Source organism: Sparus aurata, chromosome 8 (genome assembly GCF_900880675.1).
Source record: "Sparus aurata chromosome 8, fSpaAur1.1, whole genome shotgun sequence".
Classification (NCBI taxonomy): Eukaryota; Metazoa; Chordata; class Actinopteri; order Spariformes; family Sparidae; genus Sparus; species Sparus aurata.
In genome coordinates, this window is record NC_044194.1 from 3,340,148 (window position 1) to 3,484,326 (window position 144,179).

At 42.4% G+C, this 144,179-nt stretch overlaps 4 protein-coding genes across 5 annotated transcripts; all 4 read right to left on the reverse strand.

The window, feature by feature from the left end:
* Positions 1–1,121: 1,121 nt before the first annotated feature.
* grm8b (glutamate receptor, metabotropic 8b) lies at positions 1,122–103,582 on the reverse strand. Its single transcript, XM_030427089.1, has 11 exons — positions 102,875–103,582; positions 99,875–100,698; positions 66,484–66,700; positions 43,318–43,453; positions 41,691–41,845; positions 41,464–41,601; positions 28,340–28,540; positions 18,384–18,523; positions 16,379–17,314; positions 5,074–5,320; positions 1,122–1,745 (listed from the first exon to the last, which is right to left on the reverse strand). Exons 2-11 carry the CDS (start codon positions 100,415–100,417, stop codon positions 1,696–1,698), a joined length of 2,763 nt encoding a protein of 920 aa, XP_030282949.1. The 5' UTR covers positions 100,418–100,698; positions 102,875–103,582; the 3' UTR covers positions 1,122–1,695.
* Positions 103,583–104,420: 838 nt separating this feature from the next.
* LOC115586074 (zinc finger protein RFP-like) lies at positions 104,421–107,373 on the reverse strand. The gene is made up of 2 exons (XM_030424836.1): positions 106,113–107,373; positions 104,421–105,600 (listed from the first exon to the last, which is right to left on the reverse strand). Exon 1 carries the CDS (start codon positions 107,319–107,321, stop codon positions 106,137–106,139), a length of 1,185 nt encoding a protein of 394 aa, XP_030280696.1. The 5' UTR covers positions 107,322–107,373; the 3' UTR covers positions 104,421–105,600; positions 106,113–106,136.
* An 8,372-nt stretch (positions 107,374–115,745) lies between these two features.
* On the reverse strand, positions 115,746–120,688 carry LOC115586194 (E3 ubiquitin-protein ligase TRIM21-like). The gene is made up of 2 exons (XM_030425014.1): positions 120,603–120,688; positions 115,746–117,412 (listed from the first exon to the last, which is right to left on the reverse strand). The coding sequence occupies exon 2, from the start codon at positions 117,401–117,403 to the stop codon at positions 115,757–115,759; it is 1,647 nt and encodes a 548-aa protein (XP_030280874.1). The 5' UTR covers positions 117,404–117,412; positions 120,603–120,688; the 3' UTR covers positions 115,746–115,756.
* Positions 120,689–131,629: 10,941 nt separating this feature from the next.
* Positions 131,630–133,330, reverse strand: LOC115586195 (E3 ubiquitin-protein ligase TRIM39-like). 2 transcript variants are annotated; one of them, XM_030425015.1, is made up of 2 exons: positions 133,095–133,321; positions 131,630–133,058 (listed from the first exon to the last, which is right to left on the reverse strand). In XM_030425015.1, exons 1-2 carry the CDS (start codon positions 133,319–133,321, stop codon positions 131,687–131,689), a joined length of 1,599 nt encoding a protein of 532 aa, XP_030280875.1. In that variant the 3' UTR covers positions 131,630–131,686. The 2 variants fall into 2 exon arrangements, with proteins under 2 accessions (XP_030280875.1, XP_030280876.1); XM_030425016.1 differs by having other exon boundaries at positions 131,630–133,330.
* Between the last annotated feature and the right edge of the window lie 10,849 nt (positions 133,331–144,179).

Below are 144,179 nucleotides of genomic sequence, written 5' to 3' on the forward strand. Positions count from 1 at the left end.
GAATATGATGCAGCCCAACATTAAAACAATTCATGGTAACAGTCCCTAAGAACCGTAGACACAGTTTGAGTGTAATGACCACAGACATCGTGAAGACAGAAATATAAAACCTCAGAAGCTGTGGAGGACTCCAGACGAGCCGTTTCATCCTCAGCCTTCATTTCAGCGCTGAAGATGGAGGTTCTTTTCTTTCAGCTGGCTGCGAGAGCGAGAAACGGGAGCCGCGTCGAGGGAAATAAAAGCAGGACGCCCCAAGGCTTCATCACTCAGGCTGTACCTGTCCTCCTCTTCTCTGCCAGGAGATGCAGAAATATTCATTACATGCATGAGGAGTTCTCTCTGGCAGCTCGTATTGATCCGGCCTCTCCTGTTCTACAGCACGTATCGATCACATCGACTGCCTTTTTTTTTCAAAAAGTCTGTAATGAGGCGCACACTGTGCTGAGTTTCCTGCCACACTCTCAGGTTTGTATGTTAAAGGTCGAGTCCAGGAGTTCCTGTTCATTTCCTGCTTGGCAGCTTTGTCCTGCGGGGAGGCGAAGCATTTGTTACTGTATCTTCTGAATAAACATGTCAGAGTCTCTCTGGTCACATCCCACTGAACATCCTCAATGAAAAATATTCTTTCTCGTTAAAACAGAACTCACGTTCATACACGTCGTCTTCACGAGGACCACTGGACGAATGCCGATGTGCAGCCGCTCCAGTGGAGTTTCAGCACGACGATCTGCACTGGTTACATGCTTCATTTGGCTTCATCTCTCCAGAATGATTTGGTTTAACTACTTTTTAATTGTGAGATTTAGTAGCTGTCATGTGCACCAACAAACATCTGTGTTGTGTTTCTGCAGCAACACGACTGCGAGTGCTGATCGTGGCCGTGGTAGACAATGCTCTGAGTCCACGCTGCGTTTCAGCAGCACCCCAGAAACATCTTTTCCCTGAGAAGTTTATTTTTGACGGAAGCAGACGACAGCCGCATCATCCTGCACAGGGTGGAGCAAGTCAAACAGTAAGTCAGACAGTGGAAAGACATCAGTTTTCAAAATAAAACACCCTGTGCAGACTCTGAACCACCCACATTCGAAGATCATTTAAACAGATTGAGCCACGACACCGACTTGTGAAACATTCCTTTATTATAAATAGATCATTTGTATAAAAAACTGCATGCTTCAATTCAACCATGGCATTTAGACATTTCACAACCAAAAGCTACTTGTTCAATTAGCCGAAAAAAACAGCGACGGACTCATCTCATAATGCAGGTCGACGGACGGACGACATGAGACAAGAACCAGAAATTTTCACAACCACAACTTTTTTTTTTTTCTTAAACGTACAATTAGAATAACAACAAATATGGTTGGTCCCCACAATTTATTTTTTGTATTTCTTTTTGAAGACTTGTTTTATTTATTTATTTATTTTTTCCCAGGTTACCATCCTGTTGCGTCTTCGCGGTTTGTCGGATGGTTTTGACTTGTGATCCGTTCAGGTTTTCGGCGCCGGTCGAGCCGGTTCGCTGCTGTCTGTAAACATAAAAACACCACACGTGTTGCTTCAGTTCGTCAGTCGTTCAGATTGTTCAGAGCGCCTCCTTTCCTGTCTCGAGCTCTGACGACGTCTCCTCCGAGTCTGACAGAGCTCCAGTTAAATGTCCCGTGACGTCTTCGTGTTGAAGGCGATGTTTTTTCACATGGCGTGGTTGGTGTAGCTGACGTAGGTGTTTTTTGTTGGCGGCACTGAGGAAAGAAAAACAAACGGCAGTTCGTTAAATTGGCAACTTCACTTAAATTTAAAGTTTAGTTCAGAGGTCAGAGGCTGATTTCTGATCAGTGGATGTCACAAGTCAACAGACAACGATGCAGTCAGAAGAAACCTGATGAATTACATAAAGCAGATCGACTCAGTAGCAAAACAAACATTTGATTCTTAACATTCTTGACATTTCTAGCGGCACGTTCAGGACATTTTCGCTACTTAACATTTCTAATCAAACTGTGAGGGAGCTGGATTTCGCAAGATGATCTTGTGATCATGGCAATCCATCTTGCCACACTTCAAGCTATCTGCTTGAGTCCAAATTGAAGTTCTTCAGAACCGTCAACATCCTTCGAGGAACCACTGACAGCTGCTGGCCTGGTTGAGGTATGATGGCCAGTAAGAGAAGCAAATGTTGGTTTGAGAGGTTAGAATAGCTGCTATAGCATCAATTACATCAGAACTGGAGAGTTCATTCCCTTGAAAAAAGAGCAAAGAACGGAAATGAAGGTGATAGTGCTCTCCTACTGCTGATCTTGTATATGTAGATCTGTGATAGACAGATGGTTCATCCAATCGCTGGTAAGTATTCTCTTGAACACTTTCCTCAGATGACTTGGCAGACCATCTGGTGCGTCAGGTTAAGAACGAGTGTAGTTTAATTACCTTGTTTGTTTTTGAGAGATCAACTCTGCTAACGTCTTGTGTTCCACCAACTGAGCCACCACTTTTTTGTGCTTTCTGGTTGGGCGCCTTTCAAATCACGATGTTAACGATGGTCACAGCAAAGTAGTCGATATCTGTCGGCCATCAGAGTCTTTATCCGCTGAACCCAAGCCTGAGAGTTTATCAAAATAGGATTACCCCTCTGAACAGTGTTGACTTGGATTTTTTGTAGCATTTGGACCAAACCAAGTGTTTTAATCCCATTCAGTTAATCTGTAACTGTATCTTCCTCTCTGACTGAACACTGCAGGGTTGAATAGGAAGTTCAGCTCTGTGTGAGGTCTGTAAGTAAAAACTGATGTGAGCTGCAGCTTGTTAGATTATAAGCAGATCAGTTCAGTCAGCACGTCTCTGATGAGTAAACAATCCGACGTCTCCCACTTTTTCTGCTGACGGACCGAGAAGCTGCTTTGAAGTGAAACTCCGAGCTGTAAACAGTTTGCCTTCATCAGATCTGGTCCCAGGTGACGTCTAAACAAAGTCAAGTCAACTTCCTGTTACATCCTCATTACTGCAGAGAGGCTCCACTCTCACTCCGACCGGTCTTCTTACAGTATATCTTTGTTTTGTTCAGAGAGTGATTAAAGGTGTTTGTGGTTCTTCATCACCTGCTGCCGGCTGGTAAATCCGATAAGAAGATTTATGTGGATCCACTACAGCCTGACACAGCATAGCCAAAGGTATGTGGACACGTATTCTCATCTCATTGCTGCATCAAATCAACTATAAAGCCACGTAAGCGCCGCTGATAAACATCTGACGTAGAGCGGATCAAAGAATCTGTGATTGGACGCCATCTTTCCAAAATCAGAGTCTCTAAAAGTTTGACAATTGAGGACTGAACAGGAAAACCCCTGAAGTAGTCGTGTGATTGGTCTCATGTAAACCCAAGTGCTGGTTCGAAGTAGGTTCAACCTTTAAAGGGATATTCCGGTGTAAGTTTAATCCATGGTCTAACACAACGTGAAACTGTGTTAGACTCCCTCTCGAGAGATCAAGTTAGCAGACCGCTAATTTACGGAGTTTTATCAACCTCAGAAACGACCGCACGACAACAATACACTGCAGTAAATGGATCCAAATATAAACCGCCTACCAAAAAGCCACAAATAATGCTCAGAACAGCACCAAACTTCAGCAACAGTACAAATAGGGTCTCAGCACATAGTCCGGGGCATCTAACCTCCGCTAGCTTAGCTGGATTTCTATTGGGAAGCTAAAAACAGATTTCAACTCTCCTCCATCAGCTTCCGAGTGCGGTTAGAAATGCTCAATTCCGTTCTTTTCCCTGTCCGCTCTCGATAATAACTGTTATAAACTGGCAGGTAAGACACATATGAACTTTGATTGCTTTTCCATGGAGTCATAATCATACATTTTCATCCATGAGCCGCGGAACTCTACTGCACTCGGTAATCGACTCGTCGGGACTTCCCGTCAACAGGAAGCTGCTGCAGAAGAGTGGTAAATTTAGTCAGCTTTTCAGTAGAAATCCAGCTAAGCTAGCGGAGGTTAGATGCCCCGGACTATGTGCTGAGACCCTATTTGTACTGTTGCTGAAGTTTGGTGCTGTTCTGAGCATTATTTGTGGCTTTTTGGTGGCGGTTTATATTTGGATCCATTTACTGCAGTGTATTGTTGTCGTGCGGTCGTTTCTGAGGTTGATAAAACTCCGTAAATTAGCGGTCTGCTAACTTGATCTCTCGAGAGGGAGTCTAACACAGTTTCATGGTGTGTTAGACCATGGATTAAATTTACACCGGAATATCCCTTTGAGGAACCGGTTTGCTTTTCCACAGGGCCACCGTAGAGTCCCAGCATCGCTAGGAACATCTACAGCAAACTACATCATCTCTTCATGAGTGTTTCTCCTGGCTGCATGACTGGACCTCTGACCACTGTTGCTTTTATTCTCCTGCTAATAAGTCAGAACATGCGACAATAGCTAGTTTTAGCTGGTCGTTGGATGAAATAACTCCCCAAGCCACTGACGTAAAGGATTCTTCTCCAAGAAAGTGTTTCCTGGACGAGAGCCAGTTCTTTGACTGTCGTATTGCAAAGAACTGGTTCCAGATCTGAACCAGCACCTGAACCGCCTTTGGGTAATAATGTAATTTGCACATAAAAAGAAGAAGTTTTTATTCTAGTTGCATCTCCGTCAATCTTTCTCACCTGACACAGATCCAGTTCTGTTTCATCATGTTGAGTCGTGCTTCTGAAAAACATCTCCTGATTTTGCTGCTTCATAATAAAAAGCTTTTATTGTTTATCACTGAATTTGCAGAGCTTTGCTTTGGAGAGGAAGAGCTTCTACACCTGCTCCTCTGACCAGGACGAGTGCGTCTGTAGTTACAGACCCACCATCGACCAGGTAGCTCTGTTGTCATGGTGATGCAAATCCCTGCCGCGCCGGGCTGACGTGCCGAGTGCAGCCGAGCCCGACGTGTACGGAAAAGCTCCATTAACCTGACAGAAGGTGTGATGCAGAAGAAGTCATGCCGTGTATAATATGTAGGCTATATAATATATAATATAATGTGCTCTGATTTCAGACCTATTAAAAGGTGGTGGGTAAGAACTCACCGCTGGCCTCCACGCCCTCGCACAGCTCCGTCTTCACCTCGCCGTTGGGCCGCTCGGCCGCCAGCTGCGACAGCTTGCTGGTCATGGTGGCGGCGGTGACAATGGCCTTGAAGCTGCGTTTGCGTTTGGGGACGTTCTGCTCGGGGTGGAAGATGATGATGTAGACCTTCGGCATGTAGAGCATGCCCAGAGAGACGGAGGCGCTGAGGCTGAGGGAGACGGTCAGCGTGGCTGTCTGGATGTACATCTGAGGAGGAAACCAGAGGAGGGAAGGAGTTACAGGGCGGCCAGTGAGATTCAGGAAGACATCATCTTTAACAAACATCACCATAACTGGGAGAAACTTTTACTGTGAAGTGAAGATCTAAGATTGTGTTGTCATGACTCAAGTATCCGTCATCGAATTGGAATTTTGACAGTTTTGACTGCGTGCAGATAAAACCGGAAAGATGTACTTAAATGTTAATCTGAAGGTTTGAACTCAGCAGTAATAATTCCATCAGCCTTCATTAAAGCAACAGATGGTCGACTCCGCTCGCTTCATTTGCTGGAATCAGTCTAGTGGCTCGTGTTAGCGGCTGCTCAGGCTGATACTCTGGCTCCAGACCAGCCGTCACTTAAGAGTTTTTTTTAGACTCTCCAGCTGACTGGTGGAAAAGTCAAAGTGGTGAATAATATCCTTGTTGACGTGTTTCGATCATTTTATTTAGCTTTTTATTAATTATTATTAGTATTACTGCTATTGCTAATAAAACTCAACACGGATTGTCACAGTAAAGCTGATCAGGACGGAGGGTGATCACTGTTTTGAGCTCCTGGAAGATTTTTACTGTGAAACATCTGCAGGAAGTTATACGTTTCAATGTCAGTGGCTCAAACATAATCACAAAGACGACAAAGTGGAAGCAACTGCAAGTAATACATGAATAATTGATTTCTGCTTTAAGTGGCGAGCTATCCATCCGTTAGCTCTACACGTCGCAGGGAGAATCAGCAGAGGATGAAGTAAAAAGAAGCCGCCTGCATCGTCTCATATGCAGCAGTACTCCTGATGTGTAAAATTGTTGGAGTTGCCCTTTACATCCCAGCTGAACGAGTGTTTAACTGTCGGCGCTCCATCACGCGATCAGCTGGACGATCATTAACTCATAATCTCGGTCTCTTTAAACAGGATCAACAACAGAGCGGAGCAGCACCGCGGCTCCCTCGCTCTCCTCATCTCAGCTTGACAGATGACCCTGAACGCATCATTAGGCTCCGTGCTGCGTTTATGAGCCAGTACGAGACTATTGATTCTCTGTGTTGTTATCTCTGTCTGCGGTGTGCTGTGAAGGCCTCTCGAGTGTAACTGCGGGTCTTTACTGACAGAAGGAGGCATTTAGAAAGCTGATCCACAGTCAGGCACACTGTGAACCTGAAACAGAGCAGACGAAGCAGCGGTCTCCCTCACTTCATGCTCCAGAGCTTTCAAAACTAAGCTCCCAATTCAAGTAATGAATTAGTCTAACTATTCATTCATCTATTTCTTTCTAGAGCAACTTCAGCAGAGTGTAACCCTTCAGTCACAACACCAGGAACGGATTCATGTCCAATGGAGACGGATTTACGCTGAAGACGTCTGCTGCTCGTGTCTGATGGATGTGATTTATTTGAATATTGAAACCGTGACGCTCATTCTGCAACAGTGAACATTATATCCACGTCAGTTATCAATCAATACATATAAAAGCCGGAGGCACGGAGCCTGAATGAGACATCAGTGTGGACGCTGAAGGTAAAAAGGTCGAGTGCTTTCAGTCGTGACAGGAAACATTAAAGTCGTTCGTGTTCTCCCTCGTCGCCGCCGTTGATCCTGATAAAAACTCGTTTTGGGGGGGTGAAAACCAACCGCCTGCTGCTGCAATAAGAAACTGAGTTATTCAAGCTTGCTCCATCACACACACACACACACACACACACACACACACACACACACACACACAGCATGCAGAGCTCAGCCGGGCAGCACAAACCTGTTTCCTCTTCCCACCCTCCAGCATCTGTCACAACACACCTGTGCACACGCTCCCACACAAACGCCGCCCAGCCGCCACCGCTGCCCAGAGACCACCCACGTCGCCATGGCAACCACCCCCCACGTTAAGTCGATGCCCGGGTTAATGGTCACTCTGACTGAGTGTCGAACTGACGGGAAGCCGCTCAGCCACCAGGACGGGGAAAAAAGGAAGGAAAGGAACAGGAGGCGACAGATGGCGAGTTTTCCCCCACGAGAGAGCCCCCAAAAAAAACAACAGCGACGGTGATTCCAGCAACACATCAAGGAATCATTATGAAAATGTATGACAGACAGCGAAGCATAAACTCATTTGTGGGCCTGCGAGGAAAGAACAAGCTCTGAAGTGATTTATGCGGTCGCTCCGACTCAAGCTGTTACTGCACAAAAGCCATCGCCACGAACGGTGTGAAGGTCAGACGAGTGTGAAGACGTGTCGGAGGAGCAGCACTCTGTGGTGCATTAAGGGAGGTCCGTCCACTCTGAGCCCCGTCCGAGTGTCTTCCTCGGCCTGCTGATACAGCTGAGCGGAGAACGAGCTGAGAATGTGTCGCGCCAGTTTTTGTCAGCATCGTCAAATCAGCGGTTCATCAGCTGTACGACACCGAGCCAGCTTTGTCTCCTCCTCCAGACGGACCTTTTCTAAACCAGACCAGGAACATACTTCAACAGTATGTGTGGAGAAATGTGTCTGAAATGAAACTATTTCCATTTTAAGAAACGGTGCAGCCTTTAAAAAAAGTTTCACTCAACGTGAGCAACTTTAAATCCTCTGAAAGGAGAAGTTTGTGAAGGTGTGCGGAGGTTAATGGAGAGCTGAGTCCTGCGACTGGACAGCTCTCTGTCTCTGTGACCTGGACGCCACCTTCCCCGCCCGATCAAAGCGGCTGGTTTAGAGCTCAGGACTGTGGGAGGCTGAGCCGAGAGCAGCTGAGGCCCCGAGTGGAACTGGAGCGGCTATAATCTGAACGTCAGAAGAGACCAGGTGGAGGAACCAGACCGGCTCATACAACACCAGAATATGCAGGACAGTTTTTCATCTTTTTGGGAGATTGCGATTTCCCCGAGAGCTCAGAAACCTGTCGTAGGAAGCTGTCTGATACATTCAGACGGACCAGAAGTTTCAGTTTTTGTTGATAATTTGATTCTGTGCCTCTGCTGCACACTGATACTCCGTCCTCTTCATCCGGCCTGGAGCGAACTTTCCCTCCTCACTCGAGTAAAGAAAAAGAAAAAACGCTGCTTAAATGGCGGCTATGGATGGCGAGCAATAACACCGTGGCTGTTATTGACTTTCTCTCCACAAGTCTGAGGCTCATAACGAAGATAAGCAGCGGAGCAAAGCTAATCGCTGCTCACACAGTTCTTATAAAGAGAAGCAGAATAAATCAGTCGCAGTCAGACGGCATCGACTGCAGGTTTTAATGTTGTTCATCACAACAACACAACAACATCTCAGCGAGGGAACACTGTACTGTAAAGAACAGGCAATTAAAAAGATTGGGACTTTGATAAAATAATCTCATTTATACTTAGTTGTATCTCTGCCAGAGGTGGCAAAAGTCCACAGATCGTTTCCTCCAGCTGAGGGTAAAATAAAACAGACTCTGGTAAAAGTAGAAGTGCTGATTCAACGTCTTTACTAAAGTAAAAGTAATAAAATACAAACTCTGAAAAGTAAAAAGTCTCCCTACTAAGGACATTTCTAAAACTTCATCTATTAAAGTTAAAGGTAGAATCAGTGGGATTTGTCCCAGCTGTTCCTGAACGCACCACAAAGACAGTTGATTGTTGAGTCTCATTCCCAGGACGTCAAATAGACACATGTTGGGTTGGTAAAGCGTCCCGAGCAGCAACAAAGAGAGAAAATCAGAAACTCTCTGCAGATACGAGACACTAACATGCCTTTTCTCCACATTCCAGTCTCCCTCTCTGTCTGTTTACTGCTTCTTATGTCTTTTGTTTCGTCACGTACGACAAAGAAATGTAGTTTCAAAGCTGCGGACGGTCCAACAGTGTCAGACATCTTCAGAAACTTTACGTTTGGATGACTCACAATGATCCATTTTTCTTAATTTGGCGTTCAAAGACAGTCGTTTAGTTTGCAGATGAGGTTTTGAATCAGCACTCGCCACAGTACTCTGATTACCGTGACTCCGATTACTGTGACTCTGATTACTGTGACTCTGATTACTGTCACCCCGATTACCGTGACTCCGATTACCGTGACTCCGATTACCGTGACTCCGATTACCGTGACTCCGATTACTGTGACTCTGATTACTGTGACTCCGATTATTGTGACTCTGATTATTGTGACTCTGATTACTGTGACTCTGATTACCGTGACTTCGATTACTGTGACTCCGATTACCGTGACTCTGATTACTGTGACTCAGATTACTGTGACTCTGATTACTGTGACTCTTCACCTTGGTGAACAGTCCACAGCTGTTTCATTTTACATGTGTTGGTTTGTTACATCTGGAGAGACGTGTGTGAGGACTGATGCTTATTCCTGTTTAATTTCAGTCCTCCCAGATAAATCCTGGCAGTGTGTTGGTTGTCGGCGCTGATAATAACACTAATAATAGCGGCGTTAGCATATTAATATGATAAAGTAGCTCATCAGTGGAGGTCAGGAGAGTTAGATTCCCTGGAGGAGCAGCTGTGGGCGGAAGCTGCATGTTAATCTTCTCTTGGATCCTCTGGCTGGATATCAAAGCCTGGTTCATTACGTATGGAGGCAGCGCCGCTCTCTCCCAGCGGCCCTGACTCCTCTCCCTCTACCTGTGAACGGGAACGCCTCCTCGGGCGGCCGGTGGTGTGTTCAGGGCCCAGCACTTCTGATGTGCTTATTAGTCATTCTTTGGCTTCTCTGTGTCTCTGTTGGCCTCAGCTGGAGCTGGCACACAGTCGACTGCTGCGTCTGCTGTAAATGTCAGCGAGCGAGTGAGCGAACGGCTCCAGATTCACAACTGAACCTGAAAGATCAGCTGATTAGTTCAGGTTCAACACATTAAAGATGGGGTCTAATTAGTCTGTTTTTAGACTGGTTAAAACTTAATTCATGCACGTCAATGTCGGGTTAGTTTCAACAGGTCAGCTGTGGTTTGGGTCACAATTATGTAGACCTTTATTTTAAGGTCAGAACAGTTCTTTTTCTTCTTCTTTTTCTTTCTTTTTTAGTATAAGAGTTATCAGATCTCAAATGCGTCCTGAGTGCCTTCACACCTGTGTTCACAGCTGTCCTCTTGGGTTCAGATCACACAGGGCGGGTTTTGGTAATAGCAGGTCTGAAGCGGGTCGGATTGATGAACTGTGATAATCAGAAAAGCGCTCTGTGCGTTGGTGACGTTTGTAGGTTTAAATCCGTCCAAGATGAATTTGACTGTGAAGCGTTTCAAACCCCGACGCTGAATGTTTCACAGAGCTGCGGGTGCTCACACGCTGAATATCTCAGCCCACAAATAGACATTCAGCTTCTAAAATAACACGGCGAGAGGCTGAGAGAGTGACGACGGGCGTACGACGGGTTAATATCACCAAACGTGGCGACAGAAACGCTCTGCTGTCATCTTCATCGACTGGATGTTCAACCTTAAAGTAGAAAATGAAGATCTGCAGCGCGGACGGGGATCAATAAGCGCTCTGTTTCACAGCTGTGTTTTAATAAGCCACTTTAATGAAGAGCTTTATCTTTATTAAGTTACTCTACACTCCCACAGAGCGACAGAGGAGGAGGAGGAGGAGGTTTACAGCACGATCGTTTCGGGCTGCTGAGAGGATGAAACGAATACGATGACACAGACGCTCCTTCCTGATCGGTGTGTCATTCCCTCCGTCCTCGTGCCTCCAACACCTTGCCATCAATGTGCCATCAGTGAATGATCTCTTATTTAGTGCCATCAACCTTACATGAAGCGAAAGCCAAAACTGGTACCTGGTGGGATAATCCTATCAAAGAGGAATGAGGAGAACATTTTCCAGAAATTCCAAATCCGTCCTGATCAACTTCAGCGAACAAAACTGCGTCTGCATGTGGAAGCAGGACGATGTGGCACGTTTTGTACGAATGTAAATACGGGAGGACTTCCGGTGGCGCTGCAACAAAATGGATGTGCAGTGGTGACCCTCCGATCAATATTACAAAGCATCAAAACCAGTTCAACTCAAATGTGAAAGAAGGAAGACTGCAAAGGAGTCACAGGCCGAACATGACAGTGAACAAAAACAGGATGACGATGTTGAAGAAACAACAGCGTGAGAAGCTAACCAGAGTCTGACTCCTCTCTCCAACGAGCTGAGAGACACTTAACAAGATGGGAATTTAAAAACTATGAAAGAAGACGTTACTGAATTAAAGGGATATTCCGGTGTAAATTTAACCCATGGTCTAAATCACCGTGAAACTGTGTTAGACTCCCTTTCGAGAGATCAAGTTAGCAGACCGCTAATTTACGGAGTTTTATCAACCTCAGAAACGACCGCACGACAACAATACACTGCAGTAAATGGATCCAAATATAAACCGCCACCAAAAAGCCACAAATAATGCTCAGAACAGCACCAAACTTCAGCAACAATACAAATAGGGTCTCAGCACATAGTCCGGGGCATCTAACCTCCGCTAGCTTAGCTGGATTTCTATTGTGAAGCTAAAAACAGAGTTCAACTCTCCTCCATCAGCTTCCGGGTCGGGGAAGTCCCGACGCGACGATTACCGAGTGCGGTTAGAAATGCTCAATTCCGTTCTTTTCCCTGTCCGCTCTCGATAATAACTGTTATAAACTGGCAGGTAAGACACATATGAACTTTGATTGCTTTTCCATGGAGTCATAATCATACATTTTCATCCATGAGCCGCGGAACTCTACTGCACTCGGTAATCGACTCGTCGGGACTTCCTGTCAACAGGAAGCTGCTGCAGAAGAGTGGTAAATTTAGTCAGCTTTTCAGTAGAAATCCAGCTAAGCTAGCGGAGGTTAGATGCCCCGGACTATGTGCTGAGACCCTATTTGTACTGTTGCTGAAGTTTGGTGCTGTTCTGAGCATTATTTGTGGCTTTTTGGTGGCGGTTTATATTTGGATCCATTTACTGCAGTGTATTGTTGTCGTGTGGTCGTTTCTGAGGTTGATAAAATTCCGTAAATTAGCGGTCTGCTAACTTGATCTCTAGAGAGGGAGTCTAACACAGTTTCATGGTGTGTTAGACCATGGATTAAATTTACACCGGAATATCCCTTTAAGAGACGCAGTTCTGCTCGAGCTGCAGAGTCAAAACACAATCATGACAGAGGCACGAAACCCGGACAGCAGACCTGGAATCAGCCTGCCTCCAAAAGAACGTCACGCTGCTGCAGTAACAGAAGATAATGAGGAGATCAATCAGTGAATTTGTGACTGATCCATTTAAAAACAACAGCTTACATTACCTGCTGATGTGGCACCACACGACCTCGACTCAGGGATCAATAATAGTTAATTTCCTACAGTTTCATGTTAAAGAACTCGTCCTGAAGAAACTCGAATAGCTGCAAATACACAGCAATGTTAAAATGATATTGCGCTATAACTTTTATATCTACAGACTCTGCATTAACTCGCGAAATTCCCTCAAAGTGCCTCTTTCATCACAGTCGCTGCGCCCCGCATGCAGGCGCGACGCTCACATAAACATATTCATCGCTAAAAGACGCTGAATCTGTGATGTCTGAGCCTGCAGGTGACGCTTCCTTCAACACCACATCAAACACACAGAGTTACCTCAGCGGGCTGCTTCCAGACGGAGAGAAGAAGAAAGTGAAACATTCATTAAAGAAAAAAAAACCCCATAAAGGTGACTTCTTAGTTTATTCCCCCTCCTACAAGCCTTCCTGAAGGAGCTGCGTCTGACAGTTATCGCCACTTTCTGGCAGACAAACAACAATCAGCCGCTCTGCACGCTGTCATTAGGCCGGTCTGAATGAAGGGAGGGTTTGAATGTCTCTCAATCATTTTGTTTTTTCCAGTTTTGGCACAATTATCTCGATCGATGGGCGGATACTGGCTCAGAAGTCCCCCTGTTCACTTGACATATGGACAAATAACAATGTTGTCTGGAGTCTGAAACAAAACCCGGTTTTTATGCAGACGAGAAATTAAGTTTTCAAAGGGATGACCCACAGACCTCCTGCATGACACCAGCTCCTGCTGCGTTAACTCACAACCCTGTGATTTAGAAAAAAAGTAAAGCAGACATTTGTCTTTGAATTGTCCACAAAGCTGGAGAGCCCCCGCTGACAGAAATACCATTTTTCACTTTCAGCCTTAAAGTCGCTGTATGTCAGAGAAATGATGATGATGAAACTCCAGGAAATGATTTTTTCTCTCCACAGAAGATATAAAGCATCGAGGAGAGAAAGAGTTGACGGATGAATAAATGTGGAGGAGCCCGACAGAGAGACGAAGAGCTCAGGATGCCAAAAGGAAAAAAAAGTTTTTCTGAAAAATTCACCACAGAGTCACAAAAAGTGTGGAGCGACCGGGAGTGTCTGAGAAAAGTTCAGCTCCTGGACGTAAAGAACTAAGAAGCCCGAATCCAAAGTGCACTTCATGTTTCGGATCGTGCTTCTTCTCACGCTCGCTGTTCCGAGTGCGGCAGCTGCAGATTTTATTTGAAGATAAACTGAACCTGGCTACGATTCTGCGAGCGGTTGAGTGGGAGTTACAGCTGCTGAAAAGGCCAAACCGACAGTCGATCAACAGCGCTGATCCCTCGCTAAATGAACAGGCCGACCTCTGACCTCCTGCAGTCTACTTCCTGACGGCTGACATTTAGCTTTAAGAGAAACTCCGACATTACTTCAATCTTTCTCTACCTTTGAATTCTGCTAGTGTGTAAACTGAACTAAAAGTCTCCGGCAAAGAAAAAACACACTTGCATCAGATCATCCTGTATCGAGGCAACAGAACAGTTTGAGGTCGAACGGTTTCGCCGCATGAATCGACTCAAACTGGACTTGGATTTAAATTTTAAATGTAAACTCTGACGTGCAGCGGTTGTATCGATACACCTGGTCTGATTATGTGAAACCTGTCACATTATTCACGTGTTCACAGCAGAAAACTCTGGTCAGATTTAGCTGCAGCAGCAGCAGCAGAGTTGATTTACAACAGCATTCTGTGAATAATGGATGAAGACGGCCTCAGGCGGTTGTTGTGTGTCTCTCTCCACAATTAACTGTGTGGATGCTGCGAGGTCTTAAATCAAACAGTGCATCTAGAAAAATATTAAATACAGTTCATTTTTGTATTAAGTTATCCTGGAAGTCTTATTCTTCTTATTCCATATCTGCCGGTTGCAGTTTTTCAGAGCTTTGTTGCAGAAGAATTGTCTTCTGCCTGCAGACTTTTGTTCTCTGAAGCCTCCGGGAGGGAAAAGCCGCCGGCTGCTTGACGTGACGCCTCGGTCTGTTTGGCCGACGGTGATGTAATCTTCACCTGAGCATGTCTGAGTGTTCGGTCTGAAATCTGCTGCATCGGTCTTTTTCTCTGGGTATAAATAACACGCGGTAAAAACTGAGATTTCTAGTCCCTGTCAGATCAGAGTGAACCTGAACATGTCAGATACTCTCGGCTTCTTCAGATGGCACCTGTTAGCTTTTTTAGGGGGTCATCGTACATGATATTCTCAATCCATATTATTTGAGTGATTTGAAAAAAAAAAACTGCTTCAAGCGTTTGTGCTGCCGTTTTCTAATTTCCCTCACACAGTCTTGAACGTTTGATTTCACGTCCGAAATGTCGCTGTCAGCCGTGCAGTGTTCCCTGTTCATATCCTAAACAACCCTTCAGATCCTTAGTAACCGAACAGTAGCAACAGAAAAAGACTGATAAACTATATTTAGAGGAGATCTCAGCGAATCGCTCCACCTGTCCTCTAGATCTCCCCACAGACACGATAATGAGCAAAATCCTCCATCTGGCAGCTCCCTTACTGCAAACTCAACCCAAAAACTGTTGTCTGAATGTGCTAAATTTAATTCTGCTCTAATTAGTTTTGTGTTCGAGAGGCTGCAGAGCAGACCGGGCTGCGCCTGTGGTGATCAGAAACTAATCAATCATCAATCAGTCAGTCAGAACAGAGAGTGGCCTACAGTAAGGCCCAATCCCATTTACAAGATTTACCCCCGACCCCCCTGAGAACAGCGTTACAGCGAGCGGTGGTTATGAAATGTGACAAACCCCTCAAGACCCTCATACGTCATCATCAGCATCCACGGTGTTGACGTTTTGACTGGACATTTTCAACATGGCGTCTTCATCTGCGGTGAAGTCCACGAATAAAAGTGCTCTGCTACAAGACGCTAACATTAGCAACCAATGCTCCAACCATACACTGATATTACAGGAGCGGTGCCACGTGTAGCAACTTCATTAATGTGCCAAAGTTATATTTCAGGCCTCATATACCATCGAACAAATCAGCAATAACAGTGCAACGTTAGCAAGTTAGCTCGTTAGGGGGTCATTCCTATGTTCCCCGGGTCCTATGTTCCCCGCTTTGTATGGAACCGGGGAACATAGGTCCATTTTTTAGAAAAAGGGTCCTATGTTCCCCGCTGTTCACCCAAAGGGTCCTTAGGGTTAGGTTTGGGGTTAGGGTTGAACAAACTGGGGAACATAGGACCTGGGGAACATAGGTACGCTCCCCTAGTTAGCTCCTGAGACATCAACAACAACAACAGGGTCTTCCCTCTTATTTCTCATAGCTTCATGTCTGTTATTCCAGCAGTGACGTGCCAGCAAAGAAATGGCGTCTAAGCTGAAAATGTTCCCAAAAAACCACCCACAGTGCAGCGTGTGAAGTCGTTTTCTCATGATTAATTAGCTCGTTGTCTCGGAAAAACAACATATCATAGGAAATAATATGTTTGACCGTGTAGGGCTCCCGTACAATCCCCGCCATGTTCAATTTGTCTTTGGTAAAGAACTTGGGTGGCAGCTCGCCATCCGCCATCATTGTTGTGTCTTAGTCTGTGTTGGCCTCTTTTAACTGTAACGCCTCAGCCTGTGTATCAGGATACGTCCTCGAGTAGTACGCTTCTCAAACTCATCACGCTGTTATTAGTGTCTCATGAAAACATGCATGTTGCGTGAGTAAATGCAGATGCAGCTGACAGCGTATGTTTCCATTAATAAACTCTGCTGCGAGGCAGAACGTTACATTAAACCACGCCAGTACATTATTTATCAGAGAGGAACACTCACCCGCTCTGCCGACTGCGCCGTGCCAAAGAAGATGGGGATGAAGGCGAGCCAGATGATGCAGGTTGTGTACATAGTAAATCCAATGGGTTTGGCCTCGTTGAAGGTCTCTGGCACGCCACGCGTCTTGATGGCGTAAACAGTGCATGTGACCATCAAGAGGATGCTGTATCCCAGCGAGCAGATGAGCGACAGGTCGGAGATGTCACACTTGAGGACGCCGCGAGCGTTCCCAGGATCCTGCGTGCGCTGCTCACCGTAGTCCACAAAGGTGTGCGGCGGGTCGGCGGCGAACCACACGAGGACGCCCAGCAGCTGGACTGAGATCAGAGAGAAGGTGATGACCAGCTGGGAGGCAGGTGAGATGAAGCGCGGCGCCGTCACCGCCTTCTTGCCCTGCTCGAAGATGCGGTGGATGCGGTTGGTCTTGGTGAGCAGAGCGGCGTTGCTGAAACACATGCCGAGGCCCAGGAAGATTCGACGGAAGGAGCAGACGGCAACATCAGGCGCGGCGATCATGGGGAACGTGATGATGTAACACAGGAAGATGCCCGTCAGAAGCACGTAACTCATCTCCCGTCCCGAGGCGCGAACGATGGGCGTGTCATTGTAGCGGACGAAGGTGACGATGACAAAGGTGGTGGCGATGATGCCCAGAATGGAGATGAAGACAGGCAACAGCGCCCAGGGCGAGTGCCACTCCAGCTTGATGATGGGGATGGGCTGGCAGCCAGTGCGGTTCTGATTGGGTCTCTTCTCGTAGGGGCACAGGTCACAGGTGAACTCGCTGGCCTGGAAGTGGTACCCCTCGCAGCGCTCACAGTGCCAGCAGCACGGGACACCCTTCACCACCTTCTTCCTCTCGCCGGTCCGGCAGGGCAGGCTGCACACCGAGGCCGGCAGCGAGGGGTCGCCCGTGGTCCACTGCATGCCGTCCACCTGAGGAAGAACCAGGCCGGTCAGAACCTTCATCTTCAGACAGAGAAGCCGAGCAGCGGCACAATCATCACACAACGACATGTTTGTTTAACCATCGCTCGAAACCGGAGTAAATAAATCAGCAGGTAACCATGGCAACAGCACTGATGCTTCAGGCGCCGTTAACTGACAACACACACACACACACACACACACACGCGGACATGGAGGTGGATTTAAACACAGCTGATTTTCACTTTCTCTCGGTCAGCGGACAGAAAACAATCCCAGGTGTCGACCTCAACACAATAACACACTCCCACACGGAGACAAAGCGGATTCATAATGTGGAAATATTGCAGGAGTTTACAAAGTTAAGAGAGGCGGTTACACCGGAGGGATCACAGAACTGCCCCCTGCTGGTCAACATGTCTGTTCATTAGTACTTTTCTTGATTACGTTTGGAAGAATGGGAACAAAATGTGTGTTTCAAGTAGTTTAAGGAGTTTAACTCATGAACAGCGGGAGGCAAATTGTGTGTGTTTTTTTTAATAAATGAAACAATCACTCCTGCTGATGTGTTTTTCTTTTGATGCAGAACAAATCTACTGCAGCACCAATAAATTATCTTTATCTTTCCTGCTTCAATTAGTAAAGAGGACCTTGAGCTGAGATGTTCTGCTGATTGGCTGCTTCCAAAGTCGTGAGTAAACAGTTTCATAACCTGCTGCTTTTAGTTAGTTAAGACAGAGAAGGTTGAGTTTAAACATCTAACGGCTGGAGAAAAATGTCAACACCCTCTCATAAATCAGTTCCCTGTAAATCTCACTTTTCGCCACTGGGCAAGTTTAATCAAGGCACAAAGGAAGAGACACTGTTTTCCCTGGTCACTATCCTCAGCTAACAGTGGAACAACTGGAATGACTGTGGAAAAAGATAAGATAAGACAAGAACGAACTGACAGACATTTACTTCGTATTTAAAAACCTGCCCAGTCAATGTTTCGGTCAGTTGTTGGGAAAGGAACCAAAAACACGAATGAATGAATGAATGAATAAAAAAGTAGCAGATTGAGATCATTGCTCCTCACGTTCAGATGCAGCTGATTGGTCCAGTGTCCGATGACCTTGTACTCCGCCACCGACCGGTTGTTGATCTGGTACTGGAAGATGTCGTAGCGTCCGGGGGCGTCGCCGTTCTCGTTAAAGGTGACCGGAGTCCCTGCACTTCCTGTCAAGACACAGACACACAGAAAAAGGCTCAGATGTTTCTCAGGTGTCTCCAGGTAACACACCAACCTCACCTTCACTGCTGTCTTCTGAAGGTAAGCACGCCGTGTGTTCGCTGTGCTACAGGCTTCACCTGAGTGATGAGACGATGCGCTCTGTGTGATCAAAGTGTTGTTTTTGTTTCAGTCTTTGGTGTCCGCCTGTGTTATCTTTCTTTTTAAAAAAAGCAGTGAGCTTTTATTTCCTCTCCGTCTGAATCATCTCTTCACAGTTTCCCCGCCGCCTCGTCACCAAAACAGCCACACGAACGTCTTGTTGCCATATTGACTAAATCCCTCCTGCCAAGTTAAAATCACATGCTGTCTGACACTGTTTGCACTCAGCCTCCACTTTAATAAGAAGAAGAAGAAGAAAAGAAAATCATCTGAAAGCAAAACGCACAAACATTTTCATCTCAGCCGTCGACCTCCGTCAGACTCTAATGTTTCCAGCGTTCCTCCTGAGCAGTGATGTCAAAACTGCCGCAGCGTCGAGACCACGCGGAATATTGATATTGTGACGTTTTACATATCGTGTTTTCTCATGTGTGACTCTTTTTTTAATGGTTTGTAAGATTTCATGTGGATTTGAAAAATGAAAAAGATGGTGCAATGTTAAAGGAACAGTTCGCCTCAAACTGAAACATCATTATCTGCTCACCACCATGGCGAGTTTTTCGGAGTCAACAAAACATTTGTGGAGCTTCACAGCGCGAGATCCAAAACTGATGTGACAAGAAGGTATTCACACTTTTTATGGGCGGTCCAGCTCGTGCACCCACTTCAGACGGGATGCTTTCGGCTTAAAAAGGGAGTAAATAACAATCAATAATACATCATATTGAGCTCTCTGGCTTTCCAAAGACTTGCCCGGCGTTCCAGTACCCATAGTACCATAAAAAAAAAAGATTTAGCATGTCCCAATATGAAGTATGTGAAGTGCAGTATGCCAAAAATACCAGGATGTTCTTCTATATCTTGTCACATTTTGCAGTATGCTTTTCTGGCTGTTCTGACCCACAATCCTTTGCACACGAGAAGATACGTCACATATGTCAACACAAATTGAAATCTAATATTTTAATCTATCTCAGGTTGTGGTTTTTAAATAGAAAAATGTTTTTCCATGTCATCTGTTTCTTTATTCGTGGCTGTGACACAATAAAGAATCACATTTTAAAGTGAGAATTGATGGATTATAACACGTTTTGGCGTGTTTGAACATCCGGATGTTCAGTTAATCCTCCTGTACTCGACGTTTTGTTTTCAGATTCAGTCGTTCAGCTGCATTGTGTTGCTGTCGTACAGTAGCGGCGCTGCATCGCTGTCTTCCTCGCTACAGGGCAAATTTAACATCGAGGAGAGCCGAGTCTCGAACTTAAAGCAGATCCGCTCGGAGACGCTGAAGCGGAGACGAAGAGCAGCAGATTGGAGTTAAAGAGCAGAACAACAACAGGAAAACAAAACAGATTCATAATGAAGTGAGTGGGCGCCGGTTTGATTCTATCCTGCCCCGATTTCCTTCTTCAACATGAATAAAAGCGGCACAAATCACATCAGCGTGGCTGTGAATCACCAGAGCTCGCCTCAGGTTGTAGAAACCCCTCCTCCCAACACCGCCACCTCGTCCTCTCCATCCCCCACTTCACTCCACTTCACTTCACTTCACTTCAGAGAATCTGTGTTGATACAGAATTAACATCCTCGCTCCACATTATCTCTGCGGTGACACGAGCTGCAGCTTTCTTATAAACACAGTAAAGACGAACCGCAAACACACAAACAAACAATCTGCAGATGATAAAACAGATGTTCAAGCCTCGTAAAGAACCAGACTGATGGTTTCACATGTTTTAGCTCATTTGATTCAAGCAACACATACTTTACGTTAAGTACATGCTAATTAAGATATTGTTATGCTGAGGATTTTGATGTCTATTCATCCAGATTGGAGGTTTTTCAAAGTGTATTTGCAGCTCGCCCGGGGGGATAGAAGGAGGGTCTCTGAGGGAAAGACATCAGGTAAAGACGCTACGTGAGGGAGAAGAGACAGGTGTGCTACTCTGAAAACAACAGGAAGACATTAAACATAGTTAATGTTCACTGGGAATAAATGTCCATAAATTAGCTTAGAAATCAGGAAAAAGATGCTTCAGATCTTCACTGAGATTCAGTGACAGTCTGTACATCTGTAGGTACATGGACGAGCCACAATCCAAATTTTACTTCCACGTAAATATAAATTATATTCAAATATCCAGAAATATCTAGAAATATCCAGATTTAATATTGTCTTGAAGAAAGGTTCCGTTTGTCTGTTCGGGTCTGTTCAGATCCAATCCAACATTTTGGATTAATTCTCTGAAGATTTATTTAGATAAGTTGTTGCTGTTCTTTGGTCAGTTTTGGGTAATCCATTTCTTAATTAACAAACAATATATATGTTGATGAAGGTTCTCAGCCATCCGGGTCATTGTCAGAGCTGTATCGTAGACAACTGGACCTGTTCTCTTCAGTTCTAACTACCTGAAGGAGTCTGTAAACTCTGGTCGACTCTGTAAGGACACTCCCACACAGAGTTTAATCATCTCACACTGATTTATTATAATTTTTTTTTGCTCATACATCATTAAAGACGTGCACAGCATTGTCAAAATTCTCTCACGCCGTCGTTACCAACACTTGTTTCCAAAGAGAGCATCCTTCGACACTTAAACTACAAGTACTCGCTGAAGGTGATTTTATTGCAGACGAATCAAATCAAATCAGAGCAGAAAAAGACTCAACACTCCATTAATCTACTCATTCGATCTCAATGGATCCCACAGCAGCAGCTCTTCTTCACCACGCTGACAGGAAATGTGTGGAGCGAGGCCGCAGAGTTTCACTGAACAGTCTCTTGTATCTGTTGTTTGCGAGAGACCTTGGCGGACGGTGTGGGCGGTCGGAGCTGCAGCCTCGCAGGTCGTCTATTCACCGGCGTGATAAAACCTCTGAGCGTTTGCACTCTGCTCTCACATCCTGCAGCTTTACCTCCATTCAGGTTCATTCGCCCATCGTTAAACTGTGAAGATGTTCCGTCGATCTCAACCTCGCCGAGTTTTGATCATTTCTGATTTCACACTGAATTACCTCGAAGCGTTTCGTCTGTCAGTCCCGTCAGATGTCTCGATCTCACATGCCACAGGGAGCGACGCCGACGTCGACTTTTACAAATCTGTCATCGCCGACCAGGAATCCTGACAGGTCACGACTGCTGGTGGGGTGATTACGCATGTTGAAATTGCAGAGCAGGTTTGTGAAATTATATTTCAGCTTTTCAAAAAGAGTGAGAGAGAGAGAAGAGACCCTGCAGACAGCCGATAACCTGAGAGTAGTTTAGTGGTTTTATTTTCAATTAAAAGTAGAAAAAGTCAGCCCAGAAGCCACTATAAAATGTTGGCTGTTCAAGTTCCCATCAAGTTGAAATTGCTGTTTAAGGGCCTGTGTCCACAGAGGCTCTTTTTAATTGTTCCCAATGAGGAGCGAGCGTCTGCAGCAGCAGGCGGCCGCCCAGAGAAAAGACGCTTCTACGAACGCTTCGAGTCAAAAATCTCTCACTTTTCAGAAACTTTCTCCTGGAAAACATTCTCGTTTTATTTGTTTCCCGTGGATCATGTCACCCACACACATCCTCTCGCTCTGACGTCCTGATGTCAAATAACACTTTTATGTTTCTACAAACCACGCCATCAGATGTGTTTGTCTCACTTGTTTGACATTTGTACAATCATCACATTCAGTGTTTAAAAGTTTTTTACATTTAAAACAAGAGCAAAGGCAGTTCCAACACTGAGGATCAGCGACTGGTTGAATCCCAGCTCATTCACGTGTCTGTCTGGCTGATGATTGGTCGAGCACAAACTGTACTTTTTGCACAGTTGTGTTTATGTTTGTCTGTGAGCTGCCGGTGGCCTCGGGGGGGTTTAGACGCACCATCCGGAGTTCAACATGCGATCCAGCTGAACGTGTCACTCTGACAAGAAAGAGAAAGATCGTATTTTCCCCAGATGTCGAAACTGCTCCTTTAATCCTGAAGTTCACACGGCGCGGCGACACACCGCTGAGCTCTCTCCGGATGTTTCCTCTTCCTGCTTTGTTCAGCAGTTTATAAAAAGCTGCATATTTGAAGTGAAGTCACAGCGGGAGGAGAGCTCTTCACATATTCATCACTTCACTCACCTACAGTATCTCCCCCTCCTCCCCTCTCCTCCCCCCATCGCTGATCTGACTGTAAAGGGTTTTTCTCTTCCTGCAGTTCCACGGGGTCAGTCACGCTGCGTCCCTCTTAAAAACGGCAACAACAAGCTTTTATCGCCTCTCAGTAAGCATCCACTGTCCAAATGAATCAGGGGGGATCTCCCTGAAGCCCCCTCCTCCCTTCCCTTCCCTCCCTCCCCCACTCCTCTCCCTCGCTCTGCTGATCGCGTTCGAGAAGGACTCGAAGATGGCGTTAGCACAGCGGCCGTAACATTAGCACAAGCGTCTCAATTAGCCTCCCCGACGCTCCTCTAAAAATAAGCGCACAGGCGAGGAGCACACGGGTGAGTTAGCGATTAGCCCCCCCGGCCGCCGCCGCCACAGCAGAGGCCCGCTTCGTGCTGGATTCTCTGCGTTTCATACACGGAATTATGGGTAACCTCGCTGCCCCGCGTTCAGGGAAGTGAAGCATAAAGAAACAGAAAAGCAGCCAGAGTTTGATTTATGTCAACGTTTGATGTATGTGAAGGCCCAACGGAGCATGCTGTTCACAGATTCACACAGGAAAGCCCCAAACGAAGCATGACATGACCGTGTGTGTGTGTGTGAGTGTGTGTGTGTGTGTGTGTGTGTGTGTGCGTGTGTGTGTGTGTGTGTGTGTGTGTGTGTGTGTGTGGAGGGCTGAATAAGCTCAATCAGGCAAAAATCACACATAAGCCAAATGCTGCTGAGCCAGGATTCAGCGGTGATGCACGTGTGCCGCTGCAGCCTGAGGAAACGATCTGAGGCTGCCGATTAACTCGTTATCATCGTCTTCAGTTCATCGCTGAGACTTTACGACGAATTAAAGCCGACGTCGGTCTGCAGTAACACACAGTCCAGTCGATTCCTCTATAGGTGGCGAGGATTAGTAGATCCAAAGAGAAGCGGGAGAATATTGGAGATGTTTGCTTCACAACTGAGCAGATAAATGATTGAAAAACGTTCTAAATATTAGTTTATAAAAGATCAGAGCTTCATTATTACACAACAAATGATCAAGGATTTTTAAGTAATCTTTCTCTGTTCATTTTCTTGTATTTTGCTCTGTATTTTACAGCCCCAGTGAAGGTTTTCTGACATCAGCTGGACTTCAGACGAGAAAATAAATCAAAACCCCGAGAGAATAAATGTTACTGCAGCACTGCAGATGTGTTGAGAATGGAAATTTCTTTATGTTGCAGCTTTCCATTTTTTTATGTTGAATTTCCTGTTGGTTAGGGTTAGAAAAACATTGTGTTTTGTTCCAAAATATCTGTTTTGGTCGCCACAAACACCAACATGTGGTCTGCTCTTTGACGCTACAGAAAGAAGATAGAAATGTCTCCAGGTCTCCTTAAAAAAACACCCGATTTAAAGTCACCGCAGATGAAAATGTCTCCAGGTTTCTTAAATTTTGATGGAGCTATTACAGATTAAGTGTAAAGTGAAGGATTACACAGCTCAATAACGTTTTTTCGGTGTGATTTTTGAGGATCAGTCGTAATCCTGAAACTGCTGCTTCTACTGAGAAGAGACTGAAAAGTTTCCACCCTGTCATAAAAAACAAACAAAAAGTCCGACTCGGTCCTCTCAGAGAAATCAGAGCAGGAGCACACACGCATTATTTTCCTGCAGAGAGAGGTTTTCTCCTCCGGGCTTCAATCTGAAAGACGACTGAGTAATCTTCCTGTCTGTGACACGTTTCCTGTTTCTGCCCTTGTTTGCTTTAATTCACTGAACGAGGCACCGAACTGTTTAATGTTTAAAAACGACGGCGTGCCGCCCCGAACCGGCTTTAACCGAGCACAGATTTACTGTTTCGGGGCCCGCAGCTGAAATTCACCGCTGATTCAATGTTTAATGTCTCTCCTCCTCCTCCTGAAGAAATAACAGCCAGCAGCTCCTCACATCCATCAGCTGCACAGAGATGAATCCCTGAGAGCGCATCACCCACAGAATCTGCTCCATCTCCTCCTCGCTCTGTTTTATTTTTGTCCCATATCTCTCTGTGCTGAGCAGGTAGATAGAAAAATTATTCAAATTGAATCCCTGCAGGTGGAGGGGAGGAGAGAGGAGAGGAGGAGGAGGAGGAGAGGGGGAGTGAGACATATGGAGATATAAGAGAAGATCTTCTGTATGATGTATTATAATTTACAAAAGGAATCCTGGAGGAGAGGAAGGTAGAGAAACCAGCGAGGAGGAGGAGAGGGGGTTTCTTTATTCCAGCCATAATTACTGAATGAAAACAGTTTTATTGGTTGAACGGAGGACGAGAAAGTGACGCTATGAGAGAAGAGACAAACTATTTAAAGCATTTTGAACAGAAAAGCCTTTAACACCAGAGATGGCAGCTGAATGACAAACATCCCACCATCGTCTGCTTTATAACAGCCGGACCAGTCAGCAGATCATCACGTCACGTTGCTGCACGGACGAGTTGAGATTCACGACAGTTTCAGCTGATCTGACGCGGCTGCAGACGGACTTTGTAAAGCCATGGAAGAGATTTAATTCAACTGAGCACGTATGAACACAAATAAACGTCTTTGTCTGGATCCGACTACATCCGGAAGATGTTAAAACTCGTTTTAAAAAGTCTTAATTATTAACGAAGGAGTGAGACATCTTCTTTCTCATCTCTGAGGACGACCTGCACATTTCAGACACCATGAAGTAAACACCTTTGTTCATTTAACTCTCTCTCCTTCAAACTCAGCGCCGTCTGAACTTTAACACACACGACAAGGAGCTAGACCAACATGTCGACCCGGGTAATGTGTTTTCATCACGGCCCATCAAAGCCGGAGCCGATAAAACCCCCCGTGACGATCAGCGACCTGACCTGAGTCAACTGATGCAGAAGTAAATGCTGCTTCTGCACATTCACATTAACGATAAAAGCCAGATGTTGAATCAGTCCTACATATTTATCTGTCATTGCACATCCTAGTCAGACGTTCAGATGAGTGAAATGACGCCTCTGTCCCTGTTCATTTAGATCGAGGACTTGTTAACCTGAAATGTTTTACCAAGACGGCTGCTGAGAGGCCAGACTGACCTGAAAAATGACAAATAAAATCTCACTCGTCGACCTGTTTCTCGTTGCTTCACTGAGACTGCATCATGTTTTAACTTTGTTTGATCGGGGATTATTTCCTTTATTTCCTTTATTTCTTCTCTTGGTGTCTCAGTTAATCACGTGTCGGAAGTTGGCTGACAAACACGCTCAGCTTGAAAACAGAAAGAGAAAAATGTCACAGTGATCTTCAGCCTTCAGTCGCAGAGAGGAAACTGAAGAGCGTTCCGGGAACATGTGCTTTTTCTCTTTTCACGTTAAATGACAGAAATTCTCTGTGCAGAGTCGTGAAAGGGAAAGTCAGCCTTGGTGGAAAAAAAAAAAAAAAAAAGCCTGCATTCAGAAGCCAGAGAGGGAATGTGAGCTTCATCAAAGCTTTTGTGAAAGCAGCGGTCGGCCTTGACTCAGCCGGAGAGAGAAGCTTCACCTCACATGTTTGTACACAGGACGACCGGCAGGAAGAAGAAAGCACGTAGATCATGAATCATCTTTTTATCAGAGCCCCTATTAAAGTCATACGACCGGCGGTGGGATTTGTCGGGGACGGTGTTCTGACCTTTCAGCGACAACATAAGGACTCACGTTCTGCTTCGTAGTCTTTTTACTTCCTGTCTGCAATAAAAGTGAGAACCTGTCCGTCTGCTGCTCGTTGTCACTCTGAACCTGCATCATAGCAAATATCTGATAAACAGAGAACTCCTGACACGTCGTCTGATGTTTCTGTAGCAGCGCTGATAAAACCAGCTGTCAGTGTGTGTTTACTCTTCTAACACTGTGATATCATAAAGAAATTGTTGTTACAGTCTCGTCTTATTATTGTGTAACAAGCTGATTAGTCTGCATTATTTTATCAATAAAAATAATATATATTACTGTAGATAGGGTCCAACTTGTCCTCATACCTCAATGCAGGGATTGTTACTTTGAAAATGTAACTTAATGAAAGTATCACAATATCAATGTAATGTAACTTGATTACTTTCCATTATGTTTTGGACTATCTCAGTAATAAACATATGAAAATAAAGACGGAACAAAATAAATATCAATATCTGTAACTTTACCAGAATACTGTTACCTTTTTTTGTATCCTGATTACATTATTCCCTCACACGTTTTCAATCAATCTCTTGACTAAATGACTCTCAAAACAACATGTGACTGTTGCGAAACAGTTTGATTAGATTCAGGCACAAGAACGTCTATTTTAGGTTCAGGAAAGATAAGTACGTTACGTAACTGAAGTTACATTATTTACATACATGACTTCAACTGACTTCCTCCTTTGCGCCTGTCATAACTGCTACAACCACTAGATGTCGCTGCCTCACAATAAATATAAACGTGGATCCTTTGAAGCTGCTGGTATCAGACTACTTGAACATTTGATTATAGTAACAGCTGCTGCAGCACAACATGAGCTAATTAAAGTGAAATCTGTGGATTTTTTGGCCAGAACATCTAAAAAATGTGGACGTGTGTTCCCAAGTTTGAGAAATGTACCATATAGCCGACTGTACGAGCCAATCAGGGCGCTGCTTTCACTTGTGTAGGACATCAGTGTCAACCGGACAGGGAAACACGAAGCTCCGACTAACTACAGACAAAAGTTTATTGCCTGACTTTACTTCTCGACATATCAGAGTTCTTCATAAAGATGTCACCATGTTCTCCAGAACTCAGTTATTAACTTTTAACCAACAGTGTCATCAGAACTGGAAGAAATGACGAACAAAACGACCCAAAGAAGACAAAATAAGAATCATAATCCATCACAATCCCTAATTGTCTCCTCCTCAGACTGTAAACTCAAGTCCTGTATATTTTCTGCGACACTGGATCTGTAAATAACGTCTCAGTATATATGAGGAGAGTGAGATTTAATATATTCTGGAGCTGAGTGTCTGTGTGTGTGTGTGTGTGTGTGTGTGTGTGTGTGTGTGTATGTGTGTGTGTGTGTGTGTGTGTGTAATGTTTTGTGATTACTGAAGTTGTGTGAAAGCAGGCTGCGGCAGCTCCCACTGAGCTGAGGATAATGAATGTGGAAACAGGAGGAAATAAAAACCCTGACGACCATATTTGGTGCTTAATAATGAGTGGATGATTCCCTGATGATGGCGTCAGCGTTCACACTTCCTGCTGACGAAGGCCTTCACCTGCCGGGAGGTCGAGCGCCGTGAGGAGAGCTCAGACCGTGACGCCGAGGAAGACGATGGAGTACGCATCGATCTCTTTACGATGCTGCTAAATGTAGGGGGCTACGGTGGCTGAGAAGGCCAAACACGCGGCAACATCATGAATTGCATCTTGCTCTTTGAATAAGTTGCTTTCCCAAACATTGTGTCCGAGCGTGACCGAACAGTTGCAGTAAAATTAATGTTAATGAGTTGAAAAACGCTACAAACGTGAGGACGAATGATGACGAAGATGCTGACAATCTTACCGTTGAAGCCGACGGCGCGGACGTGGGCCAGCAGCTCCTTCCCGTCGATGTTGGCCATGCGAGGACACAGGCCGGGGTATCCGGCACAGAGCTCGCGGTGCATGTGGTGCAGAGCGTGCGCCATGGCGTACACGGCGTCCATCACGAACTGAACCTTCCCCTCCTGCTCGTAGGTGGAGTCACGGCCAACTTTCTCCAGACCTGGAACAGAAACAGTGTCAGGCGATCGAAAAAGTTCTGATCGAAGGCTCCGGAACAGCTCGGGTGTAACTGTTTAGTAAATATTTATACATGTGTTGTGTATTTTAAATTCAAATTCTGACACAGGGGGCATTTAATTAAGACTTAGCTGTCACAGTTATGAATCTCTCAACTAAGAGCTAATATTTTAATAAACTCAAGATCCTGACCTCGTAATTATAGGATAGTTCTCTCAGTCATGATGAGATACAGATCCACTAATTAAAAGTTAATCTCATAACTATGAAAAGAGTCTTTGATGTGTTAAGATGTGGATACGTGGAGATAAGTTCTCAGCACTGAGCTTCCATAAAATCTGCCTCTATACGGTTCATCCTCGCTCTGATATCGTCGTGGATTTAATGACAATCTAAATTAATTATTGTACATCATCATGTTGAGGTTCTTGAACGCCTGTAAACAAACTCTAGTCATTTCCGTCTGCGCTCTTTTCGCCTCTCTGTGTTTCCTTTTGCTTCTGAACACAAAGGTGTTGGAGATTGTCCTTGCCGCCGGGTAGAGTGGAACTCACAAAGGATTATGGGGAATGTGAAACGAGACACATTTCCTATAACTAACCCATTAACATAAAAAAAAAATACATTTGGCTCCATCTCATTAGCCGTGATTAAATGACATGAGTGCAGAAGACATTGTCATCTTTTATTAGAAAACTCTGTTAAGTTCCCAAAAAATGTTCACTGAGTAATTACCGTTATTAGAGCGGCGGCGCTCTGCGATCGCGCCATCGGCCAGAGAGCAGCGAGGGGCGCCAAAGAGAGGAGGAGGGAACTAACTGCCGGACTGGACCCTCCATCAACAGACAAGACTTCTCTGAATTAATAGGAGCTTTGAAATGAAATCCAATTTAATTTTAATAGCAGGCGGGCAGCGGGGGATCTGTCCGAGGGGAGACATTTGCTCCGGCAGTAAAGACTGATTACACGTCTGTGCGGCGGTAATGAATGAGCCTTGAACGGCGTGCGGAGAGCGGAGGATGTCAACCAGCCGAGGCGGGGAGGAGATGTACGGCCGGGACGCAGATGATCGCTGCTCGCTGCAGACGATGAGCGTCTCCTCAATATTTAAAGAATACATGTTTGATCCTGGAAAGTCAAACTGTGGCTGAATGCAGAAGCGCCGTGACTCCACGTTGGACTCTGTGGAGGAAACTTCTCATCCAGTTCACAAACAAAAACTATGTAATTCTAACTAAGTGTCATCATCTTGTATTTAGATTAAATTCTGATCTTGTTTGGACGATAGATTGGATCATCTCTGACTTGAATTATTGTCTAAATCTGCAGCTTCCCTCGACTTTGTGGAGCTAAATAATCAGTTTTGAGCTCATTGTTCTGGTTCATCCTCACGGCTCTCATGGTGTCGTTTTCAGCCCCAGAACAGAACAGAAAGCTGTTTTCAGTCTCACTCTACACCACCAAACAGCAGGTAGACACAGTTAGAGACAAGCCGGTGAACATAATGGTGCATTTAGCCAATAAAGAGGAAAACATTCCCCTCAGGAGATGGTGGAGACCAAAAATGGAGCTAAAAGAGAGCGAATATTGGACTTTCAGCCACAATGTGGACACAAACACGACTCCAAACAATATTTACTTACATGTTCAACATATAAACATAACAGCTGATGACATGTAGATGTTGTGTTCATTATAAAAAAGGACAAACTCACATCATTATTACTGTCACATGCCTTAATGATAATATACCAGACTAAGAGTCAACAGTTACCATGCAGCGGCTCTGGGTTATTAAAAGTTGTCACAATCCATCTTGGGGGGACACATTAAAACATCTGAACTAAATTTCGTAGCCGTCCATCCAATAGTTAGGAAGATATTTCAGTCTGGATGTTTGTAAACACTCCGTGCCCTCTTAACCTGACAGTTTTCATAATTTCCCATCATCGACAGCCAATTAGGCTGGAGTGTTTCCAAAAGCCTCAGTTTACTGAGCCGTGAGACCATTAAGAGGCTTCGACGAGCACCAGAGTTGGACTCAAAGTTTCTGCTGCCGGGAAGAAAATTTTGAGGAGCGGCTTGTTGATGTGAAGCAATTTGTAAATGTCAAACTTTATAATTATGTGTTTATTATTCGGATATATTAACAATGTTAGTCAGCATGTTCTTCAGCAGTAGCAGAGCCTGTAGTTTGTGTTTTGTAAGTAAGTATAGTATATTGGTTCATATTTAGTATTTTATATTCTATTTTATACATTCAGGATGTTAGTTAACTTGATATTGACACTGTTTATCCAGCAGGTGTTTAGTTGTTGAGTTTTCCTCACTATTACAACTCCGACTCCCCCTAAAAGGGAAGCTGTTCAACATAAATAAAACAGAATGTGATCATCTGCTAATGCTTTTTGACATGTACTCAGAAAAAAAACGACAATGTCTTTAATGTTTTACATCATCAACGTCATGGATTTGTATTTGTATGACTGTCGCATCGGAGACTGGAGTTCGGAGCCTGTTTGTGACGAAGAGTCGAGAATCATATGTTTTTAATTTATGTAACAAAAGTAAACAAACATATGTTATTGATGTCTTGAGTTATGTCTCTTAACTAACTCACATTATTATAAGTGCGATATTTTGCTGACTCTTACCAAGAATAACATTCAAGGCATTCAGCATGCTTTATTTTGAAAGTGTAACCAGGTTTTGCATAAAACGTATATATGCTAACTTAACCCTGGAGACCATCACGTCCAAAACTGACAACAGAGCTCAGTGTGAGACTGTTTCTGTCACGTGTGTGAAAACGTCTTCACACATGTCTGTTAGTTAACATACATTATCATTATTTTATGTCATATGACTGTGGATCTTCTCTCCACAGAAGTGACAGGTTGGCGTATGCTCTGCAGGCAATATGATAACTTTATTCACGTGATTTCTTAGCAGATTGATGAGACGTAGTTGTTCCTGTAGATTCATTAGAACTGTGGCCTGTAGTTGCTAACAAACAGTCGTGGAGCGAGTGACGCTGACGTTCCGGCAGAAAGAGACGGAAACATTCACAGCTTCTTCATTTGCACAAAACTTGAATAAAAACATTATGAATCATCCACCAACACCAGAATCTTCTTGAATGAACCTGTGGAAGTGGAAAAGAGGCGACCTGAATGCCGTTCGCCTCTCTGTCTGCTAGCGGGCTTTGGTGACCGATGATGATGATGAAAGTCCAGCGCTGACTGAGACGAGGCGGCGCACTCGACAGACAGCTTCATCATGGCTGCTGGCATTTCAATTACACATCACTTAGAGGGTAAATTTAATTCCTTCTCGACAGGACGAACGTGTTTCTGTTTCCCCGTCTCTCTCTCGCTCTCTCTCTCTCAGGCATCCTTCTGTTTCAATTAGATTGGGAAATTAGATAAACGGCAAACTAATTACAGAGGTTAGCGATGACGGGACGAGTTCGGGGGTAAACCAGCCGAACTGTTGCGTCTCACACGTCTGAATATATTTACATCAATAGAGTTTAATATTCGCCTCTGTTGTTTATCGGGAACGTCTGTGTCAGATTCATCAGTGAGGATTAATAATGATGTTTCCTCACAACATCGATTCTGAGTCATTAAAAAACACGACCGGCACGTGTGAGAGCTGCTCAATCACTCATGAATTCATCCGCCTCAAAACTGAAGACTATTCTTCACAATAAAACACCGCCTTTCTTTTTTTATTCCCCTTATCTTCATGTTTCGATGGTGATTTGCATGAAAAAAAGATGAAGCAGTGCGTCACATGGAAATACTGAACCCACGGCACATGAGAAAGAAAAGTGACATCAATCATCTAAACAGTCATTCAGATGTCAACCAGCGCGAGATTCCTCTCGCCTCTGACATTTTAGGTTTTATTATTCAGAGTTTAACGTCTGATTTTCATTCAGGGTTTTTCTTATTCAAGAAAATTAAGTCTTAAGTGAGAGAAAGTCCTGTTATTATTACCACAGCCTCGTATTCACAGCATGGTGCGGCCTGGCTGACTTTTGGTTCGGGTTGGCCACCAAAACTCGTATTTACATTAAATCAATCGGCGTCAGATTTCAGCACCTACGAGCTTCTTTAGAGTAACATTCTGGAGACAATGACGATGAGATCAGGTAACAGTAGGTGCATGAATCTGATTTGAATCCGATTCTTTCGTATTCAGAATCGATTCTCGATTTGGAAATCCGATTATCAACTGAGTAAATAGAAAATCTGGCATGTTTACACTCTTTTGCTCCAGTATACGTTGTGCAGAACCATTCAGGCGGCGGCGTTACTTTCCTCTCACTAAGTTATCGGTCAGCTAGTCGTGTTTGTTTCTGCAGAAAAAACATAAAAAGCATTCACCAACACGTGACCTACTTCAGATCCAGCTCGCAAAGGTTAGTATCAAGTCATGAGATAAAAGAGACGTTTGCAACCGCAGACTTTTTCTTAGATAACCCGCTGCACATCCCTCGCAGGTCAGTTCCTCCTTTTTCTAATTGATTTTTGACATTTGTGAATAGATTCAGTTTCGTAGGGGATAAGAATCGAGATTGAACAACAAACAAGTAGGTAGGAACAGTGAATATGGGGGTCGAGTCGAGCCAAGCCGTACCCTGCAGCGGAAATAAGGTACAAGTCAACAACAATTTCAAGACTAACAAGTTCAGACAGGTAGCTGCGTACAGAGCGAGAGAGTCGAGTCCACACTTTCTGAGTCGCTCCACACTTTTCATACTGATCTCATCACTGAGAAGTGAAAAAGGAAGCTGCTGACAGCCACTTTCCCCTCTTCAAAGCTAAGTGTTGACAAAAAAAAATAGATTCTTGAGTGCTGCTGAACACTAAACAGCTGCTCGATCTCTGACACGGAGGCAGCTTTTCCCTCAGAGATCGCTGCCGCTCTCAAACAGAAGAAAACACAGACGCCCGGCCTCCGTCGACATCACTTCTGACGACTGTAACCAAACAAACTTCAGCGCGAGGGTAAGACAGAAACATACACGAGGCAGCACAAAGAGGCGTTCAAATGCAAATCTGCCTTTTATATCCACTGAGCGTATTTCAAGGGAATCTGCAGCACAGAGGAAAACAAAGGGAGGGAACAGTGCTGCAAAAAAAGGTGAGAAAACAATGAGACTCTTAACTCAGCAAACACATCGTTCAACAGAGCAGGAGAACGCAATCAAATATTCATGTTTTCTGGTGAAAGTGTGTTTGTGGAGTCTCCAGGTGAAAGAAACGATCCTCAGAGTGAAAGAAGAAGTTTATTCAGGTGCCGAGGGAACAGTAACACTGCCAAAGTATCTCAAGCTTCTCTTAAAGGAAGTGGAAGTGACTGAAATGTTCATCACAACCGCTCAAACAAACAACATCCTGATGGTTTCGCTTCTGCCTGAAGAAAACAGTCGAGCTAAAAGATGTCGAGTTCGAAATCACATCTGGACATGTGGACACATCGTCTAAACCACTAACCGCTCTGATTCTGATGAACTGCGTTGAGAAAATGGTTCTCCGGCACATCAAAGATAACAGTTCTGGCAGCCTGGACCCTCATCAGTATGCTTTCAGAACCAACAGATCCACACACACTGCCCTCCACTTCTTCACACAAAAAGGAAACTAAACACTCTGGGTTTGAGTACATCACTATGCAACGGGATGTTAGACTTCCTAACAAGCACGAAGCCAAACTTCTGCTCAACTTTTACAGAGAAGAAATACAAATCATCATGTCTGGAAACCTCACAAGCTGCAGTGGTTCCTGCTTCAGCGCTACAACGTTAAAAACCTCCTAGAACATCTCTGGTACCATCTGCAGAGCATCGGTGAAGTGAGATCCACCAACTCGACCCAGACTGTCTGTTTGGCCCTGCTGCCATCTGACAACAGATACAGAAGTATTCACTGCCGTACCACCGGACTACACAGCAGCTTCACTCAGGCTGTTCATCTTCAACACTCCAATTAAAAGTTTGTCTGTGTTTTGTTTTTAATTCTCTCCTATGCAGCACGAAGGAGCCTCAACTAAAACTCGTTTTGCAACCACTTTTGTAAAACAGAACATAACCTTGCAACCTTTTGATAATCAGTTCATGCATTCAGATCTTTTTCTTTTCCTCTTTAAATATAACACCTAACAGCAAGTAAAAAGACGGACACGAATGTCATTTGTGTTAAATCATTGTGCCTGATTGCCGTAATGTTTCAACGACACCACTGGACATTTTGACTGAGATCCAGACATGTTTGTGGCAACAAAACCAGGTTTTTAAGCCAAAACAGGACGTCTTTCTTCGCCCTATCCAAGTGGTTTTTCTGCCTAAACGTAGGCAGCAGTAAAGCTGTAACATAAAGAAATTTATATGGATGAATTCCAAGTCCAGTCCTTTCTGATGAGTGGACGACCATCCTGAACCACAGGTGACTCGAAATGTAATTTTCACCATATATGTTCCTTGCTGTAACGTGCTTTAACACACCTGGGCTTTATATCAATCATAGCAGGTTTTGTCCTGATTGTGTGCTACATGAAATAGATTTGGGTAAATATGTTCTTTTGATTTTTTAGACATTTTGCTCTGAAAGTTTAAAACTGAAATATTCTCCCTGGAGTTAGAACACGAGAATAAATAACTCGTGAGGATTTTGTTTTCCCTCCATCGCTGCAGCCGATCAGCTGACGTGCTGTAATCAGGATCTGAGCGTCTGAATCAGGTGTTCGCATGACGCACGCGTCTCCATTATCCAAACAAGCCTGTCTGTCGACGGCTGCTGCTGCTGCCGCATGAACAAACACGACACTAATTATAGATCAGAATCAATGAGAGGCTGACAGAGAATCCATCGGATGGAGGCTGCTGAGATCAGGGACGACTGCGAGGCACGTCGGCTCAGACCTCGACCTTCAGAGAGGAAGAGGAGCGCGACTGTGAAAATGAGACGGAAGGTTTCAGTCTGATTATTTGGCTTTCTCAGCAGCTGGGAGGCGAGTCTGCGTCTCACTGACAGCAGCGAGACAAAGAGAAGAAACTTGTTCTGTAGCCAAGATGTCACGAGCAGACAGCGTGTGATTAGCACTCCTCAAGACTAACGACCACATCATAATGTAACAGACCCACAGAGACATTTACATGCTGCTGCTGAGTTCTTCTTTGAACGAGCTAAAGTAGGGACAGGACAGGTTTGTACACCAAATATGAGAAAATGTGTCAAAGGGAGGAAGAAAATATGAAAAGTGTTTATTAAAGTGGCTTAATCATTAAAAAAAAGCCAACATGTTCAGACCACTCGGACGTCATCAGGGCTCCAAACAACCTCTCGTGTCAACAGCCAATCGGAGGCAATCACATGACCCTGAAAATAACAACACAGGACAACTAGTGGGTTTATTATTTTATTCAGTCTGTAACGGAGACGTAAAAGAAGATAGAAATGGTGCCAAGCTGCCAGCCTGTCTTCATTTTCCCCGGGAGCGTAGTGAAAGAGAACCGATCTGAACGGTAACCACATTTACTTCATAATCATTTACTTAATAAACTTGTCTTTTGCTAGTTCAAAGCTCCAGTGTGTAGGATTTATGAGGACTGAGGGAAAGAAATGGAATATAATACCTATAATTATGTTATCATGAGTGTAAAATCGCCTGAAACTAAGAATCTTTGAGGTTTCATCACCTTAGAATGAGTTTTTTTATACCTACAGATGGAAAAAGACCTCTTCCACTGAGTTTGCCGTGTTACAGTGGCCCAGAATGGACAAAAAGATCACTGAGACTTTTGCGGTTTTAGCAGCTACAGTGTGGGAGTGTGAGACGAGGTGTGATCAGTTGGTTGCAATCTGCAACAACACAGATCGATGCCACCAAATCCTGCACGCTGGACCTTTGAGATGGAAGTTAAGCAGCATCTGTTAAGTAATTTGTAATTCTTAAGGGTATTTAAATCTTAATAAACCAATCCATGGATGCAGAAAGGGAAAATCTATCAAATGCCAGAATACTGAGTAATTAAACATGAAGCAAAATCTCAACCTTAATTACACCTTAACAAATCGTTAATGGATTTTTCAAACGTTTCAAATGAGCGTTTAAATTAAGCGGAAAGTCGTGAACCTCGTTTTTTAATCAAGGGCTTTTAGAGGATTCAGTTTGTCAATGTTAATGGACAAATAGAGGCAACCTTAGTGAACAAACAACTTGATTTAGATGAAAGTGTTTTAAATTAAGGATATTTTTAATGGAGTATTGTTTCTTAGTGAAAGTCTCCGTCGTGAGGAGGTGATTATAACAATCGCGTGTGAAAGAGGGAAGAGAAGGATGGAGAAAAAAATATTTTTTCTTATTTACTCTCATCTGAGCGCTCAGGACTGAGGAGCAGCTGGTGGTGGAGGTGGAGGTGGAGGTTGGGAGGTATAATTACAGTATTGGATTGCTTTTAAAAGGCAACATACTCTATCTGGCAGGAAATGAGGTGCTCAGAGTCGGCGGTGGCGGCTGTAAACGCGGCAGAGCGGGCAGGCGATGGAACGTCACCCTCAGACCTCGGGCCACCGTGGACATGGATATTTAACTATCCTAATTAATTACAATTAATGAGCGGGGTCTCCGGTGCCCTCTGGAGGGATCGCACTGAGCGCGCTCTAATCTCTGTCAGCTGGCGAGACGCTCCTGAGGCTGCTTCTTCTTCTCTGCTGGAGGGTTCGAGGCCTCGCAGCTGCAGACAGACGAGAATCCTACCAGATGTTTACGACACACACAGTCACACACAAACGTGTGGGATGATTCTCTCCACTCACATCCCAGCGTTTATATTCACAGGAAGCTATGAGCGGTTATGATTAATCAATTTATTTCCCATGGATATAAAAACTGAATCTCTCATGATTATTAGGAACCCTGTCATGATCTTTATATAACTAACAGACATGTTTTTAACTACACGTACCAACATAATGACACCTAAACTTTGTTTTTACGAAGATGATGAGGAACTATTCACTACTAACATATCTGACTAGTTGTAAAATTAGCTTAGCTGGAACCCGACTGCCAAAATAAATGTTAGCTCAGTATGTTTCTGCAAAACTAAAACTAAATGTTTCCTTATGTTGCAATTTGTTTAGGTTGAATTTTCCATTTTCCATTTCTCTCATGTCACAAGGATTGGCTGATGCTCTGGTTAAGTTAAACACTTGGTTAGGGTTAGGTACGCTTTAGTTTTGGTCGCCATGATCATGAATGGAGACGGTCCGACTTCCCCTGAAAATAGACAGTTTCGGTCTCAACAGATCGGATGGACGTGTCCTCAGGTCTCCTTAATAATCATCCTCTTCTCACGCCACACAAACAGCACCGAATATCTGCAGGTCCACTCATGTGACTCAAACTGAAGTCGGCCATTTGCCGTCCTGTTTGCTGTGACAATGACACCTCCGTCGCCTCCACCTCCTGATGGGAAGATCAGCTGATATAATTTGAATGTGGTATGCCACATTTGGTGCAAATGTCCATCTTGTATCTGTGGTTTGCAGAAATGTGAACTGCTAATTTGGTTACTGGGCTGGCTGGAAATGCAAAACTGTTAGCGGCCCTGTTCAATGATTTATCTGTAAGCTAAGCTAATTTATGTTTAAAGCCGTATACATTTCTTTTTATATAACTCCGTGTCACATCGCAAAAGGAAAATATCTCTCCAAAAATGTAGGGAAAAAAATCCCGAGCATGAAATTAGTGTGTCTGAGGTGACACGTTTTCTTGAGCTCCACCTGTGTCAGGTAACACACTGAGGCGTTCACATCTTTATAATCTTTATGTAAATAAAAAGAGATGTCACGCATGAAAATAGATTTTGCCAGAGGGCGATCCATGACAGCTGCAGCCTTCAGCAGTCTGAACGAACATCTCTACAGCTCGGAAAGTCACAAACATCTGTCTGCACACACACACACACACACACACACACACACACACACACACACACACACACACACACAGGCAGATGGACGCTGACCTGCTGACTCAGCTGTTGGTCTGTTTGTGTGATGACTCTGCTGCAGCTCAGAAACTCAATCTGGAGCTTCTAACACAATCAGTGGAGAGCTGCGTCCGGACAGCAGCCGTCCGCCGAGCTCAGGTAAAAGACTCGCAGCAGCGATTCTCAGAGCGCTGACGCCGTCGTTCTGTTGTTTCACTTCTGCCTGCACGACTCGCCCGTGTTTAGCCAACACCTTCGGCAAATCCCATTTCGCGTGTCGGACATGTTTGTAAAGGATTTGGCCCTCAGTGGCCCCCTGTTCTACAGAGAAAGTCCTCCTGAATCGGGGGGGGGATTACATCGCACTGCAGGGTCTCTGCAGTCAGCACAGAGAGACTCAGCAGAGGAGAGCTGGACGTGACCGGAGACCAGAAGAACTCATTTATCATTCAGATTCGACAGCTTTTAATTTGCAACTGCTGTCAGGTTGGAGGCCTGAATCTGCTTTGACTTTAAACAAGGTTACAAGTAGAGGAAGCCACTTTTTGTTCAGATGTAGAAACAAGAATTAGAGCTGTCGGAAGGTCCAGGGATCTCTTTCTCAATACATTTGAAACTAGTGAAAGAAACCGACAACACAGAGTTTGACACTGATTGTACCTGTCCACCTGTCCACTGGGGTACGGCAACACAACTTGGACAAACCAAACACAGAACTGCATTACACTGTAATACAGGAACCAGCGGTAATAACAATGACAAATTGTTTGCGAGGTTTTCCTGACGTAGCATAGAGATTTTTTTATATGAGGACATTCTGAATATTTGGCTGGTTGTTTATCATTATTATGTCAGTGGCTGAACAGACGTAGACGAAAGAAACAGCAGAACTACTTAAATACTGATCATGTTACACAGTAATCTACCAGAAATGTGCTCTATTGCTTGTGCAGTTCAGTGTTTGATTTTTATGCCAGGTGACATTCTGCCCGGCTGGACGGGCTTCATTTAAACGAATAAAGAGGCGGATGATTCGATGTAGCGCTGAAGTCAGTCCGAACACAATATCAGAACCAGCTCGTGCCAAGTTGGACTGGATAGGTGAGCATGTCCCCCTTCACTAATCCAATAACTAAAGAAAACTGGTTTATGTTGACACATCTGATGTGTTTTCAAGGCTCAGACCGCCTGGCTGTCGAAACTGTCAAACTGGTACATTTGCCTTGGCGAAAGTCAGCTCCAGCTGGGTAAAATGGGCAGAACTAGAGCACTTCTGGTCATTTGGAGCGCTCTCGTCGAATGTGGACTTTGTCTTTGACGTCACTACGAATCAAATCCAATTGCTGTTCTTTCTTTTTTTCCTGAGTTTTTGTTTAATTTCTGTTAAACACATAGCTTTCAGCTTTTTACAACTTAAAAAGCTGAAATTTTGATCTTGGTGGTAAAATGTTTAAAATAGCTTCTCCTCTTCCTGCCGACTGTAGTCAGTGTTATAATATCGCTCAGTTTCATACGGGAGCTTTGAGTTAAACTGCTAACATCTTTCATATTCACACTCAGCAGGATCGAGTGGATGTCGGATTAATTACTGACAGTCAGAGACGCTCTGTGTCGCGGGGGTCGACGGCTCAGGCCCCAAAATGATTATCCGGCGTGTTAATTGGCAGTCGCCGGTCAGAAATCCAGTTCATGAATATAAATGGAGTGTTGGAGCGTCCCAAAGAGACAAGAGACCCTGTTAACCCTCCAACATGGAGGAGTTCCTGGACCGCCGAGGTAAAATAACACGCCGGTCTCTCAGGTTCTCTGGATTCCCACGGTGGTTACAGGATAATATAACCTCTCCTATTATGTGTGGTTGATGTCACACTCATTTATTTTTCTGTCTTAACTGAGCTGCTGAAATCAGACTCTTATCACGTCTGAACATGGCAGAAAGAGGACGAGGAAAAGAAAGAGGAGGTAGAGAAGGAAATGAGGAAATAGAGGAAGTAAAAAGGAAGTAGAGAGGGAAAGGAGGATGGGAGGAAGGAAGGAGGGGGTAGAGGAAGAAAGAAGGTTTAGGGAAGGGAAGGAGGGGGTAGAGAAAGCAAAGAAGGAGATAAAGAAGGAAAGGAGGAGATGGAGGAGGAAAGGAGGACATAGAGGAAAGAAGAAGGAGATAAAGAAGGAAAGGAAGAGGAAGGAAAGGAGGAGGAAGGAAAGAATGTGTTTGAGAAGGAAAGGAGGACATAGAGGAAAGAAGAAGGAGATAAAGAAGGAAAGGAAGAGAAAGAGGAAGTAGAGGAAAGAAAGGGGAGGTAGAGGAAGAAAGAAGGGTTAGAGAAGGGAAGGAGGAGGTAGAGGAAGGAAAGAAGGAGATAAAGAAGGAAAGGAGGACATAGAGGAAAGAAGAAGGAGATAAAGAAGGAAAGGAAGAGGAAGAGGAAGGAAAGAATGTGTTTGAGAAGAAAAGGAGGACAAAGAGGAAAGAAGAAGGAGATAAAGAAGGAAAGGAAGAGGAAGAGGAAGGAAAGAGGAAGTAGAGGAAAGAAAGGGGAGGTAGAGGAAGAAAGAAGGGTTAGAGAAGGGAAGGAGGAGGTAGAGGAAGGAAAGAAGGAGATAAAGAAGGAAAGGAGGACATAGAGGAAAGAAGAAGGAGATAAAGAAGGAAAAGAAGAGGAAGAGGAAGGAAGGAGGAAGTAGAGGAAAGAAAGGGGAGGTAGAGGAAGAAAGAAGGGTTAGAGAAGGGAAGTAGGAGGTAGAGGAAGTAGAGAAGGAGATAAAGAAGGAAAGGAAGAGGTAGAGAAGGAAAAGAGGAAATAGGGGACAGGGAAGAACAGGTAAATGGAGCAAAAGAAATGCAAATTGTAAAAATTAAAGAGGAGACAGGTAAGACCTTTGATCTCTGTGTTTCCTACCTGTACATTTCTTGGGGCTGCCCGGTCTCTTGCCGTGCATCCCCAGCTTACAGACGAAGTTCTCCTCCCAGAACTCGGCGAACCAGACGTTCCTGCGGTTGTTGGAGAGGGAGCGGCTCTTGAAGTATCGGTCAAACGCTGCGGAAAGAAGAAGAAGGAAACTTACATCACACTGACCATCTCCTTGTGAAATGACGTGCTGTTCTGGGATCTGTTTCCTGCCTCACCGTCCACCGACGCCCTCTTGGGGAGGATGGTGATGGCGCCCTCAGCCACCCGCTCCTGCTGGACCACCGGGGAGATCTTGGAGCCCCAGCTGTCAGAACCCACCCACAGGAAGTGACCTGTCAGGTTGTTGCGCTTTGCAGCATCTAGGATTCGCCTGTCAGAGTCGGGACCGCAAATGAGAGCGAGCAGAGGATCAGTTGTTGTTCAATTCATTTTCATGAGTCTACAGCATGTGTGGAGACCACTGGTGTGACTCATTATGGACAGCTTAAAAACAAATGATCAAAATCTATACAGCAGAACCAGAGATGGCGCCCAGAGAACAGAGAACTCAATTAGGTCATAAGTGCCGCAGTGTTGGCCCGATGGCGGCACAAGATGAAAAGTCTGAGGATCATCAAAGTGACTCCACATCATCCCGAGGAGAGAAAATGAACCAAACTAATGGAAATCCAATCGAATCAGACGGATGAAACATTTGCACAAAAACCACAAATGTAAATCTGATCCACTGTGTTGTTATTGTACATTAATATCCTCATTAAATGAGTTCAAACATGAGCGATGAGCCATCTGGTCCTTTACATTCTCATCCTGACTGTTCTGTGTGTGTGTGTGTGTGTGTGTGTGTGTGTGTGTGTGTGTGAGGTCTCAGGGTGAGTGATTCCCTCTGTGTGTGATTCAGAGCTGCAGATTAACATCAGCTGTTACACTGATATCAAGTGTTTGTGTGTGTGTGTGTGTGTGTGTTTGTGTGTGTGTGTGTGTGTGTGTGTGTGTGTGTGTGCGTGTGTGTGCATGTGTGTGTGTTCTCAGTTCACTCAGATAATTGGAAGCTTGTTATCTTAATCTGCACTCAACACTTGGTGGATGTACTGATTAAATACATTTGGAACATACAGATTGTGTGTGTGTGTGTGTGTGTGTGTGTGTGTGTGTGTGTGTGTGTGTGTGTGTGTGTTGTGTTTGCAGACTTCTTCCAGATGAACTGCAGGGACGTGGGTGTTAGTACTTTGTATTCGCCACAGTAACCTTCAGATGATGATCAACTCATTATTCACAGTTTGTATTTTCTGACACAGGGAACAAAAAAATCTGTGAGGCTGAACAGCTGTCTGTGAGCTAAATGCTAACATAAGGTACAAGGTAATTCATTATACAACACATGGTTGCATTGTGGAATGGAAGATACAGAGATTACAGAGCATATAAACAGTTATTTTACAAGCATGTAGCGCATGAAGTGAATGTTAGCAGCAGCAATAAGATGGGGCTGAAAATGTGGTCGGCATCTTCGTATCAAAGGCTCCACATCACGTGAACACTGTCCATCCGCTTTAATTGTGTGTGAGCACAACGCGGATCATAGGCAGTACATGTTTCAGCAATGTAGCCTAAAAAAAATGGCAGTTAAAACAGCAAAAACGTAGCATCACCTGGAGGAGCTGCATCTTCATGCGTCACCGTTGCCATAGCAACAGACAGAGCTCGTCCACAATGAGTATGAACAGAATAAATGGATAAATAAAAGTTTGGTAATAAACCAAAGAAGTGATGGACTAACATGGACTTACTGTAAGATCTTGCTGACTAACTTTACAAAATAAAAGAAACTTGTTTTCTTACCGGATGTCGTCCTCGTTTGCGAACATGATGACAGCGCGGGCGTTGGGCGTCTCCACCAGACGCAGGATGATCTTGTCGAACTCTCCTGGTCTCGGCTCCCGAGGAATCTTCAGAGACTGAGCGATACAAACCCCGCCTGAGAGAGAGACAGAGAGAGAGAGACACTGAATATTTAGAAAGAAAGGATTAAGCCAGGATGAGTCTGGAGGATTCCTGAGACATCATCGTGTTGGATAAGTTGATCGATGTCAAACATTCTTGGTGCGATTGTGCCGACAGATGGATCAGAGTTAGTCAGCGACAAATAAAACCTCGACCGGTGTGACGTACAAAGAGGCAACTGAGATCTGAATGCAAGCCTGACCCCAATGCATTATGGGTGCAGCACCAAAGCAGTTTTGGGACGCCATCTTGGCTCGCATGCTGTGTCTCTTTGGAGTGTTGGTTGTGCAAATCCTCAGAAATTAGCGCTACATGTGTGCAAGATGCAATATGCAATATGCACATGACCGGTAGGAGCCGTGAAGGGATCCTAGTGCTATTTTGCGTCTTAACACCACAATACAAAATGTGTTCTCTTTTAGCCCCAGCCCATTACTGACTTTGGGCACCGCTTGGGCAGAAGGAACTTGCACCTGATGATCAAGTCGCCACCTTGCATGGCAGCCTCTATGGCAGCGCTGTGAGCAGTCGGTAGAATAGAAAGGCGCGATGTAAATGCAGTCCACTGAAGCGATGATCCCTCATGTGGAGCTCTGCTGGCATGTTTTTGTTCAGCAGTGTGAATATACAGCAGCAAACACATTCACACATCTGCTTCTATCTGTAAATCTTTTAATGAACACGCCTCGTCTTATCCGTCGGTATCATTTTCTCTGTGTGCGTCATTACGCTTTAAAGTTTTAATTATCTTCGCTGTTGTCTTCTTCTTATCTTCACGCCGTCGCACTGAAGTTTCACCACAGGGATCATTAAACTTTCATCCGCAGTCGCTGAAACAAAGGTCGGAGGGGTTTATTAATTCTGCAAGACACTAAATACTGTCAAATTATTACCAGCATCTCTCTAATGACACTGCAGGAGTGAGACTGCTTCATGCAGCATTTACTGAACATTTCGTTTGCTTGAGAAAACAGCTTCATCAGTCTGAAGTCTTTTATACTGAACAAATGAAGAAAAAGAAGAAAAAAAAAGAAATGGACGTTGGGTAGAGTATAACTTAATCTTCTCTCAAAGATATGTCAGTTTGATTTGCTTTATTCTGTCTTGTCAGGCTTACAGGCAGCTGAGGAGGAAGATGAGGACGTGAAGGAAGAAGGTGGCGAAGAAAGAAGGGGAAGGTTTTGAAGCTGATGAAAGATGTGGACGAGGAGGAGGATAAAACTAATTCTTGGTTTCTACTGCAGAAACTGCGCAGTCGTTCTACACTGAGATATTGATGGGTGAAGCTGTTGGAGGACGCTGATTATTAAAGTTGTAAAAAGCAGGTTTGATTTTTCAAGTCGTTAGAAAGCTGTCAGAGAAAGAACCAAAAGATAATCAGGGAAAGGTTTGATCCCATCTTCAGTCACATTCCTTTAACGTCATGACAATTAGTGTGTTTCCCTTCAAAGTTCTGCAATAAAAGTCGATGTTTTTCTCTTTTTCTCCTCTTCATCACATCATTAAACTCTGCTTCCTCCTCGCCAAATAACTCCGCTGTTGGAAACACACTCGAGGTTTGAGATATTGTTCCTGCAGCGTTGCCCCCGGGGCAGATAAATGAGAGCAGCGGTGGAGTTTTGAAGACGAACTTTGCGCCTCTGAAGTACAGTAGAGGCTGCGGAGGCTCCAAACCTCAGACTGTAAGCTGCTCCAACTTAATTGGCTCTTTCATTTAAAAAAGACGGAGCGACTCGGGGAAATCTCGAGGGGAAAAAGAAACAAGATTCACAGCTGAAAATACTCTCGTCTGGTTGGTCTGACCTCGATTGTGTAAACAGCAGAGCCATCCACGAGGTTTTCTGAGGAGACAGAACTGGAACTGAAGAGTTTAAAGATTCCTGCAACTAAGAAATGAATAAAAGTATTTCTAAGTAAGACTGAAGGTGTCTCAAGTCTGACTTTAGTTGGGAGATCTCAGCTCTCAGGTAGTTACAGGTGTTTCTGTTGTAGAAGAAGAAGATTCAAGATTCATTCATTGATCGACTGAATGATGTGCATCAGACATTTTCATTCTTCAGTTTCACTTTTTCTTAACTACTGAAAGGTGAAGCACTAGTCTCCCAAAGATAAGGTCACTATATTTTATGTACTTCTTTCCAGGAAGCTTCAGAGGAAATTATTAAGAAATCAGCCTACAGACCTGGAGAATAAAGCGTTATAGTCATTGCTGTAAAAAAAAATACTCTAATATCATAGAAATGTCAGGGAGTTGGAGTTTTATCTCAGTCCGAGTGAGAGGAGCTGTGTGCGCTCAGCTCTTGTCTGTTCGGGATGATCTCTGAGGCTTCGGGGGGAAGGACGGCGATAAAAACATTAAAGACCCTGCTGCCATTATCATCATCACACTGTCCACAGCGAGCCGAGAGGCCGCCGCAGTCTCTCCCCGAAGACACGGCTTCATTCAGACGCTTTCAGAGGAAAATTGATTCCATTTTGAGCTCATTTCTACATTTGCCCAGGACCACCGGGCCATCAGATTGGAGCTGCAGCATCTCTCTTATACAGACCTCTTTTTTAAAATGAGGGTGTGAGATTATAGGTTTGAAGGTCAGGCTGCTGAGAGCCGGCTGACAGCAGTATCGTTTCACATCTTAGAGGATTTTCTTTTTTTATGTAGTGCTTCAGTCAACGTAATCCTAATTTTACTGACACTTGAAGGTCATTAGTTTAGAAAATTACCCCTCAGCGAGTTTCAATGAGAGGTGAGAGAGATGTTTGTGTGATTTTGGTGAAGTAACCAATTAAAACGCCTCTGACTCATCTCCCAGCTGCAGAAGATTATTCAGAGCATTATCATCTTTTTGTTTTTTTTCATCCAGCGATGATAGATGTACCTCTGAAAGTAAAAAACTCAAAAAGATTAATGCTAAAAGAGATTAATGCAAACAGAGCACATAAAAATGCTCCCACAATCACCGTAATCTGCTCTCTGTTACCATATTGTTGTGCCGTCAGACTGAAAACAGGACCGCCACAAAAAAACTGAGAGGTCTGTGAGACATGACTCGCAGGAAGTCTGCTGTAAGGAAGAGATATAAGATATAACAAATTACTGGATGAACAGCAGCAGAAGACCGGAAGAGAGGCTGAAGAGATAGGTGTGTTTACCTGCAGAACTACAACCTATAAACTGCCTAAAACAGACATTACCAAAGCTACTGTGTGAGTTTCTGAATGTGAGACGCTAGTTGCTTTCACAGGAAGTTCGACAGTGAAACACTGAAGTCTTGCTGTCAATTTCTGGTGTAAACTTGCAAATTATCAACGCCCCCCGTTCAAAATTATAACTTCCAGGGTTCCTGATGTTCTCTGACCACGCCCTGGGAAGCAGTACCACATCGATGAGAACCGGACCAGAGGAAAGGTCTGTTGGTCCCCAGAGTCAGTAGGATTCATCCTCTGAGGACCATGTATGTCTGTGAACATTTTCATCTGACAGTGGTTGAGTTATTTCACTCTAAACCAAAGTGCACGACAAAAAAGCTTCACAGCACTTTTGCATCCATCGCTAACTCTTCTCTCAACCCTGCTCCAGATAAATTCTGAAGTCTTGATCTCGTGTTTGTTGACATCTGATCGTCTGTCGTTTGAACAGCTGTTTTTCATTTGCAGCTAAATGTCTCTATCTGCCTCTCCTGCCTCACCTCATTGTTTTCTGTGTTTTCCAGCTTTCCTTGATGTTTAAACTGCGGCGATCCGTCCGTCCCTGTGTAGTTCCTGATAACTGCTCCACGGTTGAGATTTTAATTTGAAAAGTCTCGGTGCTGCTGCAGCAGGACGGGAGAAGCACTTCTCATTTGTATGCAAATATGAGGTGCAGAATACAGAGTGTGAGATAATGTTCACCTCAGTGTGGGTAGCTCATATTTAAACCTGACATGTTTAGATGAAGACGATAACGCACGGCAACATGATGTATTAGCACCAGCTTTAATGAAACTACTGTAGAGACAAAGTGCTGGATGACCTGCGGTGACACATTCTGGGTCCTGAAAAAAGTATTTTCATACAGTTTCTCCTTTGAATTGAATATTATGATTCATCCGCTGGGTACCAAAGATAAAATGTTGGCATTGTCTGCAAACCATGGATACACTAAATATCTATGTTTCTAGAATACAGGTACGGTGATGTAGTTCAGACGACATCTACATGAAGCTGACTTTCTCATTTGGAGGAGGAGAAGTTGAAGGATGGCTCGACAGATGGCTGATAGCAGCAGAGAACTGTTCCAGACCACTTTGACTCCACCATTAGCAGCCATTTATCTGGCAACAAACATGGTTGTAACTCGTGATCACAACAATTGAGAAGAGCCTTGGTTAGCAGAATCCTGCAATGGCAACACGTAGGTTACGGCCACATTTACGCAAAATCAACACTCATTTTCCATCAACTTCCACAAGTTATTTGCAAGAGGGTGAAGCAAATCCACACCTCGGCGATCGACTCCTCACACAGACTACAGTCCCGAGTGTGTAAAGTGTGTTCACAGCTCTTGGGATATACTACTGCATATGTGAAGAAGTAGTATAAACCTTTAATCTGATAAATTGCCACTAAGTGATTTCCCTCAGATGCTAAAATGCATCGTGGGTAATGTAGGCACCAGGTTTTGAAAAGCAGTTGGACTCATCATGGACAGTTTAAGAACAAATGATACAAAACAGATACAGCAGAACCAGAGATATCAACTTTTTATTCCATGGATTCTTCTCCCCTTTTCAAGACCTGGTGCCTACGTTACCCACAATGCACCTTAACTACTGAGTGACATCACTGGAGGCATTTTTTGTGAACTACAAAACGAGGAAATGTTTAGTGAACTACAAAACGTCAGCTGACTTTCCATCAGCGCGACAGAAAGCAGATAGTTACCACATTTTCTTTTTTTTGTTTGAATTTTTCCTTTAAGATCACTGGGACAGGATTCAGCTGGTTGTTAATCACACTCGTTGTTGTGAATGCTTTTTTTGGGGAAAAAACAACACTACACATTCTCCATGAAGCCATTAGATGTTTTATATTAGGGCAGCCTGGGTACAAAATCTGACCTTTAGCTCCCATTACAGCGCGTCCAGTGAGCTGGCATGTTCTTCAGCTGCTAAACCTCATTCAGCATCATGTTTTCATCTGTCGCTTATATGCAGGCTTCCAGTTAGACTGTGTCGGTGTGAAAGCCCTCATGATTATCAGATTCGGAAAAACAGAGAGCCTGCAGAGCTGATATAGGACGATTTTACAAAACCCCAAATTATGTTCTATTATACTATTTTACTTTCATGAAGGAAACCAGGGAGGGGACGGCCCTCTGAAACCGCTGCAGATAAATGGGGGAATAATAAAGATGGACGCACACGATGTGATTTTAATGAGGTTTTATATCCGGCTGATTTTTTTTCTAATAGAGGAAAAAACCTCAAACGTGTAAAAAGCTTTTTTACTCCTGCTGCGCTCAAATTCACCAAATTAACTTTGGGTGACAATGTGGGGAAATAATCACTTAACAGACTCAGCATGAAAGTTGTCATCTACAATTTACACTTCAACCTGCACCACTGTCACACACACACACACACACACACACACACACACGGGCAGATGTGATAATGAGGGAATATGCTCCCATTCCCTGGGAAACAGATAAGGAAATCCCTGCTGCTTCTAACGGGATGAGGATTTACTTTAAGCTCTGCTGGGAACATCTCAGCTGTAAGCTCCCGCCTCCGAACTGAAGGAGTTAATTCAATGAAACAGCTCGAGATTTATACGTCTTTTAAAAAGAGAAAAGGGGAAATCATCACCTGGAGCCCGTCAATCAGCATCTCTTTATAAGCACCACTGAAGTTAAACTGTTATTGTAGCTGAAGTTAATCATTTTTTCAATTCTTCTGGGAAGTTTTTCTTTTCTCTTATTAGGACTTCTCTGCTTTTCTGCCTCTTTTACAGAATGAAATGAAAACACAGTGGGACATTTTTGCAAATGTGTGAAGCAGATGGGTTTCCAATGCATGTAATGATAATCAGTGCTTGGGATTGTGGGAAAATATCATGGAGACACAAAGTTTTGAAAAATCTGCACTAAAAAAATCTCTAAAACACAGATTGGGTGTGAATACAGTCCAGTCGTCAGGATGCAATATTCAACCTTTCTGCTAACAAAAGATACGTCCAAACACCACACTGAACATGGAATATTACGTTTACATTATGTGATTATTAGCTGACATTCACAACAGCACACGGAGGGGAAGGATTGTGGTGTAGTTACATCTAAAAGAGTCAGATGGTCGACTGCAGTTCGAGTCAGACACATCGAGACACGTCCATCCATTTTTGTGTCGTCCAAACCGAGGATTTTTTTTCATTACGTCAGACCGACATCGATCCAGATCATGGTGGTCAAACAGGCATTTCAAGCCAAGTGTTTTTTGTGCTTAAACCTAAAAAGAACATAAGCACAGCTTTGTGACAAGAGAGAAATAGAAATATTAAACCTAAACAAACGTAAATTCAGTTTTAACTCATCTGTGGTTTTGCAGAAACTTTGCTCACATTTATTCTGGTGAATGGGTTGTGCAAAGGAGTGGCCATGACGCAGAAGAAAATGTTTGTACAAAGAGTAAGAAAGAGACATTTTACTGAATTTATCATACGGTGAGAAATATGGAGGACGTTTGTATCTCCAGCAAATGAAACCTGCAGCAGACGAGAAGACGGGGAGGCTTATTGGGAACCTGCTCACGTACATTTGGATAAATAAAAACTCTTAGCTACGTTTCTTTTCTCCAATTTACAGTCTGACGGAAACATGAAACCTAATACACACGTGAATCTCCTCTGAGTTCACGCAGCAAGACGAAGTTGTTTTTTAGCATTACGTCCAAATTTGCTGATGTGAGCAAGAAAACTGGATTTTTCCAGCTCACGCTTTTGTCTTTCACGCACAAACACAAGCTCTAATTCAGCACAGCCTCAATGAGGTGGAATCAACTGGGGCGTATCAGAGGGACAAAGGACCAACAAGAGGAAATAATACAATTTCACTTTGACTTTCAATTAAGTCTCACAGCCGAAGCCGCTGAACTCAAAGGCGGACCAAATAAACACGGTCAGGACATTCAAAGGCACGCAGGACTAATGGAATTATGGGTAATAACAGATATCATTAAAGCTAGCCTACGGCGAAAGCCTTTACACTGACCTTTCAATTAACAGTTCACCATGGCAGCGAGTGTTTACCCCCCCCCCCGTCTTCTACATACTGAGTCAGAGTGACAGATAAGAACATGACGTATGTGCCCACTCGCCTCTTTCATTCCTCGCCTTTGAGCAGCTGAACGCCGGATCATGAAAGGTTTCCTGGGTAACACATGCGCGGCCTCGACTTGAAAGCCAGCCGAAACAGGAGAAGCAGTGTGCCCACGAAGCTCTCAGTCCACCTTAAAGCAAGAAAACTCCCTCAAACTTCAAAGCCTCTTCCGGGTGTCTTTAAGATTCTCGGCGAGTCGTCTCTGACTTCACTTTCAGGAGTCTCCAAGTTAAACTTTCATATGGAAATAGACTTTCATTCACACTGATCTGATTTATCATTCTGAATCGTGACTGCTGTTGTTTGGAGAAAAGTTGCGAAGGTAACAACTAAATGCTGAAGTTCTTTCTGCCCTCTCAGACAGGAAAAGGTGATAACAGACCCAACAGAGTCTTTAAAACCCCTTCACCTCTGTTGACTTCTCGCTTGGTTACCTTGCGAGGCAGCTGGATTTGCGAGATCATCTGATCTCTAAGATGAATCTGCGTCCTTTGAGGAAGTACTGGCAGCTAAAGACCAGCAAGTGAAGCGACTGATTGTTTCAGAGCTACCATGGCGGCTCCTCGAGAGGTTAGCGTAGCTGCTAAAGCATCTGAAGAGAAAGAAGAGCAAAGAACGACACTGGAGGCTTTTCTCTCTTCTCCCTGGCTTCAGTAGGAGTTTGATTTATTTACCAGCCTGTCTCCGCTGGACGGCAGAGCTCTCTGAACAGTTCGTAGCTGACTGGTGACAACAAACCATCTGGCATGTCAACTTACTGACTTGGTTTTGGAGTTGTGTTTCAGTTAGGTGAAAAAATGGAAATGCTAGGCTGCCTAGTCGAGCTTCTTTCGATCAGATTTTAAAAGAGTGGAGTTGCTGTTTGTAAAACTCGGATGAAAAAAAAGCATCTCTGCCCTCAAATAAATGTGTGACAGTTGTGTTGTTTTCAAGCAGCGTAAGATCAAAGTTTGTGGTGCAGACTGACAATATGTCAAAAATTGGATGAACTGTACTGTTGAGGAACTAAGTACAATATATTCATTTCATCTCCCTCAGCTGTCCTGTCTAGTAAAGACAGCGGTCTGTGATTTATACAACCCTTCCACTGAGCAGACAACATTTACTTTACAACGGCATGTTAAAAGCAAGAAAGCTGTCGATTGACCGGCTGAAACTGATGTTCAAAAGTCGTACTGAAGAGGAGAGTTTTTAGAACACTGGCTCTGTCCACTTTACTCTTTTATTATTCAGCTACAGATCAGATATCATCAGACCCGCGAAAGTTTGTACCAGAACTGCTCTAAAAATATCCACACAGGAGGGACACAGAGTCAGAATTGGGCCACTTTCAGCTGCAGTGTGAAAGGTCTTCTTTTTAGTCAGACTCTGGGCCTGTCTGTTAAAAGGAGCAGAAATTCTGGCTCGAGCTTTGGCTCGGACCCAGTGACCCACATGTGAATCTGCTTACAGTGTTATAAGCCCTCTGAATAGTACCAGAGGTAGGATGGGCTGCCAGAGTTTCACAAAATGAGCACTGTGTTCTTAAAATGCAAACGAGGAGGAGAGAAGTGTATCTCACCTGCTGTGGAGATTTAGTGGAGTAGTTCAAAGAGAGAGAAACTTTAACTTTCTTACAATCGAAGTTCAGCAACTAAAAACTAACCCAGCCCAGATGATCACTGGCATTCCTGTAAAACTCATGTAATGTAATGAGCTGACTGTCATGTCAGGAGGTGGAGGTCATGGTGGCTTTACAGCTGAGACCACTGCTAAGCCAGAGACCACCATCTGACCACTGATGGGATGTTTTTCAGTCATGATCAGATCAGCCAAAACATTATCTTTTTACGAACCATAACCAATTGATTGTTGTGCCTGACAGCTCAGACACACCAAACTGACATCAATCATAACAGCAAACAAGGCTCGAGTCACAGTTCCAGTCACACCTGTGGATGTTTTTCAGGACACCTGTGGATGTTTCAACCATTTTTGTGCTATGAAAAGTGTTTCTTCACGAGACCTGCGGACATTTCCATCCGTTGTTGTGGCAAACATCACCACTTTCCATCCGTGTTAGCAAAACAGGTATTTTAAGCCAATCCATGATGTTTTCAGGACCCTTACCAAGTGGTGATTGTCCCTGAAAACCTAAGCTGAGCTAAGTGCAGCATTGTGACAAGAGAGAATTAATACATGTAACCAAAGTTGCAACTTAAAGAAAAGTTCAATTTGAATTTATCTGTGTTTTTTTGCAGAAAACGTACCTGACGTTTATTCTTGTGATTACGTCATCTCATGTCATTTTTAATCAAGAATATGTCCGATAAGAAGTTGCAGATGGTCCTGGCGAAGAGGTTGAGGAAAAAAAATATGGAGAAATTGCGCTAAATTGGGCGACATCATCAACACTACAGCGACAGACTCTCGGTGCTTTCCCTTTCTTTTTCCAGCTTTCTCCTCCTGCACTGATTCCCTTTGCTGGACCGCTATCAAAGCGATTTCTTTCCCTGCCGGGTTTCACCGCCAATTCAAAATGCTCTATCGGCTGCCAACGAGGGCAAAACCAGTGCCAACACTGTGAGACACACTGCAAAAACTAGTGCCACAGACGCTTACTGACGGCCCTGACACTGACTGTCCAAAACTAGAGGAATGTAAAGATGCAACATAAAGGAACATAAAACTTTAACACATCCGTGTTTTCTGGAAATGTACTTGACAAGATTCAATTCTGCTGAGTGAACTAAAGTACTTGTGCGTACTGTAGATCTCTCTGCATGAGCTTTGTCATTAATGTCGAGCTTGTAAAAGCATGAAAGGACTCATCAGTTACGGGTCATATTTACATATTTTTAAACCGAGCCAAAGTTAAACTAACCTAACATTTAATTTAACACGAGGAGCATCTGAAGATATGCAAACTCTGCTCCTCTGAAGTATTCATCAGAGAAAGTGAGGCAGCAAAGTTTTCTCACCCCATTAAAGTCCACTTTGCTTCAGGTTTCAGTTTCACCTAAAAAACACTCTAATGAGCTCATTTAGAGCATCATTATATGAGTAGTGAAGCAAATGAGGAGGTGAGGAGGACGGTGACGGTCCATATGGCTGCTGGCTCCGGTTCTGTCTCCCAGCCTGCCTCAACATCTGTCTAACCTGCAGACAAACTGGAGGAAATGGGACGAATAAGGAGAAAAACCATCAGACCCGGAGCTGGTTCCCGGTGTGCATCGGTGCCAAGGTGCTGTGGGAGGCATTCAACGACCGAGGGAAACACTCACACACACACACACACACACACACACACACACACACACTCTAAAATTAAATGATGCAGAAGGGGAAGCGTCTCGGGTTCAGAATGGACTGGGTTCACTTTGGGTTTTTGTGTCTGCTCAGACCAATTCTGACCACAAAGAGCAGCTTTTCTTACACCAACATACAACTATTTGCACCTTTAACATGTTTTTTTCTTTGGTAAATCAAGTGAGTGCCAAACTTGAGTCTAACAGCCAGCGGGAAAGAAAAAAGGAAGGTAATGATCGATGACGCACCTTCGCCAGCAAAACTCCTCGCTCCAACAGTTTGGGCTGTTTTCATCCGTTATTGCTATAATAGCTTGCAGGTGGAGGAGAGAGGTTGAAGCATGTGTGAGCGTTTTGCAAATAAAATCACAAAAGAAAGCAAAGGGGAGAGACTCATTTCAGACTCAGCTCAACTATAGCTGCACATACAGGTTATCAGACCACCTTCCTTAAAGTGGAGGCTCGACCAGTAACACCAGTTAAACACCACAAGCTCAGACTTAAAGCCACGTCGTCCTCCCAACGCGGTGCATCTGGTTTATGCCTCCACACTGGTGGTAGCCGCGACCAGAGGCGTTGTGTTTTCATGTTGTCCGTCCTTCCATCTGTCTGTCACAATCTTGTAAGCGCCTCAAGGGAACGTCTCCTAATTTGTCACAAATGTCTACTCGAACTCGAGGATGAACTGAGTAATAAAGATGAAGAATCACTGACCTCACAAAACACATCTCTTCATCATTGCTCAACAATGTCTAGTTGGATAAAATGATGAACTGAAGATCAACTTCTTGCCATTATTCTATGCCATCGCTGAGGAACAGACTCTTGAATGATGCACGTAACAACTCAACTAATTCTAGTTTTCTCGATCCCTTGAACAAAACGTCAGCTACAATCTCTATAAAAGTGATAAATTCTGTTTTGTTAATTAAGGTAAACTCATTATTATTCAGCAAAATAAGGCAGTAAGTGTTGACCGTGATGGATTTTTCTGTTTGCTGCAGTTTCAGCTGACTTTTGATGACATGTATTGAAACCAGTTGCTGCATGAAAGCAGGGAATCAATCTTCAATCTCACGGTTTGAGCAACAACCGCAGAAAACACAGATATGCACCTCTCATCGCCGGGTTAAGGTCAGGTTGAGGTTGCACGTAATTCCTACACCGTGCTCCTTCATGTGAGATGATAAGCTCTGATTTCTGTGTTTTTCATCGTATTCAGAGGCTTCTCGCTTTGTTTGAAGCCTGCAGCGTCACAGCCGTAACACTTGTTACCCTCCGTTCATTTCAAATAACGCTGCTGCTGGATGGAGCATCATGGGGCGGCGTGGGGCGGCTCCGACCTCTCACGGTGGGAGTGGGTGATGAAATCCACAGAAACAAACTCGTGACTGCGACTCAGTCAGGACCTTTGTGAAACTTCTCAAGGTTACTCTGTGTGTCTGTCACAGGGGGTGAACATCATTAATCTCTGTTCGGTTGAAACACAAGGAGAAACTGTCCGCTGATGGAGCAAAATCCTTTCTTTTGACACGCGACGTGTTGAAACGAGAAGTCATTGATCATAATTCATAACACTGACACAACTGTTTTAAAGACAGTTGATCCATGTTGATGATGGGAAACACACAACACAGCGGCTCACATCAACCCATGACCTCACACGTCACAGAATGTATTGTATTTTGATGCACATCCCCATAAAACTGTATCTTTTAGGAGGTTATGTTGAACTGTGGAGCTGCTGGCAGAGGCAGAGAGAAAGAAAGTTTTGTTCCAATTTGTCTTTCAGTTCATTGTCATCATTGTTAACGAGCTCCAGATAATTGGAGGTTGAATTTTCTATGTCTCTCTTGTCTCCTTTGCTTATACTCTCCTTAGGTTTTGGCACAAAAACCACTTGGTTAGCATAAAGAAAACGTTTTAAACATCAGGAAAAAATGCCTGTTTTATTCGCCACGATCTCAAGATTGTCTCTCAAGACAATTCAACTTTCTGTGAAAAATAGCCCGATTTTGTCACCACTGAAACGGATAGAAATGTTCTCAGGTGTCCTTTAAAACATCCAGTCGTGTGACTCCAATTGCGGCTGCCTGGAAGCCTCGTTGGCTGTGATAATACCGCCACCAGCTCCCGATGTGATAACAAGCTTATTAGAATACATTGACAATATGATATGCCAAATCTGCTACACAAGTCAACCCTGGATTCATCTGTGGTTTGCAGAAACATGAACTCCTAACATTACATCCAGGAGACTTGGCTGCAGGGAATGCATTTTCCCTGAATCGTATCGAAGCCAGTGTGCGTAGATTCATACGGATCGTCTTATAACAGAGAATAAATCCATAGTTTTCTTGTTTCTGTTTGTGTGTTTTTGTGCTTTCTACAGTTTTTTATTTGTGTGGCATTTGTGATAAAAGGTCAGAGGACAAAACTCCTGAATGAGCGCTGTCCTCTGAGTGGAGGCGTCGCTCACCTGCGCCTCACCTCGCCGTGTTCGACCAGCCGCCACTAATGGGCGGCGAGTGTTTTATTTGTCGAGGAAAGGTGAGCTGCTGACTACCAATGAGTCGCTTTGCTCCGGTAGCTTTTCCTCGAGGGAGGAAAAGCGAAGGAAACCCTCACCATGAATTATTCATCCTCTGCATGCAGAGCAGGAGGAGAAAAATGCTTCTCTCCAGGAAAAAAGATTGGAAATAAATAAATAACGGATGATGAGAAAATTTGCGAAAATCACAATAATGGAGGACCAAAGCAAGGAGGAAAAAGACTTCCTCCTCGAGCCGACAGAAGTAAACGGCAAAAAAGAAAATCACCGACTTAACAGCGACAAGCGAGGTGAGACGGAATTTATGTCTTATACGAGCAGGAAGAGAGAAAAAGAAATAGTTTAAGGGATGAAGAAGTACAGAAGGAAAGATGGGGAGAGGATGAGAAAGTGAGAGAAAGAAGAGAAAGAAAAGCAGATTATCTCCTGCAGGCTTTCACACTTCTGAGGAAGAGGAAGAAAGACGAGAGAGAGTTTTTTTTCCACGGCGACTGATCCGACAGAACGTCAGCGGAAAATACAACACCATCACATCCTCCGTTTAATCTGCTGCACACACACACACACACACACACACACAGTATTTGACTGAAACGTGTGTGAATGAGAGGACTATCTGCTGCAGAGTTTCCAAAGAAGAAGAAGAAAATGCTTCCTGCGACACTTAGGCTTTATTAGAACATCAAACGTTCAGTCGGAGTCACAGCAGGTAAATAAAGTCCGTCAGCTTTCCTCGGTACTGCTCCTGTTTACCGAGACGAGATTGAAGCTCCTGAGTTTCCCGTCAACGTCTGCTGTGTTTTTTTTAATCGCAAAGTATCACATTGTTGTTATAAAAATGTTGTTTGAGTCTGTATGCATCCGTCAGCTGTAATTATTGAGCTGTAGAAACACAGCCTTCACACGCTCTAAATCTTTGTCACATATCCAGTGAGAATAAAACATATAAGAGCCTGCAGCAGACATGAAAGTGTTACACTATGAATTACAACAAAAATTAAGAACAGCTTTTACAAACCTTAAGATCGACAGGTGCGTAAGAGAAGACTGAGGGCCGACAAAATCAGAAAAAGACACTTCAGTGTGCACTTTACTTGCAATGACAATTAAGTTTAATGACAACAACGTTTCAGAACTTAGACCTTCAACAGCTTATCTTGATAATACCTTGAGATAACCTGACAAAGGTCTTAGTACCGAAACATTGTTGTCATTAAACTTAATAGCCAGAAGTGGGCAGATTGCAGGAGTCTTTTTCCTGAGGTATTGACAACAACCCTCTCTGGAGGTTACTTGTTGAACAACGTTTGAGCCGTAGAGACTAGAAAAGCAGAAATAAGCTGTCAAAATGTAATAATTCTCCATAATTCATTAGCAACTCACTCACAAGGGTCTAATGTTTGCAGTTCACGTTTCTGCAAAACCACAGATACATCCAAGGTCGACATTTAGCAAATGTGGCGTATCAGGTTCACATTAAATGCTTATTGGCTCACTTTCACATCAGGAGGTGGCAGGAATGTAAGTGGTGTTACAACAGCCAAAACAGATACACCAGTGGCTATTAAAGGACACCTGGGGGATATTTCCAGCTTTCTATTTTTATGGTAAATCAGACCATCTACATCCATGATTGTGGTGACCAAAGCAGGTATTTAAAGCCAAACCGTGATGTTTTTTCTTAAATCCTAACCAAGTGGTTTTTGAGCCTCAACCAAAAAAGAGCATAAGCAACTAGAGGAAAAATAGAAAATTAAACTTTAACAAACCTAAAGTTTCAACATTCAGTTTTAACTCATCTGTGATTCAGCACAAACGTACTTACAGTAACTCAGAGTAGTTCAGATCCAAACAACGGTTCCGCGTATTTGTGAACTTGCCAGCTGCCTAGAAGCCAAAATACAAGAAAAATGCCTGTAGAAAAGTTACAAATGCATCATTTTTCCAGACGTCCCTCTCCTCTGCAACACTTTTGAGTCGTTACATGTATTGAGATGCAATTAATTTTCTCTCCAGTGTTTTCTGGGTCCGGCCGGGGTTCTCCTGCTTACTGGACATGCACAGAAAATTCATCCAGAGGAGGTGGTTGAGGAGGTATCCGGGTAAGATCCACTTCATCTGGCTCCTTTCAGTACAAGTTTGCTTCACTCAAAATATTTGTGATCTTACTCTCACTTGTTTCCGCGCTGCTGAAGTCTGCTAAAAATATTAATAACTCACACTTTTCACTTTTCGTTGAGAGACATAAATGAGATACAGTGTGAAGCTGCACTTCAGCACTTTACAACATGGTGTCTCAACACGTTTTTTAAATCAAGTTATGCTGCTATTAATGAAACATGTTCAGACTCCAGAGGCTAAAATCTGAATGTTAAAAACTGCTACACGATTCTTTTTTGTTCCTAATAAAACTGAAATATAAAAAGTCTCAAATAGTAAAGTCTTAATTCATTTCTCTTAGATTAAAAATACAGACAACATCAGCCTGTTTTTTAAGAAAGTTTAGCGCAGACAGAGCTCAAAATCTTGTTTTGTCCCTTAGATTCGCCCATGAATGATGCCTCTTGTTGACGGTTGTATAACCGATGACGTAATCAATGTAATTCCTTCATTGTTCTGTGGTTCTCATGATTCCAGGTCTTAAACTTTTGAACTCCTCAGAAAGCTCCTCCGGCCAGAAGTCGCTCTGATTGTCATGAATTGTTCAGCCCCAAGACGACAACAAAAAAACTAAAGCCAAGCCAAGACGCCACTGCAGCTTTTCAAACCAACACTTGCTTGTAGGTTTTCTAATATGAACATATAATCAACAGCTGCAGAGCAGAATGTGAGATTCAGAGGCAGCAGAGCAACGAAACGGTCTGATATGAGTTCAAATATGAGTTGGCCCAGAGCTCACATTGAGAGTGCAGGAAGATCCTGGTCCAGGGAAGATCTCAGCTGAACAGCAGTTAGACAGTGACTCATTTATGTCGATATACATTTGTGTCATTTTGCAGCAGGTGTGAGGACTTTTCCTCCATATGATTTAAACCAGGTGAGAGTTGAATGTCTGGTCCAGCAGAGTGACTGCAGATCTGTCGGCATCGCAGGAACAATAACCCAAATAACGACGATTCTCTCTCTCTCTCTCTCTCTTTCTGTCACCCTGTTTCTTTCCAACAGTTTCTTCACTTTCTCCTGGTTCAGAACAGAAACCTGTGTGTTGAGTCTGCACAGTGTGAGACTTTCATAGACAGAAAAAGACATCAGTGGGAGTTTTCCCAGCTGACAGCGGGTCCCTGAACGTATCCGGAAGCCATTTTATTCCTCCAGTGTGGTTCCTGCTGTTCTCTTCAGGATGTTTTTTCTACAAAGTGAAAAGGTGAAAAGAAAAATTTCCCTCAGATGAAGAGAACTGACTTCTTGAATGCGAACTGTGTGTTACACTCCAACCCCACTTCTGGATCCATCTAGCCATCATATTATATGAGCTCCCATTAGAGGAAAGAGTTGTGACGTGAGTTAGAGAAGTCCAGGAAAGAGTATTTTTACATTTCACAGGATTACCCAGAAGGCATCGTTTCCTCACCTCCCCCCTCAAGGCTGGAACACAGTTTGTCCAAGCTGCATGTGAGCAAACCTGCACGGGTGGTTTCATACTTTTTAATCTCAGTATCTTTTCAATTATCTTATCAATTATGAGTTAAAATACTTTTGTTTAGTGAGTCATTTCCAGTCTGTTTTTGTAAGTACCATTTTTAACACATTTGATCTTTTAAAGATAGAGAGCAAGCCACATTCTAACATAAGGTCATAGTTTCTGACTCTTGGTGCTTTAAAGATCCAGTTATAATAGGAAAATTGCACTCAATAATAAATAAATCATAAATAATAATTATTAAAATTAAATCAATAAAAATTCATACAAATGACGATTAAACAATGAAAATGGTGCTCCGTGTGAGGCACCACACTGGAATCAATCATAACATTGGTGCCCCGTATGAGGCAAGGTCCAACATAATGGTGCCATCAGGTGATCTAATGTAAATTGGATCATATAATTTTTCTTAATTAATAATTATGCCTGATAATCATTAATTGTTATTGATACCTAAAACTCCCTTTTAATATTGCATTAATACTACTTAATTATGCCTTGTATACTGCAGTGCACAACAACACAAAGAGGTTCATTTTCACAGCAAATTAATATCGGTCCCAGATATTGGTTTCCCCTTGATTTCTAAGAATCGGTTTTATCCCTGAAAAGCCAAACCGGTCGACCCTGAGTTTGATATAACAATATATGGGATTCTTTTAATCCCTAATATCAATATCAACCCCAAAAATTGCAAATCTTGAGTAACCATTATCACACCTGTGGCTCCACTTGGCCCTTTCTGAAAGGTAAACACAGGGCTGGGGACCCCGCGGGGACTGAGCACGAGTCACACAAGCTCCAAAATTAAAAAGGCTCATCTATGCAGACTAAAAGAGGTCAAGATGTAAAGTGTTTCACAGTGACGGAGCTGTGTGATCATCTTTCTCTGTCACCTGCCTGTGTTCATTATGACAAACCCAACATAAAGCAGCTGAAAGTGTCGCTATCAGTGTTTGAGGTGGCGGCGGTGACTCAGCCCGAGCCCGCAGGAGGTCGATGCCTCCTGGAGTTCAGACCTCGGAGGAAAAACCCTGCAGCTGACGGCAGAGAGAATTCAAAGACTTCAAAGGCAAACGGACAGAAAGGATATTTAATCTATGGTTGATAGGATTATCCAGCCGAGGAAATGATTATTTAAAGACATTTTGATATTTTCTACATAATGCAGCTGAAGTGGGATGGGGGGATTGGGGGGAGTCAGGTCTTTCTGCAGTGATATTATGTAAATGCTCCTTTAATCAGAGCCAGCTTCTCTCTGCCAAAGAGGTCACCGACTCTGCTCTCTGGGAAACTCTGCTGTCATCTGCCAGCTGGCTCGGCACAGAGCGGCTCAGCACGGCTCAGCCTGGTGGAAAGAGCCACCTACAAGTCAACCCACCTGGGCTCATTACAGAAACAAACCACGAGGAATACTGCAGCTTGGAGAAACGAGCCGCCGCGGAGCTTTGGACCAGGTGTTAACGATTGATTATGAACCAGGTCGAAGCTCTGAAGCAGCTGATTGTCATCTGGAGGATGAAAAAGAGGTGAGCGGGAACAAAATGATGCTCCACTGGAGAGAATCAAGATGTGGGAGGATTTAATGTTGTCTGTATTTAGAAACTTTAATAACATGACAAAAAACACCTAATAAATCAAATAATAATCATGACGAATTATTAATTAGTTTCTTGGTTTTAATGCAGGTTTGTTTTGTGGATACGCTTCATTTTCTGTCCAGTAAACATGCTCAAATGTTTAGAAGACGCAACATTTCTGCATCAAACGTGCAATATGTGAAAATGGCCACCTGTTAAAATCATACAACCTGAGTAACTGCTGCCATTAGCTCAGTTAGCCATGTAGCTTAGCCTCTGATTAACGCCCTCCCACTTTTCTTTCATTGCATTTTCAGTCCTCTTACAGTCGAGTGGACAATCGTTTGTCGAGATTAAACGACCTCCAAGCATCCCACTGGACCTTGCGGTGACATCAGAGATAGCAAAGAGGCTCGGTCCAGGTGTCAGCTGTCTCAGAGCTCCGCCCCCTGCAGGTTAACACGCACCTTAACCTGCTGACGAGCTCGACTCAGAGGGGCAATCACAACATTTTTATCCATCTGTCCCCAATCCGCTTGGCTCGCAGCAAAGAGATCTGCAGCTGTTGTCATGGAGGCAGCGATCCTGAATGATGTTGCAGTCATCAGCCGCACGTCTCTTTGGGCCTCAGATGAGGAACATCAGCAACATCTGTTCACTTCTCAGCAGCTGGATCATCAAACTTACACAGGTGACATCATCAGAGGATGCTGGGAGATACAGCAGAGGTGTAGTCTCTCCTCCACCTCTTGTCTTACTAATTTCTCTTCTACGTCCTTCTTCATCCACTACATCACATTTCTTGACTCATTCTATTATTTAATCTCATTCTTCCGTCTTCTACCTCCTTCCTTTCCTTTTCTCATTCCTCTTGGTTTTTCACTGGACAGGAAGGGTATGAGTAAAAGTAACCAGTAACTAAAGCTGTCAGATAAATGTAGTGGAGTAAAAACGACATGTTTTCTTTTGAGATGTGGTGGGGTAGAAGTCTAAATTTGCGTGAAAAGGAAAGCACGAGTACTTAAATGTATACTCAAGTGCGGATTTCATCCTTTCAGGCCATATTGTGTTTTAATTGTTATCCCCATAGCAACCGTGTTACCAGTCTGTCGTCCAGTGTGATAGAGAGCGAGGGCTGAAGTGAACAGAGGGTTTTCAGATCTCTGTTTGATGTATGTTTTTTTCTTCATGTTGATTCATGTCTCCTTCACTTTGTGCAATCTGCAGCAAGAGAAACCAGTTTGGTGGAATCGCTGGAGCAACCGGAGCCTCCTCTGTAGCTACGGCTGCTACATGCACATCTGCTTTAACCCCTCAAAGGGTCATTATCAAAGTATTATCAAAGACGTCTATATAGTCTGTTGCAGAGATGTCTACTGAAGTTGGCATGCCAACTACCTAGGCCCATCCCGTGGTGCCACAGAATATCACTTTGTCCTTCAAGAGGGAAAAGTTTGATAGCCTCCGTAGTTTCAGCTGGCAGATCTCGTAGCTTTTAGTGTCATAAATTAAAAAAATAAAATCACAAAATGTCAAGAAAGGACATACAACCGCACACCCTCTGAATTCAAGTTTCCCTCTTCAACTCATCGTGAAACACACTTCATTCAAACTCGACTAAAACTAAACAAAACTCTCCAACACAGTCTTGGTTTGGCATTTGCTGTGGTGGAAAATAAAAATTCAGTTCAAGACTAGGATGTGAAAAATATTCTGGCTCCACATAACTCCTCCTCGTCCCGGTCAGAGCCACAGTGAATCACCTCCGCTAGTTAGCCACAGCCAAGGAGAGCTATCAATGGGCTGAACCCTATTTTCGGAGCTACCTTTGAATTCTGTTGACATCTTACTTACACATTAGACATTGAAGGCGCAACTGTCCGATGCGTCCAGAAAGATGAGCAGGAACTTCAAAACAATCAGACCTCCTTCGACAGACACTCAACAGAGCTGTGTAGTCCGCCACTGATCAAAATCCATGCAAACAGAACCAAAGATGTTCTTTTTAATCATACACTCTTCTTCTTCACAGTCTGGCACCTACGTTTCCCATGATGCACCTTGACTGCTGACAGTCTGGTTGGAGAAATGGATGTGTTATGCTAGTATAGGCGAGGCAAGGAGCTTCAACAGAGGTCTAGTCAGATCACTTCTTTCTAACTCAACACCTCCACATTATTTTCTTCAGCCACAGCTCACACAACTCGATCTGGAGACACTAAAGTTAAAGGTGTACGCCCCAACACCTGTCAGCACACTTTGATGTGTAAAAATGATGTTCTTCAAACAGCTGCGATGAGAAAACAGTTATGAGGCTAATTATTACAGATTCACAAAGAGGCTGTTTCACACCGGGAGCTTAAACACAGATTCTTAAAAAGTCGTCCTAATGAGTCGGTTTATGCCGGGTTGAGATAAAGTCTGAGTTAATTTAATCACAACAACTGCATATTCAGTGATGACGTGCTTCTCCAAAATCTGCTCATTAGAAGCTAATCAGCTATCCGCTCTAATCAATACTTCCTGTGATCATGGTGACTGTGCAGTCTGTGGTTCCTGCAGCAGCTGAGAGCAGCTTCATACCATCAGACCTCTCTCCTGTTGATATAAATACATATTCGGGCTGCTAATGAAGCCATTCCCTTGTGCAGCAGTGTGTGTGTGTGTGTGTGTGTGTGTGTGTGTGTGTGTGTGTGTGTGTGTGTGTGTGTGTGTGTGCGCAGAGACAGCAGCGGCAGCAGAGATGAAAGCCCATTGATCCCACAGAGGAGCCACAGATGCTCCGTGCACAGCGTCTCGTTATTAATCTGAAGCCTTTAAACGCCTCGATCGCAGCCATTCTTCATGATTATTGCTGCTGTTGCCATTTACACACAGATTACAGCAGTGTTTCGCAGGCACAGGTAAATATGCAGGTATTACAGCAGCTCACGGTGATGGAGGGAGCGAGCGGGCGGGCGAGGTGGGCGGGAGAGGAAACATCTAATTTTATTACCCATGTTGTTGTGTTTGTGTTTTTTAATACTGTAAGCTGAAGTCGTGCTGGAGAAGCTGGTGTGGAAGAGTGTGGAAGAGGAAACGTGAGCTGCAGCACGAGGCTCATTAGAGCTCAGATATACAGTATATAATCAATACACCGATACATCCTGATACACTCTGTGTTACTGAAACAAAACTCCTGACATCTCAACTGTGTTTGACACAAGAGCCCGAACCGATACTGGATGTTTCACCTGCAGAACCAACGCAAACTCCCACAGACAAGGAAGCTAAGACCCAGAGGATTAAAGGGATAGTTCAGGTCTTTTGATGTGTGGTTGTATGAGGTACTTATCACCAGTCGGTGTTTCATCTGCAGTAGATGATCGTCAGCTTTCACCCTGTGGGGAGAAGCAGCACGTAGCATGGACAGGAGGCAGAGCATTTTACTACTATGGTATTTTAGCCACTGAAAAGAAGCCTCAAACAGCCTTTTACTTTGGCACTACATTCCCTCAAATGCACAACGTCGGTATTCATACACAGAAGCGGAATGTAGAGCCAAAAGAAAAGGCTGTTAGACAGCAACGTTCAAGACATTTTAGGTGGCTAAAATACGTCTTGCTGCTGTTAAAGCTTCAGCAGTACTGATTCTAACTCAGTACTGTTTCTGAAGGGTCATCTACTGCAGGTAACACGCTGATACCTCATACAACCCCCAGTGGCTAAACGTCTATTGTAGCGCACTGTAGCGATGTTGGAGGGACGGTCAATAGAAACTCTCACAAATATCGTAAAATACATCGCCCAGTCCTAATCATAAAGATTACACCTTTTGCAGTCCATCACTTTTGATGAAAGCACTAGGTTCAAATCCCGCCGGAGTGTCTGGCTTCACAACGCCTTCTTGGCTTTTTGGTTGCTGTGAACGTCTACGTCAGAGGCCACAGTAAGAAATTCTCATACTCTCATACTTGTAGCCAAAGCCATAACTGATGAAAAAGATAAGATATCCACAAAACCCATATAACAGCACGCTCCTCTCGGCTGAAATGTGTTTTGTTGATCGTTTTTTTCTTATGATAGTCACTTAATGCCTCGTCATACAAGTGAGAGAAGAAAAACAGCTTCTAACCCTGAACTGTACTGACACATAAACACACACACACACACACACACACACACACACACATACACACATGGTGCCGATCTCCAACATGTAACGCTCGTGATGTTCAACACGTCTTGTAGAATCTAATTAATGTCCGAGCTCGTCTCGCTGCGATAACATTTCAATCAGGGAGAGCCGGGTCTGATTACCACACATCGACCTGCCGAGGAGAAAACATCGCCGACTTCTGCTGTAATTACATCAAGAGTCAATTACGCGACCTCTCCCCCCTCATCAACGCACAGCGAGCAGGATGTACAGCGAGCTTTACAACCGGCAGCGCAGAAACCACAGAGGCTGTTCATCCTGCAGCACTCTGCAGTTATTATCACAGGAGGAGATACTTGCAGGGTTTTATTTGATCTCCAGAGTAAAACAAACTCTCAACATCTCATCACAAAGTTTTGGAAGCAAACATCCAGCTCTCGAGGTCTCCTACCTGATTCTCTCGAGATCTGGACGAAGGCCTCGACGCCGCTCTCTCCGTAGTTGCCCTCGGAGGCAAGTGTGGAGACGTAGTTCCAGCCCATCGCGGTGACGATGTCCAGCATGGCCTGAGCCTGGTAGGAGTCCGGAGGAACCACGCGGGAGAAGAAGTCGTAGCGCGTGTTGTCGCTGAGCTCTGGAGCCGTCGAGGCGTAGCTGATCTGAGGAATCTGTGGAGACACGGAGGGGTTAATGTTAGACAGCTATACCGTACGTACCGGAAGACATTTTGAACGATCCAACAGCGATTGGACCGCAAGTTCAAACCCGATTTCTCAGGACAGGGACACCTTGACAGTTTCCAGCGAGTTGATGAGGCAGTTAAGCTTGTCTTAGTTCAGTAAAAGAGAAACTTTATATCCAAGTATAAAGTAGTGTACTCACTGTTTTAACATCTCCTAGCTAAACCTACAGAGGGCTATCAGGCAAGAAACGTCTTCCAAATAACGTTAACTGTGATGTTTTCTTCCCACTTTTCATTGTTCTAGTACATATCTTACAAATTGCTCCTTTAGACGTAAATGCATTCATATAATAAAAGAGTGAACAAACGTATTTTCCATGTCGTACTTTTCCTTTAATCACGTGACTAGATGATCACAGTGATGTGGAACAAGTTCAATACCGTGTCACTGAACATTTGGCAGGTTCATTTTATAAAACAGGATTGGAAAACAACATTTATTGTGCATTTTAAACGTCTAAAGTTTTTCTAACTGAAGGCAGGAAGCCGGAAACCATCCGGAGCAGCTGGTTTGTTGAAGTGCATCCAGTGAGATGTTTAAAGTTGTTCATGTCACTCCTCGGACATCCTGCAGTATATTGGTTGAGATTTAAACAGATCGAGCTTGAACCTTAAATCCTGACCTTCCTCGGCTTCCCGTTGTTCAGCTTCCTGTCAGAGCTGAGTTAGCGAGCTCTGCTGTGTGAATTAGAGAGGCGGGCCGGGTCATAGATCCAGCAGCGGACACACCGACAGGCCCGTCGGGGCTGGATAATGGTCCTTTAGAGAAGGATTGAAGGGCTGATTGATTTCACTTCAGTCAGAGGCCGGCGTGTTTGGACCGAGCGCCGCCGGACGCCTCATCAGGATTCACAGCGGACGAGGGAAGAAGACAGACAGCCGAGGGCCTGACAGCAATACAAATGTCACTCAGCCCGACTCGCCCGGCGACAGGCAGCAAATTAAAGGCCTGTACTGTAAATACAAATCTGTCTGAGGGCTGACGCTATCAGAGGGCTGCAGGTAGAACCATCAGACTGCGGCTGAAGTTTATTTCTTCCTGGACTGAACACAAAGAAACAGCACAGAGGTTCTGATGCTCCGCTGAGTTTTCTACATTTTAGAGACTTGAATGGATGTTTACTGTTAATCTGATGGCTGCTTATAACTGAGCACTTCAGAGATTCATGTTTTCTTCTCGACGCGAGTCCAAATTAACTGACAGAACATGACGTTTGTAGACGCCCTACAGACCAACACGTACATCTGACTCTTCATCTACAGGATGAAACACAAACATGTTTTCTGAACTTACAAAATGGTGACGGATTGGTTTAGGCACAAAAACAATATTTGTCCTTGTGATTTAAATAATGACCACGAAGTTTTGGAATGATTATATTTGAAAGAGCAGTTGATAAGAAACACGGTGTAAACAGCTCAATCTCCTCGCTCTGAGTCTCGTTTTTGTTGCGAGGAGAAAAATATATATCTATATAAATATATATATTTAAACACAAGATGATTAACAAATATAAAACAGAAGTATGAACACCAGAGTGTATTTAAAAATGTGAATACTCTTAGTTGCTGTTATTTTCTTTTATTGCTCCGTATAATTCAAAGGCAGCTGACAAAATATAATTAATGTTAAAAGGGTCGGTGTAATAAGCTTCAGCCTGCGCCTGTTCGGTCCTGTTGTGTTTGTTTGTTTGTTTGTTTGATTTGTTTTTCTGAAGCTAGAAAGCATTAAGTTAAATTAATTGTCTACCCTACAGTGTATTTGTGTTTCTATCAGTTGGAAAATGAAACTAAAACTAAACTAAACTTTTCCACTGATTGTTTCGAACAGAAACTAAAGTCTGACATGAGAGTATTGTAATAATGACTGAAATCATTTCTGTAATCAAAGAAACAGCATGAAAGCATTCAGACGTTGGTTCTGTGTGACGGCTCGGAAGCGTTAAGTAACTGCAGCTGCTGGGGAACCGATCGGACCTTCCATTAGCATTAATGATGCATTGTGGGCCGAAAAAACAGCAGCATCGGTTTTTGATGCTCAGTCAGCTGCAGCTCCATTAAAACACATCAGCTGCTCTTATTATCTGCCTGCCTGTCTCAGAAGGATCCGCACCGCTGTTTCTCAGGGATTTATCCAATTTAATGTAAACGATACATCACCGCTGACCTCTTCCTGAACAACATCACAGCGTGTTTTTTTCCATCCTGTGATTGGAACGTGTGGAGTGAACATGCATGTTATCGTATGATTAATGCAGTCTGACCTCGGCTGATTGGAAACGCTCCAAATCAAGGTGACCAATGAGATGTCTGCTCCGCAGTGCGTCACATCGAATAATCACGGAGGGGAAAAAAACAACATAATGATTCGAGCTTTGTGGGTAAGAAAATTGACATCATATTACAGCAGTAATGGTTGTGAAATGAGCGGTTTGCTATAGATGCACTGAGTTACAAATGTGTTATTAAATAAATTGCAGAGAGACTCTCAGGCAGAAATCAAACGTGTGCCCTGCTGGTGGCTTCTGAAGGAATCCCTGCCACGACTGGAGGACTGCAATTTTAATTAGCAGCCTAATTGGACACCCTGCCGATCGACTCGCAGCACATTCACATCTCCATCCTCACAATGGTGCAATCAGCAGCTCGAAAAACCTCGCTGTGGGTCTTCAGTGTGCTGCTTTCGCTTTCACAACGCCAACGTTTACTGTAAAATTTTAAAAAAGGACGGGAGTTCAAAACACCATCATTTTAAAGATTTGGTTAAAAACTCAATAACTTTCATTTAATTACGTTTTCAGAAGCGAATTTTAGAGGGAGGTTGTTAAAATCAGCAGAACGCAGGTGATCGAGTGCCTGCAAGCACGCAGAAAACACAAATTCATCAACCTTTTCTATGAAAAAATAACTAAAACACAGTCGAACAACTGTGTTACAGCTAATCCGAGAACAAGTCACGACCAAGACCAGAGTGTATTGAGACCAAGTCTCGTCTCAACTGATCCAAATGACAAATAAACAGCTCTTTATTCACCTCTTGGCCATATTTGTATGTATGTATGAGTGAACCAAGAGAAATGTCTTGATAAAATGATGAAAAGCATTTAGAGGTGAATTATATAAAAACACTTTTTTTTTCGATCAACCCAACAGAAGTGTCATGTTTTCTGGGTGACTCTTCATTGAAGTCCAGAGTCGTTTTTGTCCGAGACAAGATCGAGTAAAACGTGCGGTCGATACCGAGATGAGAGCGAGACCTTGTAAAAGTGGTCTTGAGAACCAGACTCACCTTGAGTACCAACACTTGACAACACAGAACAACAAAATATGAAGAAGTGCAACAGAAGCAGACTTTTAGAGGATTTAGATTTTAAATGAAATCTTTAACCAAGTTGATTTACGTTGAATTGTTTGATACTAATTTCTCCACTCTGCATGTAAAGCTGGAGGTGTGTCTGCAGTGTGGAGGAGACTGAAGAGGCTGAAGGTCTCGGTAAGATAAAAACAGCTGAAGTGATCCGGACCTGGACCCACCGTGAAGCAACAGCGGCTGCTGATGGACTTGTCACCTCCCGGCGGGCGAGCAGCGCGCTGATAGATGGTGTCCTGACAGCGTTCATTACCCCCCCTGACACCAGACCTTTACTTTGAGAGCCGGCGAGCTGCATCAGACCCGGCCTCACAGCGAGGAGAGGTTCCTGTGAGTGGACATGTTCACACCTCTTCACCTCAGAGCAGGTTTGCCGTTTTTCTGCCGTCTCAGGGTGTTTCCCTGTGACAGTGATTGATGCTCATCATCCTTGCGACAGCCTCAAGCTTTCTGCCCGACTGCACGATGAAAGAGGAAATCCATCTGAGGTGACAGCGCACGTCCATCATGGTTCACTCCGCGCTCTGATTGTTTTATTTAAAGTTAAGCTCTATTTACTGTCATCCGTCTCTTTCCCGGACAAATAAACAGCTTCGCCCTCAAGGTAAAATCCTACATGACTCCTGCTGTCACTGCTCTGTTTCTCTTAATGTTTCTCTCTCACTGGGATCAAATTGAATTCAGGGAGAAGTCAGAGTGACTCACTACAGCGCAGAATAGCCTCTGATGCAAAGGACAAAACTCAGAACTCAGTTTCCTTCTTTAAGTAAACATCTAACTGCCTCAAAGAAGGAAGACGTGCTGTTTTTAAGCTCTCTGGCCCTAATTTCCCAATAATTCTCTAAGAGGAGTTTATTCTGCACGCCGTCACCTCCGAGTACGATTATTTCATAAAATGCCCCATATAAAACTGACCCAGGGTCAGCCGACAGGACGTGGTTTGTATTTATCAGAGTCAGAAATCAGTCCTGACCTGCAGTGACTCATATTTAGTTCTGCCTTTAAAGATCAGGACGACATTATTTTACCAACATTAACATTCGGGAGAGTTTCAGGGGTTTCAGAAGCCATTATGAGGCACCAGGATGATGGAGGTCAGTGTCGTTAAATAAAAGACGACCTTCTGGCAAAAGATTTTGTGATTTTTTCCTGTTCTGACCTCGACTCGACACCAAAGAGCGTCCATGTTCTCACCACAGGAACTCTGATCACAGCCCAGTCGCCAGGATAGAATACCACAGAAACAGTCCAAGGTCGACTTCTGCAGCAAACGTGACATATCACGTTCACATTAAGTGCTTATTTGCTGATTTTTACATCAGGATGTGGAGCTGGTGGAGGCAGCGATGTTACAGCAGTTCATACACCTGCCATCCCGATTTCTATCCGTGTTCGTGGCAAACAAAACAGGTTATTTTAAGTTAAATCATGATGTTTTTTTAACCCTAACCAAGTGGTTTGTGTGCCTAAACCTAACCGGAGCACACACAGAGTTGTGACAAGAGAAAGAGGGACAAACTAAACTCATGTATATTACCATACCACTATGTAAATTGAGTGAAATAACATCATGTTGATGAAGGTCCTTCATCGATCCAGTGATATATCGTACGCAACTGGACTTGTCTTTTTAGCTTTAACACCACATTTTCTCACTCTGACACTGGAAACTCTCCCGATTGGTTGTCACAACCTTCATTCAACAGCTGAGGAAACAAAGGATCGTGTGTGAAGCCCTTTAAATGAAATCGGCTCCTCAGAGGCTTCTGATAGGAAACCAGACAGAAAGTGAAAACACTCTCCTGTGTAACGAGCCTGACATCAGACGAGGTCACGCGTCTCTGGTGGCGTTCGGTCTTTTTGAAGCTCAGCGGACGAAAGAAGGTGAACTGCAGTTCAGCGTGTGATTAGAACAGAAACAGATCCTCCGTCAGCATCAGAGGAGGCAAATAAACTTCTGTTGGTTTTTTTTTTTTCTTGGAGCGACTCGTGAACGAAGAGACTGCAGGCGTCTCTGAACTGTTTCAGACGACAGAGTAACACAATAAAGTGTTTGCAGATTATTGAGTTCACACAACCGGAGAGACAACAAGTGAACACCTAGGTAAAACAGTGAGAAACCAAAGGAGTTTAAAACGGATCATAGTTTTAAATAGTTATAACTGTACTGTGTTTGCTTCAGACTGAAGGTTGTTGTGTCCCAACATCGAACCGTCCACTTTGACCTCTGACACGATCGAGTCTGTTGCATAAACGCAGCTTTTCTTTTTAAAATGAAAGTTTAATCCTGGCAGCCATTTTCCATCAAACTGTAACTTTCAAAACAAATCGACCCCGACAGATTCTGAATATGAGCAATCTCTGCGATCTTCACTGGAATTTAAAATAGTTTTGGACACTTTGGACAAACTGTGTGGGTTTTTTTTAAAGATATTGAACAGTATTATGCTTTCCAACTGATTAAAGTGCTTTCTCCATCGCTTTTCTTTGGTTCTCCAAGTCTGAAATAAATATCAGAACAAATGTTCTGGTATTCTTTTCTCCTAAAAATAACCCGTCCTCACTGCGGCATTATTCATCTGAGCAGCAAAACCAGCCGACAGCCAGAAATCGATTGACTGAACTGCCCTCCTGCTGACTGTCAGAGCTCCGTCCAGGCCCGTCTCAGACCCATTCGAGCCTGAGGACACCGTCTGATGTGTGCGACATGCTGCTGACTCTGCGGTCACAGCCAGCTGGCTTTTTGGCCTCTAAAAACCAGCAGACACCGGCCTTCACCTCCTGTCAGCGTAGAGGAACTGGAGCCGCCACTAACTGCCTCAACTGTCCAGTCTGGGTCCAGCCCGTCCGCTGAGGACACAAACAAAGAAAAGAAACGTCCCCTGAACGTCTCACACTCGGGTTCTCCGTTTAGATTCTGTCCTCGTCCCGCTGAAGATGCCGAGCATTCATCTCATCTCCGCCCCGGGGGGATTATGTAAAGTGCTCAGCTTTAAGGACGGCCCTTCAGTTCAGAAACATTTTCTCCACTCGTGTTCGGCAAATCAGCTCAGTGGAGCGCAGCGAGGAGCTGCTGCATTATGGATATACAGTCCGATACGGGAGCGTGTGTGTGGGTGTTTCTCGCCCTCAGACGGTGTGAGAGAAGACAGAATGTATTTTATTTGTGAACAGCTGTATTGTAGGTTTTTCCTCACTGCGTTCACACCTTCAGTCTGTTTGAATGGAAGAAGAGTTTAGTTCTCTGGAGATGTTTAATCTACAGGTGTGCGTCCAAAATGTGGACTTCATCTGAAACAGACCAAAACATAAAGTGAGAGGATTTTATTTTTAAAAGATGAGAAAAGGACCAGCAGCCTCGTCACCAGGATATCATGTGAGCACTCAACTGTAAACCACAGATGCATTCAAGGTTGACATGTGTAGTTAAGAGATAACACGTTCACATTACATGCTTTTTAGTTGACTTTCACATCAGCAGGTGGAGGTGATGGTGGTCGTGTTCGTATAGCAGTTCAAGTCACAACACTCGATATGTTTCAGGACCATCACCGTCTCTCTCTCTATATATATAAGTTCCTTGGTTAGAGTTTTAAGAAGGCTGTGAAGGGAAAATGAAAAAACAAATCTCTTATTTATGAGTTTTCTTTCTTAAGCAGTGTTTTATCTCCACAGCTGTTCTTCCTTATGTTGTTTTCTCCGTCCTCAGCATGCAGTGGAAAACTGACGAACTTGACAACACTGTTCAGACTTGAAGTGGAGGTGAGATCGTACCATTTCAAGCATCCACTTACCCACCAGGACCACACCTGGGCAGCTGTGGTCCTTTATTATCTTGTCTCTATCTTTCTGGTCTGTTCCATCTTAAAATGGTATTTGTCGAGACGAAATAATGTCAGTCTGATCCATTTAATGCTGGAAGTGGAGACTGTTTTGCTCTCGTAGTCAGTTTTTCCTCGCAGCGTGTCGAGTCGACGGGGAATAACAGAGACAGTCTGTCAGCATCTGACAGCAGAGAGAAGCTCCAGCAGCCTTTTTCTGCATAGTAAGTATATTTTTACATATTATTTATTTGGGCTGTCCCACTTTAACACACACAGGACTCAAATACTGACTGACCCACTTGCTGCTGTGATGCCTAAAACACTCTCGCTCAGCCGACTCTGATGATCAGACAACAGACTGTTAACTGCTGTGGATCTGTCCTGGGGTTGTACCTTAATATTAGTTTCTACACAACTTCCTGTCAGTGTATGAGTTCTGCACAGTCCAGTCAGAGAAACACAGACTCTTCAGCCCAGTCCAGGCCAAATATTCAAGACGACATGACACCGTTTCAGCACATCAGAGGGGAAAGTTGCAGCAGTGTGAACTTGTCGACTCGGGCGGGCTGATGGGGTCGCCTGCAATCCTGCCTGTCAAAACGTGTCAATACGAGCTTCTGAAAAGCTCATATTGATATAAAGGTTTTGTCAGTGTGGACCTGCTACACATGGTTTCATCTGTCATTTTAACAGAAACCAGAAGAACTGAAGAATAATTCTTCAGACTTGCCGTCACGGCAAAGAGACGGATAACCTTTGAAGCGATCATAAAGTCCTTGTTAGTGTCAATTTCTCAATAACTTATATTCCTTTTGTGCTTAAGAATCTGATCAAAAGCATCAAAAAGGCTTTGAATCTGAGTTGTGAATATAGTGAAGTCATCACTCACTGGCTGTCTGTCAAACAGAAGCAGAACTTCTTTCCACAGGAGATATCTTCTCTTCCTCCTGCCCGCTGTTGTTGGGTATGTTGCTGCCTACAGCATGAAAGTGTCTCCAAGTTTGTCTGGTTCAGTTTTTCTAGTTTGACAACGAGCCCGTCGCCTCTTCCTGGTCGGACAGTGCCCGGTTTTTGAATGCAAAACATAAGGAAACTGATTGATATGTAGAAGGTTGTATCGTCGACGTAGACCAGATTACATCAAGGTTATAGTCCTCTCTTCCATATTAGTCAAGGGGAAGGCTACCAATTCCAGATGAGAGTGAAGAAATGATAAAAGGAGGCAAAGAGAGCCGCTGCAACAAAATAAAAGAAAGGAGTTGTGCAAGTGTGGTGATGTAGAGAGTAAAACTGACAGGAAGTTAGCTAAAACAACGCCAACGCTAACACCAGCCTTAAGTCTGCACAGTGACTGCATCAGGCTGTCTAATTATGTCATGGCAACATCATTACATCGCTCTGAGAAGCTCGTCTTTCATGTTATTTGGTATTGATTTATGTTCCCGGTTTGAGCAGATTGATAAGCTGGATGGGGGGAAGATGAAGTATCCGTCCTCCAGCCCAGCTGAGTCAGCGTGGAGCAACAAACAGGATTAGAAGCGATGAAACAAACACTGAACTTCTGCAGAGAATAATTATCTTCGGTCTCTGCGTGAGGACGAGCAGCTTCCCATCTGTCTCACTTCTTAGAGAGTGAGACAGTTTATCAGACCGGGACACAGAGCCGGCAGGTACGAAGCCACAGGTTTCTGATTTTTATTTGTATTTCTTTGACAAATGGATGCACAAAAACCTTCAGTGGGCTCTAATTGGAAACATGCTGAGGCTCAAACATATTAGCATATGAAAGGATCAGCTGTCAGCACTGAGGTGAAAACATCATGAAAACACAGCTGAACCGTTCCAGCAGCTCCTGTAGGATCCCGGAGCCGCCTAAATGAGACGTTGTTGGTGTTTCTATCAGTTCACCTTGACATGAGACAGGAATGTACCAAACATTTATCTTCATCCCTACCACTCATTAGCTACAGTGTTAGCGTCACCCTGACAATTTTAATTTATGACCACGGGAAGCAGCCGCCTGCCTGCGAGTTCTCTCTCTCTCTCTCTCTTTTCTCTGTCTCCTGAAATCTATCCATCCTGCTGATTGAAATCTCTCTCTCTGTCAGGCCGGATCATTTCTCTGCTGGAATGATTATCTGGAGCTGCTGCTGCTGCTTCGCCTCCTCTAAAAAGGGAAATAAGTTATTAATTTGGACTTTTCCTCGTTTGGGGGGGAAAAGTCTTCCATGATAATTGTTGCTATTTAAAGCAGCATTATAGCAGCTCTGCATGGTTAACCTCATTCAGCAGCAGAAGTACATTTGCTCAAGAACTGTAATTATGAACAGTTTGGGGTAATGTACTTTGAGTATTTCCATTTTCCACACTTTATACCTCTTCTCAACTACATTTTGTACTTTTTATTTCACAAGATTTATTTGATATGTTTAGTCACTAGTCATCACTTTTTGCAGATTACATGTTGCATCTGGGCCAAAGTATATGTTGTTGTTTGAATCAGCTAATGTTGCTAATGCTAGCTACCTAACGGTGACGTAACACATGATTCATCTGCATAGAAATGTTCGATCAATAAGATATTTTATAGATTTTATATCAGAGGTTTTTAAGAACTTTTACTCGAGTATTATTCAGATGACTTGTGGGTACTTTTTTTTTACATCAGTATTGGTTTATATGTTCGTCAATGAATGATAAACAATTGCTGCACAGAAATTCCAAACAAGGTTTGAGATCATTTCACAACTGTACAATCCCGGATCAATTTGTCTTGAATAAAAAAATACTTTTTTATAACTTTTTAAACTCCTAATCATCAATATTAATATCTGCCTCATATTTCTAGTATTGATCAAGCTCTAATTAGAGCTGAAGTTTTGATACATCGACTTCAGCTGTGGGGAATCAAAATCTGACTTAACTTTTTACAGTTCTCTTACATTTTACAGGCCAATCTGTCAAATTAGAAGTTGAGGAGGTGATCGACGGATTAATTTATAAGACATTAATAGATAGTTGCAGCTCTTAAACTCTCTTCGTCATCATTATGCGTGGGGAACTCTTCCTCCTCATTAACATTTCACTTTCCTGCCGTGTTCAGCTCCATATCTTCAGCAGCGGGGTACGGCTCGGTCTCCCAAGGAAACAGGAAGTTCCTATGAGAGCTCGGCTCAATACAGCTAATTACTGACCATTCTTTAAATGACAATAGGCTCCAACCACAGGCACATTTAATTGTTGGGTTCTTCGGGGGGGGCGACGGTGAGGAAAGAGCAGAAGCTCATTATGTGTGGGAGAGCGCAGCATTTCAGCAGGTTCGGAGGATTTTCAGACAAAGAAAATTAGCACCTTTTATAGGGAAACAAGGAAATGTTAAGTGCAGCTGTTAGGTGATTTACATTTTAAACTAAAATAAGAACTGGTGGGAAAAACTCCTGAAACTCTCAGACTCTGTTTAAAACTGATGTATTTTATATTTCAGCCCTCATTCAGAATGCATCTCTTCGTCTCGTGGATAAAGAAGCAGACGTTGTGATATCATGATCATGTTGGCAGTTTATTTCCACATTTCCCTAATAGTTTTACTAAAGACAAGACATTTTAAGAATTTAAAAGTGAACGCCTCTAGAGCTGCTTAGTATCAGAGAGAAAATCCATCACAAGTTCAGAGCCAGCAGAGCCAAAACCCACCGCAACAAAACAAGATGAGCAAAGACAAACGCTAATTTCTCTTGACTTGAAACTGGAGGAGAATCATCAGATTCATCAGTGAACCTCGACTTGAGTCATATTCTCTGATTTGAGTTAAACTGTCTCATGTTTAATGGAGAAAATAATTGCTGGTAATCCCTCTGCTGCCCTCGGGTTTCTCCGCCATCACAAACTGAACTTGTTGCTAAAGTAGCTGCTAAAACACTGATAACTAACAGCTTCTCAATTAGCAGCTCGAGGGAGTGACGAAGGAGGACATTTACAGCACCGAGGTGATTTAGGGAGTTTCCTGGTGGACAGATAACAGTAGCTTTCACGCTAAAGTAAGAGCTAAATGCTGCGAAATGTTTAAGTGGTCCTTGCTGACTCAGACGCGGGTTGCCAGGCGCCAAACCTGGCAAGGAATCCCACATCAGAGCTGTATTCTCTTTGTCAAACTTGCTTCTGTCTTCTCTCCATCTGTGTTCACTGGGAGCTGCCCGTCCAAGAGAAGTCAGCATTGGAACAACAGCGACCTCCATTTCGGACAGTCAATCGTACACTTTTGCGTGTCAAAGTAAGATTAGCATGATTTCATGTTAGCGTAGCATTTGGCTGCAAAATGTCACCATCTTAAATTCAGCTGTGACCAGATTTTTTTCCTCTTGTCGACTATTTTTGTATTCTAACACACTCTGATTTCATTTCATCCAAATATCCAACTCTCAGCGTGACATGATGGTCCAACACAACACCAGATTTTAACTTTATCTTCCAGCCTGTGCCCGGTCCATAACGACACACCGAGTCCCTGTTAGATGAGGCTCTGTTTTCCTGCAGTTGGTCCTCATTCCATCCAACATCCCACCGCCTCTTGGGAAGCAGTTTAACAGGATTTATGGGATACTTTCTGTTCTGCTGATATTTTTTGGCCAGCCTGATGGTTTTCTAAATCTGGGCCTCGCCTCCACAAGGGTTCTTTGAAGTGGGCTCTCCACCCTCCATCATTTTGTAATTATCAGGGAGGGGTTTTGATGGCCAAACAGCAAGTGATGCTGCCCTGTAGCAGATCCTGCCAGATAGAAGTGGACAGACAGGAAGTGAGAAGAGGGAAACACGTCGGTTCTGTTCATTGTACGATGGGATCGTATTGTCAGTTTTGCCTTTGAAGTCATTATGAAATTCATCCTGAGGATTCAGACGTGCCGTGATCGCTCATCAGGTGAGGGACCAGAGAGACGGGAGGGTTTTACACATCCAGACTTCAGAGGCTGATCTGCAACGTCTCTGCTGATCCACATGGAGAGAGGTGACGGTAAGAACAATCGCCAACACAGGTTCTCATACCAATTTAATTAAAAGGTTTTAAAGGTTTTGAGACATCAGGAAGTTCAGTTAAAGTATGTTGTTGCCTGTCTGTTTATTTCTTTGTTACTGTCTTTAAAATACTCCCAATAAGTTAGGCTGAACACGGGCAGACCTTCAACATTTTATCCCAGTTTAGGCACTAAAAATACTTGGTTAGGTTTAGGAAAACATTGTGGCCAAGCTACGTGGGCCATCCGACGAGTTCGCCAAACAAAACACACGAAGCTAACGCCTGAATCTATTTGTGTAGTCACGACACACATCTTTAAGAAACTTAGATTCTCTTGATTCTGTTATTTTAAGATAAAACCACATCAGCAAAGTACAAACAAACCAGCGTGTACTTTCACAGCAGACAACATTTTCTCTGTAAACCTGAGATCCTGAGATGACATTTGATTGACAGCAGTCAGGAGCTTCTACGCCCGCCCTACAGCATTAAACAGCCAATGAATGATCGTGTAGATAAGTGACCCACTCTGTCTTCTTTCTCCTCTCTGTTGAGCCACTTATACGCCAGGTTCCAGATGATTGATGCATCATGTAGCAATGAGATCTCAAATCCAGTAATATGTAGTTTATCTCTGTTTTTAAAGGCCCAAATTTGAAAATTAAGGAATTGTATGTGTTTTTGGGGATTTTGCTCTTTGAATAGACTCTTTTTTTCCCTCAGCACTTCTTTTTGTGAATAATTTATATGCATAAAATTAATGTAAATAAGGAAATATGCAACTATAATGAGTTTTTGCACCCGTTATTCTCAAGCAGAGGTCACTGGATGATATTTTTGACAAGCGCCTGGATTTTTCCTTATATATATATATCCCTAAATATGTCTCAGGGATGTTGCTATCTAATTTGAACTCGGACCATGATGTAAGACTGTCTGACGTGGACCCATTGTTTTCCAGCTAATAGGGGCAGTTACAGGTCACCTGCAGGCTGATATTGGCATTTGCAAATTTAGGCGAGAAAAAAATAATAATCCAGTGTGTTCAAACGTCTAAAGATTCATGCCAGGAGCACTTACAGAGCTTTTTGACAGCGTGGGGTAGAAATTCAGCTTATAACCTTTCAAAAGAGCCCAAAACCAAACTGTTCTCGAAACGGTTCAACAACAGCTTTGGATTTACTTCGGAGGGAACTGAAGACATAAAGCCGTTAATGTTCCACTGATGCTTTATTTCTCATATATAACGAGCGCTTTTGTGTCTTGTTTTACATTCCCACTGAGCCCACCTGTGTGACCTCCCACTGTCCTGGTTTTAAAGGATGTTTGAGTTGAACACGACTCACAGCTTCACACCTCTTATAGAACAAACAGAAAGAGAGAGAAAAAAAAAGCTAAAGTGGAATATTATACAAGAGGAAGCTGTCGAATGGCTGCACATGTTTTCATCGCATGGAGGCATGACTGTGGTGAGCTGACGGGGCTGCAGCATCCTTAAAATCACACAAGATCAAACATATCTTTCCCATTTTTCCCACACTGGCATCTCGGACCGTGTCAGTGATGTGATTTGCAGCGGGTCAGATCTTTTCTAATACTCAAAAAAGTAACCAAGGAGTTCATAATGTAACTGTAATCCCTGCCGCTGTGCAGAGACAATGTACAACAGGAGGTGTGATTTGGTTATAGCTCCTGATTACACAGTAAAAAAGATCTGCTAACCTGAGGTGGCTCTTAATTGTAGGTTTCGTCTGATTATTCGTTTAATAGTTGTCATCTAACTGACTCCCTGAAGAGAGAAAGAGAGCTCGTATGGATGAGGGAGTGGGAGAGAGCGTGGGAATACAAAAACCTTATTTAATCCCGAAGCCTGATGTTACTCAGCGCACTTCTCAGGTTTCTGCTAACAGGTAAAAACAGAGCGACAGATCTGGTTCAGAGTGAGTTGGTTTAAACTTCCTCGCTGCAATGCCTCATACCAAACTACTGTATGATGAACTGGATCACATACAAGAGGCCATGTGTGACTCCTTATCGTCTCTTTCTCAGTTTTCATGCTTGATTTGTGCAGTAAACTGTGTAGTTGTTATAACTAGACAGTGTAAATTGTGTTAACATCCGTCTGAACTGTGGCAAAAACCATGACTGTCACGCAGCGTTTAGGACAGGGATGTCAAACTCAAACTAGCAGGGGCCGCTGCTCGTAGTGCGATGATGTAAGAGTAAGTGCGATATGTCTGAAAATGTAGGTGTTTCTTTAGGGGCTGGATAGTTAGTGGACATGTTATCGTAATTATATATTTTTGTCCTCATGAATAACTAATTCAAACCTTACACTAGGCTTGCTGTGGTAGTCGATGCTCCAGTTGTTACACTGTGGTCGGGCTCACAGCGATTACATTACCTGCCCATCACCCCAACGACAATTTAAAGAAACGACGGATGCTACATGTATAAACTGCCGGAGGCATCAAACTGCAGCAGAGTCGCAGCACAACAGGAGCCACATTTAACTTTTAGCGTGGAGAGAGTTTGGAGAGCCGACTGACAAGATGACGGCAGAGGATTAGTTCTCAAAGCTGAAAGTAAAAGCGCCTTGTTTGGAGTTTTACCTGACGGAGAGGTTGGGGTGCATGAACACATCACCAGCAGCGACCTCACCTCGGGACAGAGCAGGCGAGCTGTTTCCTCACGTGTGTTTAAGTGTTTACGCTTGGTTAAGCTCACCAGCTGCTGGCTGGAGCTTTACATTTAATGGACAGATGTGAGAGACTCGTCTCATCTTAAGCTTGAAAAGAAAGTGAATATGCAATGTTAAAATATTCCTTACATGTTAAGGAAAAGATGGTAAAGTGGTTATTTTCATGTCCAGTCCTGTTGGCTCTTTATGTTTCACCACCACCATCGCTCTTGGACCTTAACCCAGAGCTTTAAACAGTTAAATCATTCATTAAAGACTATTGTTACTTCCTGTTCATTGTGCGACTGGCACTCTATTTTTTTTGCGTCTGACTCATTTGTCACAGGGAAGACGATATTAAGGTCTCCGATGAATGAACCCGATCTGAGTCAGTCGGCAGGTTTTTGCTGAGAACATGAAAATGTTTTTATCCTGGAGAACAAACTGAAATGCCATTGAAATGCCAGCGCTCTGCTCTTTATATTTCGGCTCGTCGCTGAAGGAAAACGGCGGCTCGTCCTCATCTCGGCTGCTCCTCCTAATGATGTGTTTTAAATGAGCGCCGGCGGAGCGCAGGTCGGAGGTCGGCTTAAAGGAAAAGGACACGAAGCGCTGTGAGATCCCTGCAGACTGTTAGTGTGATCGAGGGAGTGACATCATGTACAGGTAAAGTGTGTTTTAGCAACTAACTGACTTAGTTACAGAAGCATCATACAGAAGCTGAGCGTTTCTTCATCTTTACATAACAAATTATGCTTTTTGATGCTCATATTAATCTGTTAAAACTTTAATACCAGGCTCATCTTATATCAACTTACTCTGCAGTCACAGAAGAATCTGCTCTCTGACTGGACGACACGTCCTCGTATCAAAACTACTGAAAAGGTCTTAAAAGGTCATACTGCAGGTGAAAGCAGCCACATCAACTACAGCCAACAACAACAAGGTGATGCAGAGGGAGAGAAATTCACCAGACTCCCTTTGAAAATTGCTCAGTTTTGTGAGTTGTTGAGTTTAGAGAGACTTTATTAACTTTGTGAAACACTTCTATGACAAATTATCAAATATTTGGGCCTTCCTGTAAATTCGGCGTAGATTATATAATAAATTCTTAACAGCATCGAGTCCATTTGTCCCGATGATATATGTGTTTATTTGCACTGAGAGCAGGTGGTCGCTGTGAAATAGCCCAATGCCGGTTGTGAAGAGATGAGTTGTCCCCTGGTGATAGGGTCACTAAATACACATGTTAATACCAAAGACAGACCCATAGTTCAAAATAACTCAGTGCAGTGAGGATAGAAACATTTCATAGAGGGGTCGAGTGTGTTTAATGCAGATCTGGTTGTTTGTCACAGTCAGCAGAGACTCCAGTCTGCACGATGCACGATGGTTCACACTATAGATGTAACGATCAAAGACAGTTTTTATATCCTTTCTGTTCATTCTCTCTCACTCTCTCTCTCTCTCTCTCTGCAGCAGCCTTTATTATAAATTGATGCTTTTAATAATGTCTTGTTTTATGCTGCAGCCCCCTCAGCACCCCGTCGTTTCTGCGTCCATGAAGAGCGAGACGCTGCTGTCACAAGTGCCGCCAACACGCCATCTTCTTGTGCCACGATCCGTTATAGATGTGATTCTGGTGTGAGGAAATGAACGTGTGGCGTGAGATCATGTGAAAAGTGATAATTGGGTGAGTCTCACAGTCGATGCGAGTTGGCAGCCCGGTCGCAAACTGTAATCCTGATAATAATCCCCATTCGTACCAAATGTGTAATCATCCGTTTTATGTATTTTTTCTGTGACTTCAAGGGACAACAGTCACTTTTTGTGGGTATCCTAATCATGTAACACCAGTCCTCGGTCACATCAGGACTAAATGATGCTATGTAGTCGCTGAACCCATGGAAATATTGTATTTCCCAAGGGATGATGGGAGTTGTAGTTCCAACACTGAATGCCTCATTATCCCCTGAGTAGAAGTAAAACAAAGAAACACATATCCGAATACAACCTCCATCTCCTCATGTCACTCTCAGAATTAAAGACAACGATATTAATACCAAAACGTTGAACTTTTCCTTTAAACCCTGGAGGAAAGGTCAGAGAAACAACAACTTGGTGACGCCTGACACCTGACCGCCAGGTTATCGATCCCCCAGATGCTTCCTGTCTCTGATCGGATATAAACGGTGGTCTGTTGTTGCACAGCGACTGAATGTGAATGTGAACCGTTGGTCGTGTCTCCCTCTGTGTGACAGCGACAGTGTGATGACAGGCAGCAGGTTTTCAGCTGATCTGCAGTCAGGCGGCAGGATGGCCCAGAGGAGGGAGGAGGACGGAGGGAGGAGGGAGTGTCAGGGTTACTAGACCAATCAGCAGCAGGCAGCTGTCAGGACCAATGAGCATCAGGGCTGAGGGAGAGCAGCAGAGGATGATGGGACAGAGAACAGATCTGACTGAGACTGAGACTGTCGAACAAAAAACACTTTAACGCGTTCAGTCAACTGAAGAAATGTCTTCGCTCCAACAAAACCTGAGCTCAGATCACAAACCCAGCAACTGATCGATTGAATATCAGATATTCTGCAGGTTGCAGCCTGAAACAGATGGTTCACCTCTACTTCACTGTGTTTTTAAGAGTGGGGATGTTTGTGGAAACCAACAGAGGAGTGACTGTTATTACCCTCTGCTGGTTAAAACCTCCAGGTAACTGAGCTCAAACCGTCTGTCAGTTTCTGGGTCTGAGCTGCGATGCGTATCCTCCATTAATCGGTTCTCTCTTTGGTTTCGAAACGTCTGTTTCAGTCCACATTAATGTCTTCAAATTCCTGATTTCTCACAAGAAACGTCCGAAACACAAAGACCTTTTCTACAGATGACAAAGAAAAGTATCACGATCGTTTCTTCTTTCGTGAATATTTGGCGTGTCGAGATGCAAAGTTTTTACAGCCACACAATGCAGTTTGGTGAAGCCTTGAGATAATATGATTGGTGACATCTTTTTTATTTTGCATGACTGTAGATATAGTTTATAACCGCTGAGGGAATGTTATACAGTACTTTTACTCAAGTTCTGTTCCTATTCTTGGATTTACTTGAGTTTTTCCTTTCTCTGCTACATTATACTTCCACTCCACGTCATTTGGAGGCAGTGAATCACCTTTCTGTACTTTGTTCTCCAGATTAAAAGAGTTTAATAACATTTTTTTGCAGACTCCTGTGAGACCAGTAGTCGCCGTCCACCAGGCGGTCCAGTTTACGGGCAGCGAGCCTCCGCTGAACTCGACATGACGGCTGAACGACGGCTCAGGGCCCGCAGACGCCTGTCAGCGAGCATCACGTCCCGCGGCAAGCGGGGAGCGCCATCCTCCCACAGCTTAACCCCAAAATGTCACGGCGACGCTCGGCTGCCGCAGAGAGACGTGAAGAGACGATCTGAGGAGCCGGTTGACGATAATCTGGAAGAACAACATTAGCGACGACATGCTGTGACATCACCATCCCGAGGCACGAAAGGAGAAACGACGCAACACGTTTTGATTTTGACCCGGTGTCCTGTGACCATCTGCAGCCTGCAGCAGGAAACATCAGGACTCGTGTGTGTAACCGCTCAGGCCAGAACACACATGGAGCCCGACTGGTGCTGCGTTCAAGACCAAAGAAATACAGACTTCTACATCAGAAACCTGAAACTGGACACAGGTTCCATGAACAACAGACCATAAAACAGCAACTAATAAACTCGTAGGTGAGACACAAACTTCAGACTGCATTTTGCAGGAACTAGACCGTACATTCACGCGTCTTTCTCATCAACTCTAGGTTAAAATCAGCCCTCTGGACAGAGCAACTGCAGCAAATAAACACATCTGCGTGGATAAATGTGTTTTTGTTGGATGTTAATAAGGACACACAGAAAAAAATAGGAAGAAAGTCCAGTAAAAGTCTGTACAGTCAAGAATAACCCGGCAAAGTCCACCGTGACATACAGATAAATCCTGAAACATTCACAGTCGCATTTAAAACTCTGGGATTAAAATAAAAGTCAAATTAATCCAATAATACAAAGCTACAGTCGTATAATCAGAGTGAGTTTCATCCCACTCTGAGAAGAAAATAACTTCAATAACATTAATGCATTAACATTTAAATAGACCGGAGAGATCCGGAGTCATCACAATAAAATCTGCACGTACACACGAACATGAAGAGCAGCTCACAGTCTCCGTCTGCAGAGCGATAATTGTACTCGCTGAAGTAATTTAAGGAAACAACAAAAACAGAATAAATAGCAGGAGTCTGACGCGTGGAGGGAAAATGAGGGGGGGGGGCTCGGTGATTAAGCCGTCACTGAAGGACTCGTCCAGGTAATAGCGTCCTCCGCACAGCAAGAAAAACCATTTAGCTGAAAGCCGGAGGCACAACAGGGCGAGCGGTGATTTGTTTGGCTGCTCGGAAAAATGCTGTTAAAAGGTTTTTGTCTCCGTTGTTGAATTACTTTGTCTTTTCTTTCCCTGAAGCGTTTTGAATAAAATAAATAAATAAAGGTTCAGACATGGAAAAGGTCTGTTTAACAGCCACCAGAGCTCCTGTCACAAACAGACAGTGACGGGGGGGCAGCTTCGGTCCAGGTTTGGGATTTAACAAGCAGAGGAGTTTTTGTTTGGTGAAGACACACGAATCCTGACGTCCTGTAGAGAGATTTCAAACGTGCAGCTGTTCACTTCAGATGTAAAATGTTAATCTGCTGTCAGGCTGTCATTAGCTCCTTTTTTTGCCACGTGTCCTCAAGCTCAAAAAAACAAACTAAAAAAAACATATAGAAGTCTGATTCTTCTTCCAGAAAACCAGCAGGGACCCGAAGCCTCATCATCCAAAACCAAATCATCAGGAGTCCCGTCAGAAATAACCACAAACTGCTGACAAGTGTCAACGTGTCCGTCATCGAAACAGAGGGATTAAAAGTTAGTGGGGGTGCGACCAGATACGTCAGTTAACAAGGGTGAGAGGCTTCAGACATGCTGGTCACACTGTGAAACTCTCCTACAAGCTAAATGCTAACATGAAAAAAGAGGTTATCAATCTTCCATACCCGACCTTCGTAGTACGCTCGCTGTTCGGTTAGGTTAAGGCAAGACAACAACGTGGTCAGGTTGAGGTAAACATTGTGGTTTTTGTAAATCTTGGTGCAATCATTATAACAGCTACAAAGTCTGATACTTTACGTGAAGAATACATCGATGATTAACAGTCTTATGTCTCGGCAGGATTTGGAGAAACTTGTCCGTTTATTTATGTTCAGCAGACTCGACAAAAGGAGATCACATCTCTCCAGTTCTCAGATCTTTAACACCGGCTTCCTGCTGCCAGAATACATTTCTGATTTTGCTGCTTCGTTCTGACCCGTCCGGACCTCTGAGGTCGTCCGGGTCAGGTCTGCTTTCAGTCCCTCGAGTCAGAACTGAACGTGGAGAAGCAGCGTTCAGCTACTATAAAGAACACATCTGGAACAAACTCCTAGAAAACTGAATCTCGAAGCCATGTTGATGTCGAATGAGTCGAACAAGTACATTTACTCGAGTACTGTACTTTTCACTGCATTAATTAGTCAACAGTTATGCTTGCAAGTTACTTTTGGGATCAATATTTGATCAGTTAAAATTAAATCTAGCAGCTTAAAAAAAATGCTGCCATATCAGTAATCAATGGATCTCACCTCTTAAATCAGAATCAGTCTCAAATATCTGTCGGGTTCTAATCAGTCAAGTTTAAATGAATTAGTTTATCAATCAAAAACACAAAATATTCTCTGGTTTCAGTTCCCAAGGTGATAATCTGTTGATTTGCTTTATCACAATAAAAACTTTGGGTTTTTTGGACTCCTGACATAACGATTAATCAGCTAATTGAGAAACTAAATCAGCAGAACAACACAGCTCAGAATCACTCTGATCCGGCTGAATGCAGGATAAAAAAAGGCCTCTCCCACAGCAGCTGGAGCCGCTGACACGCTCAGAGACCTGACGGCTGAGCAGCAGAGAGGAAAAGACGAGTGTGGGAGTGAGGAGGAAACACAAATGAAGCATGAAGCGTGTACAGACACCGAAGAAGAAGAAGAAGAAGAAGAAGAAGAAGAAGAAGAAGAAGAAGAAGAAGAAGAAGAAGAAGAAGAAGAAGAAGAAGAAGAAGAAGATGGCTCCTCCGCTTATGAGCGAGCCTCCCGAGACGACAGCTCCTCCTCCGACCGGCTCATTCATGCAAAAAATGATTTCCATCTGCAGCCAAATAAATGTCAGGTTGCCGTCTGCGCTCGTCAGCGTCGCTTCGCGCTGTGACTCAACGCGCCGCACATCACCGACGGATTTCACAACATGTCAGCGAGGAACGAGAGCCGGAGAGCCTTCGGGCTGACCTGGAAAAAATCAGGGAAGGAAAAACAGGACGGCAGGAAACCAACCAGCACAAAAAAACTGCTGACTGGGAGCCTCTGAGCAAGGCATCACACCTCCAGAGGCTTCATCTGAACGAGCTGTTAAAGGAGAACAAAACACTTCATCTGATAAAATAATCGTTCATCATTTGTCTGTTTCACACTGACTCATATTCAAACATTCAGAGCGACGTGAGGCGTCTGTTCCTACAAAGAAACTCCAACTTCTTATAAGACCGTCGGGAAAATCTCAGTTTATTATAAACATGTTCATAAATTGGTTCTTTTTTTAATTTCTTTTCGTGGCAGAGGGCAGAAACAGAAAATCATTTTGTAGTCTTGTACGTTGGGGTTTTTTCTCAACTTATGAAAACTGGAATTGTTGTTTTTATTTTTACGTCATATTAAAAGAAATTGTGATGAACTACAATACCGTTGTGAATTTATCTGTGCTGTTTATTGTAGATAATATTCTTGTGTTTTTTTCTTTTAATTTGAGCAGATTTTGAGCAACTACTGGGCTGGAAAGCATCAAACCAATCTGTCAACATTAGCCGTTAACATCGCTTAAACTAAATCTGAGCCCGACTGAAACGGCTGATATTATTGGCCAAAATCTGCGTATCGACATGAGTGGGTCAAAGGTTCATAGATTCAATTTCCTGCATTCATAAAAGCACATATTCTTCATCCTAATGACTCATTTTGTTATGATTAAAGTGGTTATCATACAACCCATTTGACTCAAAAATCTTTATTAACACATGAACCCTCCAGGTGCTTAACGACAGATACGTCTGAAGGGATTATCGTCCGTCCTCTGGGGGTCGGACCGGCACCAGACAAGCCTTAGCCACTTCGCTAACACGGCTACAAAGCTGGAACGCCGTGAGAATGATGGAGAACAGACTGTGGATCATAAACACCTCGGGGCGGTCCTTTATCAAATCAAACAGTGACAAAGCTGAGTTGTTTCATCGCGTCTTTATCCTGCAGAACAGACACGCAGTGACTGACAGGACCGACTGCAGGAACAACTCCACCGACTGTAAACACAGCAGCTCTGTGGTCTCTGGTCGGAGATGGATCGCTCGCTGGTGATGAATGAGCTGCGGTGGCTTTGACATTCACAAGGACAAGAGACAAAGCATGTTCAACTCCCACAGGAGGAGGAAGACGAGGAGGAGGAAGAGTCGGGTTCATTTAGATTCTCCTGTGAAATTAAGACGAGGACGAGAGAGACGAGGAGCTGGAGAGGTCAGGTGATGCACATACATGGTGTGTATTACAGCATGTTCTGTTTTTATTAGAAACGAGTGTTGGACAAGAAATCAACATTTGTACATTTCCTATATGGTGTACATGATAATTACACAAACTAGATGCACAATCGCGCTCTTTCTTGCGGTGATTTCGGAGGAAAGACGCCGCCGTCGCCGTCCTTCTACTTCTGGCTAACGGCCCCGGGAAAAAAATCTTGAGCCTGCGCAGAACGCAAAATCCGATCTGATAGAACGTATACATGCAGGAGTAATGTGACTATCAATCGAATAATCTGGGTGTTTTAATCCGACTATGAGAAATCCAATCCGGTCCGATTTTAGTCAGACTAAGGTGTATACATGCATCTAAAAATCCGGTCATAGTCGGACTGACACAGTAATTCGGTTTTCTTGAGTTTCATGTTAACACACTGAGTGTCTGTTTACGTCTTCTTACGTCTTTGTTTCGTCTGAAATCAGTCGTGTGATGTTGGGACGGCGGCGTGCGATGACGCCAAACAAAAACAATCCATAATTCACTTCAGAGGCATCAAACTAAAGTAACAAGTCGGTTCTGAAAATGTACGGAGAAGAGAGAACGTGTGAAACAGAAAGCAGCAGCAGCAGCCGGTGGCATCATGCACAGGTTGAACTACAGGTGAGAGGTCGCTGACACGTGGTCCAAACCACCTCTGAGCAGGAAGACTGTCTGAACTTCCTCCCACGCGGCCAAACAGATCAGAGGTCATCGTCTCTGCCTCCAGGCTGCTGTGACTCACAGCGGAGGGTTTCTCCTCCTTGAGCGAGTCCTGAACCAAATCCAAAATAACAGTCTGAGGAGACGGAGGAGGGGTCGTTGCATAAGCGAGCGCCTGCAGGGCTCCCGTCCAATAAATCCACCAGAGCTGAGCGCTGTTACTGAAGCTTGGATTCACCGCAGCCGGCCGGGCGGTGAGATCTGCAAGACGCCAATGCAACCCGAAGAAAACAAGCCGCTGAGGGCGTAGAAGGAGCACGAGAGGCGGCTGGTGCTGCCGTCCGGCTCAGACGGTAAAACAAAGTGAGAGACGCTTCCAGCCGAGGAGAGAGAGGAGACGTGATCCCTCCGTCCTCCGCCAGCCTCTGTTTGTCTGACTCTCCACGTACTCTTCATTAATGGTCAGAATATAACAGATATTTCTTTTAAACATGAATCGATGTTGGTGCTGTTAATATATGACACACTATTATTAAGGAGCACAGCAGTTCATCTTTAACTTCTATAATGACTTTTATTTTTACTTGATTTTAACATCCCTCTCTGTTGTAGTTGGACCTCTTTGGACCGGACCTGCCTCCGGTTCTCTTTCATCCTTTCATTTCATCCACTGTGAGGACACGTCCGGGCCGTCATCAGACAGGCAGCACCACACACTTGACCTTTGTGTGATGCATCGGCAAAAAGGGCGCCGTTGCTCCGTCTTCACGCAGCGACAACGTCATCGTGGATTAACCTCCGAAATCTCAGCCTGAGGAAGAATCACCAGGACCAAACACGGACCGGCTCCACCAACAAAACCTCATCCCCTGCACTTTCCCACAGACAGTAGAGATTTTATGTTTTGGTTTCATGTATAACCTGTGAATAAGTCGGGACTTTTTACAAGAAATCTCTTGACTTTTGTCTTATATAATGTTTTGTAACACCAAACTGAAATCCTCGGCAGTCACCAATCAGACCAATCAGACCAATCAAACCAATCAAAGGGCAGATTTTGACTGAAGGGTTAGTCAATAACTTCCTCCCTGGATCCACCTTTAGCTCGTCGTTGCTCCACGTCCTCAGGGGAGCATCTCCTCGTCTGTGACACGTTTCAGGAAAATCCTCGATTGATGGCTGACCTCAATTGATTTCCACCAGGAGGAAATATAATGATCCAAAGGCAAAGCACCCAGAGTGTCAGAGTCCAACACCAGAGACCGACAGTCAACAAAGGCTTCTGTTAAAGGAGCAGTATGTAGTTTTGTGGAAGATGCAGTTTCATGCTGTTGTACTTTGTTTATATGTGGCGGACCCTGCCACCTTTCTAGCTTCAAACAGCTTGTTAAGTCAGGATTTTCAAACCGGACCAACAAGGCGTCTCATTTGGAAACTTTGTTCTCATATTAAAGCAACAATATGAGACTTTTAAAAGCAAATCTCTGCCCCAGGTGCTCAAATACTGACGGTTTCAGAGCCAAGCATGTTCTAGAATGAACTAAACAGACTTCATGAACTTTTTATTGTTAGTGTTATTTAGTTATTGACTTCTCCAATGTGAAAATGTGATATTTGATTTGTTTTATATGGTTGTAAACTGAATGTTCTGGAGTTTTGGACTGTTGGTGCTGATGGTCTCTCAGCTGTTATTTATTCAGACCTTTACAGTCTCGGAGAAAAGACGCTCTGCCTGCTCTCAGTTCATCTCGTCTGCATACACTTTATTTCTGTGTTTTTGAATAAAAAAAGGTCGTCATTCTGCCACCGGATGAGAAATACGATCCATGTGGGAATAAAAAGCCCCGAGTGGAGCTGGAAATAAAACTCTGTGGAGTGAACGGGCCGCCGGCGTGACCTCTGCAAATCATCATCAGGTCACAGGTCAGCCGGTTTCATTACCAACAGACTCCTTCATCACAGAGGAGAGCGTGGATTCATATTCACACACTTTATATTCTTTTATCGCACACAAGACATTATTACAGTCTTTATTAAGTTTCAAAGTGACACTTTGGTGACGTTTGGCCTGAAATGTGACTACAAAGACCAAACAGGAAGTGACTGTGTGTTTACCATCTCTCTCTTTTCAAAGATAATCCTCCATCGTACCTTCATGGATGGACAAAATAAAAGGAACTGCCTACAACAAGCTTTTCTACAACCTCTTTCAGTTTGTCAGTTTGTTCCTGAACTCAGCACGTCGCGTCTGCTGCTCTGTTTCACAACCGCTGACGGAGCAGAAATAAGATTACAGGCCTGAAGGGTTCAATTAATTATTTCTTAATAACATTTATACCACATTCTGGAAAACACTGAAATCTGATTGAATGGCCGGCGTCCACAGGATCCATCATCTCCACACTCACACTTCACTGTCTATGTAAGCAGCCGTGCCATTCGCTCTGATAGCATCGTGTCGTGCTCACTTATTTGCTTAGAACTGATGTCGAGGCGACTTCATGCAAATCAGAAGCAACATTATGTGACTGAAAGTCATGTTGATGTTACAGTAAACAGTCTCTGTCACTTGTTTCCACACTGTGTGACTTCAGCGTTACACACACGTTTACTTCAACATACAAGTTCTCAACACAACACACTGAGTTCTGTTTGTAGTCAGCACATTACATCTGACAAACAGACCTGGGATCTGTGTTCACCACAGTGGTGTTGAACTCAGAAAACAAAACACCACTTCCTGCTTAATTTGGCTTAAAAAACTAACTTGTTAAAACTAAAACGGAGACAGATTCAGCTGCTGCATAGCTTATAAAAGGTGAAACACGTTTCAGAGCTGTTTTCTTAAAGCAACATTATGTAACTATCTCCGGAGACTGACAGCTGATCCATCGATCTGTCCATCCGTCCATTATCTGCAGCCACTTATTCTATGCAGGGTTACAGAGGGGACGTTCATGACATGTTGGAGTCGAGCTTTGAGTTGTTGCAGTGCTTGCGTCGGGTCTTAGTTCTCGTCGTCTGAGACACATCAGTCAGTTCTCGAGTCACTGACAGTCGGTCTGAACAAGGTCTCAAGTCATTTATGGCAGATCGGAGTGGAGAAGCGCTGAATCTGTGGGTCAGCGGGGAACAGAAAGATATTTACATTCACTAATCACAGCATTCATGATAATCACTCAGAATCAGCAGGGAGGGTGAGTAGTAACAGCTGATTAACGTTACTGTCTGCACGACTCATCTCCTCTGTGTTTGTGCACAGCTGCAATGTAAAAGCTGTAATTAGGACAGAGAGATCAAGTAAAAAAAATACAAAAAAGCAAACAAACCGAACCAGGCAACATGTTCTGGTCCTGGTCTGTCCGTCTGATCGGACGCCTTCGGACTGTTTCTGTCGCACCTTAGAGAACACAACGTCTTAAACACACTTCTTGCGAGGTTAACAGTGATAATATTTAGTTTCTTAAAAGCTAAAATCAAACAGCATCTTAACTCCTGATTCGTGCACAACAGACCACTCCCTTCTTTATTTTTCAAATCAGATTTAAAATGGCCGCAAAACAGACTTTTAAGTGATTTTTGAGAAACTTCAGTGTGAAATAAAAGAAGGGCAGGATATAAAACATTTAATATTATACAATATTTAATTAATAGTGACAAAGGAGGTGCCGGTCCCATTCTGGGGGGTCCTGTTCTGGCAGGATCCGACACAAATTAAGCCGTCTCAAGTTATTTTATATTCTACTTCCATCGTGTTATTAAACTTATTAAATCGAGATTTTTATGTTCAAGTATTTCTATAATACAATCAAAAAATTTAATACAATATTACTGTATGTTCTACAGATTAATACACACACACACACACGGCTGTCCAAGAGAATAGATGATTAAAAACTGGATGGATTACAAATTGAGGCCATCAAAATGAGCATAGAAACAAAAAGCTTTATTAACACTGACAAAAAAACAAAACAATGAGGACGATGGCTCCAGACAGCTTAACGAGGTCGTTATTATCAGACGCACTAATGAATTGCCGCTACAGTGTGCAAATTCCCCTCGATTAAATTCTATTATCCACCCTCTCCTCCATTTCTTTTTTTTTTTTTCCTTCAGAGAGAAATTACATTTGTTAGCCAACAATAGAGCCATCAGGTAATTGAGACGGATCAGCGGGCGAACGCCTCCAGCTTGCGTTCATTGTCAAAGAACGTGGAGCCGTTTCACCCTCGTTCATTTCAGACGTTAAGAAGATGAGATGAGGCGACTGATTGGACCAAAATGTTCAGGACACTCTGTAGGTTAATGAGACACACTGATTGGGATGTTTCAAGTGTCGGGTCGTTTAGGACAAGTCCAAGTCAGAAAGAAAGTCATTCAAGTCAAGTGTCGGGTCAAGTCTTTTGTAGAAAAGTCGTCTCAAGTTTCAACAAAGTCTCTTGGACAAAGATTGAAAGTCACTGAATCAAGTCTGAAGTCACCGGAGAGAAGTGACATCATCTCAAGTCAAGTTTCAATGTCTTCTGGTTTCTGTTAAATTAAACTACTTAATCTAACTGATCCAACCACGTACATGCATCCATACTGACACAAGTTTATTCCTAACGAGTTGAAACGAGTTGCCAGCCACCAGACGGATCTTAATTAGAGGTGGTGATGGATTACTTAACTTATAATTGTAATAATAGTCCCACAAATCCTATTAGAAACATGTTAGACTGCTCTGTTACGGCTTAAAGTAATATGTATTACTGCAACACATTATTTTTGGGCCAGTGCTAGCTGGTTAGCATGCTAAAGGTGCTTTTCAACACAATATATAGAAGTCATAGCATCAAAACTTTTATTCCCTCAGGTGACTGTATAGTTTCACAACCTTATGAAAGTCCCGACAGCTCATTTGAAGGCACAGGCCGTTTACAGGTCTTTTAATAGCACCTACGCGTTCTTTATGATAATTAAAAAAAGACGTATGGGCCCTTTAAAGAGGCTTAATCAATATATTCTTATCGTCTGTGGTCGTCACTCACAGACTCAGTCGAGCTGCAGGGTTTGAGGGTTTGTCACTCTTTCAGCTCCGACTGTTTCTTCTCTGGCACATTTACAGTTTGGCGAAGTTGAGATGTAGTCCGGGAGCGTGATGTCCCCGGCAATGTCACAGATGATACTGACTGACAGCGATGCTTTTCTTCTTCTGTGGTGGTTTGAGGCTGTCGTTCTGCTCGAGGCCTCCACACTCCTCCTCCTCCCTCCGACAGTCCATATGAAACGATGTAGGAAGGTTTCTCTCTGTTTTCATCCGTCCCTCTGTTATTTTCTCACCACTTTCATTCCTTATTTTGTGTTGTTGTTTTATTTTTCCGGGCCGAGCCGGCAGCGAGCTCACAAACAGAGACTCAGTGGTTCTGTCTCTCCCACGCAGAGATGGAAATATAACGCAGCAGCGTGAGCGACAGTCGCAGCGGAGCGTCCTCCTGAAGACCATGCCGGCCTCAGACTGTGTGATACTGTGTGATATGGATGTGCAAATATTATGTAAATGTGCTGTGAGAATATCACAGTTTCAGATGGAGTATCTCACCTCTGACACTCTCTGTGAAGCCGCTGACCAGAGTTTTACTAACAACAAAACTTCTCTGAAACAAGATAGGATAGATTCAGGAGATTTCTCTGTTTATGGAGCTCTTCGACTCTTAAAAACTCTCAGTGCTCTCTTTGTTTCTCGATGTGACCGCACGCTGTGACCGAGCGATCACCTGCTGAGCTGAATAACACAGATCCTGTCACATCTCATCCCGTCATCACTGAAGTTACTGGATGATGTAACGATTACCTCAGTGAGTAAATGACCTTTGCAGCGTCATGTTTTTCCCTGAAGGTTAACTTTTCCAAAAATACGCGGCGATTTGTTCTGACATTAGCGTGGGCAGAATTTATTTAAGCCGGGATGTCACCGGGAGAACCTGACAGCTGTTTTAAATCGTTAAAAAAGTGGATGAATCCTCAGGAAAAGGCGGCTCTGAATTCACTGTCTGAGCCGTCACTGTCAAAGTCACTTCTCCATCTTTGAGTCACGAGGGTTTAAAGAAATCTAGCAAATGTATTCAAAGGATGTGTCATGTTGAGACTCGTCTTCATAGTGGGATCAGGAGCTAAAATATCTGGTGTTATTGAAACCTAGAGCTAATTCCAGCAACAGTAGCAGGAGTCAATATTCATATTGACGACGACGCCTGCGTTCATCATGTTGACGTCACGTTGGGCGACCTCCTCCAACGGAAATGTTTTCAAGACGGACAAAATGTGAAGCTATCCTTCAACAATCAAGGATAGTTTTACCGTATTTTCTACTTTTAGTTAAAGGACCTGTGTGTAGGATTTTGTGGCCTCTAGTGGTCACTAGAGTAGATCATATACCTCAACAGAATACATCCAGAGGACATTAAACTTGTTTTAATCAAGGGGAGTTTTAAAGGAGTGAGAGTTTCACATGTGCAGCACTGATCAGGAAGTCACGGATGCTAAAACCTTTTTAATATCTTTAACTTCAGTCCCTTCTTCAAACTGAAACTCAAGCGGATTTATCTTACACGTCACGGCATCGAGCCCGAAAAGGAGAGTAAATTTGCACGTTCACCTGACTCGGGTGTTACGTTTACATCACAGCCAAGTCAAAGGTGATAAACACTTACTGTACACCTTCAGATGACATCAGTCTGGAATGATTACAGGTGAAGTGAAGCTCTCTTCATGGCATAAAATGTTCAACAAAGTCCAAACTGAACTCTGCTTAGTGTCACTCTGTTTTCTTAGTAGTGTTGCAGCCAGAAACAAGGCAAACACTGTTTTTAATCTTTATGTTAGGGTGAGCGATTGTTGGCACTGGTTGGCCCTTTTCAGCAGTGTTTTGCCCGACTGAGCATGTAGAAAGCTGCCAATTCCAGCTGGCGGTATATATAAAGCAAACACGCAGGGCAAGGAAAAACACTGAAGACCTCGAACGAGACAGAGCTCCCTCTAACAAAAGAAAGGAGTTGCACAAGTGTGGCGAAGGTAACTGCGAGAGGGACAGGAAGTTAGCTAAAACGAAGCTTACAACAACTTGAAGGTATAATCACAGTCCTGAGTCGTCCAGTCATCCACGAAAAACAGACCACTGCCACCTGGTGGTATGAAGACTTATTGCCTCTCAATTAAACGCAGAACGTACAAGCGAGTCGGCCATCGGCTGTAGTTGTTGTTGGACACAGCCAACATGGCGACATGAGGTGTCGCAACCGTCATCCTCACACTGCTGCTTGTTCTTTGCTGCGTCTGGGCCGTTACTCATTACGTTAAGGATCTGAACACTGCCCCAAACCCGGCTGGACCGGGTCGCTTATCCTTTTCAGCGCTGTTAGTCTGCAGTGAGAATATTCCTCTGTGATTAAATGGTGCAGTTGTGAAACAGCTCTTAATGAGTTCACTTAATGAGATGTTTGTATTGCGTTACCTTAACTGAGATCATGTTGCAGACACAAAAAAAACAAAAAAATACTCCTGCAGTCATCTGTGGTGTCTGTCCAAGTCTCGACAGCAGCTGAAGGATCCGACGGCGCTGGTCCGGGTGAGGAAACCTCTGCATCAGCAAAATCTGGCTCTCCACACTCCTCCCCCCCTCCTCCTCCTCTCACCCAGAGGCTTCTCCAGCTAATTTTAGATAAGTGATGTTGTTGGGCCTTTCTGTCCTCATTAAGCTGGCCGGGCTCTAACACATACACATGATTCATACAGCTCATCACTAATTTAACGCAGCGGAATTTGTTTGCTGCCGCTGTGCGCAGCAACGCGCTGCCTCCAGATACGTTTCGTCTGCACGCACCGAAAGACGACGACGAGGCAACGGCCGGGATCAACGAGAAACAAACCGTCTGACAACTTTATCTGTGCTGCATCCAGCTCAGAGGGAGGATGGAGCTCATGAAGAACTGAAGACTGTGAACATGTTTCCTCCACCAGTGAGGGAAATCATTTTAGGGCTGATAGTCAGGACCGTCAAGTCAAACCCTCAGAGGACTCGTGACTAACAAACCATGTAGAGGAAAAACAGTCATTGACTCACATCAAGGAGCAACAGACAATTTGGAATGAGGTGTCTTTGAAGAGTTGTAAGAAATATTGTACCATTTGTGGCTTTAACCAACATTTTAATGGAAGAAGGTCACAACGCTTTTCTACGAATTACGGTTTACATTCAGCATCAACGCTAAAGAAAAACCTGTTCACCTCTTCTGTTTGACTCGAGCAGCTCCAACTTTTGAACCCATTGAACACAAGATGAATCCAGGCTGTGAAAAACATGCAGAGGTCTGCTGACACTGATTAAACGCTTTATGTTGACATGTGTCTCCTGCACATCACAACTGACTGTCTTTTCTGGGTTAACGCTGCCGTTCTACCACCGGGGGGAATTAAGGATGTTGTCGTGAAAAAACAAAGACGTGGTGAGACAATCACACAGGGAGGAGTCAGATTCTCTTCCCGTTGAGCTTCAGTGTGTCGAAGATGAAGCTGCAGACACAATCAATAAAATAAAATAGTCCGACTGTAACACATAGACCCTGCGAGAGATACCGCCTTGAGAAAACAGACCACCACACCTGCTCTTCCAAGGTTTTCTCCACTTGAATAAATATTGCCATGTGAGCATTTTTGCAAAAGGTTTTCCCCATTTTTTTATTTTTTATTTTTTATGCTTTGGAGAGCCTCGACTGTCCTGCTCATCTGTCAGATTCAATACAGTCATTTTACAGCTGCTGAGATGTGAAATATTTGGACTCTGCTGGCCCAACAACCGTTGGCTCAACAAAAGAGACACAATGTATTTTTGCAGGCTAACAGCTGTTTCTCTGATAGTTTGTCATCCGCCGTGGCAGCAGCAGCAAACGAAACAGAGAGCTGCAGGGACAGTTTATTTTTGGAGGCTAACCCGGAAGTTGGGATCGCCCCGGTTCCCTTTGACAAAAACAGCCTGTGGTGGGATTTTTGAATTGGATTTAGGATTATTGCAGAAAAGTAGCTCCGTGGCAAAGAGGGTTTATGATACCGACACGTTTTGTTCATCGACATAATCTTCAAAGATGATCACAACTTTATGATTTTTGAGGGCTTACTTGATCACTGGAGGTCAACGTCAGCACCACAAAGATTCCTTCTACACAACACAAAACACACTTGAGGTAGAGTTGGAACAGTTTGCAGATAAAGACTTGTACAGATGGACTAATGAGTAGATGAGTCTCCCTGTTCAACCTCTGTGGTCAATGGTTAGCAACCACATTTGTTAAGAATCAATCGCTTTACAATCCACATGAGAAGATTAACTGCCATATTTTATGTCGTTGATCAAAACGTCAAAGTATCTTTACCCTGTGTTAACCACAAACCTTATTTCAGGCATTTAAAGCTGCTTTAAGTGTAATTTTCTTATTAAAATGAGCGTTAAATAGCTCTTTATTCCAACAGTCTTCACTGTTACAGAGGGTTTGGTGGTAACCCCATGTCCCTCTTCCTCCTACTCCTCCAATAAAAGAGAAAATAACATATCTGGCTTCCCTGCCCACTTCATCCAATCAGGACAGAGAATTCCACACACCTAGAGAGGAGGGAGGAGAATCGCTAACTGCAAAAAAGTGCCATCAACGCCTACAGGAGACTTTGAGACAAGTAACTGCAAACGTGCCAACTGATTTCCAGGTTTTAGGACCAAGGACCAAAGTTTAGTCACATCGAGCTGCAGTTCTGTAGAAAGCACAGAGTTCAAACGAAAGCCGCCTCTTACCTTGAACAGTCTCAAGATATTCGCCACCATGATGGACACGGAGCTGGCCGACGCCCCGATGACGCCCACCACTTTATCCGGCTTGGCGAAGATGGGCGGGTCTCCGTTAGCGCAGCGGACGTCAGAGCCGTCCCTCTCGATGAGAGCCTGGACGAAGGTGAGTGACTGCTCCAGGGCGTAGGTGTCGCGGGAACACGTGTCCAGGATGCGCGCACCAAGCGTCACGTTGGGCAGCAGGTCCGGGTCCTTGTTAATGAGGTCGATGGCGAACAGCATGGCCTCCAGGCGATGGATTCCCTTCTCCTTCTTTAGTTCGCCACAGGGAACGCCTCTCTCGCCGCGAGCGTGCACGGGGAACAAGCCGCCAAGGATGATGTCACCATCCAGCCGGATGGAGTGAGCAAACTCCTGCTGGGGCTGCTGGGAGTCTGTCAACATGGTGGGCTTCTGGGAGGTGGCGCCCAGCAGCCAGCTACTCTTCAGCATCAGCAAAGACAGGAAGCAGTGGCCAGTGATGCTCGGGGGCTTTGAAACTCTCGCCATTTTGTTGTGAGTTGAGCTGCTGGGAAAGGGGCGGTGATGTGATCGCACAATCAACAGGCAGGTGGCAGCAGCGGTGGTGTGGCGAGGACAGGACGAGCCAGAACATGGAGTCTCCCGCCACCCAGGGCAGGGTCAACCACGGCGGGGAGTCCCACCTATGAACACTGACCCCGAGGACTACCTGCGGTTCAGGTTCCTGTGTCGGACATAGCTGTCGGGGGCAGCGTAGGAGGCGGAGCTTCACAGTCTCAGCAGCTCCAGCTTCACATTCTTCCAGAAACCTGTTGGAGATTCAAGCGAAGGCACAATGTTATTAAATTTGCAGATGTCTGATAAATTGCAACATTTAAGAGTCCTGCAGGTGTGAGGATGCGGTCGACGGTGTATCTCCAACACTTTTTGTCTGATATCACATTATGTCTACCCAAACTTTGGTTCATTTTTGTTGTCACGCTACTGAAAGTGTTTTAGCTGAACTCCAGGTTGTATCTCGTTTGTTGCATTCATAACTTGTGGTGCAACAATCAGTTGTTTAATCTGTGATACCTTTTCCTGCTTCCTGGCTTCATGTTCGAGTCCTCCACCGAAACAAAAGCTGCACAATTAGTCAAAATGGCCTTTTAAATACTCTACAAGCAGGAAGTGGAACAGACCAACTGTCTACGTTCAGTAGGGGAGTCCATCACCTGGAATCTCTGCTACATCTGATTGATTTGGACGTCTCATGTTTTGTCTATCAGTCACAACATAATGCGAGTGATATTCATTCAAACATTATTTTAAACTATATCATCACGTCTTTTTTGGGGGGATATAAATGTTCCTCACTTTGGTCCAGACTGAAACATTTCAACGTCTATTTGTCGGACATTCGTGATTCCAGAAGATTTAATACTGATGACTGGTGGTCGCTGTTTTTCCTTTTCTTGTGAAATACCTCAACATCTAGGTTAATAACACAAATCAAATATTGTGTCTCTTTCAGTGGGGTGGGGTATAAAATGAAGACAGCTGACACTTATAGTTATTACGTAACATGAAGGCTTGTTGGTGGTGACTGGAGAACTCTTGATAAAGAGACTTTATCTCAGTGCACGAAACAAGAATGTTACATCTGGACACATCCGTGGAGGCGGAGCTCCATTAATTCCTACGACAGCAGCTCGGTCATGTTTTGAAGCCATAAAAACTCGACTTCCCGTATAACGATACCTGGATCTTCTGTGTTGTGGGGCCTATAACCAACTTCTGGTTTAGTGCGTGATTTACTTGAATGGGGACAAAATAAAAACAGTAAAACGAGCTTAACTCAACGAAATGTATCCAATGTTTTACAGACCCTTGTTTCACAATTTTTAAGGCCGCAGTGCATCATGTGACAATGTAATACAAAATAATTCTGCAAAAGTTGGCTTCAAAGCTTCACAACCGCTGCGAACAGACTCGCTCGACTATCATAATTTGAGCCATTCGGTCCAATAACTTTCGGAAAGACTATAAGAGCTGAAAGACTTAATTATTTCATCCCTATTCATGTCAGCCAGGCACAAAACCGCACAGCTTCCACTGAAATGAATGGGACTTCGCCTCCATGGTTCTGTCCAGGTTTAATTATAACGTCCTCTGAGCAAACCAATCAGCAGCCGGCAGGAAACCAGAGAGGCTGATTCAACAAATCATTGTAACTGCTTGTAAATAGAAATAAATTAGGTGTGTGTTAGGTGTGTAAATATATTTTGCATGCAAACTGAAACCTATAAATGAACTTAACTTCTAAAATGTATAAATTCGATTTACACCTGAAGCTTCCAGTTATATTTAGGGGAGCTGAGATAAATGTGCAAAACTTGAGAATATGATTTATCTGCAAAACTTTCCAAAAATTCCCTCATCTCCCTCTCCCTCTCCCTCTCTCTCTCTCTCTCTCTCTCAGGCCAATTACAGTAAATGACTTTAAAGACGCGCACTCCAAATCTAAGAGGGAAAATGCGCGCAAAACATACACATTAATGTGCGCAACACCTGCGCGCACACATGGACCCTCCTCAGAGGTGCGAACACAGACTGACGTTTGGTTTGATTACACACACACACACACACACACACACACATACACACACTAGCCACTCAGCACGAGCTCAAGTTGCCTTCCAGCAGAATGAGTCGAGATCAGAAAAAACCCGGAATCTGATCTGAAACGCACAACCCGAGATCCATCCAGTGAGTCTTAGTGCCTCGATATTGATCCTCTGGCCTCCTGATCGATAAATGAATTAACTCATTGATTTTCACGGGTTGATTTACAAGACAATAATCTGTGAAGATGTGACAGTGAGAGCTCGCATATCTACTTCACAGACACACAGAATAAAATGTAACGTGAATGGTGATAAAGATCAAATGTGCAGGCAGCGTTTTGTAAACCTGTTGTAGAATGTGAGTGTTGTGTTCAGGTACCTTCTCTCTCCGCAGCAGGAGCAGGTGTTTCCTCTGTGTCACAGGTCACACAGATGTTTTCTGTCTCCAGCTGTTCGTCATATCACACAAACATTTTCCTCTAAATTCCTCCGCGGGGACTCGATCCTGCGCCGCGTCAGCATCCATCAACCAAAAAGAATAAAAAGAAAATCCAAAAAACTCTGCTTTTCACAGAGCAGAGTTGTTCCTGGTCCTGACAGACGGAGAAGAGGTAAATTCCTTTGAGCAGCAGCTCTCTGACGCTCCGGATCACCTGCGGGTGTCGGTTCGACTCCCCGCCGCCCAGAGCCCGGGTCCCTGTCCTCCCACAGGCACAGTGCTCGCTCTCAGATCAGTGTGCCGGGCTGCTCACCACAGTAAAAAAGACGAGCTCACATCAGGGTGGAGTGCTTACAGAGGACCGGAGTCACTGACGCGCTCTCCTCCCGCTCCTCGCAGCTCTCCAAAGTGCGCGGTGCGACGCGGCGCGGCTGTCCTGCGTCACAGGGAACACGGGAGGCTCCGGGGCGCATCACACCGGGCTGATGGGAGTCTGAGGGTCTCATCCAGTTGCCCCGGGCGCAGAGCCGAGCTCAGGTCTGATCCTGGTCCTGGTGGAGAGGAGAGGGCACCCTGAGAGGAGGAGGAGCGCGTGTGCGGCTCGTGCGGCCACAGATGAAGTTAATGAGCTTCATCATCATGCAGCCTGTTGGAGAAGCTGCCGAGAGGCGCAGCAGCAGAGGTGGAGGCAGGACGCCACCCAGCGGACAAACACCGCAACTGCACACACACACCTGCTGCGGTCCTTCATGGCTGCGTCACACACACCAGTTTTATATTGATCTACGTCACTGTGAACAGGCTGATTGATTGATTGATTTGTAATACTGGGAATCCTTAACATGCAGTGATGGAATGAAACTAAGTACATTTACTCAAGTACTGTTAAGGTAGCCAATGTGAACTTTATTTCCATTTTCTTCTTCAGTATTTTATACTTTACTACATTTTGGTGGCAAATATTTTACCTACACTAGATTTATTTGAAACTTTAGTTACTAGTTACTTTGCAGATTGCTGCTGCATCAGAGCCAAAGTAGTGCAGTTTTAAACCAATTTGGTAAACATTGGACTCAATAATCGTCCAGATTGATAATCCATCGAAACATAAATATAATTTACTTTTATCTGCACTTTTGATATTTAAGTAACTTTAATATCAGGTGTGTTCTGACTTTTACTGAAGCTCTATTTTTACGGTTGATTTTCACTTTTACCAAAGTTACATTTTAACATGATATCTTCACTTTTACTCAAGTGTGACTCACATTTTAATAGCAATCAATGTTTTGATCTCTTGCACTGACTTTTCATAATATCTTATTTTTAATCGGAATTTCTTACAGTTTCATTCAGACATGTTGTGCGGTGTGTGCATAGGAGAAGAAAATTACACACAATTTAAACAAACTTATAATGCTGCAAATAAGAGATAAGGATAAAGTAGGCTGGTATAAAGAATAAGTACAGTAAACCCTGACAAGTCTTCAGTCACATCACTTTCCTTTTATTCCATGTTGACCCCAGAAAATCAGTTCATGTTGACTCTGGAAAGATCTTCAGCAGCACAAAACAACAACTAATAAAACATTACTATTTTCAAGATTCCAGTACTGGTGTCTTCATGTTGATCCTGGAAAATGTGTCTCTCATGTAAAGGTTTGTCTCTTTTGGAAATAATATCTGTGTGCCCTTTATTGGGTTAATGTTTAAAGTATTTCACTATATCCTGTCACGTTTGACCTAAGCTCCCGTAACAGCCATGTGTGTTAACTTTATACCTTTTTATAACCCTGATGTTGAATTGAGTGTGATAGTATCAAAATCTCACTTAAGCCAGACACCATTTGGGGCGAATACACACTTGCATGAGAAAGGAAAATAAACTCAAATGATCCTTTGGTCAAACTCTTCTACAAACTGATATAAACTACTAGAAAATGAAAATGATTACAGCAATTCATACATTCATACACTGATGGTGATGGCTGCCATGCAGGGTGCCGACCTGCACATCAGGAGCAGATTTGGGTTCAGTATCTTGCCCCAGAACATGTCAACATGCAGACCAGGGGAATCAAACCAACAACCTTCCATTAACAAGACACTGGCTCTACCCCTGAGGATGGATGAGCCATAAGTGTAGTCACCATTGCTGATGAACATCTATCAGACGTGACTCCGGCAGAAATGCTCACAGACGAGGTCGTCTTTTAAAGTTTTATTCAGTTCAGTCACATTCACCAGCGTCCTTCTGCACTCTGGTGACCAAATGAAACAGACCACAGCTTGACTGTGGATTTCCCTGGGATTAACATTAGTGGAAAAAAATGGGGATGATGTAAGAACATAACTCAACAAACTATATAACAATGGTCTAGTTGTTGTGATTCATTTCTATGCAGACATGTTTTTATTATATCTTTCAGGACAGTCAATCTCCTCATCAACCTGAATATTCCACATCACGTATCCGTTTACCTGAAACATTTGTCTGAAACACAGCACTATTCAACCGTTACATTTACACACAAATCCCCATTTTCAGATTTCAGATTTTGTTATCTGGAAACCATATTTTTATCTTCACGTTACGAACACTCTCATTGCGACTAATGCCATTCTGCTGAGCCGACCTGTTTTCTCATCCAACACATTTCAGTGTCCTGTTGAAAAAACAAAACTGAAATGAATATGACACTTTATATACACTACTGAAAGTGAGTTTGGGATATTTTAGTGTTTCACTTGATTGTTTATTCTTTGTGAATCCGAATTTTGATTTTTTTCTTTATATTAAATTCAGGAAAGTAATACAATTCCAACATCCGACTCTGGTAATACACTTTTGGGCAAAATATACGCAGCCATATCCCAATATCCCATATATTTTTGGAAGTACGTATATATATATATATATATATATATATATATATATATATATATATATATATATATATATATATATATATATATATATATATATATATATATATATATGTTTGTTGTATTATCAGACAATAAAATACGGTTTGAATTAGGCACCGGGACATTTAAGGATTCGACAAATACTTTGTATTTCCGAGTACTGAGAGTCAGTGCGACATCAAACAACAACACTGACACAAGAACATGAAAAAAACTTATAAATCAGAATCGGATCAATAACGAGGCACACCTGCTTATATCACCGACAGTTGTTCTACTCAGTCTGATTGACAGGAGAGATGATCAGCGGGGCCGAGTTTTTACCGTCCCGATTACTCAAGGGACTGAAGAATGGGTAGAGTTTCTCAGTGAAGCAGCAGCCAGTGATGGAGTAGAAAAGAGTGACAGCGTGAACGTCAAAAAAGGAGACCAGACCCTCCTCATAATCCACAAACACCCCCACCTTCTCAGGTGGAGACCTCAGAGGGATACGGTTTCCAGGGCCACCATTAGCTTTGTGTTCACTGGCATACTTCCACCATATCGCCCAGAAACCATACAAAGGAATCGGCTGGATTTTTCCCTTCCTGTTGATCGACTCTCTGGCCACTCCGAAAAGCCAGTCAGTCTTCCCTTTAACTTGAACCTCAAAATAAAACTTTCCTGAATTGAAACTCTGCTTTGCTAAGACAGAAGTACTTAAAGAGAATCTCTCTGGGTTGTCTGGGAGATTCTGCTTTACATCAACATGTTTCACTTGTTTCCCATCATCAGACAGGATGAGTTCAGGATAGGCTGTGTTGGGATCGAGTGTCACATCCACTGCATACTGCTGGACCCTCTTCAGCTCGGCCTCAAACAGCCTGGTCATGTGTTTATCGAGTATGTCCTGCACAAAAAACACAGCTCTTGCCACAGACCCGTGATATGATGGACGGACGCTGACTCCTGTCCAGTCCTTGGTGGGTGGAGCAGTGTTCAGTGATGGGAAGCTTTGGAGGAGGTGGAGGTGGTCTTCAGACTGTGAGAGCTGCTCCACCTCAGAGCTTCTCTTCTCCAGCTCAGAGATTTCCTGTTCCAGCTCTTTGATGAAGCCTTCAGCCTGTTTCTCTGTCTCTCTCTGCTTCTCTTTGGTGGTCTCGATGAGCTTGGTCAGGCTGCTCTCAACCGATTTCTTCAGAGCTGTTAAAACATGAAAACCATCGGCCTCCTCTCTGTTTGCATCTCTCCTACTGAGCTTCACTGAGCGCTTCATCTCCTGAATCTTCAGTCGTCTCTTCTGGATCATCTGCTGAATTTCAGCGTCTCTCTTCCCCAGCTCAGCCTTCTTTCCTTCATATTCTTCTTTCAGAGGAACAACATCATGTGTCTTGTGGTCTAAAACAGTGCAGAGCATGCAGACACACATCTGGTCGGTCTTACAGAACAGCTCCAGCAGTTTATCGTGCTTCGTACACATCCTGTCTTCCAGATTCCCCACAGGGTCGATCAGCTGATGTCGTTTCAGACGTGATGCTGTCAGATGAGGCTCCAGGTGAGTCTCACAGTAGGAGGCCAGACACACCAGGCAGGACTTCAGGGCCTTCAGTTTGGTTCCAGTGCAGACGTCACAGGGAACTTCTCCTGGTTTGGAAACTTGTTGCTCTGAGCTGCTGCTGCTGGCTTTCTGTTGAGCTGACTGTCTGAACTGAGCAGCCATCTCAGAGATGAACGTGTTGACCTGCAGTTCAGGTCTGGTGTTAAAAACCTCCTTACAGTTGGGACACTGACATGGGACATTAATATTCCAGTGTTGAGTGATGCAGGTTTTACAGAAGTTGTGTCCACATGGTATGGTGACTGGATCAGTGAACACATCCAGACAGATGGAGCACAGAAACTGATCTTCAGTCAGCAGACAGCTGGCAGCAGACATGTTTACAGTCTGAAGAGAACAAAATTGGGGAGAAAAAACAAACAAAAGTGCAATTAGATATCTTACAATTGACTAAAAAACTATGATAAATGGAATATAAAAAAGTCACCCTCAATCATTATATTGGACTCAACTGAGGGCCAAATATTAGAGATATTAATATTATATAAGAGAATGGCTCCACGCAAATAACTCAGGACTTCTTTGGACGAAGATGATTTCTGAATGTATGAGTATGTATGACGGTCGCTTAGCAAGTGACAAGCTGAACCGAGCAATAGGCTCTAACAGAGCGCGTTTTCTCATGCTGTTACCAAAGTTAGCTCTCTCTCCACAGAGCTGTGTCATCGTAGGTACAATCACTGGGTCACACCTCTGCACAAGACCCATCAAAAGAATTACCCATTAAATCCCTAAAAGACGCAGTAAACTCACTATCGTCAGGGAGCATTGTATTTTTTCCCCTGCTAATGCTCATGAGTCCTGCGATGTGTTTGGCTGAGAGAGATTCATGAAGTTTTGAACAGTGAATTGCAGTTCAATGTAATGTACCAGTTATTTTATTTTTTATTTATTTATATGCACAATGATAAAACAAGAATTCTGTTTAATAATACAAAGACAAATAATTGTGCAGGAGAGGAAAAGAAACCCAAAGGGCTTATATAAAATCCCCCCCCCCCCCCAATACAAAATCACTAAAACAAATCAATCAATAGAAAAAGAAAAGAAAAGAAAAGAAAAAGAGAAAAGGGAAAAAACAAAGAAAAACACAATAAACAACAAACAGAAAATATCCATAATATTGCAGATTCATTTCAATTAAAACCCAATGATGCAAAGATGTGACTAGGTCTGTAGGTATTGTTTGAACTTGGTTTTAAATGTATTTATAGAGAAACTAGATTCTAAAAAATGTTTTATATCATTCCCCAGCACTGCACCTTGATAGACAAATGAGAATTTAGCAACAGAGGTCCTACAGAAAGGAATATGTAAATCATTCTTTCTTCTTGTAGAATGTGTATGATAATGTGAGTTAAACTCAAAATAGCTTGGAAAAAAATAGGTAGAGATGCAGGAAGGCAGATTACTTTATACATATGAACCCCTGTTTGGTACTTGTTCACCTCATAAATTGTAAGAAGTTGTAATTGTTTGAATAGTGGTTTTGTTGGGGCTAGATAAGAAGAGTTGGTGGCAATTCTTACATAGGATTTCTGACATCTATGAATTGCTTGTAAATAAGAAGAGTAGGTGCTGGCCCAAATTATATTGCAGTATGAGATATGAGAATAGATTAAACTGTAATACAAGGTTAGAAGTGTACTTTTTTTCAAATGTTGTTTTACCCTTATTATAATGCCTAAAGATTTTGAAACCTTTTTACAAACAAATTCACAATGATTCTTAAAGCAAAGTTTTTCATCAATGTAGAAGCCCAAGAATTTCGCTGATGAAACTTGTGCAAGTACGCTATCATTGATATAGATTTTAGCTTTATCTGCATTGTAATTCTTGTTTTTATTTCTGAAAATAATGAAGTTTGACTTTTTGACATTCAATGATAACTTATTTAACTTAAACCAATAAGAAAAATGGAAAAGTCCAGTATTAGCTTTAGCAATAAGGGAATCAAAATTCTTGTCAGTGACAAGGAGGTTTGTATCATCAGCGAAAACAATAGGCGACAATAAACTTGATGCATTTACAAGAACATTAACATATATCAAAAACAACAGGGGTCCCAATATGGACCCTTGTGGGACACCACACTTTAGTACAGCCCGCTGTGATTGGACACCATTGAAGACAACAAATTGCTCTCTATTGTGTAGGTAATTTGCAATCGATTGTAAAACATGTTTTCTAAAACCATAGCATGACATTTTTGATAACAAAATTTCATAATTTATCGTATCAAAAGCCTTTGATAAATCTAAGAAGAAATGCCTAAAGTGTATTCATTTTTTTCCAGTGCAGCAGTGATTTTTTCTCTGAGGAACAAAAGAGCCATATATGTAGAATAGTTTTTCCTAAACCCAAACTGATGTTCAAACAAAATATTATTAGTAGTTAGATGTTTCATAATTCTGCTGTATACCAACTTTTCAAGAATTTTAGAAAAACAAGGCAATATTGATATGGGACGATAGTTAGAGAATACAGTTGGATCATCTAATTTAAAGAGCGGAATAACCTTGGCAATTTTGAAGGCTTGAGGGATAACACCTGATTCAAGGGACATGGAAAAGATGAATGTTAGGGGATCAATGATTAGAGAGGCTATCTTTTTGATCAATGAGGCAGGAATCTCGTCATGGCCAGCAGAGGTGTTTTTGAGACTCATAATAATATCAAGTACTTCCGTGGTCTTTACAGGCTCAAAAACATTTATGGAAACATACTCTTTACTTATGAAATCAGTGGGAGAACCAATAGTGTCACCAATATGTTTTGCAAGACATGGTCCCACATTCACAAAAAAGTCATTAAATCTATTTGCAATTTGGGGTGGCTCTGTTATCTTTACTTCACCATCCTGGAATTCAGCTGGGGATAGAGAAGATGCATGTTTCATATTGAGCAATTGTTTCAGATTGTCCCATGTAGATCTAATGTTAAGTAGAACTTCTAAATTGGTCACTATAATACTCCCGTTTAGCATTTCTAAGAAAATGATTGTACTTATTCCTAAATGATTTGTATGCAGCATAGTTTAGAGGAGTAGGACTTTGTATGTATTTTTTATACAATTTATTTTTCTTCAAGGCAGATTTTCTAAGTTCAGTAGTAAACCATGGTTTGTTCATGCCTGCAGTGTTTTTGTTACTGTTATTTATATGAGGAAAACATTGGTCAAAAACAGAATAAAACTTGGTAAAAAAATTATCATAAGCTATATTTACATTCAAAGCCTCATATACAGCTTCCCAAGACAATTTTGCCAACATTTCTCTGAAGGTGTTGATATTCTTTTCATTGAACCTGCGAGATGGAATCTTCTTTGGTTCAGACATATTTGATTTACCACACAAGACAGAAAGCTGAAAAACCGGCATATGATCTGAGATATCTGTATAAAGAATACCAGATTTAGTAACATTAGAAAATGCATTAGTAAAAATGTTATCAATCAGTGTAGAGGATTTACTAGTTATTCTTGTGGGCTTGTTAATTAAAGGGTAGAAATAATTGGAGGACAGTAAGTTCATAAAATCATCAATGTGTTGTTTGATTTCCTCATTCAGAAGGTTGATATTAAAATCACCTAGTAAATAACAAGGTTTATTCTCCTTGTCAACATGTTCCAATACCTCTAGCAGACCTTCTTTAAACTCGTTGATGTTGGTATTTGGAGGACGATATATACAACCTATAATCACTTTTTTTTTCTCTTTCAGGACAACAGTTTGAACCTCTAGAAAAACAGCTTCACTGTTGCAGTCTTGAAACTTCAATTCAAGATCAGTTCTTTGTTTAAAATCAAGACCCTTACGAACATATAGAGAAACTCCACCACCTCTACTTCCTCTACATCTGTGTGTGGCTGAATAGCCAGCAATTTCAAATAGGGAGTTAATATCCTCTGTGAGCCATGTTTCAGTTAATGCAATAATTGAGAAGATGTGATTTAATGATGAAAGATAATGATAGAAATTGTCATAATTTTTAGGGAGACTTCTTATATTCAGATGTAGAGTAGAAAAGATGTTAGATTCTCTGTAGGCTGAAATAAAAGAATTAAAATGTTTTTCCGAGAAATAATCACATGAAGATGAGCAATGAGCTGTATCATACGAATCAGCATTTATGGATACATTATTTAAAGGCAAAAATAAATCAGGATTAAATAAATCATTGTAGACCTTATCATCATTTTGAAGCTGCTGTAAATTAAGATCATGATTAGTTAGGACATTAGCCAGGGCATAATTTGAGTTATTTCCCCTTTCATCATATGAACACTGGGCTTGTTTAGCCATAAATTATTTAAAACAGGTGGATACATGGTTTACAAAAAACCTTGGGTGACATATTACTACCACTAATTATTATGCTTTTCTCTCCTGGGCTGTACAATGAGTCTGTCATATTTAAGATAGGCCCATTCTCCTCTTGCTCTTGCAGCTCTCATCTCAGGTAGCAGTTCTTTGCGTTTTTGGCGCACAGCATCCGTGAAGTCTTCATTCACATAGATGTTAGTACCTTTTAGATGGTTGGCTTTTGAGAGGATTACTTGCCTATCTTTGTACCTACATAACTTCACTATCATGGATCTTGGCCTTTTGCCCTCACCATCATTTGATGGCCTTCCAATACGGTGTGCTCTTTCTATTTCAATAAGTTTTTGGTCGATTTTCATTTTTTCACTTAAAATTTCTCTAAGTAGTTTGCAGATAAATAGAAACGTATGAAAGCCAAAAAGCTTAGTGTTTATTTAAAGTCAGCCTCAGAAAGTCAAAACTGTGAGAAAAGTTTTTTCTAGTTATTCGATAAAAAATCATAATTAGGAGTAGAAATTAAATTACTTGATAAATGTTGACTTTTTATCTCACAAACATGACTTTTTAATTGAATTACTAGGACTTATCTTTCAATTATGACTTTCTATCTCTTAATTATGACTTTTACCTAATACTTTTTAAAATGTTCTCTCATATCTATAACTTTTATCTCATCACTAGATCTTTTAAAATCTAATTATGACTTTTATCTAATCATTTTATATTTTTCTCTCACATTTTCAACTTTTTCTCTAATAATTACAACTTTTTTAAATCAAATAACTAGCACTTATTTCCTAATTATTACCTTTTATCTCATAATTATAACCAACCAAAAAACATCGCAAGCCTTTTGGTTCTTGAATTTAAACCGTTCCAGAAACACAATGTGATCCCTGTGTTACTGTAACAACACACACTGAATAATATAATAATATTCCTGTAGTATTCCTGTTGTTTAGATCATCCATAGAGGTAATACAGTGTTAAAGTAGTCCAAACATTTAGAGTTCCAGATGATTATTGAGTTTAACAGATTCATCTTTAGCTAGTATTTATCTGTATCATTTGTTTTAATGTAGCAGTTGAGGCAGTAAAGCTGAAGATGAATCACTTTCTGTATCCAAAGAGCTTTAGTGTAATGACAGAGAGCTGGAAGTATTTAATCAGTATTGTATTGTGTGGCTGTCTAAAAAGTGACTTTTCCAGCCTGATGATGAAACAGAGAATCAGACACGATCAGTGTGGAGACGGAAAAAGATGGATGCTGCTCTGGACTGTGCTTCAGTTTTAACGTTTCAGTGTTAGTCCTGTCTGAGTAGAACTGAGGTTTACAGGTAAGAGGAACTGTTTGGAAACACGGTAAGAACTATGTGCTGTTACTCACCTGAGAATCTGCTGTTTCACTGAAACACTCGACGTTTTCTTTCTGTAGAGACACACTTGTCTGGACTGCAGCGCTGTCATGTCCGTCCACAGCAGAATTATCCCGCCGTTATTATTTCGCTTCTCAATTCTGAATTAAACGTACGAACACGGACATTGTTGTTAGCTCGCAGAGGAGGTCTTCACAGAGCTGAACAGAACCGAGCCGAGCCGAGCCAGGGAGAGCGCGAGACTGTTGTGTTTTGCTTCCGGGATAGTGATGGCGGTTGTTGTAGTTTTTTCCCGCAAAACTTTATTAACACTTGGTAAAGCGACGAAGACACGCCCCTTTCCTGTTTGCCCCATGTAAGCTTATTTCCGAAAAATAAAAAAATATTATAATTTTTTTATCCCGCTTAAATTGTGTCATTGGTCATACATGTGATGTTTGTCTATTTAAGAGATAATTTTCCAAATCAATAAAGTCTCAGTTTGTCAAAAGACTAATGAAATAAAAGGCTGTGAAAATGCATATTTATAAAGAACACACAGCCAACAGATGTTAGCGACACTGTCTCGTTGACCGCTCACCATAACCTGTAACTTAAACATTATAGAGCTGCTGCTGCATATTAACAGCTAATAGAACTGACCGACTCTCTATTCACATAACTACAGTTGTCAATATGATATCAGATTTATTGTGATTTTCACTTTTTTACTACCTTTTCTGTGCCGAGGTGGCGGCCATGTTGTTGTTGGTGACATGTGCTGAGTGAGATGATATAGTTCACTGAGCGCTTTAACACAAAACAACATGAGGTTATACTTCATTTACGACAAACTAAGGCTTTACTGACTCGGAAAATTATCTTTCAAATTGACAAACTTCATGTGATTCATGATCCAATTTAAGCGGAATCAATACATTATTTCTCTATGTTTACTACCATACAAAGTTTTTTCTGGAATAAGGTTCCATAGGGTCTGAGGGAAAAGGGCTTATAGAAAGCTGAAGACATGCTTTAAAAAAAATATTTTTCAAGTGAAGAAATTTGCAGTTTGTCATAATTTTAGTAAAATATCATGTAGTTTTGTGTGAAACCGCTCAGTGAACTACATCGTCTCACTCAACAGACGTCACCAACACTGAAACTGCCTCCAACTCAGCACAGAAAAGGTACTAAAAGAGATGGAAATCACAATAAATCTGACCATATTGACCACAGACTTATTTACACACACACCGTATTAACTGGATTGGCCCGTTGCAGCGATACGTTAGTGCATCCACCATATTGGATGTGGCAGGTTTGTCCTGTAAACAAATACAAGTAGCCTGAAAACTGTTGGTTTTCGGAATAAGAAGCATGAACATTTACATTTAACTGATTGTTGTTTTTAGATTAAATTATTTATATTCCTGTGCGTTCTAATAATGACATCATTGAGACAAATGATTAGCAAAGTCTGCAATTCAAAATAAGACACTGCAACTGGCAGAGAGTCTGCTTTCTCTTCTTTTAGCAGTGAAGTGAAACACTACATTACAGAATATTATAGACACTTATTTTATTGTGTACATTTGCAGGAGGCTAATAATTGATTGATGACAGTGATGTTTGTCAAGTTAAAAGGTCATTTTGAGCCTTAATTTGTTATTAAAGTAAAAGCTCATCTAGTTTTGTGGTGAAGTGCTCAGTGAACTACATCATCTCGCTCAACACACGTCACCAACAACAACATGGCCGCCAACTCGACACAGAATTGGTACTAAAAGAGATTAAAATCATAATAAATCTAATCATATTGACAAGTGTAGTTATGTGTCTTAACTACAGTTACAGTCTTATATTTAATTAGTTTAATGACAGACTGCAACTTTCCCAAGTTGATAAAATATCTTTTAATTTGACAAACATCATATTTGTAGTTCACGTCAAAATTCAGAGGGGATGTAAATAGTATTTGTTTTTTCCATTCACTACCATACAAAGTTCTTTCTGAAAAGAGTTCCCATGAGACAAAAAGAAAGAGGTCGGACTTCTGCTTCCTTTATTTTAGAAGTATTCATTAAATGTTGTTTTTCTGTTGTCTAATATAAAGTAGTGCAGTAATGACTTAATTAGGGTCATTACATCATTGAATCTCGCTTTAGGGCCACCACACTAACACCCAACATGAAGAAATCCAAAAGAGTCCAGAAAATGAAAAAAAAAACAACTTCAGACAGTCGGTTACTGAATCAAACACTAAACAGACTGTGATCCTCTTTTCATCATGTTATGAACAAAACAAGAGAAAATAAAATTACTTTATGTTATACATTAAATGTTCTTCAGGAATTTGTTAGTGAATAAAAGTATTTAAAGAACCGAAAATGCTGATTATTTTTGTTGAATAGTTTGTTTCTGATGATTTAACAGTTCTTAGAAAAATAAAAAAACGTTACATCATATCAATCAGAGCGTCAGTGTGACACATTAAAGAAAAACATTGGCAGACAGAAATGCTTCATCAGAATCTGAAAAAATAAATATAATCAGTAAATACACATTTATTACATTACATGATGTGAATCTTTCTATAGAAAATCAAATGTTTGTTCTACTCAGTGTGATTGACAGGAGAGATGATCAGAGGAGCAGAGTTTTTACCACCATAATTATTAGATGGACTGAAGTATGGGAAGAGTTTCTGAGTGAAGCAGCAGCCAGTAAAGGAGTAGATAAGAGCTGCAGCATCAACGTCATAAAAGGAGACCAGACCCTCCTCATAATCCACAAACACCCCCACCTTCTCAGGCCGACACTTCAGAGAGAGACGGACACGAGGGACAGCACCAGCTTTGTACTCATTTTCATTCCTCAAACATATCGTCCAGTAACCATTCTGAGGAGACAGTGTGATGTTTCCCTTCCTGTTGATCGACTCTCTGGCCACTCCTAAATCCCACTCAGTCTTCCCTTTAACTTGAACCTCATAATAAAATCTTCCTGAAGAGAAACTCTGCTTTGCTAAGACATTAACACATTTATCAAATCTCTCTGGGTTGTCTGGGAGTTTCTTCTTTACATCACCACAGTTAACTTGTTTTCCATCACCAGACAGGATGAGGTTGGGTTGTGCTGTATCAGGATCAAGTGTCACATCCACTGCATACTGCTGGACCCTCTTCAGCTCGGCCTCAAACAGCTTCTTCATCTGTTTACTGAGCGTCTCCTCCAGCTGATTCACAGCTCTCACCACAGTCCCCTCATATGAAGGTGGACGGACGCTGACTCCTGTCCAGTCCTTGGTGGGTGGAGCAGCGTTCAGTGATGGGAAGCTTTGGAAGAATTCAAACAGGGTCTCTTTAGACCTTGAGATCTTCTCCACCTCAGAGCTTCTCTTCTCCAGCTCAGAGATTTCCTGTTCCAGCTCTTTGATGAAGCCTTCAGCCTGTTTCTCTGTCTCTCTCTGCTTCTCTTTGATGGTGTCGATGAGCTCGGCCTGGCTTCTCTCAACAGACTCCTTCAGAGCGCTGAAGACCTGAACACCAGCTGCTATCTCTCTGTCTGCATCTTTCTTACTGAGCTCCACTGAGCGCTTCATCTCCTCAATCTTCAGTCGTCTCTTCTGGATCATCTGCTGAATTTCAGCGTCTCTCTTCCCCAGCTCGGCCTTCTTTCCTTCATATCCTTCTTTCAGAGGAACAACAGAATGTCCCTGGTGGTCTGAATAGGTGCAGAGTATGCAGACACACATCTGGTCGGTCTTACAGAACAGCTCCAGCAGTTTATCGTGCTTCGTACACATCCTGCCTTCCAGGTTATCCACAGGGTCGATCAGCTGATGTCTTTTCAGCTGTTTAGCTGTCAGATGAGGCTCCAGGTGAGTCTCACAGTAGGAGGCCAGACACACCAGGCAGGACTTCAGGGCCTTCAGTTTGGTTCCAGTGCAGACGTCACAGGGAACTTCTCCTGGTTTGGAAACTTGTTGCTCTGAGCTGCTGCTGCTGGCTTTCTGTTGAGCTGACTGTCTGAACTGAGCAGCCATCTCAGAGATGAACGTGTTGACCTGCAGTTCAGGTCTGGTGTTGAAAATCTTTTTACAGTTGGGACACTGACACCTAACATTTTTATCCCAGTGTTGAGTGATGCAGGTTTTACAGAAGTTGTGTCCACATGGTATGGTGACTGGATCAGTGAACACATCCAGACAGATGGAGCACAGAAACTGATCTTCAGTCAGCAGACAGCTGGCAGCAGACATGTTGACAGTCTGAGGATTAAAAGTGAGAAAAAGAAAACTAATTAGATATCTCTTGATTAAATGTTTCATAAACTATGTATATTGCACTATAAGGTGAGTAATATTAAGTTCTGTTGTTGTACTACACCCAACTGAGGTACAGAGTTACTCAGAAGTTTGTGCAACTCAAATTAGTGCTGCGATTGCCAATGAGTTTGCGTCTGAATGTGTAAGTTTGATGCTCAGTGTCATCATTAAAACATGAGGAAACTTTAACCTCCACGTGTTCATGGAACAAAAGTAGATAAAATTAAGACAAGCTAAAGACAGAAAATGTAGAAATAGAGAAGCAGGAGGAGGAGGTGGTGTTACTGTGGATGTTAATATTGATGTTAATGCAGTCAAACTCACTTTCACAATTTGTTTTATGCTGTAGTTTCAATTCAAGTGTAAGAACACAAACCAAATCTCCTCATCCACTATTTTGTTTACGTTGCAGTGATCATATGTTGTTTATTTAATAACAGCTTAATTTCTCAGTTATCATTGGCTGAAATAGTTCTTCAATTATTTATATTTGAGCCCTGAGTGGAACTTTCTGTCTGTGTAGTGTTCAGGTTTTGTGTTAATACAGATTTCTGAAACACAGAGAATATTTTCAGCTGGACAAAGTCACACAGCATGTAGCTGCAGACACATTAAAGAAGCAAGGACAGGGTTCAAGGTTTCTAACTACTGAGAGGAGACCGGGGATGGATGTAATAAAGATAAGGGATAACATCAGAGTCATGTCATCAATTTCATGTATAACCACTCCCTCCCTGATCTTGCAGTATGAATTTGCATGGCTGTGAGAAGAAGTGTGCAGAGTCTACAGCCAAAACATACATGTCCATGCAACAAAGTCATTTTTTGGACCAAGTCTATATTTTGATCAGTACTGATACTGTTGAAGTTTGAATTAGGTAACTTGTATTACTTTAAAGAGTTGGTTCTTACATAAAATGTGAGTCTTTTCATCTATGCTAATTTCAAACAACCATGCTGATACAACAAGCTAAACAATGACTGAGAGGGGTGGGGATGGTTGTAACACCTTTTAAGAAAATGTTAAAAACCATCCCATAATCACAATTCTCATATTTTCTCTATCCTACTCCTTTTTTTTCAGTATGCCAATACAGTAGGTGATGAAAACGAATAGGGGTGTGTCTTCACATGTACTTGAAGTTGCATCAGATGAAGTGAGGCCGGGTAAAACAGTGAGATCAGTCGCCAAAGACTACTCCATCTGCCATTTGACACTGAGCAGGTACTGCAAGAAATCAAAACCTCAAAGAACAAGGTCCAAGAAAGCTGCCCAGTGTGGTTTATCACAGCAATCAAAAAGTCTTTGATGGACAGCAAATTCCAAACCCAAAGAAAAGGGTAAATTGCAAGTTATAGATCTACGAAAAACTGCACACCTAGAAAACCTACATACATCTGTCACCACTGTGACTCTGGTCACTCTGATTAGACGGATAACACACACAGATACACACACTCAGGTTCATGTTTTATTATTTAAGACAGGCACATTGTGCATGTTTGTTGTTTTACTACCTCTGACCTGCTGAAGGTTTCCATCTTTATGTGTATAACATTCTTAGGTATTATCACTGAATTTTCTTCTTTCTACTAGGGCTGTAACGACACACGTATCAAAACCGAAATCGCGACATGCACAAACCTGTCTCGCGGTGTGAGAAGGCAGAATTGCGACACAAGTTCCTGTCCAGATCCAGCCCTTTGAGTAACAATAAGTAGCCCCTTTCACACAGAGACGCTGCATTAACACCACAGGTGGTTCATCAATTCTCCGCCGATGGTCGTTCACTCAGAGCGAAGCACCGCCGGAGTGAAAGATCTCCGCTGTGAATTCACACAGAAAGCCGGCGCTGCGGGACGGAGGCTGTTTTCCGAAAGTTCACTGAAGTCTCGGTCCGGAGGGCTGACGGTCGCGGAGATTTTTTTTTTCATCACGAACACTCGGTGAGTTAAAGTTTTTTGCTGGTGACAGACGCTGTTTTTCGGGCAGAAATGTCGCGAGGAGTCGGTAGGACAGGCGGGAGGACGGACACTTCTCCACTATATCTGTGGTATCTTTTTCCTCATATAATTTGCCAAAGACAGTTACAGTTACTACGTTACTTTTGTTTGGTTCTGTAACGTTGCTTTGTGGGACATTTCTGTTTATTAAGTTGAGTGAGGGACCTGTGCAGTCATCAGACTGTATGACACCCACTCCATATGCGCAGCTGGCTCATCCATTCACACTGGTTCAGTTTCCCAGTACTGCGCCTCTGATACTATCAGACGAGTTTCATATACAGAAGTTATTGGAATGTTACATAAATAAAATGTTTAATTTTATTCTAAAAAATCGAGGTTTGTATCGAACCGTGGGTCAAAAATCGTGATACAAACCGAATCATGAGTTTGGTGTATCGTTACAGCCCTACTTTCTACTGACGTTAGGGTCCACACCACTGACACTGTTCTTCTTTTAGCCATCAGTGTTAAGTTTTTTTGAAGTGCAGCAAAGGAAGATGCTTTAGTGTTGGCACATGCACAATAAACCTAAATAGATGCATATTTTTTAGTGTGGTCTCAGTTTTTAGTTATTCAATCTTACTGTTACAATTGACCCCAGGTTGTGTTACAACTTACCCTGGTAGTGGGGAAGGCTGTAACAATAGCACTCCTCGCATTTGACATCAAATATTGAATTTTATGATATACAGTATTTGAAGAAGTTAAGGACATTGCTATTCAAGTAGACGGATGAGGGTACCTGAGTGCCCTAGCACAAACATTCTGCAAGTTATAGGAGCTGAGACAAAAAGTGTTACAACCATCGCTGGTCTCCCCCTACTGTTTAACAGCTACATAAGTTGAAAACAGCAATTTTGTACCTTTTATACACAATATAATACACTGTCAGATAATGTCAGACACTGTGCTCTGAGCTAGGCTAGTTAGCCTTTAGCAGACTAGTTTATCTGGTTTGTCTATGTTATGGTTGGATTGAGCTGCTGTGCTTTACAGTAAAGGTATGTTGTATAACAAACTCAATAAATATCAGGTATCAAGCATGATGTTTTAATATCAGATACTATTTTTAACTCAATTCAACCAAATATTTCTGCAGTTTGTCTTTGTGTGGCCGTTTACTCACCAGTGTTTGTCAGAGATTCTGCTGTCTTGTTGAGACAGTTTCCTGCAGAGAGAAACACAGAGACTCTTCTGGACTGCAGCTGTGCTGTCACTCAAATTTTCACAGTCATTTGAGGACATGTGACATTGAGGCTTCCTCTCTGTCAGTGCTGCTCCTCCTCTCAGTGCTGCTCTGTGAGCTCTAAATGGTAAATAGATATAGCTTGGCACTAGGATGAGTTTTTATCTTAGTTTCTTATTATGTTTTACAATGGAAGTTTACAGCAGCCAGTATATTTATTAGAGATGCACCGATCGATCGGCAACCGATTGCAATCGGCCGATAATGCCCCTATCGGTTTTGATCGGAGTTCTCAAAATAGATCAAATCAGGCCGATCAGATGATGTTTCAATATAGAGACAGTGCACTGACTGCATGCAGGGTGGGAATTTCACGGCGGCCATGGCCGCTGTTGCCCCGCACTTTGGCCTTGATGCAGCGTGAAAAAAAACTCATCGTACGGCCACAGTGGCCTCTGTGCCCCTGGCTCGGTCAGCGTAGCGGGCTTGCCTTTAATTGCAGCCACCTGAGTGCACAGTAGTCACTCACAGTAACTTCAGTGAGTCCGCGGTTCGCGCAGATGGAGTCTCATCATCACGATGATCTCACGTGAAAACCTCTCAAACAGCAGCAGTGTCTCAAAACAGAAGAACGAAACTCGCGTATCTTGTCAAAACCGGCTGCGTTCGCTCGCTGTGCTGTAACTGACTTACATGGTAGGATTTAGTCCGGTAAAGTTGGAAATATATTCACAGATTCGAACTTCCCAGATCAATAACTCATAAGTGAAACCTTGTTAAAACACAAACGACGGGTCTTTCCTACCGTAGTGAGGAAGACAACGAGCTAGAACCGTATTTTCATCTAAACGAGCGTCTGGACATTAACTCTGGTCTGTGATCAGCCAGCTGTGAGACGAGGGCGCAGGGACCGTCTACAAAGTGCAACACTGAAAAGAGAAACTACAAAGAAAATTCAATAACTTGACTTATATTCAGAGTGTAGTGCCACCAAAATCATTCCACACATCAGTGGTCTCCTGCTGTTATTCTACAATTTTTTGTTTGGAAAAAATGTGGTTTGCCATAATTTGGGGGAATTCCTATTGGGAGAAATATTCAATAACACTAATATTCAGTGAGGTGTCACAAAACCCACCTCACCCTAAACCTACTTAACAAAAACTACTTTCTAATGTAACTTTAACTTGATTTTGGTATTAGAAAATGTGTTAATACATAATTCATGTCTTATTATAAATTAGGATGTTATGGTATCAGTCCGAAAGGTAAATCAACACATTTTACTCAGTGGCCTTTGTGCCCTGTCATGTGGCCTTGGTGCCCCTAAAAAACTAAAGTGCAGGCCAAATGGACTTGCCCCTAAAATGACAAATTTCCCACCCTGACTGCATGCATTCCCACTAGTAAGCTACAGTTACTCTATGTAAGCTGAGTCCAAGTTGTCTCTAAGAGAGTCTCTAGAGTGTGAAATATTGCACATTGCCTCAGCCTGCAATAAAACGGTGGTCAATTCATGATACTTTCTCATCTCCTCATTTTTATACTTAATAATACAATGTCAATGTTGTGTAAGAAGAATCATTAATTAAATATATGAAAGTTACACAAGACAACAATAAAGAAGAATTTATGGATTTGACACTGTGATCGGTGATCGCAATATCGGGATCGGCAGATACTGCTTTCGGTGATCGGTGATCGGTGATCGGCCCCAAAAATCCTGATCGGTGCATCTCTAATATTTATTTGCTATTTCCATTTTCCATGCATGATTTTGAGAATCTTACGTGCAGACATTTAAAGTCTAGGTCAGGGGTCAGCAACCTTTACTATCAGAAGAGCCATTTTGCCCCCATTCCCTCGCCATAAAAATCTGTCTGTAGTCACAAAACATATTTGTGTCTTATATTGAAGGTAATGCAGCCTAGAAAGTCTAAATTAGCCTATCGAGATTATTAATAGGCCTAATTGAGCATTAATTTATATTTTCACATCATATGGCAACTCCGCAGTGTGCTACTTATGCTTACAGTAGACCATGAAGTGGAGCTACTGTCTTGAACAAGGCAGGCTCTCAACAAAACAAGCCACCAAAAGAACCAAACCAAAGAAGCGCAAGATGGCAAGTGAGTGCAGAAAATTTCAGACATGGTGGGAAAATGAATATTTCTTCAGGGAAGTCAAGGAGAAGTGTGTCTGTTTGATTTGCAATGAAACTGTTGCAGTTGCAAGACTATAATGTACGACCACACCATGAAACCAAACATCAGACCTAAACGTCCGACATTGGTGCCGGGAGGGAACAGAAAGTCAAGCAAATGGCAGCTAGCCTGCTAGCTCAACAACAGTATTTTTTCTGTGCTAACAAAACACAAGAACATGGACATAATAGCCAGTTATGAGGTAGCTCAACTCATTGCCAGACATGGGAAACCTTTCTCAGATAATGACTCCATGAAACAGTGCCTCACTAAAGTTGCAGGAATAATGTGGCCGGAGAAAAGGCAGGAACTTTAGCATGTCCAGAAACACAGTTGTGCAGTGAATCGAAGACTTGTCAGCTAACGTAAAACATCAAATGTCAGATAAGGCTTATTCTTTTACTTTTACGCAATTGCATGTGATGAGTCTAAAGGGCACAGCAATGGATGAGGACATTTTTGAAGCTGTGTCAGATGCATTTGACAAGATGGGACTTATATGGGACAAACTGTGTGGAGTTACAATGGATCGGGCTCCAGCAATGACAGGTGAGCGCAAAGGACTGGCCTCTATATTGTGTGCCAAGGTGAAAGAGAGTGGAGGTGAGGCTGTCTAAATGCACTGTATCATCCACCAAGAAGCCCTCTGTGCCAAGGTCATCCAGTTTGGTGATGTGATGAACACTGTTGTGAAAACTATCAACATAACTCGAGCACAAGGACTCTACCACAGAGAATTTCAAGCTTTCTTATCTAATGTTGGTACTGATTAAGGGACCATCCTTGACAATTCAGATGGACACTGGCTAAGTCGTGGCTCCGTGCGGCACGTGTTTTATTCACTGTGATTAAATAAGCTTTTTCAAAGGCCGAGCTTTTTGATAAAACAGGGAAATGTGTGTCTGTGATCACATCTCTCATGACAAAATTCAGTCAGCGTGCCCAAGATTTTTCTGTGATTGAGAAAGAAATCAAACTGTTCTCGACTCCCTTCTTGATGGATGCAGAAGAAGTAGCAGAGAGTCTGCAATTAAAACTTATGGAAATGCAGTGTGATAATTCTCTGAAGAATCATCATCAGCGTCTCTCCCTACCTGACTTCAACCGGAGCTTGGCAATGGCCAAGTTTCCTCTTAAAAGACACCACGCAAAAAAAATGATGAGTCTGTAAACTGACAGTTTAGTAACTTTTTATGAGACTGATTTGGTGAATTGGTTATTTTTTACCTTCAGGGGTGATGCCCCAAGGTGATCTAATGTAAACTGGATTGTATTAATCATAATTAGTATTTATCCCTGATAATCATTAATTATTATTGATAGCCAAATTTACCCCAAGACTCCCTATTAATGTTGCATGAAACACTACATATGGTGCCCCGTGTGCGGCAACAGACTGTTGGCAATCAAGTCAACATTGTGCAATACTAAATTCAGCATAATTTGGCCAGTGCTAAAATTTGACATTCACATCTTGAACCCTTCAGCCAAAAGTCGAAACATTTAACCACACTGGTCTATTACAGGAGCAGATGTTCATTTATACTTACAAACTGTTACATGGTGATGAGAATTGATTTATCAAATATAACTTTGATTAACCAAAATCTTTTGGGTTATTGAGACCTTTGCTATTGCCGCTACTGATTCAAATTGAAGTGCTCTGTAGAAATTGTAAGAATTTCAGTTCAGCATTTGAATATCATCATGTCATCAGACAACAGCATGGACTATATGACATCCCTTAATGTGTGGAGATTTTATAAGATTCATAAGATTATGAACAAAATGCATGTAATATTAGTCAAATTAGATTAGTTTTAAGATAACGCAACAACAGTTATTTGAGTTTAATTGTTTAATGAAAAATGTGAATTTGCAAACAGCAAATCTAGATGTTAAGACAGATGTAGTGGAGTAAAAAAGTACAATATTTCCTCTCATCGTGGTGGAAAAGTAAAACAGCCTAAAGAAAAAGAAACGTACAGCAAGTTAAGTTTTGTGCTTTTGTATGTGAGTAAATGTACTTAGTTACTTTCTGTCTGTGACTCTAACATTTTACTGTGTATCTGCAGGGATGGACAGAGTACTCGACCCCAGTACTTGAGTAAGAGTACAAATACTACTGGTCAAAATTTACTCCGTTACAAGTAAAAGTAGCTCAGTCGACATATTACTCGAGTAACAGTAAAAAAGTACTTGCTTTTAAAAGTACTTAAGTATCCAAAAGTACATGCTTTTAAATGTACTTTAAGTAAAAGTAAGAGTTAATTTCTTATTTTTCACATCAGTGAATTACTATCATTTTTTTCTACATGAATTTAAGGACCTTTTAACTCTTGTTTCTGAGAATTAACTCTTTGAAACCACCTGCACTGATGCTTGCTTTTAGAACCACAATGTTATATAAAGCCTGAAGAAACACCTATAAAAACAAATAAAATGAATGGGATCACAGGAGGACAGCAGATGTTGCAGATGCAGATGTTTAATAACAATCATTAAAACTGTAACCAAATGAACCTGCACCGTCCAACTAACTCTCTATCATTTAGCTAAGTTGGGAACTGGAACCCCTTCAAAGACCAATGTTGTCCCCAGACCACTGGTTGAGAATCACTGCTTTACAAAAACCTACATCTGATGCAGCCATTGTCGCGGTTTTGTCACTGTGATAGGTTTCCTTCTTTGACAAACACAGCTTGTGTCCAATAGTATTTTAGAAAAAAAAAGAAAAAAAAAAGAGCAGACCTGAAAGTAACGAGTACTTTTCAGCCTTCCTAGAAATTAACTCAAGTAAAAGTAAAAATATTTCTCTTGGAAATGTATTCAAGTAAGATTAATAAGAAGAAAAGAAATCTAATCAAATCTAATCTTGAATCTAATACTCAAGTAAAGTACAAATCCTCTGGCTATGTACTTAAGTACAGTACTCAAGTAAATTTAGTACGTTACTGGCCACCACTGTGTATCTGTTCCAAACACTTTACAGTCTGTGATCCATCACAGCAACTAATCCCTCTGCACTTCACTGCTGTTCTCCAAAGTGTGCTTATTTCACAAAAAGCTGAGTAAACCAGAAACCAAGAATCCAAAAAACAACCAAGAGGTGTAAATCCCAAAAATACAAAGTAGAAACACAAACAGCTGAAACAAAGTATCAACCAAGAGGTGCAAAGTACAACTCAGAAGAAAACAAGAGGAACAAAAACAACAGAAACATGACACAGGAAGATAGTGGAAGACAAGGGAACGGGTTCAGAGGAAACACAGAACGAACTGACAAAGACATCAGGGAGCACACAGACTATATACACACAGTGCTGACTGACAAACAAGACACAGCTGAACACAGAAGAAGGGCAGGAAATTCACACAGATGGAAGAAACTGAAGAGCAACACACGACACAAGAGGGCAAAACTTCAAAATGAAACAGGAAATCACAGAAACACAAACATGACACCAAAAAGTTCATTTCACAACATTTACTTCTGATCAGAATTTACAGAATCATCAAAGACTCTTCTAACCATCTGGATGAAGAAATATTCTGTCTGCTGATCTGGAAATGTTATCATCAGATACAAGATATCAGTACATAATGAAAGATATTGGTCATATTTTGTACAAAACAACACGTTGATATTTTGACTTTGTTTAACAAAAACATCAAGGACATTTCTGCTTACGTGGAAGAAATGGAGTTACAAAATAAGAAAAAGGTTAATAACAAGTTAAAATCATCAGAAATCATCTAACAGGACTGCAAAATGACAACAAAAACAGTTGAGTGGTAGGTGAAAAACATACTAACATCAGCAGACTGTAACACTCCTTTTATAGACCCCACAATGATCCATCATCATCTTACACGACAACCTCTCTCACATGTGATCTGATCTGAAAACAGCTGACGGTGTTTTAAATTAACACTTCTCATATGTACAATGATCAGAAGATAAAAAGGGTTGAATTTGGCACCAACATATTTAAGGAACAGTGAAGGATTACTATTTTTTAAATACTTAACAGAAAATGCTGTTTGTCAAGTTAAAAGATATTTTTTCCAAATCAATAAAGTCTCAATGTGTTGTTATTAAAGTAAAATCTCAGTTTTGTGTTAAAGCGCTCAGTGAACTACATTGTCTTGCTCAACACGCGTCACCAACAACAACATGGCCGCCAACTCGACACAGCAAAATTGTAAAAAGATGAAAATCACAATAAATCTGATCATATTGACAACTGTAGTTATGTGTCTTAACTACAGTTACAGTCTTATATTTGATTAGTTGTATGACAGAATACGACTTTCTCAAGTTAATAAAATATCTTTTAATTTGACAAACATCATATTTGTAGTTCATGACAAAATTCAGAGGGGCTGGTATGTGAAGCTGTAACTGTGATGATAAATGACACTTAAATATTGAATCTGTGTCTATAATAACTACACCCTGACATCTGTCTTGGTTCATTTAATTTAACTTAAAATTTGGACAACTTTCTGCATAATATATGAATCAGAAACAGAAATGCTTTACAGCAGCTCCCATTCAAAGTCAAGAAAATGCTGAAAAATAATAGTCGTAATAAAATTGATAATAATAATAATAATAATAATAATAATAATAATAATAATTATTGTAATAATAAACTATATATATGCTGCACATTTATAATAGAAGTCTACTGCAACTTTACTTTTTTTTTACCAATAAATGTTATTTTATACATTATCATATTTTGTTTTTTTCCATTCACTACCATACAAAGATTCTTCGTTTCTGATCGAAGCTGATGTGAGCAATATGTTTTATTATCGGAATGTAACAAGCAGGGGTGTAGTGGTCGGGGGACGCCCCCGCGTCTTTCTGGCGAGATTTTATTTATCTATTTATTTTGGCAAGAATTTTTTCTTTTTTTGTCTAAGAAATGTTTTTTAAACATTGCCTTTGTTATCATTTTCGCTATAGTATAGCTTCGAATAAAGTAATAATACATACTGCAATTCACAAATATAAATAAAATATTTATTGTGTCACTGCGGGCGCGGTCATGCAGGATTTGAAGAAAATTAGCAGTCTCAGAGCCCAATATGAAAAATCCACGAGGATTTTAACCCATTCTTTCACTGCCCAACAACGTGCTCATGAATGTTCCCTCAGGGTTACTTGGATTTTAGGTCAACACAAAAAGCCCTTTACAGATGGAGGTGTTGTCAAGGACTGCATGAGTGCAGTAGCAGAAACATTATTTGAGGGTAAGCAAACAGAAGAGCTTTGTGACAAAATAAAGCAAATACCTCTTTCAGCATCAACAGCCACAAAGAAAAGTGAAATATTAACCCTGGATGTGTGAGCCCAGCTGGATGAAGCCATTCATAAGGCACCGTGTGTAAGCTTGGCTGTAGATGAATCCACTGATCTGTCTGACAATGCCCAGTTGTTAGTGTATGCAAGGTTCTTCAACAAAGACAAGAAAGAGTTCTGTGAAGACATATTAGGGGTAACTTCCCTTCAGACTAATACAATACAATACATACTAATACAAATGCAATAAGTCTGTTCAAACTCATTTCATCACCCATATTTATTACCTTTATTTAAAATCTGTATATAAAAACTTGTCGCTTATTTTTGCATTTTTTATTTTTGCATTTTTGCACTATCCATGTAAATATGTACATTTGTCGATTCTATTCTTTTTTCTCTTTACTTTTAAATATATATATATTTTTTTTTATTTTTGTCTATTTTTCTATTTCTCTGTCTTGTAATATTCTGCTGTTGCAACATACAAATTTCCCGGTCTACGGGACATTAAAGGAATTCTGATTCTGATTCTGATTCTGAGGAGAAGACATCTACCTGGCCATTAAGGAGATTCGCAGCTAATAGAACTGACCGACTCTCTATTCACATAACTACAGTTGTCACTATGAGCAGATTTGTGATTTTCATATTTTTTACTACCTTTTCTGTGCAGAGGTGGCGGCCATGATGTTGTTGGTGACGTGCTGAGTCAGATGATATGGTTCACTGAGCGCTTTAACACAAAACAACCGGAGATTATACTTTATTTACAACAAACTGAGGCTTTTTGACTCGGAAAATTATTTTTTAAATTGACAAACATCATATATGTGATTCGTGACACAATTTAAGCGGGATCAATACATTATTTGTCTCTCTCCATTTACTACCATACGAAGTTTTTCTGATTTAAGGTTCCATGGGGTCCAAGAGAAGAGGCGAACAGAGTGCTGAAGACATGCTTTAAAAATTGATTTTTGAAGTCAAGAAATTAGCAGTTTGTCATAATTTTAGTAAATATCATGTCGTTTTGGGTGAAACTGCTCAGTGAACTACATCGTCTCACTCAACAGACTTCACCAACACTGAAACTGCCTCCAACTCAGCACAGAAAAGGTACTAAAATCACAATAAATCTGATTATATTGACCACAGACATATATATGCACACGCCGTATTGACTGTACTGGCAAGATATGTTAGCACATCCGCTATATTGGATGTGGCAGGTTTTGTCCTGTAAACAAATACTATTAGATGTGAAAACTGTTGGTTTTCAAAATAAAAGCAAAACATTTTCATTTAGCTGATTTTGTCGTTTTTATATTCAATGATTTATATTCATGTAGATTCTAATAATGACATCATGGAGACAAAAAATGAGCAAAGTCTGCAAGTCAAAATAAGACACTACAACTGGCAGAGAGTCTGCTTTCTCTTCTTTTAGCAGTGAAGTGAAACACTGCATGACAGAATATTATTGACGCTTATTTTATTGTATAAATTTGCAGGAGGCTGATGATTGATTGATGACAATTGTCATGACTGGCTCAAGAAGCTATGACAAAAGATAGTGAGACGTGGATAACCGTAACGATTAACAATATTTATTTATTTAAATAAAGTGCGCAAACCATAATAATGCCATGAGGTGTGAACGTGTGGTTATCAGTGTGTCTGCCGATGGGTGCATGTGAGTGATGAGTGCGGAGCGTTGTAAAGTGCAGAAGCCAGGCCGCAGCCAACAAAACAATACAATGGCGCCAGGAAAACCAGGTCCTTCTGGAGAGAGAGAGAGACGATGACTGAGACGGCCTGCTCTTAAAACCTCCAGGAGACCGGCCAGGTGCTCCTGGTTTCAAGCCCCGCCTACTGAAAAACCTGCAGACAGGAAGGAGGGGACACACAAAGCCGTAGGGGTGGTTAATCTTCCCGATTCGATTCGATTATTGAAGTCTCGTTTCGATTACAAATCACACATATTTGCGCTTGTGTGGCTATCATCCATAGCTCTCGTCTGAAGTACATAGGACATTAGCTTCCATTAACTGCTGACATAATGAGCTGTAACGGTCACGTATGAGACTGTAGCTCTGGAAGTCCAGGCATCGCAGGTTATTGCTACCCTGTGAGCAGAGTTGAGGGACTCTTGCACATAAATCTTTGTCTCCTTGTAAAGATCTGGAATTGATTTAAGTGTGAAAAAGCTCCGCAATGGAATAACGTATCTTGGCTCCAGACTTTTGATCATATAGCAGAAGCCAGTAAGAGGAGGACTCCAGTTTGTATTACTATCTCAAAAAAAAAAATATATATATATTTTTTAAATCGATTTTTGGAAATTTAATAATCGAATCATAATCGTCAATATTATAATCGTGATTAATCAATAATCGTTTTTTTTCACCACCCCTACAAAGCAGGCCATAGAACAGCAGGAGGCCGTCACACAATGATGTTGTCAAGTTAGAACGTATTTTTTCAAATCAATAAATTCTCACTTTGTTGTTATTAAAGTAAAATCTCATCTAGTTTTGTGTTAAAGCGCTCAGTGAACTACATCGTCTCACTCAACAACAACATGGCCGCCAACTTGGCACAGAATTGGTATTAAAAGCGATGATAATCATAATAAATCTGACCATATTAACAACTGTAGTTGTGTATCTGAACTACACTTACAGTCTTATATTAAATTAGTTTCATGACAGACTGCGGCTTTCCCAAGTTGATAAAATATCTTTTATTTTGACAAACATATTTATAGGTCACATCAAAATTCAGGGGGGATGTAAATATTATTTGTTTTTTTCCATTCACTACCACACAAAGTTTTTTCCGAAAAAAAAGTCCCATGGGGCAAAAAGAAAAGGGTCGAGCTTCTGCTTCCTTTATTTTACAAGTATTCATTAAATGTTGCTTCTCTGTTGTCTAATATAAAGTGATACAGCAATGACTTCTAAAACCAAGTAACTTAAAAAAGAAGTGAGGGTCATTACATCATTCAATCTCGCTTTAAGGCCACCACACTAACAGCCAACATGAAGACACCCAGAAGAGTCCAGAAAATGATAAAAACAACTTCAGACAGTCGGTTACTGAATCAAACACTAAACAGATGTGATCCAGCTGATCCCTCTGCACTTCACTGCTGCTCTCCAAAGTGTTGAGCAGCTTTTTTCATCAGCTGATAACAATGAAGAACATTTTTTGATGAAGGCACAAGAAATCTTTTTCATCATTTTATAAACAAAATGAGAGAAAATAAAATTACAAATACCTTAAAATAATAGAATACTTTGTTTCTGATTATTTAACATTCCTTAGAAAAATAAAAAAAAACATTACATCATATTAACCAGAGCGTTACTGTGACACATTAAAGAAAAACACTGGCAGAGAAAAATGCTTCATCCGAATCTGAAAAAATAAAAATGATCAGTAAATACACATTTATTACATTAAATGATGTGAATCTTTCTGTAGAAAATCAAATGTTTGTTCTACTCAGTGTGATTGACAGGAGAGATGATCAGAGGAGCAGAGTTTTTACCACCATAATTAAGAAATGGATTGAAGTATGGGTAGAGTTTGTGAGTGAAGCAGCAGCCAGTAAAGGAGTAGATAAGAGCTGCAGCATCAACGTCATAAAAGGAGACCAGACCCTCCTCATAATCCACAAACACCCCCACCTTCTCAGGCTGACACTTCAGAGAGAGACGGACTGGAGGTTCAGCAAGAGCATAGTACTCATTTTCATTCCTCAAACATATCGTCCAGTAACCATTCTGAGGAGTCGCTGTGATTTTTCCCTTCCTGTTGATCGAATCTCTGGCCACTCCTACATACCAGCCACTTTTCTCTTTAACTTGAACCTCATGATAAAATCTTCCTGAAGAGAAACTCTGCTTTGCTAAGACACAGAGATAAGTATCAAATCTCTCTGGGTTGTCTGGGAGATTCTTTGTTACATCACCATGTTTAACTTGTTTTCCATCATCAGACAGGATGAGTTCAGGATTTGCTGTATCAGGATCGAGTGTCACATCCACTGCATACTGCTGGACCCTCTTCAGCTCGGCCTTCTTCATCTGTTTACTGAGCATCTCCTCCAGCTGATTCACAGCTCTCACCACAGTCCCCTCATATGAAGGTGGACGGACGCTGACTCCTGTCCAGTCCTTGGTGGGTGGAGCAGCGTTCAGTGATGGGAAGCTTTGGAGGAGGTGGAGGTGGTCTTCAGACTGTGAGAGCTGCTCCACCTCAGAGCTTCTCTTCTCCAGCTCAGAGATTTCCTGTTCCAGCTCTTTGATGAAGCCTTCAGCCTGTTTCTCTGTCTCTCTCTGCTTCTCTTTGATGGTGTCGATGAGCTCGGCCTGGCTTCTCTCAACAGACTCCTTCAGAGCGCTGAAGACCTGAACACCAGCTGCTATCTCTCTGTCTGCATCTTTCTTACTGAGCTCCACTGAGCGCTTCATCTCCTCAATCTTCAGTCGTCTCTTCTGGATCATCTGCTGAACTTCAGCGTCTCTCTTCCCCAGCTCGGCCTTCTTTCCTTCATATTCTTCTTGCAGAGGAACAACATCATGTGTCTTGTGGTCTAAAACAATGCAGAGCATGCAGACACACATCTGGTCGGTCTTACAGAACAGCTCCAGCAGTTTATCGTGCTTCGTACACATCCTGTCTTCCAGGTTCTCCACAGGGTCGATCAGCTGATGTCTTTTCAGGCCTGACATTGTCAGATGAGGCTCCAGGTGAGTCTCACAGTAGGAGGCCAGACACACCAGGCAGGACTTCAGGGCCTTCAGTTTGGTTCCAGTGCAGACGTCACAGGGAACTTCTCCTGGTTTGGAAACTTGTTGCTCTGAGCTGCTGCTGCTGGCTTTCTGTTGAGCTGACTGTCTGAACTGAGCAGCCATCTCAGAGATGAACGTGTTGACCTTCAGTTCAGGTCTGGTGTTGAAAGTCTTTTTACAGTTGGGACACTTACATGGGACATTTTCATCCCAGTGTTTAGTGATGCAGGTTTTACAGAAGTTGTGTCCACATGGTGTGCTGACACAATCAGTGAACACATCCAGACAGATGGAGCACAGACACTGATCTTCAGTCAGCAGAGAGCTGGCAGCAGACATGTTTACAGTCTGAGGATGGAAAGTGAGAAAAAGTAAAATGTAATTAGAATTATCTTGATTAAATGTTTTTTATAAACTATTACTACTTTAAATTATTGAGAATCATGATGAGTTCTGATCGGTAAAAATGTGTCCTGGATACACCTCTGAGTGGAACTTCCTGTCTGAGTACAGTTCAGGTTTTGTGTTACAGGTAATACCGGTTTCTGAAACGCAGTAAATATTATCAGCTGTACAAAGACACAGAGCAGAAACAGTAAAGTTGAAAGGACAGGGTTATAAGTTCAATGCTTCTTATTTAGGTGTTTTACAGCTACAGAAGTTGTAAAACGGCCATTTTGTGACTTTTATACACAACAAAATACATTATTAGATAACATGAGACACTGTGCTCTGAGCTAGGCTAGTTAGCCTTTAGCAGACTAGTTTATCTGTGTTTGTCTTTGTTATCGTTGGATTGAGCTGCTGTGCTTTACAGTAAAGGTATGTGGTTTAACAAACTCAATTAATATCAGGTATCAAGCATGATGTTTTAATATCAGGAGACAGATCAGTCAAAGTGGGTAAATTAGCTGAAGCTAAAGCTAGCTGTGACTGTGTGCTATCTAACTTCATCCAGAGTTCAGTCACTGTGGTTTGATTTCGACCTGTTTTCTAGTTCTGACTAAATGTACATGTTGAAATTGGCCGTGTACTCACCAGTGTTTGTCAGAGATTCTGCTGTTGTGTTGAGAAAGTTTTCCTCAGTGAGAAACACAGAGACTCGTCTGGTCTGCAGCTCTACTGTTTATCTGATGAATGTTCAGTTTCATTTAATGAATGTGGTATTAAAGCTGTTGTATTTTTCCAGTGTTGCTCCGCCTCTTTCTGCTCTGCAGGTGAGGTTTTGTTGCCTTTCAGGTTCAACTTGATCACTGATGTACTTTTGGTACAAGATTTAGTCTAATGCAACACACTGAAGGCCTTCAGGGCACTCTGTGGTTACGGGAGACTTTTTACTTCATGATATTTTTATTTTGTCTTGTATCAGAGTCAGTACCGCTCCAACACACAACAGAGCAAAATATTTTAGTCCAATACATAAAATAACATTCTTACCCTGTGAGTCAGTGGTCTGCAGCTCTCTCTTTACACTCTCTCTCCGTTTCTCTAATGTAAGCAATATGTTTTATTATCGGGTTAGGTTCATTACTGACCAACATTAACTTGTTATCAAACTGTGTAACTCGCACAGAAAGCTGGCGCTGCGGCTCCTAAAGAGGCATGACGGTACACTTCATGATGATGACCTCTGTGTTTTTTCTAGGTGTTTCCCAGGTGTTCTCCTGTAAATCTAAACTCACGGACAGTTTATAATCATATGGATGCTGTTATAATGTGTAGTGATTGAGATCCTGACCCTACAAACGTCTTGGAAGGTGTCAAAGTTACGTTTTTTGCTATAATTACATAACTACATAATCACCAACAGTAAACTGGAAGCCGGTGACAGACACTGTTTTTCAGGCAGAAATGTGATGAAGTGTTGGTAGAACAGGTGGGAGGACGGACGATTTTCTGTGTACAACTGGGGTATTTTTTTCGTCAGAGAGTTGCCTAGGACAGTTACAGTTAATACGTTACTTTTCTTTGGTCATGTAACGTTGCTTTGTGGGACATTTCTCTGTATTTAGTTGAGTGAAGGATCTGTGCAGTTATCAGACTACACCCTCGATTTGCGCTGCTGGCTAATCCATTCACAATAGTTCGGTTGGCCAATACTGCGCCTCTGATACTACCTCCAGAGACGGATCAGCGCCGAAGCGAAATTTCACCCCTCGCCACCTCTGAGGCTTTCACAGAGAGGAGGCGGAAAATTTACACAGCATCCCCTCCTTCAAACGGCAGTGTGAATGGGTCTATTTTTGTGTTTTGCTTCCAGGACAGTGATGGTGGTGGTTGTTATTTTTTTCCCCATACTTCATTAACACTGGATAAAGCGATGAAGACACGCCCCTTTCCGGTTTCCCCCACGGAAGCTTATTTCTGAAAAATTTAAGAATTTTTTTTTTTATTCCGCTTGAATTGTGTCATGAATCACACATGGGATGTTTGTCTATTTAAAAGATAATTTTCCACATCAATAAAGTCTCAGTCGGTCATAAAACAAATATAAAGCTGTAAAAATGCATATTTAAAGAATACACAGCCAACAGACGTTAGCGACATTTGTCTCCTTGACCGCTCACCATAACCTGTAACTTAAACATGATAGAGCTGCTGCTGTATATTAGCAGCTAATAGAACTGACCGACTCTCATAACTACAGTCGTCACTATGAGCAGATTTGTGATTTTCATATTTTTTACTACCTTTTCTGTGCCGGGGTGGCGGCCATGTTGTTGGTGACGTGCTGAGTCAGACGATATGGTTCACTGAGCGCTTTAACACACAACCAGAGATTATACTTTATTCACAACAAACTGAGGCTTTATTGACTCGGAAAATTATCTTTTGAATTGACAAACATCATATATGTGATTCGTGACACAATTTAAGTGGGATCAATACATTATTGATCTCTCTCCATTTACTACCATACAAAGTTTTTCTGATTTAAGGTTCCATGGGGTCCGAGAGAAGAGGCAAACAGAGTGCTGAAGACAATGCTTTAAAAAATTACTTTTCAGGTCAAGAAATTTGCAGTTTGTCATAATTTTAGTAAAATATCATGTAGTTTTATGTGAAACTGTCAGGTTGGGGTAAAAGGGAAGACTATGGAAAAGGGGAAGGTGGACCCAAATGCAGTTACGGACGAGAGGCAAGGATATGGGGAAACAAAAGGCGAGCTTTATTTAAAAGCTGAACACAAGAACAGAAGCAGGCAAAACGGGGGTCGAGGGGCATAGTAGCAAATTAAAGCAGGGCAAAGTAGCAACCAAAAACAGCAAGACAAAGTTCAAATCAAAAGGCAAAATGCAAAACTCAAATCCAAAACACATACCGTGGGGAACAAGGATCAGACAGGAGCAGGCACATGGACGGGAGCATGGACAAAGACAGACGCTGACAAGAACAATGACCAGACAAGGAGTGAAGGGAACACAGAGACTAAATACACAGACACTGATGACAAGACGAGGAACAGGTGAGGTGGACCAACAGGTGAGATAACGAAGGGGAGGAGCACATGGGAACATGAAGGGAACATAGGAAAATACACAGGAGAAATTAAAGGACACATGAGGGCATGGAAAAACAAAAGACACAAGACAAGATACAAAGACATGGAAATAGACACAAGACAAAATCATGACAACCGATAACAAAACAAGGAACAAGAATCTACAGTCATGACAGAAACCGCTCAGTGAACTACATCGTCTCACTCAACAGACGTCACCAACACTGAAACTGCCTCGATTTCGGAACAGAAAAGGTACTAAAATCACAATAAATCTGATTATATTGACCACAGACATATATATGCACACGCCGTATTGACTGTACTGGCAAGATATGTTAGCACATCCGCCATATTGGATGTGGCAGGTTTTGTCCTGTAAACAAATGCTATTAGATGTGAAAACTGTTGATTTTCAAAATAAAAGCAAAAACATTTACATTTAGCTGATTTTGTCGTTTTTATATCCAATGATTTATATTCATGTAGGTTCTAATAATGACATCATGGAGACAAAAAATGAGCAAAGCCTGCAAGTCAAAATAAGACACTGCAACTGGCAGAGAGTCTGCTTTCTCTTCTTTTAGCAGTGAAGTGAAACACTGCATGACAGAATATTATTGACGCTTATTTTATTGTATAAATTTGCCGGAGGCTGATGATTGATTGATGACAATTGTCATGACTGGCTCAAGAAGCTATGACAAAAGATAGTGAGACACGGATAACCGTAACAATTAACAATATTTATTTATTTAAATAAAGTGCGCAAATCATAATAATGCCATGAGGTGTGAACGTGTGGTTAACAGTGTGCCTGCCGATGAGTGCATGTGAGTGATGAGTGCGGAGCGTTGTAAAGTGCAGAAGCCAGGCCGCAGCCAACAAAACAATACAATGGCGCCAGGAAAACCAGGTCCTTCTGGTGAGAGAGAGAGAGACGATGACTGAGACGGCCTGCTCTTAAGACCTCCAGGAGACCGGCCAGGTGCTCCTGGTTTCAAGCCCCGCCTACTGAGATACCTGCAGAAAGGAAGGAAGGGACACACAAAGCAGTAGGGGTGGTTAATCTTCCCGATTCGATTCGATTCGATTCGATTCCGATTATTGAAGTCTCGTTTCGATTACAAATCGTTTTTCGATTATTAACGATTATCGATTCGATTTTCAATTATTAACGATTTGTTGCGGCATGGATGGGTTGCTTGTCACTAGGAGATAATATGTGTGTCTGGAGGTATGTCTATGTGTGGGCGGAGTCAAGGGTGTGTGTGTGTGTCACTGGAGCTGACTGATTGCTTGATGAATGCCACCTGCGTCTGACTGGGAAATTGTTTGCTTGATGCAGAGAGTGGAGAGACAGGGTGCTCATATTTCTGTTGACCGCTAAAACTTGTTACCATCATATAGTCAATTTCTGCAAGTCCATCCTCAAACTGTATGTACAAAAGTACTTTTCATTGACAGGATAAATAAACACCCACAAACTGCAGTGACGGCTTCACGTTTCCTTTTTGGATAAAGCGCGTCGGACAGAACCCCGTGTTCCCCTCTCAGTGACTAATTTGGTTTTTGATAGTCACGATACACGATTATTGATCTTCCATTAAACATCAGTCAGCTGTTGAATTATTTTACTTCTCTTTTGAGTAACACCTCACAGCACCTTCAATATTGTATAGTGTAACTAATATCAAAATTATTATTATTTAATTTGTTTATAATGTAGACTTTCACTGTTAAAAGAAAGTTGCCAAGCTCAGCAGCCGGACTCATGTTAGAAGCATTGTTGGTGACGAGAACCAGGTCGTGTTTCTCTATTCCCACTCGTCTGCCATTGCTTTGAGAAACTCACACATATTTGCGCCTGTGTGGCTATCATCCATAGCTTTCGTCTGAAGTACATAGGACATTAGCTTCCATTAACTGCTGACATAATGAGCTGTAACGGTCACATATGAGACTGTAGCTCTGGATGTCCAGGCATGTGTGAGTGTGTTGAGCCTATAAAGCCGCTTCTCTGTCCGCTGCGGCTCTTCTCTGTCTCTTTCTACAAACAGTCGCTACTTTCAAATTAAAAGCCCCCCCGCTAAGAACCCTGTTCTAAACTCCAATGGGGTGCAATGTAAAGCTCTTATTTTGAAGACAGAGAGAGAACCAATCCTCCTATATGGAAGTGAAGTTTGGGGCCCGTTAATTAAACAAGAGCACTGGGACTCAAACCCTGCTGAAAAAGTGCATCTTGAATTCTGCAAAAACATCCTCAGAGTCCACAGAAACTGCCCAAACCACGGCTGCAGAGCAGAGCTGGGCCAGTTCCCCCTCTTAATTAAAATCAAAAAGGGAACTATTAAATTTTGGAAGCACTTGATAGAGTCTGATGTAGACTCGTACCAGCACAGAGCATACTTGGAGCAGCAGGGCTGTCTGAACCCAGATAATAATACCTGGAATTGGACAAATGAGGAAATCAGATAGACAAGTCAAAATGACACTACAAAAATAATTCCATACTCACAAATAAAACAAATCGACAAAGATAATAAACAAAAATATTGCCAACAATGGAAAACAGAAACTCAAACAATTAATGAATTAGAATGTTATGATGTACTGGACAGAGAATTCCAATTGGCCCAATATTTAACCCAAAGAAAAAAAAAAGACAAACCCTTACAAAATATAGACTCAGTGACCATAAACTTGCCATTGAAACTGGTCGCCATAAAAGAGAATGGCTAGAAAGATCAAAAAAGAACCTGTATCCACTGTGACACTGCAGAAGTAGAGACAGAAATTTTAAGAAAAGATCCCCGACTTCCTCACCCTCCAACGAGACAAATGAATCCCAATCGTTCTGGGAGAAGACAGCTCTGCTGTAGAACTAGCAGGAGAATACGTCACTGCATATCGCACATTAAGACATGTTTCAATGTAAGACTGTAAGACTCATTTATTTCTGTTTATTGATACTATCATTATTCATTCTCACTTATTATTTTATTATTGTTTATTATTTTACACACACAGAGAGAGAGAGAAAATTATTTTCTTATTTTATTTTTCTTAAATTTTACTCTATTTATATATGTATATATTAACTTATGAAGTGTGTTTTTGTCCTGTTTAATTGACTCTTTATGCTTTAGCAACAGAGTCTCTGTGACATTCATGCAAATAAAGCGAATTGAACTGAATTGAGAGACAAAGAGAGAGAGAGAGAGAGAGAGAGAAGCCGCTGCCTCATCAGAACTCCACCAGGCACGTAGATGAGACGTGACAGTGGAGCGACTTCAACCTTTGTGAGTTATAAATCCATTAACATAACTTCCTTGTGGGGGCTAACAAGTCACCTTCTACTTATTCAACGTGCTTAAATATGAGTCATATTTCAGAAAAGCGCCCATGTGTGCTTGTTAAGCCACCTGCTGGTTAATGCGAGTTAAGAATAATCTGACAGCTGTCTGTGTCGACTGTTTATCTGCCACAAATCTTAAACTTCTTCCAGATATTGAGTTTACTGTGACTTTGCTGTTTTAAACATGCTGTTCCTACTAACAGTCACAGTAGTTATTTCTTGGTTCTGTCACATGTTTAGATGTGTAGCCTGTGTTTCTAGTTTGCACTTGCCATCCAATAAATAGCCTGATAATAAACCAGTGTTGCATTGCTGTTTAAGAACCACAGCTGAATTGCATGTCTTCTAAACCTCAGTATTATGATGATGTGAATAAACTCATGTTGACAATAATTTGTTGACACAAATGAAATGGCAGTTACATATCAGTCACAGCTACACTGGATACACAGTTAAGAGTTTAGCTTTCTATAAGTATTTTGTTTATTAATTTTACATTAATCAATCTACATATTGTGCTATTAAGGGCTGAAATTTTTTTCCGCGCGCATAGCACGCACACATACTGCCCTTTTCTGAATTTGAGCACGTCATGTGCACGTCCCTGTTTCCAGGGTTCGTACGGTCATGAAAAACCTGGAAAAGTATTGGAAATTGAAAATGCATCTTCTAGGTCCTTGAAAAGTTAATAAAAAATAACATTTCCTGTAAAGTTTTGGAAAATTCATGGAAATATTGCGTGGATAATATTTAGGATGTGTGAAACATAAATAAAATGATGTAATGTGCCATTTAAAATTTAAGTTGACACAGAAGTGCAACTTCACACTATATCGGTGATGTGGCAGTTCACGTTAGGGGAAACAAGCGGATCATTGGCATGCTCAACGACCCTCCGCACATGGATTTTGAGATGCTGTATTCGATGACAAAATGCCAGGAAAGTGTAGTTTTAACAACGAGTGGTTTTGTGTGTTAGTGCCTTCCAACGATCCGCTAATGTGCGGGTGGTTTGAGTGATGTGAGATCCTGCAGAAAGCTTAGCAGCTTAGCCTTTCATGTGAGCCTTGTTATTTTCCAGATTGATGTTCAAGCTCTTGTTTGAAGAGTAAAATTTTTATATTTTATTTTATGTTATGTGCAGTGTTGGGAATAACGGCATTAGAATAAACGGTGTTACCAAGGGCGTTACTCTTTTCAGTAACGGGTAATCTAACTAATTACTATTTCCACTGTTACCAACGCCGTTATCATTACCAACTATCAAATGTGGCGCGTTACAAACTGAAGCTGCTCATTGAAGCTGTTGTCATGTGACTCGGCTCTCAGACTGACCGTTGCGGAAATGTTTTTTCATCATAAACACTCGGTGAGTTAAAGGTTTTTTTTGCAGACGCTGTTTTTCGGGCAGAAATGTGGTGAAGAGGCGGTAGGACGGTCGGGAGGACAGACGCTTCTCCACGTACAGCTGCGGTATTTGTGTCCTTGTTGCAGAAGACAGGTACAGTTACTACGTTACCTTAGTTTGGTTCTGTAACGTTGCTTTGTGGGACATTTCTCTTTATTAAGTTAAGTGAGGGACCTGTGCAGCTAACAGACCATCAGATAGACATGTTCTCCACGCCAATACTGCACCTCTGATACTATCAGACGAGTATCATATACAGAAGTTATTGAAAAGTTACATACATGAAATGTTTGATTTAAAAAAAAACAAATTGAGGTTTGTATCGAACCGTGGGTCAAAAATCGTGATACAAACCCAACCGTGAGTTTGGTGTATCGTTACAGCCCGAGTTATTTTTCACAGAAGTGAATACACGTATGACATCAAAACAAAGATTCATTCTACATTAAGTTCAAGATTTTGCACACTTTAAGTTTTAAGAGGAAATTTATTTTTGAATATTTTTTATTTATGTTTTAATAAGAATGCAAGTGCACTGAATATGTATCTATTTTTATATGTTGATACAACATACAACATATTGCCAAAAGTATTCACTCACCTGCCTTGACTCCCATTCTTAATCCATAGGGTTTAATATGACGTCGGTCCACCTTTTGCAGCTATAACAGCTTCAACTCTTCTGAAGGCTTTCCACAAGGTTTAGGAGTGTTTTGGGGAGTTTTGACTATTATTCCAGGAGTGCATTTGTGAGGTCACACACTGATGTTGGACGGGAAGGCCTGGCTCTCAGTCTCCGCTCTAATTCATCCCAAAGGTGTTCTGTCAGGTTGAGGTCAGGACTCTGTGCAGGCCAGTCAAGTTCATCCACACCAAACTCTCTCCATATCTTTATGAACCGTGCAGAGACTGAGGGCCAGGCCTTCCCATCCAACATTAATGTGTGACCTCACAAATGTGCTTCTGAAAGAATGGTCACAAATTCACATAAACACACTCCTAAACCTTGTGGAAAGAAGAGTTAAAGCTGTTATAGCTGCAAAGGGTGGACCAACGTCATATCAAACCCTATTGATTAAGAATGGGATGTCACTTAAGTTCATATGCGAGTCAAGGCAGGTGAGCAAATACTTTTGGCAATATAGTGTAGATACTTTGATTTGGGAAATCAGGAGATGGTATTCCTAGCCCTAAAGTTCTCCATTTCTCTTGCACTCTGTGATGGAGAGAGGTCTGATGGTTCATCTGTTAATGATAACTGTGTAAGTGTTGTGATTAAAACATGACAGAGTGTATCAAGATGTGTCTGTGGTTTGATTTAGACGCACCGATTTTCAGTCTGGGAAATTCAATGAAAGATTATGGAGAAGTCATTGAAAAGTCATGGAAAACTATTGCTAAGAAAGTGTACAAACCCTGTAAACACTGTGTCTATGAGCTGAAAGACACATTTTCAGAGGCAGTAATATGTGCTGTTAGATGTCGCCTCAAATGATCGACTTTAATCTTAAAATGTCAACTTCCTCCTGACATTTATTTCTCCCCTCTGGCCCTAATACTCTTCTGTATGCTTCAGCGTCAGACTGTAGTTCTTTATTAAGAGCAGGTCCTCATGTGAACACAGGCTGCAGTTTGTTATGAGCTCCACTAGAGGGCGTCCTCACATCTCACTTATTCTCTACAAACCAGTTGGACAGGTTTAGTTCACATCAGCTGCTCAAACCTTCAATAACACAACATCATCTTACACTACAACCTCTCTCACATGTGATCTGATCTGAGAACAGCTGATGGTGATTTTAATCACATGATTTGTTTGTCGTAAGAAACATCAGCTTCATTATCAAAACAAAATGAGAGAAAATTAAATTACATTTGTCTTATCCATAAAATGTTCTTTAGCACTTTGTGTTAATATGCAACACTTCTTATATAAACAATGATCAGAACATAAAAAGGTTTGAATTTGGCACCCAAATATTTGTGGAACAGAAAATTATTATTTTTTGAACACTTTAGATTCTACAGTTCTTAGAAAAATAAAGTACATTTTATCATATCAATCAGAGCGATACTGTGACACATTAAACAAAAACATTGGCAGAAAAAGGTGAAAAAGGCTTCATCAGAATCTGAAAATAAACAATGTACAAACCAAATATGATCAGTAAATATACATTAATTACATTAAATGATGTGAATCTTTCTGTAGAAAATCAAATGTTTGTTCTACTCAGTGTGATTGACAGGAGAGATGACCAGAGGAGCAGAGTTTTTACCACCATCATTAACACATGGACTGAAGTATGGGTAGAGTTTCTGAGTGAAGCAGCAGCCAGTAAAGGAGTAGATAAGAGCTGCAGCATCAACGTCATAAAAGGAGACCAGACCCTCCTCATATGAGCAGATTTATTGTGATTTTAATTTGTTTACTACCTTTTCTGTGCCGAGGTGGCGGCCATGTTGTTGTTGGCGACATGTGCTGAGTCAGACGATATGGTTCACTGAGCACTTTAACACAAAACAACATGAGATTATACTTTATTTACGACAAACTGAGGCTTAACTGACTTGGAAAATTATCTTTTTAAATTGACAAACATCATATGATCATATGTGTGATTCCTGATACAATTTAAGTGGGATCAATACATTATTTGTCTCTCTACATTTACTACCATACAAAGTTTTTCTGAAATAAAGTTCCATGGGGTCCGAGGGAAGAAGCCAACAGAGTTCTGAAGACATGCTTTAAAAAAATTGTTCTTCAAGTCAAGAAATGTGCAGATTGTCATAATTATAGTAAAATATCATGTAATTTTGGGTGAAACCCCTCAGTGAACGACATCGTTTCACTCAACAGACATCACCAACATTGAAATGGCCTCCAACTTGGTGCAGAATTGATACTAAGAGAGATGAATATGAT

Coding starts and splice junctions, on each gene's coding strand:
- grm8b (XM_030427089.1), bottom strand. CDS start 100,417: ATGGCGAGAGTTTCAAAGCCCCCGAGCATCACTGGCCACTGCTTCCTG. Junction 66,701..99,874: donor ATATCTTGAGACTGTTCAAG/GTAAGAGGCGGC, acceptor GTGTCTCCACAG/ATTCCTCAGATCAGCTACGC. Junction 28,541..41,463: donor CAGCCCCAAGAAATGTACAG/GTAGGAAACACA, acceptor TTTCTGTTCCAG/GTCTGGAGAAAGTTGGCCGT.
- LOC115586074 (XM_030424836.1), bottom strand. CDS start 107,321: ATGTGTACGAAGCACGATAAACTGCTGGAGCTGTTCTGTAAGACCGAC.
- LOC115586194 (XM_030425014.1), bottom strand. CDS start 117,403: ATGTCTGCTGCCAGCTGTCTGCTGACTGAAGATCAGTTTCTGTGCTCC.
- LOC115586195 (XM_030425016.1), bottom strand. CDS start 133,321: ATGTCTGCTGCCAGCTCTCTGCTGACTGAAGATCAGTGTCTGTGCTCC.